At 37.1% G+C, this 117,358-nt stretch overlaps 7 protein-coding genes, 1 long non-coding RNA gene and 1 pseudogene across 18 annotated transcripts; 6 read left to right on the plus strand and 3 right to left on the minus strand.

The window, feature by feature from the left end:
* The first annotated feature begins 2,759 nt into the window (after positions 1–2,759).
* LOC141655890 (ethylene-responsive transcription factor CRF4-like) lies at positions 2,760–4,393 on the plus strand. Its single transcript, XM_074462900.1, has one exon. It carries the CDS (start codon positions 3,054–3,056, stop codon positions 4,143–4,145), a length of 1,092 nt encoding a protein of 363 aa, XP_074319001.1. The 5' UTR covers positions 2,760–3,053; the 3' UTR covers positions 4,146–4,393.
* Positions 4,394–19,189: 14,796 nt separating this feature from the next.
* On the minus strand, positions 19,190–22,995 carry LOC141656679 (arabinogalactan protein 41-like). The gene is made up of 2 exons (XM_074463659.1): positions 22,723–22,995; positions 19,190–19,476 (listed from the first exon to the last, which is right to left on the minus strand). The coding sequence occupies exons 1-2, from the start codon at positions 22,826–22,828 to the stop codon at positions 19,403–19,405; spliced, it is 180 nt and encodes a 59-aa protein (XP_074319760.1). The 5' UTR covers positions 22,829–22,995; the 3' UTR covers positions 19,190–19,402.
* A 2,067-nt stretch (positions 22,996–25,062) lies between these two features.
* Positions 25,063–29,411, minus strand: LOC141656680 (uncharacterized). 4 transcript variants are annotated; one of them, XM_074463661.1, is made up of 5 exons: positions 29,263–29,411; positions 28,111–28,586; positions 26,539–27,320; positions 26,312–26,433; positions 25,063–25,494 (listed from the first exon to the last, which is right to left on the minus strand). In XM_074463661.1, the coding sequence occupies exons 2-5, from the start codon at positions 28,346–28,348 to the stop codon at positions 25,314–25,316; spliced, it is 1,323 nt and encodes a 440-aa protein (XP_074319762.1). In that variant the 5' UTR covers positions 28,349–28,586; positions 29,263–29,411; the 3' UTR covers positions 25,063–25,313. The 4 variants fall into 4 exon arrangements, with proteins under 4 accessions (XP_074319762.1, XP_074319761.1, XP_074319763.1 ...); XM_074463660.1 differs by having other exon boundaries at positions 26,312–27,320; XM_074463662.1 differs by lacking the exon at positions 28,111–28,586 and having other exon boundaries at positions 26,312–27,320; positions 29,263–29,410.
* Positions 29,412–31,146: 1,735 nt separating this feature from the next.
* On the minus strand, positions 31,147–34,831 carry LOC141656681 (uncharacterized). The gene is made up of 3 exons (XM_074463664.1): positions 33,922–34,831; positions 32,295–33,309; positions 31,147–31,640 (listed from the first exon to the last, which is right to left on the minus strand). Exons 1-3 carry the CDS (start codon positions 34,487–34,489, stop codon positions 31,460–31,462), a joined length of 1,764 nt encoding a protein of 587 aa, XP_074319765.1. The 5' UTR covers positions 34,490–34,831; the 3' UTR covers positions 31,147–31,459.
* Positions 34,832–46,504: 11,673 nt separating this feature from the next.
* On the plus strand, positions 46,505–55,211 carry LOC141656683 (uncharacterized). Of its 4 annotated transcripts, none has more exons than XM_074463666.1 (5): positions 46,505–47,057; positions 47,556–47,889; positions 50,538–51,209; positions 51,411–53,347; positions 54,094–55,211. In XM_074463666.1, exons 1-5 carry the CDS (start codon positions 46,722–46,724, stop codon positions 54,832–54,834), a joined length of 4,020 nt encoding a protein of 1,339 aa, XP_074319767.1. In that variant the 5' UTR covers positions 46,505–46,721; the 3' UTR covers positions 54,835–55,211. The 4 variants fall into 4 exon arrangements, with proteins under 4 accessions (XP_074319767.1, XP_074319768.1, XP_074319769.1 ...); XM_074463667.1 differs by having other exon boundaries at positions 46,578–47,057; positions 53,958–55,211; XM_074463668.1 differs by lacking the exons at positions 46,505–47,057; positions 47,556–47,889 and adding an exon at positions 49,462–49,569.
* A 96-nt stretch (positions 55,212–55,307) lies between these two features.
* On the plus strand, positions 55,308–66,345 carry LOC141656684 (uncharacterized). Of its 4 annotated transcripts, none has more exons than XM_074463672.1 (11): positions 55,308–55,870; positions 56,436–56,481; positions 56,596–57,366; positions 57,496–57,662; positions 57,746–57,864; positions 59,444–59,624; positions 59,706–59,831; positions 60,810–61,149; positions 62,215–62,862; positions 63,602–65,076; positions 65,167–66,345. In XM_074463672.1, the coding sequence occupies exons 4-11, from the start codon at positions 57,606–57,608 to the stop codon at positions 65,872–65,874; spliced, it is 3,654 nt and encodes a 1,217-aa protein (XP_074319773.1). In that variant the 5' UTR covers positions 55,308–55,870; positions 56,436–56,481; positions 56,596–57,366; positions 57,496–57,605; the 3' UTR covers positions 65,875–66,345. The 4 variants fall into 4 exon arrangements, with proteins under 4 accessions (XP_074319773.1, XP_074319774.1, XP_074319771.1 ...); XM_074463673.1 differs by adding an exon at positions 59,233–59,354 and having other exon boundaries at positions 57,496–57,615; positions 59,444–59,831; XM_074463670.1 differs by having other exon boundaries at positions 59,444–59,831.
* Positions 66,346–91,807: 25,462 nt separating this feature from the next.
* Positions 91,808–98,346, plus strand: LOC141656685 (uncharacterized). 2 transcript variants are annotated; one of them, XM_074463674.1, is made up of 5 exons: positions 91,808–92,314; positions 93,792–94,125; positions 94,954–95,622; positions 96,262–97,271; positions 97,369–98,346. In XM_074463674.1, exons 1-5 carry the CDS (start codon positions 91,976–91,978, stop codon positions 98,002–98,004), a joined length of 2,988 nt encoding a protein of 995 aa, XP_074319775.1. In that variant the 5' UTR covers positions 91,808–91,975; the 3' UTR covers positions 98,005–98,346. The 2 variants fall into 2 exon arrangements, with proteins under 2 accessions (XP_074319775.1, XP_074319776.1); XM_074463675.1 differs by lacking the exon at positions 91,808–92,314 and adding an exon at positions 93,173–93,458.
* An 874-nt stretch (positions 98,347–99,220) lies between these two features.
* On the plus strand, positions 99,221–101,322 carry LOC141655891 (uncharacterized). The gene is made up of 4 exons (XR_012548224.1): positions 99,221–99,374; positions 99,994–100,028; positions 100,260–100,371; positions 101,252–101,322. It is a non-coding gene; the product is annotated as an uncharacterized LOC141655891 (long non-coding RNA).
* A 1,074-nt stretch (positions 101,323–102,396) lies between these two features.
* Positions 102,397–103,527, plus strand: LOC141655892 (FRIGIDA-like protein 4b; annotated as a pseudogene).
* The last annotated feature ends 13,831 nt before the right edge of the window (positions 103,528–117,358 follow it).

The raw sequence follows: 117,358 nt of genomic DNA on the forward strand, positions 1-117,358 counted from the left end.
ACACAAGGGATGAACACAAGAGATTATAAAATAGGAAGGTAACTAGGTAAGGGTATTTTCGTCAAAAAAGATGAATTTAAGTGACAAAAATTCAAATTTGTATCAATTTTTCACTGGAGTAAATGTTTTGGCTGTAATTTTTTATCAGAAGTAATATTTTGGATGTAATGTACAAAAAAAATTATATAAGACTGTAATTTTCAAAAAGTAGCTTTTAAAAGAATGTAATCAACAATTTTCTCTAAATAAAACAACAAAATTAACTAGATTTTCATTTTATTTGTTTACCTTAGTTGTTTAGGAAAAAAAAATATTTTCAACATAAATGTTGATATGGAAAGACATATTAGTCCAATATTAAAGGAAAGTGAGGTCCCTAAAATCTCGAATTAACTAAAAGTTCACAAATCTTTGTTTAGTGGGAGACTTAAGCGAAGCTATTATGTCAAGTGGGTCAATCGGGTCGGGTTTGGGTCGGGTCAATTCGGATCTGCATACTTTGGGTCGGGTCTGAAAGAAATGTAGATCTATATACATACTAACATACTCATATATGTTTAAATTAATTTATCATAAAATTAAATGTGGATTTTATGCATGCAAACATTAAAAACAATTAGAGAAGAAATCATATTCTTACATTTGATGTATCGGTTTTATGGGCACAAAAGAAATCTCCTTTTCTTTTGTTCTTGAGCTTTCCATTAATGGATGAACATACATGACCTCAAAATAGAAGCCCTCCAATAAGTTGCACCCAAAACTATCCCTTAATCCCACAAACTAACCTGTACTAGATGTTTATATTGTGGTTTACCTTAAATTCTATTACTAATACTCATATACTACTTCTAGTAATCTTAGTAATTCATATGAACAATTTGAATCAAATACTCATCTTTTTGATGAAGATTGAGGAGAGAGAAGAGAGAATATTCATGAACATTTTGCATGGTTTTTGAATGGTAGTGTAAGGAAAAATAAAGCAACCAACACTACTCAATTAAGAGTGTGTGTGCCGCCCAACTCTAGCCCAAAGGAGCATCATTGCTTTTCTTTTTCTTTTATCAAAAATATAGGTGTGTAAGAAAATGGAGTAGGTTGTAAGGCTAGTCAAGAGTAGTCATCAAGATGTTTATTTTATCAAATAAAATAAAACAACCAAAACCCACTAACACACCCTCCATTTTCGGTCCATTCACTTAAAATGGACTACCATTTTATTTTGTCAATTTGTCATTTGTCACACAATATGTCACATGTAGAATGCTACATGTTATTAATTAATTTTAATGCATATTTATCACATAAATATCATTTCATGAATTAATTAAATTACATACAACAAATTGACAAGTGATACTTGATCACATAAATAAAATGGGTCATATAGTTATAATTCACAACTTCTTGTAATTATAATTAACCATTCATTCTTATCTTTATTGTTTCTCAAACAATAAATAATTTTAGCAACAAAGCATTTTATTACTAAAATAAATCTTATTTAATCCCATTACAATAAGATGTCAATATTCTCTCTCACAAATCGAATTGTTCAATTTTAAGGAATTAATTAATCTGTATCGGTATACAACTAATTAACCTTTTCAATTAAGGAAATCGTCCTTTAGGTGTGACCTCAAGGATCAATCGATCACCACCGTCGACGACAAGTAATGTCAAACTCTAGCCACCCAATCATTACCGATATGTGTGGACCAGTTGACTATATATATATGTAATGTATCATCCCTTCCGTATTCTTGAAATGAGATTTAATAATGATATTTAAATCATATGATCGCACTATTGTTGAGGACACATTTCCCAACAGGGTCATTTCGGGTTCAGGTTATTTGCGGGTAAACTATTATCATGTTTTTTGTGGATAATAATCGGTTTGCAATAATATAAAAATCGGGTCAAGTTATACAGAGTCGGGTCAAATTCGTGTCTTGAGTTCGAGTGTCGGGTCAGTAAGAGGATTATACATCTGATGTAATACCTCCAATTCTATAGTTTATGAGCATTATAATAAAGTTTTTTGAGTTTTATTTTAAAGTTTCTGAGTTTTACTATGAAGTTTCTGAGTTTATTCACTTAAACATTAAGCTCTAAAAAATTACAATAAAACTCAAAAAAATTACTTTAAGTTTAGTTAAATTTGAGTTTTTATGGAAAAAAATATTAAAATCTAACTTATAAACTTTAATATGCTCAAAAAAATACACATATGCTCAAAAACAAATAAAGTTTGAGGTAATAAGCTCAAAAAAATACATATATGCTCAAAAAACAAAAAAATTGGAGATAGTACATCCGATGTATGTTCCTTTTTCTCGTGTCGGGTCGGGTTAATTTTGTCAGGTCTACAACCAGCTCCATTGAACAATAAATTTTCTTAAAACATTTTAGGTAAATTTTTTGTCTTTTCATCTAATCTACCGTTACTAATACACCCATATTTCATCCCGAATAACTACAAATCCTGATTACGCCACTCGCTAATCTCAAATATTTGTCCAAATTAGGATTCTTGTCAATGGGAATAGTAAACTCATAGTAGAAAGGAATAGTCCAAACTCCAAACTAATCTTCTCCTATTTTTGCACCTATATCCACCCAATTATTATTTTTATAGGAAACAAAAAAGGAAAAAGAAGGCTGTCTCATACTTGTCATTCCATTTTGGCTCATGTCGGACCCTATATAACACTCATTTCACTCTTTTCATCACTTAATCCACCACTAAACACACAAGTTGCTCATTTCTCATCTTGCAACTTCCTAACAATCTCCTTCACACACAATAAACTCTTCTTTTCCACTATAATACTAAAAACATTTTTGGTCGTTTTTATTGACATTGAATCTTCAAACTCTATACACTTTACTTGCTTATTTTTCGTCATTAAAATCAAATCGACTCACCTAACCCGGCCCCTCTTTCACCTTCCAAAATATTTTTCTCCAAAGACTTAAACTTCTTTTCATCATATTTGATGCTTTATTATACTTTAGGTGTTATAGTCTTTTGCTAGAACGTTTCAATGATGATCGACTACAACGTGCTATGTCCGGTAAAATACACCGAGCACAGAAGCGTAACAAAAAAGCAACATTTCATCAAAAACACACAAATTACCAACAAATCATACAATAAAACAACACAAAACAAAGTTGTGAGAGTGTCCGTTATCGACAACGACGCGACCGATTCTTCCAGTGATGACGAGACGGGTCTTGTTCGGGGACGTAGGGTGAGACGTTACTTGAATGAGATTGTCATTCAACCAATTTTGTCTGAAAATAATAATAATATTAACGATGTTTCTTTTCCGTCTAAGAAAACGGTAAAGGGGAAGAAACCGGTGGTGGCGGTGGCAGCTGGTGGCATAAAGAAATACAGGGGTGTACGACAACGGCCGTGGGGAAAATGGGCAGCCGAGATTCGAGACCCGGCAAAGCGGGTCAGGCTTTGGTTGGGAACTTTTAACACTGCAGAGGAAGCTGCTCAGGTGTACGACAACGCAGCTATTAAGCTGCGTGGGCCCAACGCTCTAACCAACTTCGCTACTCCACCAGTGCCAGTACCACCTTCTGACTCGTGTGGATACGAGTCTGGGAATGAGTCAGGCTCAGTATCTCACAACCTCCTCTGCTCGCCTACCTCTGTTCTTAATTACACTGAGTCAGGCGAGAAAGAGGAGGTGTATCACAACCGGTCTATTAAAACCGATGTTTTTAATAGACCGGTTGTGATAAATGATGAATCGAGCGAAAACAGTGGTCTCGCTCAAGTTCATCATTCTGAGGCTGCTCAGTGCAGTGCTAGTGGTAATAGCGACTCGTCTTACCTGGAGGAGTGTCAAGGCGACTCGTTTTTGAACGATTTCTTCAACTTTGAGTCACCGGATCCCATACTATTTGAGGACTCATCGGAAGTTATTCCACCTAAGAATCAATTTTTCGATGAACTTGATCAACAACATCAGTTTGATTTCGGAGAAATGTTGATGGATTCGGTCAATGATTTCGAATTTAGTACGATGAATTCGACCTCGTCAACGTTGTTACAAGTTGATGATTATTTTGAAGATATTAATGATATGTTAAATTTTGATACTCTTGTAGCATTGTAGTTGGTGTGTGCTCAATTGATCAGCCAGTTTTGTACTAGAGGCAATTAGTAGAGTATTAAGTAGTACTCCGTAATTGTAGTGACATATAATCTCTCCTCTCAGTCAATTATTTACCTTTGATTAAAAAAACGTTCGAATGAATATAAAAGATAAATAAATATAATTGAGATGGAAATAGTAATTTTTGCTTAGTTTTTTTTGGTAGTATTAGCACCTTACATGATCTTAGCCACAAAAATAGTGGTAATTTTAATCGTAGTTGCTCATTCATGGACGAGTTTTACTCATTCATGTACTTTTTTTTCATTATGTTTACATAGTATGCCCTTTGCCTAATTTTCTCTAAGTCTCTCCCTCACAAAATTAATCAAATCTACAACTACAAAATTAATCAAATTCGTCAAACTTCACAATTATGGATGTCAATTCTCGTATCGATCAAGTAATAATTGTAATTTTTAATTAATTACGATAAAGTAATAATTGTAATTTTTAATTAAATTAATTATATTGTATCAAATTAAGGATTGATTTATATTCATTAAATCAGGGTTTATTTAAACCGTCACCGGCGTAGGAATGAAGGGAAGTCAGCCAACGTTGGATTGAGGGATGGTGTGTGGCCTGCTAGAAATGTTGCTGGTATTGGGTGTTAATGGTTGTAGTACACGAACATGTTACTGCTTCTCTGCATTTCACTTTTCCGTTTTTCGATTTTTCTTTTTTTTTTTTTTTTTTTTTGCTATTTTAGTAATTTTTACTATTTTTATTTATTTATTTCAGGACTCGGACTCAGGAGGTCGTCAAGACAGGCCGGCGGCGCAAGGGAGGCGGCGGTGAGGGTGGTAATAGTTAGAGTGAGAAAAGAGTAAATGAAGAAGAGGGAGAGAGATGAAATAAAGGTATTAAAATGAAATTATTAAAATTGTTCCGGGTGTAATTCCAGAGCAGATATTTGATACCACTCGTAGCTAGTGGAAAGATGTCCTTGCTTGAATCCTCCTCGCGGTCTCCTGAAACGATTAACAAACTGAGGACTCGGCTTTGGCCGAGCGTACTCACTCCGACGCTCAAGTCAGTAAACTTAGAGAGAAGTTGTCTGTAACTTGGCTAAGCGTGTATTGTAGAGAGATAAGGAAGATATTACCAGATGAATAGTGGTTATTAGGTCAATTTGTGGATCCTTTCCTCAATGAAGGTTGAGGAGTATTTATAGGCATTCACCTTTTGTCACGTAGTGGCCAGGTGGCTATCAGGTGAAAAGACCAGATTTGTACCCTCGGCCGATGGACTGTGGCGGGCTCGCCGAGGGCCTTGGATATGAGTGCGCGGATTTGTGTCGGTACCGCCGGTTGTCCGGCGGGACCTAGGTGACAGGCCGATGGGCTCCATCGGCTAGACTGTTTAAGTCGTTGACTTTGCTGTGGATACCCTTGACCTTGCTCAATATGTTGACTTGGTCAGCGGTGCAGAATATGCCCCATCAAAAATAAAAGGAGTATTATGGTCATTAATGTCCATGAATGAGTAAAATCCGTACATGAATGAGCACCACCCATTTTAATTAGAATTGTTTAGTTAAGTGGAATAAAAATTACTAGTAAAAGGAGTATTATGGTCATTAATGTCCATAAATGAGTAAAATCCGTACATGAATGAGCACCACCCATTTTAATTAGAATTGTTTAGTTAAGTGGAATAAAAATTACTAGTAACGGAAATCATTGTATAATGTATACACATTAACTCAGTTTTGTTTGAAACGGAAATACAATCATATTGATTTTGGTTCATGGTATTGATGATTGATTTTGTAGATGTTTGTGTGTATTCTATTGTTCTCCTATTAGCATATCAATTTTGATTGAGTCCTTCCTTAAGTAATTTAATACCTTAATAATAAGATATTCAAGTGCATTATTGGTGTATTACGTCATTGTATATCGCTGTCAAATGTGTCAATGATACTTCATACGAACTTCTAAATTTGACACATTGGTAACAACTTAATGTAAATTTGTAATAAAAATTTTATGTCATCTGAAATATCGATTTATTATAAGTAATAAAAGCTTGTTAATTTCTTTCTTGGTCGAGCAACGGCCTCCGAGGATTACACGACAATTTATATGATTGCATATATCTAGTAACTACAATTTGTACGTGTCTTTAATTTGTATGATTATATATCTATATATCTATCCTAGTGCGTCTCTCCAAATAAGTATTTTTTGCTTGGAAAATTGAAATACCTTTCGAAAGTGCCAATTAGCCGAATTAGGGTTATAAGGATAAATATAAATCACACTTGATAACCATTAAATTTCATTACCGCGTTAATGAAGCAATTTATAACATTAAAGTGACTATAATAACTTTTAGTATTCGGACATTCACCAATACTTATTGATTTGCCTTATTTCGTAAGCCTAAACCTTCTTATACTGAGGTCAGACGTTCGATCTCATTCGAGCACACAATTTGATTTGCCGCTCTTTTGAGGGCGCCATAGGCCATATTCCCATACAACAATGAAGATTATGGCATAACCTCTCAAAAAAAATGAAGATTATGGCATAGACGTGGGGTTGGAAAGTTAGATACTGAATTACTGAAAGATCCTGTAAGCGTGGCTCTCTCTTGTTTGACCATACAATGAATAGGATCTTTCTTTATTACCAAAATTATTTAATCCCCACTTCTAAGTCACTAGTGTATTTTTGCAATTTACTTATGTATTTTTGGTACGAAATTTCAAGCAATTTTAGGTCCCATCTTGTTGGCTAAGTGCCACACTGCCGCCCTTTAGGTGTTACCAAGTGTTGCCGGAATATAAGAACACAAAATCTCATTTGTGACGGCACGTATCCGTCACTTTGGAGTGACGGATACCATTTTCCCTCACAAATGACCCAAATAAAGGAGAGAGGGAAGCACATGGGGGTGCCCCCACCTTGTCCCCCTATCCGTTTTATGAGTGGCATTATCCGTCCCTTGCTCCGACCCGTCTTCAGCAAGACTAATTGATATAAGAAATACAACTCTACCCTTTTTAAATAAACAAATTCTCATTTGCGATGGTCACAGAATTATAACAATCGAAATATGAGTATTTTGTGATAGAATATGATTATTATCTAAGAAATACTCCGTAAGAATTTGTAAATGATTATCTTTTATTATAAATGATCATATTTTCTCCGCACAATTTATAACCTAACATGAGAAAGACCAACTCCAATCGATAAACCCTAAATCAATTTTTGTTGTACGTTCATATTAAAATCTTATTATAAGTTATATTTATTAGCTCTAGGTTTATGTTTTTGATAGAATTTGTTTTTTTTTTTTTTCTAAAGAATTAGTAGTAACTTTTAAAGTATCTACTTTCGTAGGGGGTGAAGAAACCCAAAGTTCCACATGTGAGGGTTGTCTCACATTGATAAAAGAGGAGAAAAATTACCACTTTATAAGGCAAGGGGCTACTCCCTCTATCGCCAATTGGTTTTAGAGTGGAACCCTCTTGGGCCTGTTGTATGTGGACTATTTCTCCTCCGTTTAGGTGCGGTCCAGGCCCGTTGTTGAATTTAACATGGTATCAGAGCCCATGGCTAAAGACTTGGGTTTTCATGGGCCAAAGTTTGCAGTCGGACGAGCAAAAATTGCTCAGTTGAATTTGTCCTGGCCCGAGTTAATCTTTGGGCCATGTTTATTTGGACGAGCAAAGTTGCTCAGTTGAATGAATTTGTCCAGTCTGTGTGAAAAGTGGGCCTCACATGTAAAAGAGGAGAATGGGCTACTCCCTCTATTGCCAATTGGTTTTAGAGTGAAACCCTCTTGAGCCTGTTGTATGTGGACTCTTTCTCCTCCGTTTGTGTGCGGCCCAGACCCGTTGTTGAATTTAACATAGGGATTCAAATTTAGACAATTTTAGTCATTTTTATATAAAGTTATAATCGTAGCAGAGTACTCCTGATGAGCACTTAGATCCACCGACAATGAGTTGTTCTACCTTAACAAGATGTCTTAGTTTCAAGTCCAGGGAATAATGCCTCAATGTTAAACCTCATGATGTGGAACTTTAAAGCCCTAATGGTCATATCCGGCTCGAATCTGAATTGAACCAGATAATATACACAAATGACAATCGCAGTCGAAATTAGTCGTGTCCTATACAAGAGCGAACATTTTCAAGTCAAGTCTTTGAACACATAAATCTATTTTTCAAGTTTCACTCTAGTTCGATCAATCCGGTCCAGTCTTAGACCGATACTCACCGGAAGTATATGGAAGCAACTCACCTAGGAATTGGAAGTAACGTGACCACATGGGACAAGTCTTACATAATTCTGCAAAACATAGAAAAATAAAAGGGTAAAACCTAAAGAGAGAAAAACTCAAAAGAAAAGTTAAAAGTGAAGAAGGTGGGAATGCCATGGTGGCATTGTTTTTAGCCGTTCTCAACCCACACGAGCAGGCGCAATTTTCGCTTTTATGGCCGTTAGTTTGACCACTCTCTTTCAAATATCACTAGTCATACTTAAAGTTTGTCTTTGCTTCGTGCATTAAAATGCTTAATTCCTCTTTTGCCAACTTTTAATTTGTTTGATTTCATACATAAACAATAATTAACGTTCACATGATTTCCAATCAGTTGCCGGTTTTTAGTTAAGGGATTGAAAAAAAATTAGGTTAGCCGAATATAACTGAACGAGATAAACTCGATAATCCAAAATTTTTAATTAACACTTTTATTTTATAAGAGGGGTCAGCTTCTACACTATCCCTACTTAATTTTTTCACCGATTCAGTTACATTTTCAGTAATTTATATTCCTTTGTCTCAATTATTTATATAACTTTAATTTTTATGAGATTAGTTAAACCTAGTTAAAGTAACTTTATCAAAAATACCAATAATAAATTTTCCTCAAAAAAAAAAAAAAAAAAAAAATGGACGACACCTAAATCTGATTCAAATAAAAAAAAGTACGACTTGGAGTTGACTTGAATGCTAAGTTACCTCATCTAAAATGCTTGGATTGGTAATTTACCTAATCTAACACACACCGTAAGTTACGAGTTTACAACCCTAAATGAATTGCGTCAAATAACTTTTGGAATAATTATGACACGACGATAAAATGACTCGACCTACAATAATCTTAAAACTACACTCTTGAAAATGCTCAACCCGAAATTATTAGTGATTCATATATTAAAGGTCAATGCTCGCTCGTTAAATAGTTTCCAACATTTACTCATTTAGAATAAATGATACGAGTATTATATACGATTGTAATCATGAGCTCGTTACAACATACGAACAAGCTCTTGCGTATATATCACTCAAAGTTGGTCGAATGAAATATATGTTCCTAATCATAATAATTGTACGATAATTTAAGAAGATAATGTAGTTTTTCGTTCCTACTCGTAGATTCGTAGCATAATTATAATAAGTCACGGAGCTTACTGTATGCACAAGAATGCTAGTGTTCATTGTTAATGCCCGTGCATAAACTCCATGCATGGCTTCCTAATTTTATACATTATCTCTATAATTATATAATAACACTAAAAAGTGTTGCATAAAATCAATTATTATGGATACTTCATACTACTACGTAATTATTAAGATCATGTAAATTGGTAATCATATTGTTACGTGTTTGTGAAACAACTTTCAGCTTTTATTTCTTACTTTATGTAGGTTTTATCTAATGACTTAATTCTAAAACTCGATCACAGCATCTCACGTGATTTGTAGGTGATTTAGTGAGTTAACCATTGTGAAAATCTCGTAAGTTTTAGTTAAATTTTTTGAATTTTTTCTTGAGTTAGAATTTTCATCCCCTAACCGCAAATTCTGACTCCCCCACTAAATGTACACAAATTCTTATGTAAGGCGACCTTACACAAGAACTTGTGTGACACGGGTTTTTGGTAACCGACTTTTATAGTTTTTATAACAATTAAATGTCACACGTTAAAGTAGATTACTAAGCCATTATAATGTCGAAAAGGACGTAACACAAAAATAACATACGAGTAACATATAAGATCAACACATGAGAATCAGTGGCGTATCCAGGATTTGAGTAAAGGGGGGGCACAGTAAGAAAAAAAAATTTTGCGGACAACATTTATACATTAAAATTCAAATATCGTTTTTTTTTTTTTTAAAAAAAAAAAAAAAAAAATTTTTTTTTCTTTTTTTTTTTGTCACGTGAGGGCACGTGCCCTCACTTTCCCCCCCCAAATCCGCCCCTGATGAGAATTGGTCCCCTTATGCGTTTTCGCTCTCTCGCCCTTATAATCTTCCATTTCCTATACGTCCTTAAAGACGATTATTATTTGGGATGACAGTGTACAGTTGTTTGACTGTGCTTTTTATTTAGCCTGCAGATCACTTATTCATTACTCGTTATATTACATTAATGTTAATAATATGTAGTTCATCGTCGTTGTGGTTGTGGATGGTGGTGCGTAGGAAGACGAGATTTATTTTAATTTCCGATCATCTACATTCTACGACTTATTATGATCGTATTGATCAATGTCAGCAGTAGAAATTTTTAGGTACATTATATGAATCGCGTTAGTTGTTATTATACATTTAAATAATGAAAAAGAAATCACCCCCCTTATACTAAAAGAATAAGAGTTTGCTAAAAGTTTTCCGCCTAAATAAATTATTCTATAATTAGACTTTATCATTATATCATATCTACAAGTGAGCCCTACTATTCCAAACAATAAATAACTCTATTCCATTTTAAAAGGTAAAATAATTTTTTCAGTTTGCATAAACATATTAATAAGATATTCTGATTTTGTTACACAAATGAAATTGCACTAATTAAACGTATGATGTGATATAAATATTTTATTGTTATTATTTGTAAAACTATAAACATGTATGATGGATTGATGGCCACGAACATTTTTTTAGCAAATATTTTCTAAATAATTCTACTATTTCGTCTTTTGATACAAACTTATGTATTACAAATTAATATTGTGCATAGATATTTTACTTCTAAAACATAAAAACGTACGAGTTATATATTTTTTTCTTTCCCTTTAGCTTAATATCTAACCCCACTCCATATTATGTGAACATTAATTTTTTTGGTTAATTTTTAAAATGTTTTATATAACATATATGGAGTATATAAGTATATTTATTACAACACATATCTTATCTGATTGTATTACAAATGTCATTACTGCACGTTTATATTGTGCCTTTAGCAAATATAATGATATAACAACAATATTTTTTAAAATAAAGTTAATAATATAATTTCAGTAAAACTGACAATCTTATTAGGAGTAAAAGTGTTAAACCTTCTATTTTCTACCTCTTAATACCAAACATTATTAATAGTAAATTTTGTGATTAAATTTCAAATGGAGTTATACTAGTGGTGTGGTGTAATTACTAAAGTCTCTTATATCTCTATCTAAAAAACCGTGCATTAGCGCGGAATCTATACTAGTATACAAGTAATTAACAAAGGACAAAGAGTTTTATAGTAAAGTGGTATGCCAAATATCCTTAAAAAAATTTCCTAACCATAATTGCCTTTGTTGCGTGTTTTTTCCTTGATTGTTCACGGTTTATAGTGTCTTTTTTGGAGGACACGCCCGTAAAAGCAATTTTTTAAATCAACCGGTGGTCTCAGTGGCGGAGCTAGAATTGATATTTAAGGGCAGCTAAAAATCTTAGCAGGGAGAATGAGTAAAAATGTATACGAACAAACTAAAAAAAACTCGTAAATTTTAACTATAAATTTTAAAAATTTCACTCTAACGAAAACAAGCGCGCCATTCCATGTCTCTAGGTTTAAGGTTGGTTGACAGGTTGTTGCAAGAAATTTCTTCAAAGATTGACTTTTTTTTTTTTTGGTGTAACTTTGTGATGTTTGACGTATTGAGGGTACAATGTATGCAAATTCTTGTAGGGGGGTGGCAGTGCGGCACCGCTAAACAAAAACCGAAGAATAATCAGGGCTTGTAATTGGGCCTATGAGAGCTACTCAAATTGGTCCAAGTAGAAAATTCTTCATGGGACGGCTTTGGTAGAGCCCAACAGGCCCACCCATTTCACACGGATAAAGAAATGTGAATTAAACAATGAAGTGACCCGGCTGCTTTTTATTTTTATGCAAGTCAAATTTTCTTATGGTAGGCAAAATGATTATTCTTGTTTTATGTTGAAAATTAAATTGAATTTTAAATGGGATTGAGTTTTTTTAGGGAAATTGGGATTGAAATATTGTCCAACATATTATTAAAAAACCGTGTATTAACTACTCCCTCCATTCAACTTTTATCACCCCACTTCAATATAATACCCCTCACATAAATTGAAGAAATGGGGTGATAATTGTTGAATGGAGGGAGTATGTTTTTATGTGTACTCTATGTTATAATGACATTTATATAACTCTACTCTTATTTACTACTCCCTCTGTTCCAGTGATATGTTTACAATTCCTTTATTTTGTGAGGGAGAAATAAAGGAAGTGTAAATATATCACTGAAACGGAGGGAGTATAAATTAGAAAAAGGTTTAACCGTATAAGACTAAGCACAAGTATGAAGTATTATTAGTACATATTGCAAAGCGGATCAATTTTATATCTACCTTTGGACTATTTCTTAAATGATTTTATACTTTTTCTATCCAATACTTATGTATAACGGTCTTACAAGACAACTTTATAAATAAAGTACTATTTTCTCTGTGCCAAATTAATAGTTTATATTTACTTTATTTTGTGAGGGAAAATAAATCAAATGTAAAACTATTGACTGAACGGATAAAGTATAAAGTAAGAGAATTTTAAGTATGTGAATTTGTGGTCTAAAAGCCGTCAACTTCTAAAATTCAATTTTTTTTCCTTCCAAGCATCGTTTAGTTTGAGATATGTTACATACGAAATACTTATTTTTCTATGGTGAAATTACGAATTTTCTATAATAAAAAAAATTATAGAGTTAAAAGTTGAACATTCGGTCAGTAGGTCGACTTCTTACACAAATTCTCATTATAGACGGACACTATCCGTTTATAATGAAAGTGGTAGTGAAAGTGGGTGGGAAACGGATACCCCACTTGCCCTCCCACTTTAATTTTGTGAGAGGATTACTATCCGTTTATAGTTATAAACGGATAGTGTCCATCTACAATAAGACGAACCAGACTTCTTATTGATCCCAATAACCTTCCATGTGTTTACTCCAAGCACAAGTAAATAATACAATTCGAAACGGTAACTCTATGGGAAATAAAATAATACTCCGTATAGTACTTCATACTACGTATTCATATGTCGGCATCAATATTTAAAACGAAATCAAATTACACCTTTGCTTCATAGGTGTTGCAAAAGTAAACCGATTTGATTGGATATTTGGATCCATATGATTAGAAATGAGAAAAAAGGTACACAAGAAGAAAAACATGAAAGGTGTTTCTGTGATCACATGTCCAAAACTTTTACACTAGTTTTAACTAATGTCAGAAAAAGGGAGGAAATTTTGAGACGTTACAGATTTGTGAATTGAAACTTTTGATATTTTAGCTGTAGAAGTTTTTTTGTCGTAGAATTAACGAGTTTTTGTTTTCCACAAAACAAAAATATAATAAACTAACCCGAGTTTCACAACGACAAAAACTTAACTCAGTCCTAACTAGAGCTCTACTCTTTCTAACCAAAAATATTCGTAGCAACTTTGCTGAATCACTCGACGATTTTGCATCAAAGTCGCTAAATGGACCAACAACCCCCAAATTGAAATCAAATCTATAGCACAAATTCTTACTTGTGATCACTACAAATTTACGATTCTCACACAACATATTTAAATAATGTTAAACAAAAAAAGAAAATTATAAGGCCACGTTCTTTTGAACTTCATTTCAGCTCAACTTCATTCAAGTCAGTTCAAACTCTTACTTCAATTCATTAATTCATTTCAGTTCAGTTCCATTCAATTCAACCATATTAAATTCAATTCATTTCAACTACGGGTGGCAAACAAGTCAATCGGATCAGTTTCGGTTCGAGTTCTTTCGGTTTATCTTTTTTTTTTTTCGATTTCAGTTCAGTTCAACTCAGGTTGGATTCGGTTTTCACTTTTAATCGGTTGTAGATATTTCGGGTCGGGTCAATATCGGAGCAAATAAGGTTCGAGTCGGGTCAATACCAGAGCAGATGAGATTCGAGTCAGGTCATAATCGGATCGGATGTCAAGGGATTAGGTCTTTATTCAAATCATTGGATATAATACAAATAATTTTTTATAAAAAAAGTAATATATAATATTCTTTTTATAACTATGATATAATATTAATTCATTGACGTCAAATGGGTTACACTCATGTACAAAAAGACACCTTAGATGTGACGCCTAGGTACATTCGGGTCATTTCGGGTTTCAATGTTGGGTTTCAGTTATCAATTTACGGGTTGAAATCGGTTCAGGTATATATCGGTTCAGATTAAAACATTTCAGATTGAAACAGTTCAGGTTCATTCAATCTTGAGTCTATTTCGGATATTACAAATTTGGTTCGATTTCGAATCAATTTAGGTTTCGGTGTGAAGTTCAGTTATACCTTTGGATGAACAGTCAGGTGTCGATTCAGGTATTTTCGATCGATTTTTCGGGTACGGTATACTTTTACCAGGTCTAATTTCAACTCTTTGACCGAAAAAAATAAAATCTAAAACATTAGAGGCTTATAATGTTTTTTTTAGAGGGTTTATAATTAGCAAGCAAAATTTGCGAATCTATCATAAGAATATACTCCCCCTGTTTCAGTGATATGTTTACAATTCCTTTATTTCATAAAATAAAGGAATTGTAAACATATCACTGGAACGGAGGGAGTATCATCATATAATTAGCAAAATCAGTACATACGTTGTCTATTCGTTGAAATTTGGTTGGCTTTACAGCTGTCAGAACACAGGAGGCCCAATAATATTTTGTTATTGACCCGAATAATGTCTTAATCACTGGACCGCATATTGTGATCTTAACAGTATTTGACCCGCCAAAATCTTGATACCCGAATAATAAACTTTAAATCTTTATAAATACTTTATTCTTTTGCCATCATCAATTGTCAAACCTTACCCAATTTTGGACCCCTTCTATGTTCCACCATGGTTTATATCCCATTTATGGCATGATTTATTATATTAACATATTGCCTCTAATTATTAAAGTTAAGACTCTTTGAAAGATATAATTATTAATGTGGATATGATATTAGTACAATTTTTTTTTTTTTTTTTTTTTGTAATGTACCCTTGCATGCATATCGTTATCTCATGGAGACGATATATAATATTTTTCTATTCTCTTTATATTTGTGAGAACTGAGAAGAAAATTATCAGATATTCTATTTTTATCTTAAAAGTACCTTTCAAAAAATCAAAATAGTAATGTGCACTAAAAAGAAAGAAAAAAGTGAAGAATCAAATCTATGTCAATGATATGTGAAAAAAGATTGCCTTCACTTGCAAGTTATAAGGTCAACTTGTAAGTTGTAGAGGTTATGTAATTATGTTGTCTAAACTTTAATCTTAGTATCGATTTATTTCGAAGGTATATTGTATATATTTGTTTACATTATATTGAAACTTTTAACATATGTTATTTTTTGGAAAAAAACATCAAAAAATAACAAAATTTGCAAAAAAAAACATCTAAAAATAATGAAATAAAAAATAATAATCACCAACGTAATAACATACACAACATTCCCAAAGAAGTGTTGTAGTTACATACACAACATTCCCAAAGAAGTGTTATAATTTCATACGAGGAATACTAGTATTCTTATTTGATATTAAATGTACCTTTCTAAAAATTAAAATAATACTCCATAATGCGCAATCAAAAGAAGAGAAAAAAGCGAGGAATCAAATCTAAGTCAATAATATGTAAAAGAATATTACCTCGACTTTCAATTTATAATGTGCAACTTGTAACTCGTAGATGTTATGTGATTATCTAGTTATTTAGGCATGTACTTATTTTTGCAGTACACATTTTACTCGTTACAGTATACTTTTTACCAAATTACCCTTCTCATTTCACTCATCTCAAATGCACTCAATCTCTCCCAAAACCCAACTAATGTGTACTACATCTAAGAAAAATAAAATAAAATAAAGTGTACTATCCGGCCACTAGGTCGGTTACTGCCCCACCAACCTAAACGACTACCTTCAACGCCACCCATTACAACCACCCTCCCCGACGCCCTCACGAATCACGACCCGTAAAATCCTTACCCACCATCCCGACATCCCTCCCCACGCGCCACCACTTGACCACCGTCTACAACCAATCTTCGTCATAAAAAAATCTCCTAACTGAAAACCCAGGCCAAAGTACCCAAAACATTAAAAAAATTATTAATTTGATTAGTTTATTGCAATTTAGACATTAAATACCAATTTCTCAATCAACTAATGATATGTAATTGAAAAAATTTCATGTAATCTGATCGATTTGAGAGTTCTAATGTTAGTGACAGAATTAGGGTTGTTTGTTAATTGGAAGGGTATGCAAACGTGCAAAATGTAATGTAATAAGTAAAAAAATACTGCGGAAATAAATTACGTAATTTTATTATCGATATATATAGGGTGGTGATTTTCGCAGTATACATTTTACTCATCGTAGTACACTATTTACCATTATACCCTTCTCATTTCCCTACTAATTTTTTTTCTCTCACTTCTCTCTAACTTTCTCCTCCTAATTACCATCTCCTCTAATTTCTCACCCATGACCGCCGTTAACTACCGTCATCAACCATGACCGCCCTTCACTACCCTTTACCACGGTCAACAACCGAAACTACCGTCAACAACCGAAACTGTACAAAACATACTGCCTAAATAATATTCAAAAAGATAAAGAAAAACACATACAACGTCTAAGCCTATCAACACTACCTCTAAATCTCTAATAACCCCTATTGCCTTGCATTTCCCAATTGTACTGCACGTGTAATCCCCAAATCCCCACCCTCCTTTGTCATTTGATTTGTATTCGACATCAAAACGTGACATAGAGAGACGGTTGATTGAGATTTGGGACTCCTCCATCCCTAATTAGCGAATTAACAAATTGAATATACGTTTTAACATTCAAATTATCATTCAGAATTGAATAAATTTTTTTATTTGAAGAAGAGGTAGGGTTTGGAATAGAGAGAATTATGTTTGATGTTTTTCAATGGGGTAGACAAATGGAAAATATGATACAAAAAGTACTGTAATGAGTAAAATATGTACTGCGAAAATAAATTACGTATATATATATATTTCAAAAGTATATTGTACAATATGTACATATATGTCTAAAGCATTTTACTTCTGTTATTAATAAAAAATTCAAAGAACAACATTCCCAATAAGTGCTACAATTTCATATGTTAATAATAAAAATACTAGATGTTCTTTAATTATTTTAAAATACCTTTCTGAAAATCAAAATAGTAATGCGCACTTAAAGAGGAGAAAAAAGTGAGAAATTAAATTTAAGTCAATAATATGTAAAAGAAGATTACCTCTACTCACAACTTGCAATGCGCAACTTGCAAGCAGTAGAGGTTATGTAATTATCTAGTTGTTCAGGCTTTAATATTAATTTCAATTTATTTCGAAAGTATATTATACATATATATCTAAAACTTTAACTTATATTATTTAAAAAAAAACTATAAAAATAATAATCACCAACATAGTAACATGCACAACATTCCCAAGAAATGGTACAATTTCAGAAGAAAAAAGAGAATAAGAATAAAAAAATACTGTGAGTGGAAATTATTGAGGAATGGGCTTAAATATGGGCAATAGAGAATCTAATATGCATAATGACATATTGGCATTGGCTATATATAGGGGTGATGTTTGTTGATATTAGACTACATTCCAATAATTTGTTGAGGAAGTTAGAGAAATGATAGGGAGAGATTATTGAAGAGAAAGGGCTTACATGAAGAGCAAGAGTAATTGTTGAGTAGCCAAGGATGACTTGCCTGCTTCTATATCATCAAGGGTCGAGATTTATTTCGACCCTTTGTAAGGCTAGTCAGGCAGTCTCCTTGGCTATCTCGACTTACTCTTCTCCCTCATGCTAGCCTCTTGCTCTTCTAGTTCTTGCTATTGACAACAAGAATGGAAGTCTGATATAGTTACTATCAGCAAGATAATATCCGATTTTCTACCACATTGTTTGTTTTCTAACGCGTAAGTATCCTTAAGTTTACTCAGATGTTGATATTAAATTTCATTGAAGTTTAACTGTGTTGTATCATTTAGCATATGACTGACTGAATTGTATGTGTACTAGCGTCAGAACTGTGTTAGAATTACCATAACATTCCCATGTTAGAGTCCAATGCAGGTAGCTTCACTGGTAGTAAAACAAGTAGTAGTATTGCAGGTCTATATCCAGCTGAGATTAGGTTCGATCTTTTTTTTTTTTTGGGGCTAGGAAGTTGATAAAGCGTTACTGGATGTGTTATACGACAACATTGTAGAATGTTGCCTTTTTTTTTTCCGATAATTAGTTTAATAAGGCTAAAGGGTGGAGTTGCGAAAGCTGCACCGAAGCAAACCTGGTACAACAACACCAAGTGCAGTGGCTAAAAGAGATAAGAAAGTAGACCGAAAACTTAAGCAATGTAAGACGAAACCATAGAGGCAATAATAAAAATTCGACCTCTATTAATACAGCAAACATTTCCTGTTCATTAACTCGAAAGGCGTTCCAAGACAGAACAGACCGTCTTTAGACAATGTTAACTGATAAGTAAAGGACTGAACATTCAGCTAATGTGTTTTTTTTTTTGAAAAATTCTTGTGTCTCGAGAGTGCAGTCTTTCACCTAAGCATTTATTAAAATATTCTATTTTGTGAATTCTTTTGAGTGTAAGAGACTGCATCTCCGAAAGACACAAGTATTTTTCTTTTTTTTTTTTACAATAATTCAGCTAATGTGTTAATCTCAACATCTCACTGAAATTTCTGATATAAACCACCAATCCACCAATTTCCGAAAGGGATTTTTAGGCATCAATTGAATAAATTGACATTCATTAACCCTACCAATTTTCACAATACAAACAAACGGAGCAAAAATTACAAGCGTTTTTTTTTTGTCTTGGGTAGTGAAGTGATACTCGTAGCAAGGCTTCCATGGATACAAACTTAATGGATGAGGTAGGTTAGCGCCAAGGCCACCAGCATCAAAGTGTAGGCTATCCCTTGATCAATACTTGTCCCTGAACCAACCCAGTTGATTATAAGCAAACTATTCAAATGTATAAGATAGTAGTAATCGTATCAGTTACCGCAGTAAATATGCACTGTCGATGAACAAGGATATGTACAGGGATAATTGAAAGCAACATCATTCTCAACAAAATGAAGAACAATTGTAACCAAAAAAAAAACAAAAAAAAAAAAACAAAATGAAGAACAACATCATTCTCAACAAAATGGTAGTCAAAACTCAAAAGCAAGGTGAGAATAATTTTCTCTATGACTCATGTTTCGCAGTTTCATTAACAAGCAGTGATAAGATAGCACAATAACATTGACTCTGTGTCTGGCTTATGTTTCTAAAAAACTGTAAAGGAAACAATACTATGAGATGATGAAATAGACTTTTGATAGATACAGAATAACCCATTACATCAGAACGGATATAAAAATGGAACATCGAACACTACGACACTGGCTTGTAAGTCTCAATGAGATATATCTCAACCTATATTGAAGCACAACCACTTGATTCTAGGACCGACTTGTGGTCCACTCTTAAACTTTCCGACCTTAAAATCATGAACCACAAATATATACTCCGTATGTTGGTTAATTATCCTTTCAAGTGTCATCTCTATACTATCTGTGGAGTATTTATCCAACTAAGCAGAAGTTAATCCAACTTGCATTATCTCCGCTCTTATATGCCACCAATTGAGAGCATCTTTTCTTGAACCAAATGTTCATCACAATGATGCATAAGGCAGTGCATAACCCAAGATGTCAATTCAAGATGCTGATTCCTACTTCATTTCTCACCCCATAAACAAAACATCCATTTATGTTCTTAGTCAACGCAATTAGAGCGACATATCCTTTAAGAAGACTACTAATGTTCAGTTTCTCACCACTAGGTATCCATCCATCACAACAACTCCTCCAAATCTTCCCCGAATTTTTGTCTAGTGCTTCTATATACATAAAACACTTCTAGTGGTGCTTAAGCACTTGTATTCCAATCACGTTTTTAAGACACCTCCACCACATCATTAATATACTCTTTATCAAGGTGATATCCATTATCCGTTTCATTCTTACACTTGCCTTTTTAGAGTATTGGCTTTTTTACCCGATGAGTTATTCATATTAGTTCCTCTCCACTCACATATATAAATACATCATGTAAATTTTCCTCCTCGTAACCTCCATAACATATGTTGATCTCCCCGTCATAATGTTGAAAGAACAAAATCACAATCACTCAAACAAAATTCAGTTCTCCCAAAGCATAGAGATATAAGACACAACAGAATACAGCAATAGCTGCAATTCCAGCTTCGTGCGTCAGATTCAAAGCCTAACTTCTCAAATTAATCCACACAATCAAAAAAACTTAATGGCTAAAGTCATTGATGATTCCACTATCAATACAATGCAGACATTTCCAAGCAACACCAGACCAATAACTACTATGCCAGAATGCTTTAAGCTCATGCTCCTTAAATTATAATCTTGCTTTGCATGAAAAATGATAAAAGAAGAACAATCAACTCTTACAAAACTACATAATGCAGGCTGAAAAGTTGTCAACTAACCCTACAATGTAATAGTTCTACAAAAGGGTAGTCACCAAAGTACCATAAAAGCTTCATTAGATCACAATTTCATTATTTCATATCATTCGACCCAAACAGACACGAAATTTCACCACTATACTAACCAAAAAAACCTTGACTTTTAGTGCATTGTTCATTTACTACAAAAAAGAAACATACCCAAGTATGATTATAACCACTAATCCACAAACAGAACTTGCCTCCGAATGCTCCACCAAGTGATAAAATACGAGTCCAATAAAAACGCCTATTGTATCATTTGCCACCAGGTGATGAAATAAAAGTCAAATAATTATGATGTGCTTAAAAAAGCTTGTATCCGCAATTTTTTTTGGCTTTGGTAGATTGCGCCTTCACTTGTGGGTTTCCATAGGATTCTGTTGTCTCACTGATGTAAATGAGAGACTTGGCGGCAAATGATACAAATAGGAGTTTTTTTCCACTCATATTTCATCACTTGGTGGAGCATTAAGAGGCAAGTATTTTCGTTTGGTGTAGTACCAATTCCTAGGCCAATGCATAGCTCAAGATGCCGACTCCTACTTCATTTATCACCCCATAAACAAAACATCCATTTATGTTTTAAGTCATCTCAATTAGAGCGAACATATCCTTTAAGAAGACTACCAATTATCAGTTTCTCGCCACTAGGAATCCATCGGACCATCACAAAACCTCCTCCAGATCTTCCTCGAAATCTTATAATACATGAAACACTGCTTGTAGTGCACTACTTTCTACTAGTGCTTAGGCACTTATATATTTCAATCACTCTTTTTAGACCGTTCCACCGCATCATTAATATACTCTTTATCAAGGTGATACCCCCTTAATTCTTACACTAGCGTATCGGCTTTAATCCTCGACTAGCTATTCATAATAGTTCCTCTCCACCCACTTATTTAAATACATCATGTAGACTTTCCTCCTCACAACCCCTCCATTACATTTGTTGATCTCCCCATCATAATGTCCAAACAACGAAATCACAATCACTCAAACAAAATTCATTCTCCCAACACATTAAGATAACATCATACAACAATAACTGCAATTCTAGCTTCATGTAACAGGTTCAATGACTATTTTCTCAAATCATTCCGAAAATCAGAATAAAGTTAATCGAATTCCTTGATGATTCCACTGTCAATACAATGTCAATTTTTCCAAGCAACACCAGACTAATAATTACAATACCCAAATGCCTTCAGCACATAGAAGAATTGCTCCTTTACTTCAAGTATAATCGGGTTTTGCACGAAAACAACTAAAGCAAGCATGCTAACAATCAGCCCTTTACAAAACTACATAATGCAGGCAAAATCATACTCCAAATTGATCAAGCTAACCCTACAATGCAATAGATCTACAAAAGAGCAGTCACCAAACATCATAAAAATCATAAACACTAATTCTCATATGAAACGGTCTCGTAAAACCTTAACTAAATCACAATTTCAAATCAACTAACCCAAAAAGACACAAACTTTCACCACTATAACCCGTAATTTCAACAGCATTGTTAATCTACTGCAAAACACAAACACACCCAGATACGATTATAACCAATAATCCCAGAAAGTTCAGATCTTTAGCAATAAAATAATGTAAATAAGCAAATGAAAAAAGTATAGGATAAAATAATACCATCGCTAGTAGGGGAAGGAGCAGGAGAACCAGATTGAGCCTGAGATAGTGCAAATATGAGAGAGAGAACGGTAAAAACGATGAATGAAACTATTGAAACCTCCATTGTTGATCTTTGAAGCTTTATCTATCTACAATGAAGGGAAGGAGGTGACGCGGTAATAGAGAGAGGATGCAGAAAGAGAAAGAAAGAGAAGAACAGGAAACAAGTGTTGATAAATATTGTCAATGTAAAAGAGGTATGGAGGAGTTTGTGTTTGCTGTCCAAACGGGTCACTCGAGTTTGGGTTAAGATGATCGGTTTTTTCCACGCGGTATCCATAGACTTTTAAAAATATAGTCCCTCTAATTTCATTTATTGTTCCCCTTTCTTTTTGACATAAGAAATAAGAGAATCAATTTGGACCACACAATATACATACCCCACATCAAATTGATTTTGGACCACACAAAGTTGTCCAAAAAAGGAAAGAGGGAACAATAAGGAAAATGGATTGAAAGGGAAACAATAAATGAAATTGGAGGGAGTACTAGTTTTAAACCCGTGCAAAATTGCACGGGTATGTATTTGGGCCGGTATTAATGTTTTTGGATGTATTTTTTTTTTTTTTTGCATTTCTATTGTACTTATCTAGTTGGTCTAAATAAGCGATCTACATAATTAATGTTTAAACTTGTTACAAATACGTGTTCACATGCAATGGTTTAAGAGGAAATAACAAAGGATATTTTTTTTAAAAAAATATATCGTACTATCTAGTTTTTAAAAATTATGTATGTAATTTATTCGCATTATATGTAATTCAATCCCGTAATTATATGTAATTCCTTCTCGTAATTATGTAATTTTATTATTATTATTTTTTTTTTAAATTATGTAATTCATTTATTTGTAATTAGTTTCATTTATTCCGATTTGTAATTCATTTCGCTTATATGCCATTAATTTCATTTATTCGGAATGTATAAAATTATTTCATAGTATTTATTCTAAGACGGAATTTGTCGCATGTTTGTATAGCCGGAATTCTGAAGAAATAAATACATTGCACACTAACGGGTCCCACCATAACATGTATTTCCAAAAAAAAAGGTTGAATTAATGATGTGGCACGCCCTGGATTGAGTATTGTCTTCTGAATTAATAAAGATAAGATGCGGTGTCCCTAAACTTAGTACTCCCTCCCATTCACTCCAAAGATAACATGAATTCACTTTTTTGTGAGAGGAAAAATGGGTCCACGTTGAGATGGGGTAAAATGTTCTTAAAATATCCAAATTACTAAAAATCAAGTTTCTAAATAGTTAAATTTTATGTTAATAGCACGACAAACTATTGTCAAAAAATCAATCATAAATGCGTAAACGAAAAATTTAATGAAGCGAATTAGACCATTTTAGGTATTTTAAGACGTTTTCATTAAGTTTAGGAGCATCACTGACATTTTTGAAAAGTGATGGGTACCACATAGAATTCGAAAAAAATATAAGGATACCATGTTGAAAAACCCTAAATTTATTTATTAAAGTATTATGCTTCGGATCGAGTCGGTTCTAGTCATTGTATGTTTCAACATGTACTTGGTGTGTTGATTTTAACTTATCAGCAAATCTTGCGGTGTGTTGATTTTAAGTTATCAACAAATCTCGCTTGTAACCGTTACAAACTTGTGACCGCTCGTAATTCTCTCTCCCAATTGCCATTACTTTAATCGGTGTGAGAGGTGACAAGCTTGTGGAGTTTCAAATCGGATATCTTTTAATTCTAATATCCATATCCAAACCAAAATCAAAGATTTCGGTTCGGATATCTGATCCAAACATAACTTTCGGATTAGATATTTAAAAATTAGGATCGGTTTGAATAATCAGATTTTTTGCTCAACCCTTGTGTTACAAAAATCAGTTGTAATTCGAATTTGGTTGATCGAGTATTTTTGGGTTATAAACTGGTCCACTCCTGAAATAATCCATGCTGGAGACAACGAAGCACAAAGATTAGTACCTTTCAAAGAGAAAGATATGGAGTGATATGGATACGACTTGGGACCGCTTCGCCTATGTCAAATCTCGGAGCAAATCTCCCAAAACATAAATACGAACCAACAACTGTAACATCAGGCCAAAACCCCGTCACATGCGCCTTGCAATTTAGCCTTGTCCCTCAGGCACCACATGTCAACATTCCCCGTCAACATTCGTGCAGTTACGAAAAAACTGACACATCTCGAATGACCCAAACTATAACTGAAGGGATATGAATAGTTTCCCAAAACTAAAGATTACTTGCCTACCTGAAGCTGAAGTGCATCATACATATATCAGAAATAAACCGAACTAAGCCAAAATGACTCGACCACGATGCAAGTAACAGTAAGATAAGTTTAGGTGCACTTCTCCGCTTCAGTACACATTTGTTTCCATTCCTTACTATTTACAATGGACAACAAAAAACTACAGTGGCTGTTAGCTTGGTATAGGCCACATTAGCACCGATAAAAAGCCACCAAAAAAGCCGTTTCTGTTAGAATTAGAATTACCATACATGAGCATATGTCGGCTAAGGGAAAAGGAGGTAGCAGGTAATGTCATCAGGGGAAGAATTCATCTTCCTTGGTCTGGTACATCTTGAAAAGTTGAGTAGAGTAGTGAGATGCCAGGTTATGGCATACTTCAGGGCCTTCAGAATCATATGCTTCCAATTCCTCTACAGTTTTCATCACATTGTTATCTGGATTTCCATCAGTAAGAAAATCACCCAGGTCTTTTCCCCTATTAAGAATATATAAGTAATTCAGTCAAGCGAAATAAAGCTCAGAAAGAATGCCATGAAACAATAATACAGGTCAATGATATGAATGTGCACTATTAAGAGAGTTTTTCCGGCGATTGTTAATAAGGGAAATTCAGTAACATGACTAATCAAGGCATTAAGCAACAAAACTGTGCTAACTTAAACCTGGCAAGAGGGTTGGTGGCCAAGGCAGAATACAGTAGCATTGTTTGGAGGAAGAGAATATTTACTGTTAAAACTATGTTACTCGGTATCACGTGTTAAACATGGCATGATTCAAAATTTCTGAACGTGGGGCATGTCTAGAAAACAAAAATTGAGTAATAAAATTGAAATAAATAGAGATATGTTTGAGACATAAGGCTAGAAAGCTTTAAATATCACACTAGATGCTTCGTAAAAAAAGGGGAAGCCCGCCCGCTGCACGATGGCGTCCCTGCTAGGCGAGGGTCCGGGGAAGGGTCCCACCACAAGGGTGTAATAGAGGCAAGCCTTCCCTTGCCATTTTGGCAAGAGGCCGCTCCAAGGACTTGAACCCGTGACCTCACGGTCACAAAGCAACACCTTAACCGGTGCGCCAAAGCTCCCCTCACACTAGATCTAATATTTCTTCTACTTTGTCATGCGAGCCCGGAGCCTCCCACTTTAGCACTCGTAAGAGGAGTGGAAAGGGTTAGTATAAATTCCATACCTATATCCTTGACTGACGTATTGGAACGGATACGACCCCAAAAGTAAAGAGTCCAAGTAACATAGCTATATAGTGTGAAGACCAAGTTCATCGGCATATTTTACCTTGATTCATCATATTTGTTAAAGCCTATTCCAATACGATTGAAACCATCCATCCATAACTTTTCTTTAGCGATTTGCCTGCGATAAAGAGCACAAACAGCCCGCATGCACAACTCAGGGACCTTGCCAAAAGCAGATAGCATATCAGCTTCGAAATGCCATTCTAAATTAGGATCTCTACAGCGTTGAATTTGAGAGATTATGTGGCGAAGAGCACCATTTGATACCTCTTCATCCTCTTGAGAATGATGATTGGACTCTGCGGACAAATCGTCCTCTAATTCCTCAACATCAGCGTCACTGACTATAAAATCGCTCAAGTTATCGTTACTATCAGAGTCATCATCTTCTGACTCCTCGTCTTCCACATATTTCTTCGTCAGGTCATCAGAAGACGCTTCTATTTTATGCCCGCGTTTAACCAGACGTCTCTTCGGACGATTTCGACTATCATGATCATCAGCGACTCGACCAGAAATGTTTTTCTTTTGTAAACGGACAGATCTTCTTGTATCGCGACCACGATTCATCTTGAGTTGACTAATTGGAATATTATCTTCATCGTCACTCTGGCAACTGTTCACAACTCTTTTAAAAAGTAGTTTTATTGGCAAAGCATCTTCACTATCATCATCTTCAGCCTCGTTGTCACTGTTGCCAATCTTAAAAGTTCGTCTCTTTGGCATATTTTCATCCTCCTCAAGTTCATCGTCGCTAGTTACTACTGTGAGATCTCGCTTTCTCTTTGGGGTTTTGACTAAAGTATCATTTCCTTCGTCACCAATCTCATCTTCCACATCCATGGTGACATCTGGCATCAGGGGGGCAGCTTCTTCAGACTGTAAACATAGTCCATTTTCAACAGGAACATCAGGGTCATGATCACTGTCAATGTCGATATAAATCACAGAAGCTCCAGTTGGCGTGGAAGGAGCCATCTTCTGGCCGCAACTTCTATCGCAACAAAAATCAAGTCGTCTCTTCACTTGTTTGCCCACGAGGGGTGTTCCTAACACACATTTACTAAAGGTTGGAAAATATAAAAAAAATCAAAAACATTCATCTTCAAGATGCCGAAGCATGATTATAGACAAATAGTAAGACTCTGAGGACATACTTCCGGCTATTCGCATTTGAACCAGAAAGCAAACAAGTAGTGAGCAGAGGTACCTCCCAGTTTCAACACTAGGTGGAAGGGGGTGGAACGAAAAACTGCTACATAAATAAAAGGCTATTAAAACCGTAAGTATCACAACAATATCTGTCAGGCATTGTGAATGACAGCAGCATTAGTGTCAGGGTAGGGGGTCGGATACATGAAACTTTAAACCCGTGTAAGATCACAAAGAAGATGTTTACAGATGATCCACAACGGTAATTAGGTAACAAAATGCATTTCACTTTGCTACTTCAAAAAACAAGAAGCACAAAGAATTTAGTAACGCGTTATACAATCATATTCAAAGCTAAAAGAAAGTGAGTTGGGCATTGTGAAGTTGTGAATACACACACATGTCAACAAACAAATGAATAAAATGATATATAGAGCAATATTTGTAAAACTATACTCAATAGTTAATATAATAGACAAAAGGAATAATTCCATAAGAATCACATTCGCAATAGAAATATGTCGATGACATACAGAAGAATAATGAAAAAAAATACATAAACATAACACCAATATTCCGCCAAGACAACACTATTAAAATCCTCAGTCCAAAAAAATCAAAAGGAATAATTCCATTAAAATCATACTTCTAAAATATGTCAAAGCATATTGCATTGAAATTATTTACCTTCAATTTCAGTCTCAACATCTAACGCGCCAAATTTACTTGAAGCAACAACGACAACAACCTTAGTGTCTTCCATCACTCCGGAACAAATGCCATGATTGCCATCTTTAGCCTCACTATTCAATCTTTCCTCTAATTCACGCACACGCAACTCAAACTCCCCACATTTACGTTTCCACTCCTCGACTTCCTTAAGCGCGAAATTCTTTTCACATTCCAAAACCTTATTCTCAATCATCAATTGATCAATTTTAGACTCTTCCTCATTCCACACATCCAACAATAATTCACCCGCCACCGCCTCCCTCCCTTCAAGATTTAACCTTTTCTCCCTTAAAGCATCTCCAATGGTTAAGCAAAAGGACTTGCTTGCAAATAAAAAAGTTTTCAAGCTACTTGCTTAACCATTGGAGCACTTTACATGTACTAGCTTAAATTGAGCTAGTAGCTCCATGGAGCTAGTAGCTCAAATGGGCCTACAAGAAAAAATCTACCAATTAAAACAACACTTAAATATTTTTAATTTTTATTTTCTAGGGAAAATAAGTAAATGTATTAATTAAAAGGGTGTTGTGGAAGGTAGTTGACATGTACATTTAAGCCACAACACTAAGCTAGTAGCTTACCATTGTAGTAGTTTGTAGCTTAAAAATATTCTAGCTTGAAAATCTTATGTGGCAAAGGTAAGATAGTAGCAACTAGCTTACCATTGGAGATGCTCTTAAACCCTTAACTTCTTCTTCAATTTTCGCCTTTTCACCTTCCAAAACCCTAATCTTTCCACTAATTTCTTCCAACCCCACCTCCTTATTTCGAATTTGTAGGGCTAAACACTTATCTTCTACCTCACTACATCTTTTTTCTACTTCATTAACATTAATTCTAGATTCTACCTCAAATATTGGATCAATTACCATGTGATCATTTGGGATTTTATTCAAATCCATAATCTAATTATTACCCAGAAGAATTAAACAACTATAAACTTCAAAATCATGCCAATGTGCCCAGAAATTACATCAACCCAACAAATTACCTAAAATATAATATAAAATTAAATAAAATTCTAGAAAGAACAATATCAAAACTACTGAAACATGAAGAAATTACCGAAAAAAATACACAAAAGAATACTAATAATTGAAAACTCACAAAATCTTGGAGCTTGATCTCTTTAATTTAGGAATTTAATTAGTTTGTGCAGATTATAGAATTTTGTTTTCTGGGTTTTTACGGTTTTATTGGGGTTTTTGGAGATCATGGATTCATAGGTCACAATTCTTATACCATACACCCGGTGTATGGTACTTCCTACTCCCAATATTAAAAAAAAAATAAAAAAAAATTAAATAACAAAAGTCCCCCACTACTTAACAGTTATCACTTTCCATAAAGTCTTTCTTTCTCCTGTTTCAAACTACGTCTTCCGTTTCTATCAAAAAAAATCGTCCATAAAATTTAATTTTCCATCCAACACAGTGGTTTTGTAATCTTGATTCGAATTTTGATTAATTAAATTATAACTTATCAGGTATGTGTTAAAATTACTTCGTGTTTTGATTAATTAAATTCTAATTTGTCGGGTTTGCATTGAAATTACATAAACCCTAAAGGTTGTATAATACCGTAAATTAAATTGAGTTTTTATGTTTTATCTCTCATTATTTATGATTAAATTTGTGGTTTCGAGTGTGATATTCATCATATGACACTATCATATTCACTCAGAATTTAGTAAATATGATAATTTAATTTGATGAATATGTCTTATCAAGTGTGATATTCATCATAAGTCACTATTATATTCATTTTGATTTTAGTGAATATGATAATATAATTTGATGATTATGTAGTATTTAGTGTGATATTCACCTTATGATACAATTATATTCACGTTGAGTTAAATGAATATGATAGTGTAATTGGATGAACGTGTGTTATGTAATGTGATATTCATTTTATGACACTGTTATATTCACTTTGAGTTTAGCGAATATCGGTCTAATTTGATGACTATGAACTGTAAATTTGATAAAACTCGAATACAAATAGATGAAAGAAAACTACGAATTTAATAAATTCAATAGGATTTTAAATTTGATAAATTGAGTAATTTAGAAAAGAAAAAAAAAAGGTACTGTGAGAGAAGTAGTCGGTAGTTTTTTTTTTATTTTTTTTTTCCATAACTACCATGGGTGTATCTTACTCCCTACTCCTGGGAGTAGGATATAATTTGCCCTTACTCTGTTACTCACGTGGCGCGAAATAACGCATGTCCACGGCGCCCCGGGTAAAGTAACAAAGAGAGTAATTGTCTTCGCGAAATTGACCCAATTTGAATAGACCTGATAAATGGGTTATTTAGTACAGTTATGAATCGGGTTAAATCGATTTGATTTAAATTAGATTAACCTTAGTTTTGATTTCAGATTGATTTTGATCGAGTTCATTTTGGTTAGCAACTTGAGTTGATTTGTGCTATTTCGAGTCGGGTAAAGTTCGGAGCAGGTCTATTCAGTTCAGTTAAGTCTCGGGTCATAATTTTTTTGAGTTGAGAGCCAAAAAATTAGTTAAATGTAACTTATACTTTTCAATTTGGATGTAACAATTCATATAAGCATTAATAAATATATAAATCAATGAAAAAAATACCTAAATATGAGTTCATTTATGAGAAAATAGATATTTCTCATTCAGGTCACGGTTCGATTCTTATCAGTTAAGATATATTCAGATTCGAGTATAATTCGGTTATTATTGAGTTCGGTTCAGTTTCGGTTCAATTCGGATTAAGTCGGGTTTCAGGTACTTTTCAGATTACTTATATCATGTATTTGATCGGTTACCAATTCAGATATAATTTAAATTTATTTGATTATTTTTGCTTTGTAAACTGGTCCACTAAGGAGCCGAATCGACCGTGCAGTTACAACAAAATTGACCCATCTCAAATGAGCCAAACTAGCTGAAGGGATATGAAATAGTTTGCAAAACTAAATATCACTTGCCTACATGAGAAACTAAAGAAAATGAAAAGACTCGAACCTAATCATTACTACACTATTAAAATTATGCGATCTGAGCTCAAACTGATTGAACCCCACCTGAAACTGAAGTGCATCATACATACATCAGAAATAAAAACGAACTGAGCCAAAATGACTCGACCACTATTTGTTTCCATTCCTTATATTTACAATGGACAACAAAAATACAGGGGCTGTTAGCTTGTTATAGGCCACATTAGCACCGACAACAAGCCTGCAAAAAAGACATTTCTGTTAGAATTAGAATACCATACATGAACATATGTCGGCCAAGGGAAAAGGAGGTAGCAGGAAATATGTCATCAGGGGAAAAATTCATCTTCCTCGGTCTGGTACATCTCGAAAAGTTGGGTAGAGTAGCGAGCTGCCAATTTGTAGCATACATCAGGGCCTTCAGGATCATATGCTTCCAACTCCTCTACAGTTTTCATCACATCGTTATCTGGATTTCCATCAGTCAGAAAATCACCCAGTTCTGTTCCCCTGATAAGAATATATAATTCAGTCAAACGAAATAAAGTTCAGAAAAAATGCCATGAAACAATGCAGGTCAATGATATGAATGTGCAATATTTAAGATAGGTTTCCCAACGACTGTTAGAAAGGGAAATTCAGCAACATGACTAATTAAGCTAACTTACAGCTGGGGAGAGGGTTAGCGGTTAGGGCAGAGTATACTAGCATTGTTTGGAGGAAGAGGATATCTTCTACTATTAAAACTCTATGTCAATACTATGTTACTTGGAGACAAGCACGGTGTCCTGTGTTAAACATGGCATGACTCAAAATTTCTGAACATTGTGGCTTGCCGTAAAATGAGGGTACACGTTGTGGGGAACGCCTAGAAAACAAAATTTGAGTTGTAAAACTGAAATAAATAGACATGTTGGAGAAATAAAGCTTGAAATCTTTAAATATCATGCTTCATATATATTTGATATTTTTTCTTCTACTTTTGTCTTGCGAGTCTCCCATTTTAACACTCGTAAGAGGAGTGGAAAGGGTTAGTATAAATTTCATACCTACATAAGAGGAGTGGAAAGGGTTAATATATTGGAACGGATATGACCCCAAAAGTAAAGAGTCAAAGTAACATAGCTATATAGTGTGAAGACCAAGTTCATCGGCATATTTTACCTTGATTCATCATATTTGTTAAAGCCTATTCCAATATGATGGAAACCATCCATCCATAACTTTTCTTTAGCGATTTGCCTGCGATAAACAGCACATACAGCTCGCATGCACAACTCAGGGTCCTTGCCGAAAGCAGATAGCATATCAGGTTCGTCGACCCATTCTAAATTAGGATCTTTACAGCGTTGAATTTGAGACAGTATGTCACCAAAAGAAACATTGTCATCTGATGCCTCTTCATCTTCTTGAGAATGATGATTGGCATCTGCGGGCAAGTCATCCTCTGATTCCTCAACATCAGTGTCATTGACTATAAAATCGCTCAAGCTATCATCACTACCAGAGTCATCGTCTTCCGATTCCTCCCCTTCCATATACTTCTTTGTCAGACCATCAGAAGATGCTTCTATTTTATGCCCGCGTTTAACCAGACGTCTCTTCGGACGATTTCGACTATCATGATCATCAGCGATTAGACCAGAAATGTTTTTCTTTTGTAAACGGACAGATCTTCTTGTACCGCGACCACGATTCATCTTGAGTTGACTAATTGGGATATTATCTTCATCGTCACTCTGACAACTGCTCTCAACTCTTTTAAAAAGTAGTTTTATTGGCAAAGCATCTTCACTATCATCATCTTCAGCCTCGTTGTCGCTGTTGCCAATCTTAAAAGCTCGTCTCTTTGGCAAATCTTCATCCTCCTCAAGTTCATCGCCGCTATTTACTACTGTGAGATGTCGCTTTCTCTTTGGGGTTTTGACTAAAGTATCATTTCTTTCGTCACCAATATCATCTTCCACATCCATGGTGGCATCTAGCATCACTGAAGCAGCCACTTCAGACTGTAAACATAGTCCATTTTCAACAGGAACATCAGGGTCATGATCACTGTCAATGTCGATAAATGCCACAGAGGCTCCAGTTGGCGTGGAAGGAGCCATCTTCTGGCCGCAACTTCTATCGCAATTAAAATCAAGTCGTCTCTTCACTTGTTTTCCCATGGAGGGTGTTCCTAACACAAATTTACTAAAGGTTTAGAAAATATATAAAAAAACCAAAAACATCGATCTTCAAGATGCTGAGGCATGATTATAGACAAACAGTATGACTCTAAGGACAGACTTTCGGCTATTCGCATTTGTTTCAGAAAGCAAATAAGTAGTGAGCACAGGTACCTCTCAGTTACAACACTAGGGAAGGGGGTGGAACGAAAAACTGCTGCATAAATAAAAGGCTATTAAAATCTCAAGTATCACAACAATATCTGTCAGGCATTGTGAATGACAGCAGCATAACTGCATAAGTGTCGGGGTAGCAACTTCATTAAACATTTAAACCCATGTAAAATCGCGATGAAGATGTTTATAGATGATCCACAATGGTAATTAGGTCACAATATGCATTGTCACTCTGCTACTTCACAAAACAAGAAGCACAAAGAATTTAGTGACGCATTATACAATCATATTCAAAGCTAAAAGAAAGTGAGTCGGGTATTGTGAACACACACACACACACACACAAATCAACAAACAAAAGAAAAAACGATACATAGAGGAGTTAAAACATATTTTCAATCACACTTCCAAAATATGTTAAAACATATTGCAGTGAAAATATTTACCTTCAATTTCAACTTCAACATTTATCGTGCCAAATTTACTTGAAGTACCAACGACAACATCCTTAATGTCTTCCTTCACAACGGAACAAATGCCATGATTGTCATCTTCTCCCTCAATACTCAATCTTTTCTCTAATTCACGCACACGCAACTCAAACTCCCCGCATTTACGTTTCCACTTCTCAACTTCCCTAAGCGCGAAACTCTTTTCACATTCCAAAACCTTATTCTCAATCATCAATTGATCAATCTTAGACTCTTCCTCATTCCACCCATCCAACAATAATTCACCCGACACCGCCTCCCTGGCCTCCCTCCCTTCAAGATTCAACCTTTTCTCCCTTAAACCCTTAACCTCTTCTTCAATTTTCGCCTTTTCACCTTCCAAAACCCTAATCTTTCCACTAATTTCTTCCAACTCCACCTCTTTATTTCGAATTTCTAGGGCTAAACACTTATCTTCTACCTCACTACATCTTTTTTCTACTTCATTAACATTGATTCTAGATTCTACCTCAAAAATTGGCTCAATTACCATGTGATCATTGGGGATTTTATTCAAATCCATAATTTAATTAGTACCCAGCAGAATTAAACTACTATAAACTTCAAAATCATGCCAATGTGCCCATAAATTACATCAACCCTAAAAATTACCTAAAATTAAATTAAATTCTACAAAGAACAATATTAAAACTACTGAAACATGAAGAAATTACCGAAAAATATACACAAAAGAATACTAATAATTGAAAACTCACAAAATCTTGGAGCTTGATCTCTTTAATTTAGGAATTTAATTAGTGCGTGCAGATTATAGAATTTTGTTTTCGGGGTTTTTACGGTTTATTGGGGTTTTTGGAGATCATGGATTAATAGGTCACTGAATCACGTGGCGCGAAATAGCGCCTGTCCACGGCGCCCCGGGTAAAGTAACAAAGAGGTTAATTGACTTCGCGAAATTGACCCAACTTAAATGACCTGGTAAATCGGGTCATTTGATTCAGTTTCAGATCGGGTTAAATCGATTTGATTTAAATTAGATTGACCTTAATTTTGATTTCAGATCGATTTTGATCGAGTTCATTTTGGTTAGCAACTTGAGCCGGTTTGTGCTATTTCGAGCCGAGTACGGTTCGGGTCAGGTCTATTCAATTCAATTGAGTCTTGGGTCATAATTTTCTTGAATTGAGAGCCAAAAAAATTAGCTTAAATGTAACTTATACTTTTCAATTTGGTTGTAACAATTCATAATAGCATTAATAAATAAAAAATCAATGAAAAAAATACCTAAATATGAGTTTATTTATGAGAAAAAATAGATATTTCTAATTCAAGTCAATCGGTTCGATTCTTATCGGTTAAGATATATTCAGATTCGAGTGTCATTCAGTTATTATTGAATTCGATTCAGTTTTGGTTCGATTCGGATTGAGCCGGGTTTTAGGTACTATTCAGATTATTTATATCAGGTGTTCAATCGGTTACCAATTCAGATGTTTTCGATCATTTTTTCGGGTTCGGTTTATTTTGTCAGGTCTAATTTAACCTGACGTTCAAATTGAGCTTTGAGCTTGACTTGTTGTAATCTAATATGACAAGACCAAAATGTTTATTGTTGCACACAGACCATTATCCCTAAATAACTTGATACATAGACGAAAATAACGGGAACCCGCAATGACCCGATCGACCCAAATTATTACAAACTCGAAACTGATCTGATTCGAATTAACCTGACCTGTTTGTCAAGTCTACCTAAAACGTAGCAAAAACGAATCAATTTGAATCGGCCTGAATTCACGTGTGTCTATTTCGACTAAACAGTACCCTATAAAGCCTATTTCGGGATCTTATCCTAAATTATTTTATATTTTCTCCTTATCACTCCAAATCCTCTTTCTTCTCTCTAAAACCCTCACAAACACCTTCTTATGGGATTCAAGCTTGCTTTAGAGGATTGCTCACCTTATCCTTCGTTCCTTCACCTTGTAAGTTGAGATCTATCATTTTTTCAATTAGTATGAACCCTAACTTTTGGAGGTTTTGTTATGGGTAATTAATTAGTAATTAGTATGTGTAATATGGGTAATAAGGGGTTTTGTATTGTATAATAGTGTAGGATGTATTGTGATAGTATTATGTGATTTGTATAGGATGTGACGGTTTCAAGAGACGGAATCGAGTCGGATTCGGGTAGCTCATGAATATTGCTAAAAGGTAGGTTTATCCTACTCGATTTTGATAATGTGTATACTTGATAATGTGTCTTTCGTCAATGTTTTACTTAGCACGAGTCGTATTGCATCATATAAGAGCAATTGAGGATGGTTGTGAATCTCATGTAGTGTCGGAAATGCATTATAACATGATATTGAGTTATGTCGACTCTATGAGTCAGAATAATGGAGGATTTAATGTTCATAGTACATTTGGGAAGTATATTTCATAACGAGTCGTATTTTGGTATATTGTGTTGCATATCTCATTGTTGTGATAATTGTGTATGTCGGAGGTTTGTGATGATACTTGGTTGCTGAGGAGACTTAAGGCGGTTGACAGACCGTCTTACGCTTGGGTCACCTTTTGAAGCTTCCCACTCCAATAGGGATGTGCACATTGATGACTTGAGTATGGAGGGACGCGTGTGGTTTAGGCACGACGTCTGGCAGGGGATCCGGTTGGCTTCCAGGCCCGATATCACGGGTGTGTCCCGAGTACCTTATTACGGATTGAGGTCCGGCTGTTTGTTGGGCGGTGCTGCAGTGTCGTCACCGGGTTGTGGGTATGTCTGGGTGTGTCCCGGTACCGGTTTAGTGATTGCATAATCGTATCTAATGTATGTCATTGGCATGTTGCATATTTACATATCGTCTAGTGTCTTATGTCTTTATTTATCGAAACTGACGTGTTGTGGGTTGTGTGTAATTGTCACCTATTTTCGGGGTGCCATGTGTTGATCCGTATGATATTTCCGATCATATGGGGAGCAATTTGAGTACAGGTTTTACTTGTTGACGTGATCAGGGTTCGGGTCGCGCTTTGGACTTGGAGTCGAGTTGCATAGCTGGATGACATAGATAATAGTCGAGTACTCGAGTTGTATATGGCTTTGTTTACATTTGTCAATCATTTATTCATATGTAATTCACTAAACTTGTCATTTATATAAAGAGTTTCTTAATTGTAATTTCGATTTCACCGCCTCAGGAAACCGAGATGGTAATATCCTCCGATTACCTTAAATTGGTTGGGTAAGAAGGGGGTGTTACAATGGGTGAACTCGGAAATACTATATCGTGGGTTCGAGGGTAGGGAGTGCACATTCACGTAAGTAATTTCCGAGTTTGCGGTTTAGTGAAAGGATTATTTCACAGGAATAATCCATCCTATTGGTGTCCAACTTATATTAATCCATCCTTCATATTAACTCACAATACGCAAATTCTCCCTTGTGACGGAGGGTATCCGTCACAAACTTGTGACGGGTACCATATTGTCTCACAAAAAACCCATAAGGGTGAGAGACAAAGCACATGGGGTGGGTGCCCACCTTGTCCCCTCTACCCATTTCTTCTCACAAAATACCCGTCGCAATATCCGACCCGTCGCAAGGGAGACCCACTGCTCACAATAATACATGCTATCACACAACTTTCTTAACTTGCACTTACCCACTTAAGTCACCTGCTAGTTCCGGTTCCTCTTTTTTAATCCTATATTTGGTTGGCTGCTGCTTCTTCATTTCAACTTCTTCTTTACTATTCTCCTTGTTATTTCTCCTCCATTTATTACTGACAACTTCATCTTCCTTTTAACCCTCTCACTAAAACCACCATCTCCACTAAGCTAATCACCAAGGATCTTTTACCCAACAATGTTTAGGTATTTTTCATTCTTAATATATATTTGCTTGTTTTAAAGATGGTGCTGCTCCAAAATCAAAATCAATAGAATGAAGGGTATTTTGCGGGAATAACAACCACTCTCCTTTAATGGCTCAACGCCACAGCCCACATGAGGCCACTCACCACCACCTGGCGAGTCCCTATTATCCTACACCGCCACCACCAACACCACCCCAACACGATTCCATCACGGTCACATCACTCATCACCCCTCAATCACTCCCTATTTACATTTCAGCAACTCCTCGACACCATCATCGACGCAGCTTATTTTTCCCCTTAATTTAACTCTCTCTCTCTTCCCTTACTTGTCCACCGTACAAATCCTGATGTCGGAGCAACGTTGATGTTGAAGGGTTGCTAGAGTGAGGTGGAGGTGTGATGGTGTTTTTGGCGGCCGTAATTTTGGAGGTTGTAGAGTGGTGGTGATTGAGCTATGTAGGGCCGTATGGTACTATAGATAGTGAGGTGGAAGTATAACTTGCCATTGATGGTGAATTTTTGTGGGTTTCAATCAATTTCAAATTTCCCCAAATTCAACCGGAAAAAGTTAGGGTTTTTGGTGAAAACTGAAGAATTTGTTAATGAATTGTTGAAGTGTGTATTGTATTATGTTAATGAATGATGAAAATGAAGATGTTAATGAAATGATGAAGATTTACAGTAGAGAGAGGATGAAGATGAATGTTGTTTACAGCAGAGAGAGAAGTGAGGAGGAGGAAGGTAAAAAAAAATGAATTTTTATTTCATTTAATAACACAAATTCTTGTTTGTGACGGCACATATCCGTCACTCTTGAGTGACGGATACCATTTTACCTCACAAAGTACCCACTTTTTCTCTCTCTGCAACACTATTCATGTGGTCCCCTTTCTCCACTAACCCATTTTGTTACCATTTTAACTCACAAAATATCCGCCACAAATGGTAACCCGTCACAAGGGAGACCAATTGATTTAATAAAGGGTTTACCTGTTGAACAGGTAGCCCTTCACCTAAGTGTAAAATGGGAAGGTCGTTGGATAGTATGTATTATTGTGAGTTAATATAAAGGATGGATTAATATAAGTTGGACACAAATAGGATGGATTATTCCTGTGAAATAATCCTTAGTAAAATGATCAAGTGTCCTAATTTGGTAGTTATTTCATTCCTCTTGGCTTCATTCCCCTTGGCTTTGTTCGTTGAATTTGGTGAAATCTTGTGATTATCCTATTCGTTGAATTTGGTGAAATCTTGTCTTCGTGCCTTTTAATTTGGGGTGCCTTTCTTTTGTCCTTATTCAAAACGAACTATTATAAATAAGGGGAAGTTTGTCAAAGGCAAAGGAGAAAATACTACAACATTATAAATTAACATTTCATAAGCATTATTATTAGAGTAAATTAATAATTACTCCCTTTTATAAACCACTTTGCTAAAATAACTCCCTTATGAAAACTTTTTAATAATTTACTCCCATAAAATGTTCTCAGGTCAGAAATTGCACCCAAATGGATTTTCAGGTGAAAAGTCGTGTTTTAGGACCGTTATGCCCCTGTGTTATTGTTAAGCCAACTTTCAGTTGCTATTAGCTATTCATCTTCATCGACATTAAAATTCAAATTTTTACCCTAAAAATCTCCCCCAAATTTGCGCCTTGGTGAATCCTCCCCCAATTTGTGATGTTTCCAGATTGATAATCGTAAGTTTCCTCCCCTAATTTGTGATTTTTACCCTAAAAATCTCCCCCAAACTTGCGACATTAGTTTGTTTGTTTTAAACCCTAATTTTTGGGTTTAATTGTGAATCCATTTATTTGTTCATAGCCATATTTTGCGTGTTGTAAACCCTAGTTTCTGGATTTATTTTGACAAATTAATTTGTTCATAGCCCTAATTGATGCGGTTTTAATTCAAATTTCTGGGTTCTAACCCTAAATTATGTGATTTTAACCCTAATTTCTGGGTTTGGAATCGAAATTTCTGGGTTTAAAACGCAAAATTCTGGGTTTGAAAGAGGAAGAAGATGAACATACTTAATTTCTGGATTTATTTTGACAAATTAATTTGTTCATAGCCCTAATTGATGCGGTTTTAATTCAAATTTCTGGGTTCTAACCCTAAATTATGTGATTTTAACCCTAATTTCTGGGTTTCGAATCGAAAATTCTGGGTTTAAAATGCAAAATTCTGGGTTTGAAAGAGGAAGAAGATGAACATACCTTAATTGGGGAAAATGGGGAAATTATATGAAGATGGTGAATGAATGAAGTGAGGTGAAGAGTATAAAGGAGTGACAAGAGTATAAGAGGCATATAAGAGAGAAGAGGGGCAATTTGGTCATAAAAATAGACTTAAAATCAGAAAATTCAAAAATTGAATAATCACCAGGAGTGTCAATTTGGGTGCAATATTTGACCTGAGTAAATTTTATGGGAGTAAATTATTAAAAAGTTTTCATAAGGGAGTTATTTTAGAAAAGTGGTTTATAAAAGGGAGTAATTGTTAATTTACTCTTATTATTATAAGGAAAAATTACAAATAACCACCATGTATTTGCGTATTTTTACAAATTACCACCACGTATTTACGTTTTTACAAATAACCCCCAAACTTTACTGTATACTCCCCAATCACCTCCGTATTTTTATCCCGAGCATCGTTATTCTTATTTCCCGACTTGTTAAGTGACGATTTACGCAAACTTCCCAAATTACCCTAATTTTTTTTTTTTTTGGGGAATTACCCTAATTTAATTACACAAATCAACCCATCACCCAAATAACTAGTCTAATCCTAATCTTTCCCCCAATTCATTCAAAGTTCCAAACATACTAACCCTAAAAATAAATTAGTCAATCGAATTCAGTTTCTTGCCTGAATTCAGCGTAAAATGAGTATAATTCTGCAATTGAATATTTGGTAAGAATGAGAAGAAAAAAAAACCACCAAAATTTGTGTTTGTGTAGCTGCATTCATTGTTGTTTTAAGTCAAATACAATGTTTTATCGCATGAGTTCATGAAATTCAACTATTTGACTTCTTTTGTATGGGTTTGAACTCTAGGGCTCATGAATTGTTTCTTGAATTAGCAATAAACTCTGTAAAAAATCGACAAAATTTGTGTTCTTTTTTTTGTTTATGTTCGTAAACTATTGTTGTTTACTTATTCCTCTGTGGGTTTTTCCATAACTGATGGTGGTTTGTTTTGTTCCCATGATTTTAACTTGAACCACTTCCTCAACCTCAAACTTACCATTTTTCGTTCCCCTTGGCCAGCAATCATTCACCAACCAGTCACTTCAATGCGCTGTCGAGACCAAACTTCTTGAATCATGGCTTGTCCTTGCTAGCAGTCCAATACGACACCACCATTCGCAGCAAATCAGGCCGTCATCTGACATATAATCAAACACCAGGCGACCACCACGACGACAGCCTAATCTCTCATCACCTTCGTCTCACAAGCAGCAGCACCGACGCAGTGCCAAACCTGATGCCAGCAAGCACCACGAGCTGGCCTCTTCATCTTGATGTGATTGCTGTGTTAAAGCTTTTGAAAATGTGTAATGGGGTTTTTCAATAATTGAAACTTTGAATGAATTGGGGGAAAGATTAGGATTAGACTAGTTATTTTGGTGATAGAGTGGGTTTTTGTAATTAAATAAGGGTAATTTGGGAAATTTGCGTAAATCATCACTTAATAAGTCGGAAAATAAGAAAAACGAGGCTCGAGATAAAATACGGTGGTGATTGGGGGTATACGGTAAAGTTTGGGGGTTATTTGTAAAAATGTAAATACATGGTGGTAATTTGTAAAAATATGCAAATACGTGGTGGTTATTTGTAATCTTTCCTTATTATAACAAAAGAAAACTATCATTTTAGAAGGACCTCCATTGATACTACATCATTGGAATTCATCATCTTTGAGTATTATTTTATACTAATACTCCATTAGTATTCTCTTCCTTTGGTGCGAATAGGAGAGGGCAGTTGTATTCTTATCCCACAAGAGTATTATTCATGAAACCCGGGGTTGGCCACAATGTTGGGGAATCACAAGATAGTATGGAAACAATCGGGAAGGAGAAATTTGTAAAAGTAAATGTTAACTCTGACATCATGGAAAAGTTGGTAAGGAGCTTGATTGGAGAATGTGATGAGCCAAGGTCCGTGGAGGTTCTTTCTCAAATGCTAACTAATCAATGGAGTTCAATTACAAAGGTACGCGATCTAGGACCCTATAAGTTTTTAATTACCTTTCTGACTAAGGAGGACATGGAACACGCCCTAAAAATGGAAAATTCTCCCCTGTCACAAATATTTTATAGTATTGAACCTTGGGACATTTATCACCAAGGTGACATAAGAAGAGTCTGGGTGGATGTGATGGGGATTCCACCACAGGTTTGGTCTAGGGATACTTGTGCTAAGATCGCACAAAAATTTGGGATTTTGGTTTGCTGTGATGCTAATTTTGAAAATCCTGATAGCTTTGTTGTTTGCCGGCTGATGATTGACACCAACATAATGTCATATATCGCTGAGGTCTTGTACTTAGAAATTGAGGAACAATGTATTGGTAAAGCTATTTACGTTAGGGAAGGGTCGAATGGGTCGTTTTGCGTTAGTAGTGTCTCTGATCAAATAAAAAGCTTGTCTTGGAACCAATGGGATGAGCCGGTCTTGGATAATAGTAAAGATCAGGAGGAGTCTTTGAACTCTGTAGGGAACTCAGTTGGAATTGAGAGAGAAAGAGTGAGTGAAACACAACAGGAATGTGAAGTGTTAAGTGATAACACTGTGGTTGGTGACATTCATTATGACATTAATGAAGAGGTGGAGCTCATTTATAGAAAAAAGAATTTGGCGACCAATCTAGAAATCTCAAACATCAGTTCTGATACCGAGGACATCCCACCGGGTTTCCAGAAAGTCTTAAATAAAAAGAAATTCAAGAGGAAATTCAAAACCTACACCCGTGAAGCTCAAATCAGAACTAGTCCATCCAAGAAGCAATATAAAAGGAAGGGTGACCACTGTCTTAGAATTGCAATTGATGAGCATTGCCAGACGGAGTCCATTGAGAATTGTTCAGACGATGATTTTAAGTCTGATGCGGAGGCTGAAGAATTAAAAACTAAGGAGTTTGGGAGATTAATTGGGATGGGAGGTGGTGTCATACCGTCTATTGAAGAGCTCCTGAATTAATTTAGGTGTAGTCTCGATGGGGGTATTGAGGTGTGTTGCATGGAATGGTAGGGGAATTGGAAGTTGGGGTAAATTCGCGGCAGTTAAGAAAATAATTGAGGAGAAACAGTTACATGTGTGTGGAGTGGTGGAAACTAAACACAAATTGTCTCTTGATAGAATTGTTAGGGCTTGGTGGTGCAATAGAATTGTTGAGCTCTTAGATATTAAATCTTTAGATAGGGGTAGTGGTTTTGTGCTGTTGTGGGCTGTTGTGTCCTTCAAGATTGCCAGTGGGGTTTATGGGGATAGATGGATCATGGTATCGGGTAAATTTGGTGATAAGGAGATACCTTGTACAATTGTCTTGTTTATGCTCCTTATTGTATAGACGGGAGGATAAAGTTTTTTTTTTGGAGGGACTTTTTGTAAAGCAAGATGGATGTTCAGTAACACAACATTAGTGTTTGGGGACTTCAATGCGGTTCTAATTCCGGGGGAAAGGTTAGGTAATATGTAGGGATGTCATTTGGGCGGGGCGGTGGTGGATATAGGCTTCCCCGCACCCGTACCCACCAAGAAAAACTCGTACCCATCCCCGCCCCACCACCCGTGGTGGGTACAAGTTTCCAAAACCATCCCCGCCCCAACGGGTGGAAATTTAAAACCGTACCCGCCCTGCTTACCCATTAACTCGCTACACGATAATTTTATTCGATAAATTTTTTCGTGAAAGTTGGTTTAATCATTATTAATTTCCATCTTTTTGAATTTATCTTTATAATTTTATTTTTTCACCAAGTAAGTTAGTAAAAAAACTTTATAAAACAGTTATTATTAACATTATATCTTAACTATAACTATATAAGATTTATTTAATTATCATAATTGTACTAGTTTTTTTAATAATTTGCGGGTAGGCGGGTATTAGGTGGGTAAGATGCAAAATCCATCCCCGCCCCATGACCCATGGCGGGTACAATTTTCGTACCCGCACCCGCCCCACCACCCGCCAAAACTCTACCCATCCCCGCCCCAACTGGGGCGGGTGTGAGGCGGTACCCACTTATACCCGCCCCGCTGACATCCCTAGTAATATGGGTAGGAGTTCAGTATGGAGGAGTTTGAGGATTGAGTTGAGAGTTTAGAGTTGATTGTATTGCTCGTTCTATAGGCGCGTATGAGATGATTTATGCCTTTTGTGGGGGGTGATTTGGGTTTGGCCGAAGGAAATTGCTAAAGCATTCATGGCTTGGAACAGATCATATTCTGTGGGATTGGAGGAGAGGCTTTGGGAGGCGGTTTCATAGCCACTGTGTGCATTTTATGGGAGATGAGGACCAGAGTTATATTTGAAAACAAACCCCTTGTTTGGATAGGAATTGGGATGCAGTTAGATCGTGGAAGACGAATAGGATATTGACGGGGAGGCCAATGTGTTTTACCATGTAATATCTTTATTATCTTGTTTGGGTTTTTCTGTTTTCTGTAGGTGCGTGTTTTGTTTTGGGACTCTACTCTCTGTAGGTCTCGGGTTTGTAACCCTTTTTCTAATAAAAAAAAAATGTAATAGGGTCGAATAAATAATTCTTGAAGGAAAGAGTTTGGTGCATGATTCTACAATATACCCGGAGATATAATTCATTTTCCGCTTGATTGTCTCACTACAGTTTCCGACATTGTTGTATACCCTATATATCCAACAACCTGAAGGCTTTTTACGGGTAGAGTAAGAGGGCCAAGATTGGAAAGAAGTCGGACTGAGTTGACTCAGTCGAGTCAGGCAAATGGAGTTGGTCCAATTAATTACTACTGTCGTTTTTTCCCGGGTTTGTACTAGAGCGGAACATGTTATAATGGTCTTTTTCGAGATTTTTTAAATTCGGATAAGAAGATATGAAGTCCAGATCAACCGTTCAAAATCAGTCCAACGTATCCTTCTAGACCACGTTTTGGACAACCGTATTCTCAAGGTGTAAGTCTTGCTTGCGACAGGTCGCGGGTTGCGACGGGTAGTTTGTGAGAGGAAATGGGTAGAGGGGACAAAGGAGGGTCCCCTCATGTACTTCCCCCACTCAAGGCAAATGGGTAATTTGTGAGGGGATATGGTATCCGTCTCTTATTTGTGACAGATACCTTCCGTCACAAATAAGAATTTGTGATTCTCAAGTACCTTCTCCAAAGAAAAGTTGATAATTGTCCTTGATCCTAAAAATTAATATCAAAATCCTTTTCCCAATTTAGAAATAGCAAGTCCGGTGGCATCCATCTTAATTTAAGATGGATTATACATTAATACCATGATAATTTTACGATAAAATATAGATATTTTTTGAAAAAAAAATTACGGTCATTTATTGTTAAGTGATAATTTAGTTTAATTTTTTCATTAAATAATCGCTTTTTTATTATAAAATGATAACATTTTTCTTATGTTGTAAGTTAAGATAGTGTGAAATGAAAATTTGTAATTTAGAAAACATTGCCCCTATGTTTGTCTCTAGTATGATAATGTGACAATTATGTTGGTCTACATTGACTATATACAATGATATTTATTACTCTATAATTGCACCATATAAAAATTTTCTTGACTTCTTTCCTCAAAAAAATAAAAAAAATTCTTGACACTTAGGCTCCGTTTGGCAAGATATTTCAGGTACCTGTTTTGACTGAATTAACTTTTTTGATAAAAGTTTCAGGTAGCTTATTTTTATAGATGTGTTTGGCAAGTAGCTTTTTTGCCTAAATAAGCTACCTAAAATGAAATGCTACCTAGAGTAGCATTTCACATTTCAGGTACCTGATTCTTGGTAATATTACGTTTTTGCCCTTTCAATTTATAATATATTAAATAATTATTATATCCTTTTACGTCATTTTACCAAAATAAGCTACCTTTTCAGTTAGTTTGCCAAACAATGTTTTATATAAGCAGTCACCTTATCAGCTCCTAATTTTCGATTATCTTATCGCCTACCTTTTCGAGTTTTGATTGAAATTTTTTCGGTTTTTTCAGTATCTTTCGGTTTTTAAATACCTTTTTCGGATTCGTTTTACCAAACAGAGCCTTACTAATATAATTTTGATGTCATTGTCATTTGACGATTCAGATGGCAGAATATTACAATTTTACAATTCAAAAGTGTTACAATTCTCGATTTTAATTCAAAGTAAAATTTCGATTCTAACAACACTAATGTCAATAATAAATCGAAAATACATTATCTGAGACGGTCATATACAAAACATCGAGAGCGATACATCACACGTGAAATAACTCATCTTTCATATTCTATGGATTTCTATCTTCTTACTTCACTAACGTGCATGATAGGAGTAACACTCTTGCATGATCGGACCAACAATTATTTAATTTAATTATTAGGAGATAATGACTTATGTCTTATCTATCCTTTATTTATATTTTCGTAATAAATTAATTTATTGCATGCACATTAAATGCAATATAATACTCCAAAAAAATTGACTTTGTCAGTCAACCACATGATATTTACAACTGGCCTACTACTGGTAGACCTGCTAATCGAACTACTACTATAAATCAATTAATCAAATAATACTCCATAATTATTCAGAAAAGTCTACACCAAAACTCCATTAATTCATCTCTACCTCCCTCTTTATAATCCAGACAGTATTTCGGTCTCCGTCTCCGTTTCCGTCTCATTAAATAGTTTAATTTATCTAGTAGACAATGGACCGCCTCGTTCGTGCAGCATCAAAAGGCGAAATAGATATTTTACGTGAAGTTTACGAGGCGAATATTGAGGAATTAAGTTCGTGTTTTCTAGGTCGGAAAGAGTCGTTGATTGGTAATTTCATTCATAAGGCGGTGAAAAAAAATCACTACACATTTTTATCCGAAGCTGTGAATATTTTACCATCGGATGTGGTTCTTGAGTTAGTTTGTCAAGCTGATAAGGTAGAAGGGTCAAACCCTCTTCATTATGCGGCCAAGGAAGGTAATATTTTCACCGTCAAATTGTTGGTCAACGCCTATGTTACTGCCTCTACTGATCTTGGTAACCAGGTAATTTTTACAAGTTTTAACCAAGTAATTAGTGAGTGTTAATAGTCATTATATTTATTATTGATTGTACTTTTTTGGGTAAACCGAGTCATGTTGACGGGTTTTAAAACTAAACAAGTTGACATTTGCATAATTATTGTCATTTTATTTATCACTAGAGGTCGATTTATTCCAACAATGGACCGTTTTACTCTTAATTGTGAAATTGTATAACAATGAGGTACGGTAAGCAATGATGGATGAGGCCATGACTACGAGGGGACCGGTGACCCTCTAAACAATGAAAAATTACGGATTCTATAGTAAGCCATTTTTAAAATTTCCCGCGATTACAAAATTTTCAATCTACAGAGTATGTTTTAACTATGGTGACATTGAGTATGTACCAAAAAAAAAAAAAAAACTATGGTGACATTGAGTCCGAGGTAATTGTAAGTTTGTAACACACAAATTAAATAAAATGTTCCTATCTAATGCATTCCTTCAATAAATTTTCAGGGCGCGCCACCATGGTTAACGAAGAACTCGAATGGAAACACGCCATTACGTAGTTCCTTCATCAAAAAACCGAAAAAGGCACACGAATATGTAGCAATGTACTTAGTTTCAAGGGATCATCATTTGCTAAGGAATTTAGGAGAAAAAGGATACCCTGTTTCAATAGATCAAAGCTCTACAATGGCGCTAGATAAGACGGGTGCAAGTGTCTTTTTCTGCGCAATGCGCGAAGGATTCTCCCTTCTGGCTGAGCAAATTCTCACTTCCGGTCTTCCTTATAGTTTGAGTGGTAGCTATGGCGAGAACCCTCTTCACCATGCTTCCAAGTGCAACGGTATGTGACACTTTTATGACTACACTTATTATGAGACATATACATTGAATTGATAAAATTAAATAACTTTTGTAGTAGTCGACTACTATTTCCGTCTTGCAGTCATTTGTTGACCTTTGTTTAATACTCCTCACAAAGAATATCACAGTAAAAGTTAAAACAAATGACTGAGACAAAGGCTGAGCGTTACATATATTTAGAAAACATAGAATCATATACATTTACAAATTACAAGTGTTACAAACCCATTTTCTTAGGTCTTGAATTTTTGATCCGACCCAGTATAACAATTTTCTGACGTTCTTTCGCTCGTTTATCCTTATCTTTTTTCCTTCTGGCTTCTTCCGCTTGTTCCTTCCTCAAATTCTCCATTTCCTCTTCCATAGCGGTTTTTTCTACCTTTTGTTTCTTCGTATGCTCCAACAAAGACATGTCCGACTTCTTAACCAAGAAAAACATGGGCCCTAACTCGGCTAACCATTGTGGTTCCACGGCCGTGACACATTGCATATACTCTTTACTAGTCAAAAGCAGCTCATGGTAAACCACATACTCCGGCGGGTAACCCAGTCCATACAGAGCACTACTCGGGTGCAAATGGCACGGGACCCCGTTCCTTGTATTAACATATTCCCCAATCCCTTTCTGCTTTGCGGAATTATGGAAATAGGCGGAGCAAATCACTAGCCGAACCGGATATCTCCAGGAGGTGAAGTTAAGTGAATAGTCAGTGCTTGTTTAGCAGCACCCTCGACGTAATCTTCACAAGGTGTTTTACTGTACAAGGTATTGACCGGAAATGTCCTCCCAGGAATTTTAAAAACCGGGACACCTCCGAAAAAAGTTGAAAACTTGTCAGCATTCAGGGTTGCTGATGTAACAATGAGCTTGAAATCTCGACGTTGGGCAACCACCTTCTTCAAAATTCCAAACAGAACATCTGTATACAGTGACCTTTCATGCGCTTCATCCATTACAATGACACGGTATTTTTCAAGCTCAGAATCTTTCAACGTTTCACGCAGGAGTACACCGTCGGTCATGTACTTGATTTTAGTGTTAGGTTCAGCTTTCACATGCCTGCCCGGCTGCCCCTAGACCTGGCAAGTCTGACCCGACCCGAGTAAACCCGACCCGCCAAGACCCAAAAATTTTGTGGCCCGAAATCGACCCGGACCGATGACGACCCGTTGATCACTGGCCCGGCCTGATATTGACCCGACCCGACTAAAATGATAATTTGACAATTATTAAGCTTAATATTGCTCAAATTGAAAGCCATTTAGTGTTTAGTTTGATACCTTTGACTTAATTATGAACTAATTAAGCCAAATATTGGGCGAAAAAATAATTTTAATGGTCAAAAAGTGAAGTAATGCGATAAAATCACTAGACCCGATAGTGACCCGACCCGACACATCATTTGACCCAAAATGACCTGACCTGATAATGACCGAACCCGAACCGATCCGAAAGGGCATGCTGACCCGATACAACCCGAACCCGATATAACCTGACCGACTCGACCCAACCTAAACACGACCCGACTGACCCGTTTGCCACCTCTATTGGACCGCCCGTGCTAGACTCCTCGGTTGTTTCACTCCCCAAAATTAATCTTCGGATCTTACATTTGGTTCATTCTTGTTGTCTTATCGTTCCTTTTGTTCATTAATGGAGGTAACATCAATGTCTATTTACTTCCAAACTATTTCGTGTATATTTCAGCGTGCTTGCATTTATCCTTTTATTTTATTACAGAGTATTTTTTTTATATGATTTGCTGATTTTTGTTAGAATATATTAGGGATTAATTAAGGTTTTAATTTAGCTTAACTACACTGAATTTGATTTGATTATGACTTATAGAAGCTTAATTCAATCAAAACTGTCTTAATTATGTTTGATGTGTTTGTAAAGAATGGTAAAAGTTATGTTGAAGTTTTAATCTGTTTTGAATTGAATTTGATTCTAGTGTTAGACTTCTCAATCGTTTGTTTACCTTTTGTTTAAATCCCCTTAACAGAAAAAAGAAAACAAAGGTAAACAATTCACTCCGACACACGAAGTATGGAGTATATCTGAATTGTGCTACATGTAATTTGTAGTTGGTCAAGCATGAGCAAAGTTCTGTAACCCTTTGTTCGGGTGCAGGGATTTGGAGTGAAAGGGAAGGAAACTATTTCGTTTGTATGGTTGTAGAAATTGAGTCAGGATGGAAATGGGGGAGAAGGGAAAGCTTAGGATCGAAAGCCTTAATCTTTGAGGGGATTCTAAAACATAAGGAATTCAGAGAATCAGATTAAGTGTTTTTTTTTTGGCTTTGGGGATGATGTGATAAAAGAAAATGACCCACATGCGAAGTAGGTGTAGATTGTGCATTTCAACCTACAATTTTCATTATAGGTCATATCTCTTTGTGTTACAATCTGATCTAGGGGTAAGGCGGCGTATCTCCGACCCTTACCTTGCCACAGGCGCACTAGGGTAGAGTTGTTGCTGTTGTTGTAAAGTTCAACTAAAGCACAAAATTACTTGATGATGTCTTTAAACTGTTTCATTTGCTTAGTTTGGACATGAGGGATAATTATTTCCGTTCTTCTGTTGGTAAGACAAGTATTAACCATATTTCAAAAATGATTATGCAGAGCAAGTATCGAGGTTGCTGCTTGAAAAGCATCCAGAACTTATTGGAAAACAGCCTGGTTATGGTGGCACCGTGCTTGATAGAGCTGTTGAAGATAATGCTGCGTGGTTGGTTAAACTGATGCTTTTAGAGGAAGAGGGCACTACTCAACACTGCCCACGGCCTTGGAATACAGCATGTAGAAGACTGATCTGGCACACGAATTCCAACTCATTTAGTGATACTCCACTTCATATTGCAGCAAGAAAGGGCAACATTGATATTGCAAAACTTCTAGTACAAGGTTACGAGTCTGCAATCCAAGACGAGGCTGCACAGTGGGATGTTGCGGAGGCTCACCCTTCAAATGATCAACTGGGTGTTAATCCTTTGAACATTGAGAATTCCCAGAAGGAAATACCATTATTTGTGGCCCTCAAAAAGAAACATGATGATCTTGGTGTGTACTTGCTATCAGTAACCATTTTTAACGTGGCCCATTTGAGGGATGAAGAAGGCAAGAATGCTTATGAGATTGCTGTAGAAAATGGTTGTGAAAAATCGAGAATTTCAATATCTGATATATCAGTACGGATTAGTGCAGAAGATTTGTTAAGTTGGGGGCCTTATGTAAAGAACATACTCCATCCCAGTGTTCTCAAGATCGTCCACCATTTTGCTTCAGGAGATGCAGGTTTTACTCTAATTCCGTTATTGGATTGCAAATATTACAATTCCCATTTAAGAGTCCAATTTTTTTTTGTGAATATATGTTTGTACATTGATGAAAATGGATTAAGCTAAGTTAAATCAACCAAATACCGATCTGCTCAGATGGCAAGGGTTAGTTATTTTTATGTTTGGTGTCCTGAATATTTCTTTTTTCTGCTGCAAGAGATGAGTGAAATGTTAAGATCAAAGAGTGTCAGAAGACTTGCGATGGAAGGACTTTCCATGTTTATAAGAGAACCGAAAAAGGATGCAAATACACACCTTAAAGAAGCAGCAGAAAGGGGCGCAGATTGGCTTGTAAAATTGCTTTTGGAGGGGGACAATACTTTGATAAATGATTCAACACCAGCGTGGCAAATAGCATGCGCAAATGGTCACTTATCTACATTGTTTGCCTTTGTTGAGCAATGTGATCAACAAGAATTCGTCAAGCTTTGTCAGAACAACCAACAAACGCCTCTTCACCATATAAAATTGGTAAAATATGAGGAGTACAAGAAGTTGTTGGAAAATCCAATAATGCAGGGGCTCAAGAATCAACTTGACAGCGATGGTGCCACTCCTTTGCACCGAGCCATAGAATGCAATGACATTGGATTGACAAAAGCATTGTTAGAAACTGAGGGCATACAGCTCGATATTGAGGATCAGAATCATAAAACTGTTCTGGATTTACTGGAAGAAAAGTATATCACCAATGGTATCTTCTTGGAGCTGTACAAAGAGTTGCTAGCAAATCCACTCATGACACAGGAATTGAAGAATCGGGTTGACAACAATGGAGCTACATCTTTGCATCGAGCCATAGACCGCAATGACCTTCAACTAACAAAAACACTGTTAGAAACCAAGAGTGTAAGACTCGACATTGAGGACATGAATCATAAAACAGCTATGGATTTACTGGAGGCACGGTGTGTTACCCATGATAATTTCTTTCAGCTCTATAAAGAGTTGTTAGCAAATCCAGTCATGACGCAGGAATTGAAAAATAGGGTTGACAACAATGGAGCTACGCCTTTGCACCGTGCAATAGTACAGAATGCCCGGGGACTAGTGAAAGCATTGATGGAGTCTAAGGGCATAAGACTCGAAATTAAGGACAACAATGGTATAACAGCCTTGGATTTGATTGAAGAACGCTGTAGTATTAGATCTGCCGATGTATACTGGTACGAGTTGTACAAGAAATTGTTGGCGATTCCAGAGAGGTTGCAGAAGATGAAGAATCGCAAAGGTAGCAGCGGAGCCACTCCTTTGCACATAGTAATAGAACAGGGTGACCTGGTCCTGGCAAAAACATTGGTGCAGGGTAAGGGCATCAAATTTAACATTAAGGACACACATGGGAAAACAGCTTTAGATTTGATTGAGGAGAGATGCAATCAATTTGATAGCCTATGGCATGATTTATATGAGGAATTGTTAGCGAATACATCAATGACATATGAAATGAAGAATCGGGTTGACATGAATGGAGCTACGCCTTTGCACAGAGCAATAGCACAGAATTCCAAGAAGCTAGCAAAAATACTAATGGAGATTAAGGGTGTAGAATATGAAATCAGAGACAATTATGGTAAAACAGCTTTAGATATGATTGAAGAGCGATGCAAATACAGAAATATTGATGGCTTCTGGTTTGAGCGATACAAGGAGTTGTTAGCAAACCCAGACATGCTTCAAAAGCTAAAGAATCACAGAGGCAGTAGTGGAGTCACTCCTTTGCATATAGCGATAGAGTGGGATGATCTGAAGCTGGCAAAAATACTGGTACATACTAAGGGTATAGAACTCAGTATCAGAAACAGATATGGGAAAACGGCTCTAGATTTGATCGAAGAGCGATGTGATCAAAATGGTAGCCTATGGTATGAATTATACAAGGAATTGTTAGATAATCCAAACTATGTGCATGAGTTGAAGAATCGGCGGGTTGGAATCGACAAAGAGACTCCTTTACACCGAGCAATTAAGTGGAATGACATCAGGCTAGCAAAAACATTGTTGGAGACGAAGGGAGTTGAACTCGACATTGAGGATAGGAATGGTAACACAGCCTTGGATTTACTTGAGGAGTGTTACGATTCTGGAAAATGGGTATGTGTTAAAACTCTTACTTTTACTTTAGGTGCTATTAAATTGGTCATTCTAGTGCATAACCTATCTCATCGGATAAAATAATTTATTCTTATTTTAACAACTATAGCATGTAGTCGGACCCAGGTTTAAGTAGGCGTAAAGACGCATCAGAATGTTCTGACTGTTGGGATGTATAATCTATGTTACCCAGACTCGTGTAAGTGATTAAGGATACTGTACAGAATCATGTCTTCAAACTAAGATACCCTGTATTAATAAAAAATACTGTAAAACTTTAGGGGCTTATTCTAACCACTGGCCTCTTACTTTACTTTTGTCGTGCAAGCACCCTTTGTATTATGCTAGGTGAGGTCAGTACTATATTACTCCCTCCATCCCGGTCAATTGTTTATCTATTCCATTTTTGGTGTTCATTTATTTGTTTACCCTTCTATGTTGGGAATGCTTTTAATGTTTAGTTTGATCATCTAGATGCACCTTATCATTCTCATGCATATGATGAGAGAGACAGGATAAGTGTTGGCGATGCAAAGATATGATGTTCTAGTAACACACAATAAGATTTTTTTGGTTGTTAGAGCTTGAGAGGACCTCTTTCTGGTTGGAGAAATTTTGGAAGGACGCACCTTAGGAGTCTAGTGTAGCAGTTATCATGGCCACCATAACTGTTGGATAGCCAAGTGCAAACAGGATAACTGTTGAGAGCATAAGGAATTGATTGCTGTTAATGAAACATATTGCAGGGTGAGATGTGCCGTGAAATAAGGCTGGACCCAAGCCTCAAAATTTTCAGGTTCAAATACCTACAACGGAGGACATCACTCAAAGACATGAACAACACACTTTCCGTGGTAGCGGCTCTGTTAGCCACAATCACGTTTGCGGCAGGGTTCACTGTTCCAGGCGGTGTGGACAACACGAATGGGACAGCCACCTTAGGAACAAAAGCAGCCTTTCTCGTGTTCTCAATCGCAAACACTCTAGCAATGTGCAGCTCCATGGTGGTATTGTTTACCGTGATTGGTGCAATGATTTGGGAGGCCCACCCTAAAGCCACTCCTTTGATTGACTTATGTGTGTCCTTGCTCCAGCTCTCCTTGTGTGGTACAATTGTGGCATTTATGACCGGAGTGTATGCCATTATGGCTCCTAAGGTTCAGTGGGCTGCCTTTGTCGTGATCATTTTGTGCTCAGTAGCGTTTGTTGGGGCTTTGATTGTTGTTTCCACCTTCTGGCCCCTCCTTTACAAGCCCTTCAAATTGATGAAAGGTGTTGTCTGTAAGGTAGTTAAGCACTTGAAATGTGGGAATTGCTGTGGCACCCAAGGGAGTTCTGCTGACGGCGCGCGATATGTTCTTTCAGACCAGTCGAGCCCAAATGGTCTAACAATGACTCCCTTACGACCCAACGAACCTCAGATGTTTACAAAATCAAACACAATAGTGATCAGTCGAGCCTCTGAGAGTCCAGCATCGGCTGTTTAAAGTACAACCCTGTGAACCACACTAGTCAGCGAAGAAAAAGACACAGGTGACAGAATGGAGCTTTTGAAGCCAATGTTGGCTGAGTCACTACCCTAAGAACCTGAATTATCAGCGAACACGAACAAACTTGTCACTTAGGCCTCTGATGATCCCCCTGGAAGCTCTTGAACAATGAAAACCGCAGTTGGACAACACAAACAGGAATGCTTTTTTATCCTCCGATTCTCCAGCTATTGGCTCTGAAATTAAAATAAACATTAGTGAACCTTAGTTACCTACTATATTATACTGTGTTATCCAGTTTCACGGAAAATATGATGGAACTCATGGCCACTGCTCTCTTGAATAAAATCCATTCTGTTGTCTTTGTGTTGTTTCCTATGTTACTCCGACACTTCACTTAACTGCCGTGTCGGGGTCCGACACGACACGACACTTCGACACTTCAATTTAGACCACAAAACAGGAAAACTCTCCCCAAATAGCCGTGTCCGACACGCCGACACGTGTCGGACACTGATACGTGTCGGCGTGTCTGAGTAACACAGGTTGTTTCTGCTGCAAGGGTTTGCTCCAGAATTCTGTTTGAATTTTTCCTGTTTTATCATTCAACTTTTATGGTCAAAGTCGCTCGACTTTAACCATCAATTGCTACAACTACAAATTGTGTTACATTGTAAAGTAGTTTTAACTTCATTGGTCACCTATAATTTGTCAATAGAATTGGAATCATTAAGCTATACGTTGCAATTTTTTAATTTAATTTTATTTGGGTTTTTCAACTACTACTGCTCTTTACCTATAAATTAGTCCCACTGTCCCAGTCAGTTCCTGAAAGAGTTTTTTTTTGAGGAAAGTTCCTGATAGAGTTGGTGATTACAGCAAAGGAAATAATCAACCTGTCACCCTCTCCGTCCATATGCCGGCGACATTGCGATTTGCTCATCAGTCATACTCAATACTCACACATCCAGTATTCTTACTTGGTAGAAGGCCTCGGAGCAGCTAGCGACTGGATAATCCCTCTGAGTTTTAGGTATGATGTAATGTTTTGTTTGCTGAACAGTATTCTTACTTGTTGGTGACGGGTGTGGCGGGAGTCGTAAGTGTGGTGGTAGATAAATAAGATGGTTGAAGGGTAAAGAAATCTCATACCTTGGGGGGGTGGGGGGTAAGGAATTAGATGGATTGAGAGGTAAGGAAGGGAATTGCATTCTCTTTGTTTGTGTCAAACAAACACCAACAAAGGGAATCAATAACTTTGTTTCCCTTTCCCTTTCTTATAGACCTCCAACCAAACGCCCCCTAAGTGTTTGTTCTTGTCATAATCCCCCTTTCAAATTGACTTTTTTATGGGGTTATAGGGATTTAAACTTAATGTTCTTCAGGCTTTATGATTACTTCATAGCTTAATTTCTGTGGGGACTGTGGGGGTCATTTTGTGGGGTTTATTTTATCAATTCACTGTTCTGATTGATGCAGGTATTTGAATGATACTAATTAATTAGATTTTCTGTTTTCGTTGATTTATTTAAAATGAACAAGCATCTTAGACTTTTGCTATGAGACTAGTTCATTTACTTGTTTTTTCACTTTTATAGGAATCAAGCTGGTTGCAAGTACACCATAGCCACTGCATATCACTGGGTTAGTTAGAATCTGGTTTTCTGTTCGGACTGTGATCCCTTAGCTTCCATCATCTGCACTTGTGCACACCATATTTGTGTAGCTTATTAGTTTTTGTTTGATAAATCTTCACAGGTGTTGATTTTGATAACTTATACGTAGAACAAGTCTGAAAGATTCATCGTTAAGGGTGTGTTTGGATAGAGGAATCCCTTACGAGCGACTCTAACTACTATCTTCAACTTTTCTTCAAACTCTTGCACATCAATCATCACCTCTTGAACTTGTAAGGAAGTAGAAAATTATTACGAGTACATGCATAAGAGGTGAATTTAGGAAACATTTGACACTATCAAAACATCAGCTGGTAAACTATAGAAGTCTCCTTGGCATAGGAATGTGGACTGGATTCTGTAAACAGTTCTCGTTTTTTTCACATTAATTTCTTGGTTTTTTTTCCAACTCAGACTGAATCTGCTACAGCATTGAATACTGTACTGTATAATTCCTATTGTATGCCATCAAGACTCTAGGTTTGTCATTTGAACTGTTTTAATATACAGCATCAAGGTTTTTGCCAGCATCAGTACGGGAGCCATACACGTGGCAAAGATCGGGCCATGAGATGAAAGTCACACAGATTGAGCGAGGGAAGTAACTGACAGCCTATTTTTCAGGGAGCACGTTCAACATGTATCACAACTTGTTGGACGAAGTTCAAGGGATCAACTCTGAAAAGTTGGAGAAACACGCTGGAAAAATAGCACAGAAAGCGCAGAGAATGAGTCCAAGTAAATGTCTAAAGGGTGGAGAAAGCTATAAAAGTAGCACGGAAAGGCTCATTTCAACAACACACAACTCCTCTAATTTTCTCCAAGTGCTTGCCATCATCTCATCAATTCAAAGGTTATGAAACGCTTTTCTTGGAATTTTTTTCCCTCCCCTTCAACTGCACTATAATCTCTGTCCTAGAAAGTTGCACTATAGTTATGTCGAGTTACAATTTATAAGATATGTATATGACATGTTGTGTAGGTAAAACGATTGATGGAGGAAGACAATAATGATCAGAGGTTGAAGGTGCTGTATGCTAATTGGAGGGAGTGGTGATGATGAAGTGTTGTAGGTGTTTGAGTTGGTAGTAGATGAGTGTAGGTACATGTGAATGCCTTGAAATGATGTTGAAGTGCTACTTTTATACTGTAGGCTTCAATGCTTCATCTAGGTTTTGTAGCGTTGAACTCCAACAGTCCAACTGATGAACTTTTTCTTCTCTGTTTTCCAGCGCGCCGAACTATTTCAGCTCAGTCTTGACCCCTTGAATTCTCCTGACAAATTGGTGTTTATTGAGAATAGCTCCCACTGCTTTGATCAACCACTCCTTGGCTTCAGCTCGCTATCCGTGTAAGTTGAAGACTCTCCCTTGACAATATTGCGTTAGTAATATGTTTCCAACTTTCTAGATTTTCCCTGTTGGACTAGTTGATCTCTACTACAGGACAACAAATTGAATTCAGCTAGTTTTTAGGAGTTTCTTTTCTGGGTAGTTACACCATTGCACATACCCTGATAGTCTGATACTCAACTCCCATACTCGGTTATTTGTGGGAGTCTTCACATATACCGAGAAGGGATAATGATAGGGCGCCACCGGGTGGTACCCAATCTTGGTACCACCCTCTCACATGCACCCATTATTTTAAAGGTCCCCACCTATAGCATGTGAGAGAGTGACGCCGAGATTGGGATTTCTTTGGACATTGCTTCAGCCCAATTAGGATCATGAACAGCATCATTATAACTTTTAGTAGCAAGAACATTTGGTCAGAAGCTTGTCAAAACCCTTTGCCCAATTTTAAAATTAATGCTTATCTACTTATCTTCTAGAAAAAATAATTGATGCCATAAATTAATTTTTTGGTGAGTTGATGCCATAAATTAATATCAAAACATGTTCCTACTTTGAAAACATTGTCCCTTTCTTTGTCACTACTATATTACTATAATAATGCGACAAATAATAGTATTACTTTAAATTGACTGCATAAAATACTGCTCCTTATACTCATTATAATAGTACTCATTAAATGGAGTACATCTATTATGCGACAAATAAAAATATTACTTTTCAGATTGGTTCACCAAATGTGCATCTCGGTGTATGCTCGTGAAACAAAATTCGAGCCAATCTCGAGCTCAACCATGTTGAGCTTATGATCATACTCGTAAGCTCTAACCCGAGTTTGAGCAGAGCTCGAGTTCAAATCGAGCCTATATATATAATTATTAATGCCATTTTTTTCTTTCAATATTTTCATCAACTATTTTTATCAACGTGATTTGAAAGTTACAAGTTTGAGCCCCTCGGGGGCTATTCGACTCGTTAAGTTATCGAGTTGAGCTCGAGCTGTCTCGTCTCATTATCACGCAATTTGGGTCATTAGAAAAGTCTGTTGGGTAGGAATTTGAGTCTTATATTTTAAAATATTGGGACTCAATTTGGATCATTAAAAAAAGTCTACTAAAGAATTGATATCGAATAGTGATAGAATTGAAATGACTATTATTAAGTAAGAATTTGAGAGTCCCGTATTTTAATTATGTTGAGATTGATAAGAAATTGAACAAAACTTTGATTTGTAGTAATTTGTGCAAGAACCTTGATTTGTAAGAAGCAACAGGTAATGACTTGATTTATTTACTCATTTAAATGATTTAATTACGTATTTTTGTCTTGACTTAATTAATTGCATGCAAATGAATATTTTACAGGACTCAAAAAATGTTGACTTTGCCAGCCAAGCACATACATGATTCCAATTAATTAATTAAGTTGGTAATCGAACTACTACAAGGCTACCATAATAAATCACTCTCCACTGATTACTCTCGAGGTGTACCCAAAAATTACATTGCTTACTGCTCGTTACGTAGTGTAGCTAATCCGAGTATATACTCCGTAACTTGACACTTATATTTTCAGGCTAGCAAAGGCCGGAGTTATGACGCTCGACATCAATACAATGGACCGCCTCATGAAGGCGGCTGCAATAGGTGATGCGGAGATTTTACGGGGAGTTACTGACGAAATCGACGTTGAGAAATTTAGTTCATATGTTATGAGCAGTAAAGAGTTAGCGGCTGGTAACTTGATTCATAGGGCGGTAAAAAAGAATAACTACACATTCTTGTTTGAAGCTCTAAGAATTTTACCACCCGATGTGATTGTTAAATATATATGTCAGGTTGATACATCACAAGGGTCAAACCCTCTTCATTATGCGGCTAAGGAGGGTAATATCTTCATCGTCAAATTGTTGGTCAATGCTTACATCACTGCCTCCACTGCTCTTAGGAACCAGGTGAATAAGGTGATGTACATTATCTTTGTATCTCATCAATTAGTTTTCGGTTGTTTTTGTTTCACAAAAGCTTGAGAGAGACGGTCATTGATGTAGATGATAATGGAGGGAGACTAGAGAAGGGGTGGGAGTGGTGTGGGTAGCTAGCTCCTTATACACTTGGTGGTGCCGGGTAGGCTTGGTAAAATTGTCCTGACCCGAATTACTCGACCCGTATGCGACCTGACACCCGAACTTAAACCCGAATTTGAGAACTGACCCGACCCAATATAGTTGACCCGAATATTTATTGTTACAAACTGATTATTATTCACAAATAATAGCTGTCTCGAACCCACCCCGCCCCAAACTCTTACAAATCCGAAAGTGGCTCGATCAGAACTCACCCGACCCAAGCCCGAGCCACTTGACCCGTTTACCAGGTTTAGACTGTCATGGATAAGGATGGTAGTGAGTTAAATTAACTCAAAACAAATTCATCACTACACTATTAAACATGGCCGTATAATCATTACTCTTTCCGTCTCAGTTATTTGTTTACTTTTAAGATTTTTTATATGAATTATTTTAATTAAAGTTAAGCAAATGATCAAGATAGAGAAAATAAGGAGTATAATAACTAATGAGAGACTATGAGAGTGCGTAGCATTAGTTGCTCCGTAAATCTTGCTTTATGTCCTAAATTTTAAAACAGGTCAAATACTATTACATGGTACTAATTATGGTAAAATTTTTAGCATTCCTAGGCAACTTCCCATGTAATTCGTATATCCCTTACCTACCTTATAGAAAAGGAGACTAGTTCCCTTAAAACAAAAAAAAAATAGAGACTAGCTAGTAGCTAGCTCCTTATACGGAGTACATTTGTGAATAAAACCAGTTTGTAAATTAACATAAAATACCCTTTTTATGCATTCGAATATTTACAATATAACCGTGTTATCGAATTTTTATTTTTATTTTTGTACATTCGATTTTAATTTGTAGGGAACACTGCCATGGCTGAAGAAGAACTCCAAGGGAAAAACACCACTACGTTGTAGCTTGATTAAAAAGACAAAAGAGACGCACGAATACATAGCAAGGTACTTAGTTTCAAGGGAACAACATTTGTTTAAGAGTTTAGGCGATCTGTACCCTACTTCCTCAACGGATGTGATCTCCACAAAGGCTCTAGACAAGAAGGGTGCAAGCATCTTATTATGTGCAATGCGTGACGGATTCTCACTTTTGGCTGAACAAATCCTCACGTCCGGTCTTCCCTACAGTCTCAATAGTGCCCACGACGATCCGGCAAACCCTCTTCACCATGCAGCCAAGTGCAATGGTATGGCACCCTTTCCTAATTCTGAATCTAACCCAATTACTTGTACGAGACCATAACTGTTAGTCCCTCTATCCCGATTATTTGTTTATCTTTGGTTTTGGTACAAAGCCCTAGGGAAGAGGAGGAGACCAGTTGTAGTTAGTATTAGTGGATGACAAGTGGACCAAATTGAATGTGATGATCAAATTATCCATAAAAAAACATTTCCAAAATAGAAAGGCAAACAATTGATTGAGATACTCAAAATGGAGTAGGTAAACACTAAACAGAGTAATACTCTATCGGGAGAAAATTATTCACAAATCACTTCATTTTTTGACATTATGTTGTAAGTTGTAACTGATATTTCGCAAAAATAAACTACTTAGGTCAAATAATTTAGCTTAATTTTCACATGCTACCGTTGATAGTTTTTCATTTTAGCTTAAATAAACTATTTACCAAACACTTGCACAAAATAAATTAGCTGAAGTTTTTGCCAAATAAACTACTTTGGTCAAAAGTTAGCTGAAATGGTTTGCCAAGACAAAGCTTAATTATTATTAGTATGATTAGAGTGTTTTTTGTCAGTGAGCCTATCTTTGATATCACTTTGTTAACACCATACCTTTGCCGAGAGTGTGGGTAGGAGGTCGAACTAAGTTGCACATTACTTGAAATGAAATAAATCCCTTTTTGAGATCTTCTAAAAAAAAAAAAAATAAGTTTACTTGGATTAAGTTAATTTAATTTTATACGGGGGTGGATACGTAGACCCGACTCCAAGGCCTCAATCCCTAACTAGGCTAAGTTTTCGTAATGTTCCAACATTTGAAATAGATCAAAAAAATTATTATATTTAGAAGTGAATACATGAGTTCATGATTAAGTCAGTTAAGTTTCGTCAGCTTAGATTTGGCACCATAGACAAGTACATTTGCAAATGTCTGCTAGCTTAACCGGTAAAGTAATTAGATTTTGTGCCCTTGAATCCTTGACCTGGATTCAAATCCGTAAAGCAACATATTGCCTTTGCCGCTCTTCTAAGACAATTTTTGTACCGTTTTGTAAAACTTTATTCTGCAGAGCAAGTATCCAGGTTGCTGCTTGAAAAGCATCCTGAACTTATTGTAAAAGAGCCTGGTTCTGCTGGCAGTGTGCTTAATAGAGCTGTAGAAGATAATGCTGCATGGTTGGTCAAATTGATGCTTATAGAGGAAGAGGGCACTTCTCGAAACCACCCACGGTCTTGGAATAAAGCATGCAGGAGACTGATCTGGCACACTAATCCGAGCTCATCTGGCGATACTCCTCTTCATATTGCAGCAAGAAAGGGCTACCGTGACATTGCAGAACTTCTAATACAAGGTTACCAGTCTGCTATTCGAGACGAGGCTGAAGAGTGGGATGTTCCAGAGGCTCACCCTTCAAACAATTACCTGGGTGTTTCTCCTTTTAACATTAAGAATTCCGAAGAGAACATACCATTATTTGAGGCTGGAGAGTACTTGCTATCAGTAATCACTTTTAAATTGATGTCTTTGAAGGATAAAGAAGACAAGAATGCTTATGACATCGCTGAAAAAAATGGTTGTGAAAAATCGAAATGTTTGATACTTGAAATATTAGTACGTACTAGCGCCGGAGATTTGTTAAGCTGGGAGTCACAACATAAGGATAAAGTCCATCCCAGTGTTCTCAAGATCGTCCACCATTTTGCTTCAAGATCTGAAGGTTTGAGACTCTGATTTCGTCATTTGATTAAAGTTTCCATAAAAATTTGCGATAATTTCCTGCATTTCCTGTCTAAAGTTCCCATAAAAATTTGATATAATTTGTTTGGATTATTGAACATGGATTAACACGAAACATAAAATTCGTAACTTGTTATAGGTAGTTTGTTGAAGTGTATATTTACTTCAGTTACCTTTTAATATTGACCCAATGAACATATTATAGAACAAGTTTATTTGTTCTTCTCTCCTTTATTACACTTTTTTACCAACCACTTTCTTATATATTTTACTTGGTTTACTTTTAAGGTATTTCGGATCCTTAAATTCTACTTCGGTTTTCAAAATCGTTTTAATCTTTATTCTCGATTTAAATTTTAAGTTTTTAGCAAAAAAATCCGGACTTCGATTTTAAAACCTATAAATTTACCTAGACTTTGTAGTATGTTTCGCTCTCCCTTTTGTTTTTCATTTTTCCCTTGTCTATTTTTTTCGCATTTTGAGGTGTGCGTCACCCATGGACGCTTCTAAAGGATGATTCATGTCAGCCGACCCCAAATCATTTTGGGATTAAGGCTCTGATGTTGTTGTTGTTGTTTTTGTTTGCACCACCGGGTTTGAGTTGGGTAGGCGGCAAACCTCTCCTTCCTGAGTTTTAACACCGCTTCCCATTGCTCAAGGATTCAATCTATTACAAGTATATGATTAGTTTGCTAAATCTTTCATTTTGCTACTGCAAGCGATGAGTGAAGTGGTAATATTAGAGAGTATCCGAAGGCTTGCCACCAAAGCACTTACCATATTCGAGAAAGGCCTTAAAAAGGATGCAAATTCACACCTTAAAGAAGCTGCAGAAAGAGGTGAAGATTGGTTTGTAAAATTGCTTTTGGAGGGAGACAGTTCTTTGATAAACGATTCAACACCAGCGTGGCTAATAGCATGCATGAAGGGTCACTTATCTACAGTTCTAGCCTTTGTTGAGCAATGTGATCAACAAGCATTCATCACGCTTTGTCAAAACAACCAACAAACACCGCTTCACCATATACGATTGCTACAATATGAGGAGTACAAGATATTGTTGTCACAACAAGTGATGCAGAAGCTAAATAATCAACTTGACAGCGATGATGCCACTCCATTGCACCGAGCCATTGAACGCAGTGACGTTGGACTGACAAAGGCATTGTTAGAAACTGAGGGTATAAGACTCGACATTCTGGATCGCAATGGTAAAACAGTTTTAGAATTGCTAGAGGAAAAGTGCAAAGCCAATCCTGAGTTCTTTAAGTTGTACAAAGATTTGCTAGGAAAACCACATATGACACAGAAATTGAAGAGTGGGGTTGATAGCATTGAAGCTACATCTTTGCTTCGAGCCATAGAACGCAACGACCATAAACTAACAAAAGAACTCATAGATATTAAGGGCATAAAACTTGACCTCAAGAATCGGGATAATAAAACAGCGTTGGATTTATTTGAGGCCAAGTGTGTTACGGATGATGTTTTCTTTGAGATATATAAACATCTGTTAGGGAGTGCGTTCATGACGCAGGAATTGAAAAATAGGACAGACGTCAATGGAGCTACGTCTTTGCACCGAGCAATAGAACAGAAAAACGAAAGACTAACGAAGGTGCTGAAGGAGACTAAGGGCATAAAACTTGACATCAAGAACAACGATGGTAAAACAGCCTTCAATTTGATTGAAGAACACTGTAGTATCACATCTACCAATGGATACTGGTATGAGTTGTACAAGAATTTGTTGGAAACTTCAGATCGGTTGCAGAAGATAAAGCACCGCAAAGGTAACAGCAGAGCCATTCCTTTGCACATTGCATTAGAACAGAAGGACCAGACTCTGGCGAAAACATTGGTGCAGAGTAACGGTATAGAACTCACTACCAAAAACAGAAACGGGAAAACAGCTCCAGATATGATTGATGCGCTGTGTGATGAAAACATCCAATGGTATGGTTTGTACGAGGAGATGTTATATAATCCAGACTATGTGCATGAGTTGAAGAATCGAAAGATTGGAGTGGACAGACAGACTCCTTTGCACCGAGCAATTATAAAAGAAGATATTAAGCTGGCAAAAACATTGTTGGAGACAAAAGGCGTTGAGCTCGACATCAAGGATACGAACGGTAAAACAGCCTTGCATCTACTCGAAGAGCGCAACGATTTTCAAAAATGGCCTAAATGGGTATGTGCAAATGGTTGTTTTCAGAATTTCCTTTTAATAATTTAGGCGATGTTAAAGGGTAGGCCTAATGCTATCCTTATTGCTGTGCAGGCTGAGATGTGCCGTGAAATGAGGCTGGACCCAAGCCTCAGAATTTTCGGGTTCAAGTATCTACAACGGAGGACATCCCTTAAAGACATGAACCACACACTTTCGGTGGTAGCAGCGCTATTAGCCACCATCACCTTTGCTGCAGGACTTACTGTTCCAGGCGGCGTGGATAACGAGGGTACAGCCATCCTAGGAACTAACCTGGCATTTCTTGTGTTCTCAATTGCAAACACTCTGGCAATGTGCAGCTCCCTGGTTGTCTTGTTCATGATGATTGGCGCAATGATTTGGGAGGCCCACCCTTCCGCCACTACTTTAATCGACTATTGTGTGCTGTTCCTTGAGGTCTCCTTGTTAGGTACAACTGTGGCATTTATGACTGGGGTTTATGCAATTATGGCTCCTAAGGTTCAATGGGCTGCCATTGTTGTGATTGTCTTGTGCACAATTGCATTTTTAGGGGCTTTTATTTTTGTGATCCTTTTCTGGCCTTTCCTTTACAAGCGCTGCAAATTGGCGAAAGATTTTCTGTTTGGTAATTGCTGTGGTAGTAAAGCCAGTTCTGAGAATGGTGCACCTAACATTCCTGGTTCAGTCCCTACTGGTACACCAACGGCTTCCTCACGACGCAATGCACGTCGCTCGGTTACAAATGCAAACATGCAACCGACCAGTCGAGCTTCTGACAGCTTAGCTACGGCAGTTTAAGCACAACCCTTGGACCTCGCTCATCAATGATAACATACGTCAGGTGGGGAAACTGTAGCCACTTTATAAATAAAACCCACAGTTTCAAAACACCAGATGGGGAATAAAGGAGGGAAGCTGAAAGCTCTGCTGTCATACTCGATACTCATACGCACCCAGTATTCTTATTTGACGACGATTGGGTAAGCCCCTGGGAATTAGATATCACGTAATTCTTTCATTTTGTTGGTTTTTGCAGACCGCTTGTTCGATGAACAGATTGTTCCTGTCATAATCTCCCTTATCTAAATGATCTTTTCTGAGTGTACTGTGATTTAAGTAATGTTTTTAGTGCAGTATGATAAATTTACAGCTTAATTTCCCTTGGGTGGCATTTAGTGGAGGTTTATGTTATCAATAATCCAATGTTCTGAACTTATGCTGTATCTGAATGATGCTGATTAATTTAGATGTGTTCTGTTTTCATTGATACTTCTGTAAATAACAAGCATCCGGTGACAGGGCGGTTTCTAGGGCTTATTTTAGTTCTGTATCTGAATGCTACTAATAACATTTTAGTTCTATAGACGATGTTCAGCAGTACTTGATTCTTGAATGTATGTGAATCGAAATTTTTGATTTTAACTTCAGTTGGTTTGTGTTGTAATGCTAGCCATGGTAAATGGGTATATAAGTGAATCGAAATTGAAAATAAAATAAAGTAAAAAGAAATTAGAAGGAAATGAGAAGAGAAGAATACAAAAGTTTTTTGGTGGTAGGTTTATGGTTTTCTTAAGAATTTGTGATTAAACAATTCCTAAATAAATATTGTCGACATTATTATTTTGGATTATTTTATAAGAATAATCAAATTTATCGGTCATCTTCTCAAAATAATCCAAACTTTAATTTAACTCAAAATAAACCATATTATCATTTTTAACCTGTAAAATCCGGTTAACTAATAGGCGAATCCCATTTTTTTTGTTTAAGCCTTTTTCTTATTCCTCCATTAACACCCTCACCAGGAGTCAGCACCACCACCATCACTTCCTAACCACCACTACACCATAATCCCCCTTATACTAAAAGAATATGAGATCTCCTAAATTTTCCCGCCTAAATAAATTTGGATATAATTGGACTTTCATTATATCATATCTATAATTGGACTTTATTATATCATATCTGTAATTGCACTTTCATTATATTATATTTACAACTGGATTATACTGAACTTTCTCTTTTCTACCGATTAATGCAAAACATTAATAATAATAAATCTTACAATTAAATTTCAAATTGAGTTAAATATCAGTTGTATAATTATATTTTCTTTAATATTCCTATCTAAATAACCGCGCAGTTACGCGGGATCTATACTAGTATTATGAATATGACCAAAATTTCTGACGCCTGCTAGATTGGGTTCTGGTCCAGAGCGGAGAAACGGGTGATTTACATGAACAAAGAACAAAACCCATAAAATTAAGGATTAATTAACGTGAATAATCCATACTATGAAGATCCTTCTTATATTAATCCAAACTATGCATTAACTCACTTTAATCAAACTATCTTACACCCTAGGTAGCACCAAAACGGACACGGACACTGACACGACACGGACATGCGACACGGCATCCCATGAAATTTAGGACACGGGACACGTCATTTAAATTTAATAAAATATATATTTTATAGTTTCTTATGTGTGATTTTATTTTTGAAAAAATATTGAAAATTAAATTTAAATAAGTGAAGGTAAAACTTGACGTTAATTTTTGACCACTTTTACGTAAATAGTCAAAATGTGGAGTATTTTTTAATCATAAAAAGTGTTCACTATTTAACCAAAGGTGGTCACTATTTATCAAAAAAATGGTCAATTACTCCTTGCCGCACAGGAGAATTTGCTTTGCAAATTCCAAGTATCTAAGGTTTAGGGACTTTAGAATGAGGAACGTTAAAGGGTAAATTATACCATGCACCCAGGAGTATGGTGCATGAGATGAATATCACACTACATATTACATATTACATATTCATCAAACTATACTGTCATATTCACTAAACTAAAAGTGAATATAATAGTGTTATATTGTGAATATCACGCTATAAAGCACATTTTCATTATACAATATTGCCATATTTACTAAAATTAAAATGAATATGATAACGTCATACGGAATTACTTTTTCACATACGAATTTTACTCTTTCACATACATTTTTTCATAAAGTTTCCATATCATACCCTTTTAACCTAGCAAAATCAAAATAACTCTTACATTTACATCTTTTCTAACATTGAATCTAATTAGGCCTAAAAATTTGAACAATGGATTGTAATTCACCCATTATTGAAGTAATTTTGTTTATTAGCGATTATTAATACGTTTAATTGAAATTTTTAAGTTAAATTTTTAATGAAACTAATATGCTTAGCGACAATATTAATTAGGGTTTATGGGTGGTGTATGGTACGGTGGTTGATGGTCGTTCTGGGTGGGGTTTGTGGGGTGGTCGACGTCGGGTTTGTGTGGTGGGGTTGTCGGGTAGGATAGGGGTGTTGAACGGAGGTCTCGTGGTGATGGTAAGGGAGATGACGGGTATGCGCGGTGGCCGGTGGTTAAGGCGGTGGTCATCGTCGAGTTGTCGGAGTCGGGTTGTGACTGGGGCTGCCGGCTGGAGCTTGTTGGCTGGAATAAGGTTGTTGAACGGAGGTTGGGTGGTGGTCAGCGTTGGGTTGACGGCTGTGTTGTTGTTTTGTTTTGATTTTTCTATTTTTTTTAATATTAATTAATTTATTCTTTTGTAAATACTACTTCCAATAATTGGTTTATTAGTTTTTTAAGGGATTGTTGCCTGTGTTGTTGACTTGTTTTGTTTTGTTTTGATTTTTTTTTTTTATGAATATTAATTAATTTCTTAGTGGTCGAGGGAGATGAAGGAAGTGAGAACAAATTAATTGGGTGAGTGATGAAAAAATGACAAGGGTAGTACGGTAAAAAGCGTATGTGAAAGAGTAAAATTCGTATGTGAAAAAGCACGTCCCAATGTCATATCATGAATGCAATACTACAAAACACTTAAATTGAATATGATAGTGGTAACTGCTTCTTAAAATTGGAAATTAATTTTTTGTTTTTTTTTTAGAAAAAAGGAAGAAGTTGAGGATGAGTAGGGAGTGGGGTAGTGGGAGGGAGTACAGAGTATCCTACACATGGGTGTAGGATATAAGAATTGCATTAATATTTTTTAGATCCTTAAACCCACGACCAAGCAAAAAATCCCCTTCAGCTTGACCTTAAACCACCAATAATGGAGCCCTTTTCTTTTTCATACTAGTTTGGTTTTATTTCCTCTTTTTTTTATTTAGAAACACACTAGTTTAAAACCCGTGCAAATTTTGCACGGGTTTGTATTTAGGACGGTATGTATTGGACGATATTGTTACCATATTATGCGAGAAGGAAATATCGTCATATAATTTGGTGAATCATATCTTTGTTATATATGTCAATGTAATATTAGTAACCTCTTCTCCAAGTATTTTAGATGTATATATATGATGTAATATTGTACAGTTTGATCATTGAATATACATACGCAATCTTTCTTTCATCTGCTTTGTTCTCTCTCTGGTTCTTCATGGCATCAGAGCACTTAAGATCCTAAATACACAAAAAAAAAAAAAAAAAAAAAAATCAAAACAAAAAACAAAACAAACAAATTAACGTTGAACCATGGTAGGTGCAGACGGAAAAGGTGATGGAAAGAAAACAAGCGGGAGCAAAGGGATTGAACAAATTGCCCCGTCATCACCACTATACCTACATCCATCCGAAAGTCCGAGTTTAACGTTAACACAAACCCTTTTCAATGGCGAAAATTATGAATTATGGGCGGATGCCGTCCGGAATGGACTCGACGCCAAAAATAAATTAGGGTTCGTCGAGGGAATAATAAAGAAACCAGTTACCATTGAAGGGGAAGAAGAAAGCCTTGAAGCAGTAGCATGGCGTCAATGTAATGCCATGGTAAAAGTGTTACAGTTGGTATCAGAGCTAAGGTTTTCGAAGAAAAGAAATAAGTTTTACAAAATTTGAAACAGTTTGAGAAACAAAATGATTTACGTATTTCAAAAAAAAAAAAAAGAGAGTGGGGTAGTATTGGTGCATTGCATATGCATACTTGATTTATTGTTATATTTGTACTTATTGTTATACTATTACTATTAGCATGTGATTATAATTATATTAGCCATTGTCATGACAAGTGAGTACAAGCCTGGTTGTCGTGTATATCATCGCCATTATCTTGGAAGTATTTGAAGGATCAAGTTATGAAAATGATTTACGTATTTATATTCATTGCATAGATCTATGCATTAGATAACGGTGAAACTTATAAAGTGTACAGAAGTATATTTACCGCATAACTTTGTATCACGTTACATTAAGCTCTTACAATAGTGTGACTTAGTGGAACGTGAAAAGTTGGGCTATAATGACCCATACGCTAAATAATCTCAGTTTGCCTTTATAAGCCTACGTAAAGAGTGCTTAATACCTTGTACAATTGTATTAGTCATTTGATTCCCTAATACACTTGTCATTTACAGAGATTATAATGGTAAAATACATGTTATTTTCTTAGTAGTCCTTTTAAACATTCTAGGAGAAGTACTTCTATTATATGTGGAAATAAAACTATATCTGACGTGAACAAGTGAGCTTAAGATTAACTAGTTTTACGGTAACTTCGGATACTCCGGATACTCGAACCTATGTATACAGTGGCTGGGAATCACCTTAACCTTGGATTTGGTTTTGGATTTTCCATAATTGTTTTGGATTTTGCACTTCTAATCTGGTTTTGCGCTTGGATAGGGTTCAGATATGGTGATTGGAGACGTCCAATAACCAGTTCGGCACTTTCTAACGCTAAATTTCTTTAGTTTTAAAATTGGATACCTGGCTTCGTTTAGTCTTCAACTTCGACTGTTTGTTCTCTTAATTGTGGTAAGAGCTCTTAAGTATTTTTGAGTAAGACTTAAATTTCATTTAAGTTTAATTAAACATGATTAAAGACTATTTTGAAACAAAACTTTAATTTGATTACCCTAGTGTATTTAAAAAGAGAATCATGTGGAGCTAAGAGTTTTGGTGTTCCATGTAAAAGAGTGTACGAACTACGAAGTTAGATTCGGGGTAAAGAGCTTCGAATGTTTGGAAGAAAGTCGAGGACTTGATATTGTTAAACTAAGGCGACACGCTGATAACTTCAGGATATGATGCTGTCTTAAAATGTCGCAGAGGGCTTATTGAAGTTTTAGCTAGATTCAATTTTGTGGTAAGAGACTGAAGAAAAGGGGAACATTACTTGAGGTTTATCTTATAGTCATTGAAACTTGATAATATAGATAAGGTAATAATAAAGTGAAGCGAGTATGTGTAACAGGCAGTAACGAGATGTTATGAAAATGTCGATAGAAGGATGAAAAATGGATAATTAATTAAGGATGTGATATATGAGTATATATTGAGATGCATGTTGGTGTATAGAGCAATTACATAAAGTAATCATTACTTAGTGAAAGAAACTTTAAGGTTGGAACTTTATGAGGCGCTTTGATGATCAAGGTAATTTCGTGACAATTATAGTTTGGAAAAAGGTTTTGGAGCAATTATAGTGATCGAGGAAAAAAAAAAGGTGTTTTAAGATCTTTTATGAGAAATTAGAAGGGAATAGGTTCCAGTAGAAACTTCATGTGATGAAGGGTAACAGCAACAGAAGGTTTAAATAAACAGAATGATATGGTAATGTTAAGTTTTGGGAAATGAGTCTTTATAGAATTTAGTAATATTGGTGATTATATAATGTTGGGTGGTATATTATAGAGGTAATTCATTGTAGGTTGCGGTATTAATCTTGAGTTCAGATGGTTTTGTTACATAGTATGTAGATAAAATGTCGAATGCTTATATGGATTGATAAGGATTTATAAGAGAAGCAACTTAAGATGAGTTATAGAGGGGATTGTTCGAGGCTTTTGTTTAATGAAACTAGCTTAGTATCATACTTTAGAGGTGACATAAGCTGTTTGGGTTGCGTAGCTAGTTTTGAAATTCTGGTAGGATGATGCATTGGAAAATGATATCGATATTGGCTTAGTGATGCAAGGTTTGAGATTATGATTATGATAAATTTTGGGAATGGAGCTGAGTTTCATGCTTTAATTGGGTTGGTGTACCCTCTATCATTAGTTTATGTAGAAGAAGCCTATACGCTATAACCTAGATGAGAGTGTGCCACTTTTGAGGAGTAGATTTAGATTAGTGCTATGTGCTGAAAATGATGTTGAAAACGGGGTGATGACTTATAGCACTACTAACGTATATCTTAAAAACCGAATCTTTTTAAAAAAAAAAAAATCCATAATTATGCACCTTTGCAATTTTTTTTTTTTTTTTTTTACATACTGGCTAATTTTGGAGTTGTTCTTTGTTAAACGCCCTATGGCATATTGGAAAATCTGTTTTATAGTTCGGTATTTTGCGTGATGCACGTTGGTGGTTGTTATGCTTTAACGCATTGGAACTGTGCCTATGTGCACAATAGTGCAAAATATGTCTTACACTTTTGAGCTTTCACATCAGATACATCGAGGAATAATTGTAGATTTTGATCAACTTGGAAATTTGTGAGACCTTGTCCTAAGTTTAGATCTGTTTACTTTATCAGATATACAATCGTTAATTGTAATGAATGATCTTACGATGATGTTTAGTAGTTAAACTATACGAAATGATGATGTTAATTATTAGAATCAATTACTAGACCTATGTTAGCAAAGGTGTGAGCGTTTAGGTGATGATAAGGTCAGTTTAAGGAATAAGGATAAGGTTCAAGGACAGGTAATTATTTATGGATTCTGTGGACTAGGTATTTGTTATTTTGATGGGATAGATTTTGAGATAAACGATCTGTCGTACTATGGTTTTAGGTAATATCAAAGGTATAAGAAGCACCGTGTTTTACAATAATGTTTGAGACGACAAGGGTGGATAATTGCTAGTGGTGTGATTGGGAGACAAAATAGTAATGTGTCATAGTGTCGACTAATAACGAAGTATAAACTTATAGTGAGTGATGTGAGTCTTTGAGGATGCACAGGCATTTCGGTCCAATGACGTTTAGGAGATTTATTTATTTGACTTGTGTGATTGAATAATGATGGAAAACTGCATATTTTGTGGTTCGTAACGACGATGTGTTAATTGAAGGCTTTCATTAAAAGTAGTTATAGTTGATGAATGTTCAGGTGGAGGATATTAGCAAACACACTCGGATGAAATTCCCACACTTGGATCAAGTTAGGAAGTATTATGTTCGTGAAGTATGAAATGGAAATATTAGGGTAAACGAGCTGGATATTTGAGTAATATGAGGATATTTAACAAGTAAGTCTGGGGTAAGGAAAAACTAGGTTAAATTCAATGTATAACATAAAATTTTTACTTCTTATTGGGATGATGGGAATTTTAGCTTGAAAGTTTAGAACCCAGAATATGGGATTTAACACTAGGTTAAGAGTAGAGCTTGAGATGCTTGGAATGATTATGTGTTGTAGTAAGTATGCCGTTTTCAAGATAGAATGTGGGAATTTAAATTCTCAAATAGTACCAGATATTGAAGATATTGAAGGACTGGTCTCGTGGAGAAGTTTGACACTTCGAATTGACGATAAGAATAGAATGGTGCATTTTAGTTGAACTATAGTGTATATGTCCTTGTTTAGAGTGGTTGGGTTATTTCTTACAGAAATTGAATTTGAAGGTGTAGAGTAAAAGTTTGTCGATGCTTTGCTGGGAGACTTCTATGCTTATGCAAAAAAAAAAAAAAATTGATCCTAAACCCAGGAAACTCGCTCACAATTTTATAGAACAATAATGTCGTAGAAGAGATTACTTGGGACGTGAGGTTAAACTGAGATGCACTCAATTTTATTTTATTTTATATTTTTTCCTTTAGGCTACGTTACGGCTTCGTGGACGAAGCTTTGTCTTAAGAGGGTAATGAGGCTGAACACTTTGTGTTGTTGATGCCCTTTTGTCACTCTTTAAGTGAATATGTGTTGTTTAACTTTAACCTTGTTTGGTTTTGTGCTACATATAATTTATTGGTTACAAATATATTGGGAATTGTTGGTGCTTAGCGCACAATATTGGTTATTGGTTATCACTTGAAAGTAATTATGTCTACATATACTAGTTGAATGTTTGTGCGCATCGCACACATTAATGTTTGATTGTGCGTAACCCATACACGTGTTATTGTACTTTTGAACTCGTGAAATTTGGAAATTTTCAAATATACTTTAGCGCGACCTGGTGTTGTTTTCCTGCAAAAAAAAAAATACTTACCATCCGACATGCTCTTAGCTTTCCCTGTCGTCCTGGAGCCGTGGAAAAAAAAAAAAAATCGAGAAGTTTGTGGTGCATGGTATTCGGTAATATTTAGCAGATTTAGAAGATAGTGAAAATGTGGATTGTCCTTAAGGTTGGTTATCTTAGGGGAAATTCGAGTGTGTATGTGAAATAAGTGAAATTTTGAAGTATGTTTGTTTTATGAAAGGAGTTAAGCTTCGAGGACGAAGCTTTATTTTAAGGAGGGAAGTCTGTAACACCCCGCTCTTTTTTCTGAGTAACTTAGGGCATTATTTCCTATTTTATTTATATTGATTTAGAAATAAAATATTTTGAGCTTTCGTGAAATAAATCGGTTTGAACTTGTGAGAAAGTAAAAGATTATTTTAAAATCCGATTTCGATTCTTCTTGGACTTCGGCCCACTTATGACTAACTATTGCTGAAAAACCCTCGGCTACTCTCTTCCCTATGTTACAAGCCCTACAACTCTTGTTCTATCACTGCATCCTTCCTTGTTCTTGCCCTTCCTCCCTATCTTTTCCTCTATTTCTTCTTTTGACCCAACACCAGATACTGCCGACTCTCAATCTGAAGCTCCGACAATATCGCCCTTTGCACCCCTCTTTTGTATTACTTCGTGTATAGATGGTAAGTATCTCACCTTCTCTTAATTTGATCAGTTTTATGAACCGACTTCGTAAACAAGTTTTGTGAAATAGCTAATCTAAGTTGAAATTTTTAATGGTATTGTTTGGGGTATAAGTTAATATGAGTGGATTTGATGAGAATTGAAGTTGTCTGATTTGGGTTTATTAGGGGAGTGTGCGGTAGTGTCTGGGCTATTGTGTCGTGTCGAGAATGTCCGAAATATGTGCGTAACATTGTCAATTCGCGTTTATGGATTGAAATTATTGTTAAGATGCTTGGTTACTAATAACACTTATGTCTTAGTTTCAATAACACTTATGCAATATTACCCGTGTCCTTTATCCGTAAGTTTAATATTGGTGAAATTGGATCAGATTTTAATATCTGGAGAAATGGAGTGTGAGTTGAGTTGCTCCTTTTTTCACGAATGAGGAAAGATCAAACATAGATGGTTGACTTTTGTCTTTGTTTCAACTGTTTTTGTTAGGCAGAGGAATGGTGTTTAGAAGTTCTATTGTTTTGTGAGATTGGTTGGTATACGGATGATTTTAGGGAGCTTGTCAGTGGCCATGAGATGATGAACTGATGATTAACAATGAGTTTGGCCCTTAACAACATGGTACAATATTGAATAGTTGGTAATCGGATATATTTTTTTCTATCTTGGTAGCTTGTGGTTTGAAGTAAAGGAAGTTGAGTTGAGCTAGCTTGGATCGACCGTTTTGAGAGGTAAGGACTTTTACCCTTTTTAAAATTAAGAGCATGTTCGGTTTAACATTTAAAGAGTTTTTATATACTTTTGGCAACGATGAATTTATATTAGCTTTTATGAATTTTTAAATATTGTTCTATGTGACCATGGGTCACCAGTTGGAAATTATTTGGCGCAAGCCGTCTTGGTGATTATGTAGCAGACTCTGGGAGTTCTGTTGGTCTAGCAGGTTTTAAGGTGCGTCTGAGACGTCCCTAGGATTACGTCCCGAAAACTGAACTCTTGGCCCGAGTTCCATTTGGGTGGGGTTTGACCGGCCCCCACTCGCTAGGGGGTTAGACTTTCTCCTTTGGCGACCTCATCCCTCGATCGCCCAAATGTGAGAGATGCGCATTCTTATAAGTCTGACCAAGCACAGGTGATACCTCTAGACCGTGTCAAGGGTAGGACCTTGGCACATTGGCGGTGAAAGTTTTGGATTTTTAACGGTTTAATAATTGTTATTGGATTTATGAAAATGTTAGTTTTGGAATATAGTTCTCTCTTACTTTGATTTTTGGAGCCCTGTAAATTTTATAATATTGTTCTATGCATTTTTCATTTCTCCTTATTTTTCTTAAAACTCAGCTTTGCTGACGTCCTTTTGTTTTGGGCCGTTCCCCCTCTGGAACCTGTACCTATTTGTGATTTTGGGTACAGTTGATGGGTACACTTCAGAATGCTGCATGGGTGCATAATGGATATGGGAAGTAGTAAGAGCGTGGAAGGATTTTGAATAAAGAACTTCGTCTCAATTTATTTATAAGCACTTGTGAGATTTATTTGTTTGGATTTTATTTACTGTTTTGGATTTTGTAAGATTTAAGACTTCCGCTGCAACGTTTTATTTAATGGTGACTTCAGAAATCGTTTTGGTATTTATTTTCTCTCTCTTTATATACCTTGCACTTGGCTACTTGACATTGTAGCTAAGTGTGGAGTGACAGCTCTAAATTTTCTATATCTAGTTTGCATTTTTTTTTAGTCGCGAAAATTTAGGGCTGTTACAGTTGGTATCAGAGCTAAGGTTTTCGAAGAAAAGAAATAAGTTTTACAAAATTTGAAACAGTTTGAGAAACAAAATGATTTACGTATTTCAAAAAAAAAAAAAAGAGAGTGGGGTAGTATTGGTGCATTGCATATGCATACTTGATTTATTGTTATATTTGTACTTATTGTTATACTATTACTATTAGCATGTGATTATAATTATATTAGCCATTGTCATGACAAGTGAGTACAAGCCTGGTTGTCGTGTATATCATCGCCATTATCTTGGAAGTATTTGAAGGATCAAGTTATGAAAATGATTTACGTATTTATATTCATTGCATAGATCTATGCATTAGATAACGGTGAAACTTATAAAGTGTCTGAAGTATATTTACCGCATAACTTTGTATCACGTTACATTAAGCTCTTACAATAGTGTGACTTAGTGGAACGTGAAAAGTTGGGCTATAATGACCCATACGCTAAATAATCTCAGTTTGCCTTTATAAGCCTACGTAAAGAGTGCTTAATACCTTGTACAATTGTATTAGTCATTTGATTCCCTAATACACTTGTCATTTACAGAGATTATAATGGTAAAATACATGTTATTTTCTTAGTAGTCCTTTTAAACATTCTAGGAGAAGTACTTCTATTATATGTGGAAATAAAACTATATCTGACGTGAACAAGTGAGCTTAAGATTAACTAGTTTTACGGTAACTTCGGATACTCCGGATACTCGAACCTATGTATACAGTGGCTGGGAATCACCTTAACCTTGGATTTGGTTTTGGATTTTCCATAATTGTTTTGGATTTTGCACTTCTAATCTGGTTTTGCGCTTGGATAGGGTTCAGATATGGTGATTGGAGACGTCCAATAACCAGTTCGGCACTTTCTAACGCTAAATTTCTTTAGTTTTAAAATTGGATACCTGGCTTCGTTTAGTCTTCAACCATTTGTTTGTTCTCTTAATTGTGGTAAGAGCTCTTAAGTATTTTTGAGTAAGACTTAAATTTCATTTAAGTTTAATTAAACATGATTAAAGACTATTTTGAAACAAAACTTTAATTTGATTACCCTAGTGTATTTAAAAAGAGAATCATGTGGAGCTAAGAGTTTTGGTGTTCCATGTAAAAGAGTGTACGAACTACGAAGTTAGATTCGGGGTAAAGAGCTTCGAATGTTTGGAAGAAAGTCGAGGACTTGATATTGTTAAACTAAGGCGACACGCTGATAACTTCAGGATATGATGCTGTCTTAAAATGTCGCAGAGGGCTTATTGAAGTTTTAGCTAGATTCAATTTTGTGGTAAGAGACTGAAGAAAAGGGGAACATTACTTGAGGTTTATCTTATAGTCATTGAAACTTGATAATATAGATAAGGTAATAATAAAGTGAAGCGAGTATGTGTGAGCGAGAATGAGATGTTATGAAAATGTCGATAGAAGGATGAAAAATGGATAATTAATTAAGGATGTGATATATGAGTATATATTGAGATGCATGTTGGTGTATAGAGCAATTACATAAAGTAATCATTACTTAGTGAAAGAAACTTTAAGGTTGGAACTTTATGAGGCGCTTTGATGATCAAGGTAATTTCGTGACAATTATAGTTTGGAAAAAGGTTTTGGAGCAATTATAGTGATCGAGGAAAAAAAAAAGGTGTTTTAAGATCTTTTATGAGAAATTAGAAGGGAATAGGTTCCAGTAGAAACTTCATGTGATGAAGGGTAACAGCAACAGAAGGTTTAAATAAACAGAATGATATGGTAATGTTAAGTTTTGGGAAATGAGTCTTTATAGAATTTAGTAATATTGGTGATTATATAATGTTGGGTGGTATATTATAGAGGTAATTCATTGTAGGTTGCGGTATTAATCTTGAGTTCAGATGGTTTTGTTACATAGTATGTAGATAAAATGTCGAATGCTTATATGGATTGATAAGGATTTATAAGAGAAGCAACTTAAGATGAGTTATAGAGGGGATTGTTCGAGGCTTTTGTTTAATGAAACTAGCTTAGTATCATACTTTAGAGGCTGACATAACTGTTTGGGTTGCGTAGCTAGTTTTGAAATTCTGGTAGGATGATGCATTGGAAAATGATATCGATATTGGCTTAGTGATGCAAGGTTTGAGATTATGATTATGATAAATTTTGGGAATGGAGCTGAGTTTCATGCTTTAATTGGGTTGGTGTACCCTCTATCATTAGTTTATGTAGAAGAAGCCTATACGCTATAACCTAGATGAGAGTGTGCCACTTTTGAGGAGTAGATTTAGATTAGTGCTATGTGCTGAAAATGATGTTGAAAACGGGGTGATGACTTATAGCACTACTAACGTATATCTTAAAAACCGAATCTTTTTAAAAAAAAAAAAATCCATAATTATGCACCTTTGCAATTTTTTTTTTTTTTTTTTTACATACTGGCTAATTTTGGAGTTGTTCTTTGTTAAACGCCCTATGGCATATTGGAAAATCTGTTTTATAGTTCGGTATTTTGCGTGATGCACGTTGGTGGTTGTTATGCTTTAACGCATTGGAACTGTGCCTATGTGCACAATAGTGCAAAATATGTCTTACACTTTTGAGCTTTCACATCAGATACATCGAGGAATAATTGTAGATTTTGATCAACTTGGAAATTTGTGAGACCTTGTCCTAAGTTTAGATCTGTTTACTTTATCAGATATACAATCGTTAATTGTAATGAATGATCTTACGATGATGTTTAGTAGTTAAACTATACGAAATGATGATGTTAATTATTAGAATCAATTACTAGACCTATGTTAGCAAAGGTGTGAGCGTTTAGGTGATGATAAGGTCAGTTTAAGGAATAAGGATAAGGTTCAAGGACAGGTAATTATTTATGGATTACGTGGACTAGGTATTTGTTATTTTGATGGGATAGATTTTGAGATAAACGATCTGTCGTACTATGGTTTTAGGTAATATCAAAGGTATAAGAAGCACCGTGTTTTACAATAATGTTTGAGACGACAAGGGTGGATAATTGCTAGTGGTGTGATTGGGAGACAAAATAGTAATGTGTCATAGTGTCGACTAATAACGAAGTATAAACTTATAGTGAGTGATGTGAGTCTTTGAGGATGCACAGGCATTTCGGTCCAATGACGTTTAGGAGATTTATTTATTTGACTTGTGTGATTGAATAATGATGGAAAAGCGCATATTTTGTGGTTCGTAACGACGATGTGTTAATTGAAGGCTTTCATTAAAAGTAGTTATAGTTGATGAATGTTCAGGTGGAGGATATTAGCAAACACACTCGGATGAAATTCCCACACTTGGATCAAGTTAGGAAGTATTATGTTCGTGAAGTATGAAATGGAAATATTAGGGTAAACGAGCTGGATATTTGAGTAATATGAGGATATTTAACAAGTAAGTCTGGGGTAAGGAAAAACTAGGTTAAATTCAATGTATAACATAAAATTTTTACTTCTTATTGGGATGATGGGAATTTTAGCTTGAAAGTTTAGAACCCAGAATATGGGATTTAACACTAGGTTAAGAGTAGAGCTTGAGATGCTTGGAATGATTATGTGTTGTAGTAAGTATGCCGTTTTCAAGATAGAATGTGGGAATTTAAATTCTCAAATAGTACCAGATATTGAAGATATTGAAGGACTGGTCTCGTGGAGAAGTTTGACACTTCGAATTGACGATAAGAATAGAATGGTGCATTTTAGTTGAACTATAGTGTATATGTCCTTGTTTAGAGTGGTTGGGTTATTTCTTACAGAAATTGAATTTGAAGGTGTAGAGTAAAAGTTTGTCGATGCTTTCTTTGGGAGACTTCTATGCTTATGCAAAAAAAAAAAAAAAATTGATCCTAAACCCGGAAACTCGCTCACAATTTTATAGAACAATAATGTCGTAGAAGAGATTACTTGGGACGTGAGGTTAAACTGAGATGCACTCAATTTTATTTTATTTTATATTTTTTCCTTTAGGCTACGTTACGGCTTCGTGGACGAAGCTTTGTCTTAAGAGGGTAATGAGGCTGAACACTTTGTGTTGTTGATGCCCTTTTGTCACTCTTTAAGTGAATATGTGTTGTTTAACTTTAACCTTGTTTGGTTTTGTGCTACATATAATTTATTGGTTACAAATATATTGGGAATTGTTGGTGCTTAGCGCACAATATTGGTTATTGGTTATCACTTGAAAGTAATTATGTCTACATATACTAGTTGAATGTTTGTGCGCATCGCACACATTAATGTTTGATTGTGCGTAACCCATACACGTGTTATTGTACTTTTGAACTCGTGAAATTTGGAAATTTTCAAATATACTTTAGCGCGACCTGGTGTTGTTTTCCTGCAAAAAAAAAAATACTTACCATCCGACATGCTCTTAGCTTTCCCTGTCGTCCTGGAGCCGTGGAAAAAAAAAAAATCGAGAAGTTTGTGGTGCATGGTATTCGGTAATATTTAGCAGATTTAGAAGATAGTGAAAATGTGGATTGTCCTTAAGGTTGGTTATCTTAGGGGAAATTCGAGTGTGTATGTGAAATAAGTGAAATTTTGAAGTATGTTTGTTTTATGAAAGGAGTTAAGCTTCGAGGACGAAGCTTTATTTTAAGGAGGGAAGTCTGTAACACCCCGCTCTTTTTTCTGAGTAACTTAGGGCATTATTTCCTATTTTATTTATATTGATTTAGAAATAAAATATTTTGAGCTTTCGTGAAATAAATCGGTTTGAACTTGTGAGAAAGTAAAAGATTATTTTAAAATCCGATTTCGATTCTTCTTGGACTTCGGCCCACTTATGACTAACTATTGCTGAAAAACCCTCGGCTACTCTCTTCCCTATGTTACAAGCCCTACAACTCTTGTTCTATCACTGCATCCTTCCTTGTTCTTGCCCTTCCTCCCTATCTTTTCCTCTATTTCTTCTTTTGACCCAACACCGATCTGCCGACTCTCAATCAAGCCCGACAATATCGCCCTTTGCACCCCTCTTTTGTATTACTTCGTGTATAGATGGTAAGTATCTCACCTTCTCTTAATTTGATCAGTTTTATGAACCGACTTCGTAAACAAGTTTTGTGAAATAGCTAATCTAAGTTGAAATTTTTAATGGTATTGTTTGGGGTATAAGTTAATATGAGTGGATTTGATGAGAATTGAAGTTGTCTGATTTGGGTTTATTAGGGGAGTGTGCGGTAGTGTCTGGGCTATTGTGTCGTGTCGAGAATGTCCGAAATATGTGCGTAACATTGTCAATTCGCGTTTATGGATTGAAATTATTGTTAAGATGCTTGGTTACTAATAACACTTATGTCTTAGTTTCAATAACACTTATGCAATATTACCCGTGTCCTTTATCCGTAAGTTTAATATTGGTGAAATTGGATCAGATTTTAATATCTGGAGAAATGGAGTGTGAGTTGAGTTGCTCCTTTTTTCACGAATGAGGAAAGATCAAACATAGATGGTTGACTTTTGTCTTTGTTTCAACTGTTTTTGTTAGGCAGAGGAATGGTGTTTAGAAGTTCTATTGTTTTGTGAGATTGGTTGGTATACGGATGATTTTAGGGAGCTTGTCAGTGGCCATGAGATGATGAACTGATGATTAACAATGAGTTTGGCCCTTAACAACATGGTACAATATTGAATAGTTGGTAATCGGATATATTTTCTATACTGGTAGCTTGTGGTTTCGAAGTAAAGGAAGTTGAGTTGAGCTAGCTTGGATCGACCGTTTTGAGAGGTAAGGACTTTTACCCTTTTTAAAATTAAGAGCATGTTCGGTTTAACATTTAAAGAGTTTTTATATACTTTTGGCAACGATGAATTTATATTAGCTTTTATGAATTTTTAAATATTGTTCTATGTGACCATGGGTCACCAGTTGGAAATTATTTGGCGCAAGCCGTCTTGGTGATTATGTAGCAGACTCTGGGAGTTCTGTTGGTCTAGCAGGTTTTAAGGTGCGTCTGAGACGTCCCTAGGATTACGTCCCGAAAACTGAACTCTTGGCCCGAGTTCCATTTGGGTGGGGTTTGACCGGCCCCCACTCGCTAGGGGGTTAGACTTTCTCCTTTGGCAGCCTCATCCTACTGACTGCCCAAATGTGAGAGATGCGCATTCTTATAAGTCTGACCAAGCACAGGTGATACCTCTAGACCGTGTCAAGGGTAGGACCTTGGCACATTGGCGGTGAAAGTTTTGGATTTTTAACGGTTTAATAATTGTTATTGGATTTATGAAAATGTTAGTTTTGGAATATAGTTCTCTCTTACTTTGATTTTTGGAGCCCTGTAAATTTTATAATATTGTTCTATGCATTTTTCATTTCTCCTTATTTTTCTTAAAACTCAGCTTTGCTGACGTCCTTTTGTTTTGGGCCGTTCCCCCTCTGGAACCTGTACCTATTTGTGATTTTGGGTACAGTTGATGGGTACACTTCAGAATGCTGCATGGGTGCATAATGGATATGGGAAGTAGTAAGAGCGTGGAAGGATTTTGAATAAAGAACTTCGTCTCAATTTATTTATAAGCACTTGTGAGATTTATTTGTTTGGATTTTATTTACTGTTTTGGATTTTGTAAGATTTAAGACTTCCGCTGCAACGTTTTATTTAATGGTGACTTCAGAAATCGTTTTGGTATTTATTTTCTCTCTCTTTATATACCTTGCACTTGGCTACTTGACATTGTAGCTAAGTGTGGAGTGACAGCTCTAAATTTTCTATATCTAGTTTGCATTTTTTTTTAGTCGCGAAAATTTAGGGCTGTTACAAAAAGCGTGGCTAAGAAACGTCATCGAACCCCGATTACACCCGAGCATCAGTTTCTCTGGAACAGTGACAGAGATTTGGAAAGAATTAAAAGAACGATACTCGGCTGGTAATGCACCCCGTGTGCATCAATTGAAGCACGAATTAAGTGAATGCAAACAGGGAAATAATCAGTCGATTGTGGATTATTACACGCGACTGAAGGCTATATGGGACGAGCTAGCAAACTACAGCCATGTTCCTCAATGTACTTGCGGAGCAGCGGCGGCTTTTGCCAAGGAACATGAGGAGGAGAAAGTCCATCAATTCCTTATGGGACTTGATACGACTCTTTATGGACATCTTCGCACAAATTTGCTAATGGAAGATGATGTAACGTCCTTGAGCAGGGCTTACGCACTCGTGTTAAGGGAGGAAAGACACAGGGCTGTGACCAAGCCTAAAGAAGAAATAAATGATGCGGCAATGGCGACTCGAATGTTCAGTAGAGAAGGCAGAGGACGTGGTGGACACTTGACAAATGAAACACGGGAAGAACCACCGCCACAGTGTGCTCATTGCAAGAAGTTTTATCATACAGAAGATAAATGTTGGGAGAAATATCCCGAATTATTCCCTGGTAGAGGCCGAGGCCGCAGACGCAGAGGAAGACGTGGATACGGACGTGGTGGACGAGGACACGGGAATACATTTCAGGTGGCAAATGCAGCTTCTGATAAAGAGCAACCGTTCACCGCTGAAGAGGTTACACAGCTGCGCGGACTGTTGGGAGCAAAGTCTGATGGAAATCAAAAATTAACAGGTATGACGAGCATGATAGTTAGCAGTTGGTTAATAGACAGCGGTGCCTCGCACCACATGACATGGCGAAGAAACTTGCTTGCAAAAGTACGAACAGGACAGCCGTCTCAGTGTCGCTGCCTGATGGATCACAAATAACAGCTCGGGAGCATGGCGAAGTTGCTTTAAGCGACAATTTCATCCTAAAAGATGTTTTATATGTGCCAAAATTGACATGTGATTTAATCTCCGTAAAACAATTAATTGAAGAAAACAATTGTGTTGTGAGATTTTATTCTGATCATTGTGTTATACAGGACCAATCTACGAGGATGAAGATTGGACGGGGTGAGCATAGAGATGGGGTCTATTTTTTGAAGACGGATACAGCTAGTGCAGCTCGAATAGATGTCAATGGTGATGCACGACTTTGGCACAAGAGAATGGGTCATCCGTCTAAGAGTATTTTACCTTCTTTTTCAAATTTGGTTGGTGTTGATTTAAATTGGAACTCTAATGACGTTTGTGATGCGTGTTGTCGAGCTAAACAAACTCGGTCCGTTTTTATATCTAATAATAAACGAAGTGCAGAATTATTTTCCCTCATACACTGTGACATTTGGGGACCATATCATACAGGAAGCTTATCTGGGGCTCACTATTTTCTTACTATTGTTGACGATAAGAGTCGAGGGGTGTGGGTTTATTTGATGCGAGATAAAGGAGAAGTGAGTCGATTAATGATAAATTTTTGTAAAATGACGTTAACTCAATTTGGAAAACAAGTAAAAGTAGTACAAAGTGACAATGGAACGGAATTCCTTTCCGGACTAATGAAAGAATACTACAGTGATAATGGCATGGTTTTCCAAACGAGTAATGTCGACACCCCACAACAAAATGGTAGAGTAGAACGGAAACACAGGCACATACTAGAAAAGGCACGTGCACTCATGTTTGACGCTAATCTGCCTATTAAATTTTGAGGGGAGTGTGTTTTGACGGCAGCTTATTTGATAAATCGCACACCCACTCGTATTTTGAATGGCCTAACGCCTTATGAAGTGTTGTATGGGGAACGTCCTTGTCTAGATAACATACGAGTTTTTGGTAGCCTTTGTTACGGTCATAATAAAGATCGACCAAAAGATAAATTTAATGAAAGGGGGAAAAGATGCATATTTGTTGGGTATCCTAGCACCAAGAAAGGATGGAAGCTTTATGATCTCAAACAACAAACCTTGTTCGAATCAAGAGACGTAATATTTTATGAAAACATATGTCCTTTTCTCGACACCGGTACTTTGGATACACGCAATAATGCACAACCCAATATTCCAAATAGTGATGGTACACTCGTGGATCATAGCCAAGAGTCTGACAATATCCACGATAAAGAAAATGAGGCAGCCAGTTTAGACGAAGAGATCATTACTTCTGATGGCAACCAAAACGCGACTGAGGAAGTGACTGAACCTGTTGACAACCGAGAAGGAATTGATATGAGTACACAAACAGGTCGTGGTGCTCGTGAGAAATTTGAGCCTTATTGGAAGAAGGACTACGTTTGCAAATCAACACGCATCATAGACCCCATGACAAATGCTCACACAGTCCAATCCACCTCCGCAAAGAAAGGTACCCGTTATCCTATAGCAAATTATGTCACAACCAATTGCTTTTCTCTTAATCACAGGAAATTTTTGGCCAATGTTGACGATGCACACGAGCCACGAACTTATTCTCAAGCTGCCCAAAAAGAAGAATGGCGACAAGCAATGGCTAAGGAAATAGAGGCACTAGAGTTGAATAAGACGTGGAAGATAGTGGATTTACCACCTGACAAAAAACCCATTGGATGTCGATGGGTCTATAAGATAAAACTCAAGGCGGATGGTACTATTGAGCGGTATAAAGCAAGGCTAGTAGCACAAGGGTACACTCAAGTCGAAGGAATCGATTTTCATGAGACATTTGCATCCGTCGCCAAAATGACGAGTGTACGGTGCTTATTAGCAGTAGCTGTCTCGAAGGGATGGACCATTACGCAATTAGATGTGAATAACGCCTTTCTTCATGGTGATTTAGACGAGGAGGTGTACATGCGGTTGCCACCAGGTTTTGAAAGCAATGGGACAAACAAAGTGTGCAAGCTTTTGAAATCCTTATACGGGTTAAAGCAAGCGTCTCGAAACTGGTTTGCTAAACTCACTAATTCATTAACGAGGTATGGATTCATCCAATCATTGGCCGATTATTCGTTGTTTACGTATAATAAAGATGGAGTATTTATTGCACTATTAGTATACGTTGATGATATGATTGTCGTAAGTAAAACCAATATGGCTAGCGACCGTCTTAAACGCTTTCTTGATCAAAGTTTTGGAATTAAAGATCTTGGAAGACTCAAGTACTTCCTCGGGATAGAAGTAGCGACGGGTTCGAAAGGATTGTTTCTTAGTCAACGCAAGTATGCCTTAGAGTTAGTAAAGAAATCGGGAATGGAAGGAGCGAAGCCAGTTCATACTCCCATTCAACCGAACCATAAACTTACGTTGGCAGAGGGACGCATTTTGAGTGATGCAATGAAATACAGGAGACTGGTTGGACGGCTCATCTACTTGACCATCACACGGCCGGACTTGGTGTATTCGGTTCACATTTTAGCACAGTTTGTGCATGCCCCGAGACAAGAACATATGGATGCCGTTCATCGAGTAATGCATTATATTAAAGGCAATCCGGGCAAAGGAATAATTATCAATCGAAATTGTGACTTGATTTTACGAGGATACTCAGATTCCGATTACGCGAGTTGTCCATTGTCACGAAGATCGATCACGGGGTATTATGTTGCACTCGGGAATTCCCCAATCTCCTGGAAAGCACGCAAGCAAACGACAGTGGCAAAGTCGACAGCTGAGGCGGAATATCGAACATTAGCAGCTGTGACAAGTGAGCTTATTTGGATGAAGTCCTTTCTTCAATCACTAGGAATCGTACACCATCCACCAATGGAAATTTATTGCGATAATAAAGCCGCTTTGCATATTGCGAAAAACCCAGTTTTTCACGATCGCACGAAGCACATAGAAATCGATTGTCATTTTGTTCGACATCATCTCCTCAATAAGACAATCAGCACGTCCCATGTACGGAGCAAAGACCAAATTGCCGATATTTTTACGAAAGCTCTTGGTGGTGACGCTTTTGGGTATCTTCAGTCCAAGTTGGGCATTGGTATACCAAGTGCTCCAACTTGAGGGGGAGTATTGGACGATATTGTTACCATATTATGCGAGAAGGAAATATCGTCATATAATTTGGTGAATCATATCTTTGTTATATATGTCAATGTAATATTAGTAACCTCTTCTCCAAGTATTTTAGATGTATATATATGATGTAATATTGTACAGTTTGATCATTGAATATACATATGCAATCTTTCTTTCATCTGCTTTGTTCTCTCTGGTTCTTCAGTATGAATGTTTTTTTATGAATATTTTATTTTTACAATTCTATTGTAATTATCTAATAGTTCTATATCAATGATCTACATGTCAGTGATCTAACTGGAAATGAACATTCTCCACGTAAATAGGATGCGTTAAAACCACAACTATCGGGTGAATGTTCATTTCCAATTACAGACGGATTAACATTAGTAAGAATTTTACCATATTCGGCACATAGATCTCTCACTAAGCGCTCAACAACATCGTACTATCTAGTTTTAAAAATTATTTAAGTTATTTATTTTATTCACATTGTTTGTAATAATTAATTTCATTAATTTCTGTAATATATTCCCATTATATGTAATTCATTCCCGTAATTAAATGTAATTTATTCTCGTAATTATGTAATTTTATTATTAATTATGTAATTCATTTCGATTATATGTAATTTATTCATTTATTCCAATTTGTAATTCATTCCGATTATATGCTATTAATTTCATTTATTCCGATTGTATGTAATTATTTCATAAATTTTTTTTAAGACGAAAATTGTCGCATGGTTGTATTGGCAAACGATTTGAAGAAATAAATTCTTTGCACACTAACGGGACCCACCATAACCTGAATTTCCAAAAAAAAAAAGTTGTACAAATGACGTGGCGCATTCTCCATTCAGCATTGTCTTCTGAATTAATAAAGATAAGATAAGATTGTTAATCATTTGTGTGCGCGGCTGGTAGTTAAGTTGCCGAGTTTTTTACTCGGTAGCCTATCATTGTCACCTACCATTTTTGGTGTGCGCGGCTGGTAGTTAAGTTGCCGAGTTTTTTCTGTAAGTAAATACTCCGTCATGATTTTTAAAAAAAAAAAATATATCGTACTATCTAGTTTTAAAAAATTATGCATGTAATTTATTCGCATTATATATAATTCAATCCCGTAATTAAATATAAATCCTTCTCGTAATTATGTAATTTTATTGTTATTTAATTTTTTTTAAAAAATTATGTAAATTCTATAATTTGTAATTAGTTTCATTTATTCCGATTTGTAATTCATACCGCTTATATGCCATTCATTTCATTTATTCGGAATTTATAAAATTATTTCATAGTATTATTTCATAGTATTTGTTCTACGACGGAATTTGTATTGGCGGAATTCTGAAGAAATATACTCTTTTGCACACTAACGGGTCCACCATAACATGAATTTCAAAAAAAAAAAGTTTGAATTAATGAGGTGGCACGTCCTGGATTGAGTATTGTCTTCTGAATTAATAAAGATAAGATTTGTTTGGTTCAAATTCAATTTCATGTGGGGTATGGTGTTTTGTGTGATCCAAATTCATTTCCTTACTTTTTTATAGAAAAAGAAAGGGGAACAGTTAGAGGTGGCAATCGGGTCATTCTGGTCGGTTACGGGTTGGGTCAAAGTGGGTCGCGTTATATCGGGTTCGGATTATGTTGGGTCAGTGGCGAGTTCATGTCGGGTCAGGTCATCAACGGGCGACAAGTCGGGCCGGGTCAGGTCAGTTTCAGTAAGTGTATTAATTGTAGTTTTAAGCGAAAATAATTAAGATGAATGTCAATTTGATCTTATTTAAACCATTATTAAGCTAATTCATAATCGGGTCATCTATTGGGCCGGGTCGGGTTGGGTTCGGGTTGGAAAAAATAAGGCTGCTATTGGTTGTCGGGTCAGGTCGGCTTCGGTTCACTCAATTTTCGGATTGTATCGGGCCAGGTCAACTTTTACCAGCTCTAGGAACAATAGACAAAATAGGAAGATAGGGAGGAGTACTAACATTCAGTTAATGTATTATACAACTAGTTGTATATACAACTTATTCAATGTAGTTGAACTTTGTTATAAAGTTATCGAGCTCTACTAACAAAATTATCGAGTTATGATACAAAGTTATTGAGCTTAACAGAATAATTATTAAGCTCAATAACTTCGTAAAATAACTCAATAACTTGTAAAATAGCTCAACAACTTTGTATAAGAGCTAAATAACTTTGAGGCGGTTGTATAATACTACTATATAACAGGTTGTAGGATAGTATTTGTGACTAACATTTGAGTTACCAAATTAAGCAATTAAGAGACTGCGAAATTGCGAATGAGAGATTGAGAGGTGTACATACCTTGGGTACCCTAAGTATAAAAATGTCAAATCTTGGACACCCGAATTAAAAAAATTCGTAGAAAAGTCCTAATATTTCTAATCTTATCATTTAATCTCTCGTCCTTCTCATTTTTTGTTTAGCTTTGTTTTGGGTACAAACTACTCTATTTTTTTCGAGGGATTATAAATGACAAGTGATAATAATAAATTTAAGATCAAATTACTTATTAAAGCATGATTAATATAAAAAGTTAAAAATAAATAAATAAGAGACCAGAAATGTCCTCCACTAACTCCGAATACTTCATTTGTTTTTTACACATACTGATGCACGTATTGCAACATTAATATCTTTCGCATCAAATTATAAAAATTTGATATTATTATTGTACTCATAACGACAAATCAAGTAAGGGTTCAGATGACTACTCCCTCCATTCAACTCCAATTTGCAAGTTTGCTTTTTGCACGGGTATTAATGAACGGATTAAAAAAACTACTTCGTATTAAAAGTACATATGGAAAGAGAATGAAGAGATTAAAAATATTTAAAAAAAATATAAAGGTAGGGTTTTATGATTGATTAGTGTGGGGTATGGATGACATTTTTTGTAAATATAGATTTTCAATAAGGATAAAATGGTCATTTTTTTAGTTAACTAAGGAAACATGTAAAGTGAAATTGAATGGACGAAAAAGGAATACTTGCAAAGTGCAGTTAAATGGAGAGAGTATATTTACTTGATATATAGTCAAGAATTATAAATGTTCTCTTCATTTGTGAATAGTGTTAGGAAAATAAATGGAGAATTTGGAGATAATAAATAAACAAATAAATGGGACTAAAGAACACATCATCTTTACTACTGCCAGTCTAACCTGCACGATCAGGCTAAATTAAATTAAATTCGGGTTTGCTAAAGATCGCCCCTAGTTTTACTCATCTCGCCCCTAAATATTACCTTTTTGCCCTTGTGTAATTAAAACCCATTTACCTTCCTTTTTACTCAGTTTCGATTTTAAATTTAAAATTTCAAAAAACCGCTTCATAAATTAACAAAAACAAAACCGTCTCAAAATAATACGGAGTATGAAATAGGGATTTAAATTGGACAAAATTTGACGAATAAAGAAACAAAAAACTTCAAACGATCATAACTTTGTGCTCAGGTGTCCGATTTTGACGATTTTTTTTTTCAAATCACTTAACTCGATGAGACGAACGCAATGCAAAAAAAAAAAAAAAAAAAAAAAAAAAAAAAGAGAAATGGTCCATTCGTGTAAAAAACACGAATTGACCTAGGCCGATTCATGTGGTTTACACGAACCAGCCCGGGCCAATTCGTGTAATCCACATGAACTGGCCTAGGCCCATTCGTGTGATTTACATGGCGGCCAAGGCTGGTTCATGTAAACCACATGAACCGGCTAGGAAGCAGGTTCGTGTTTTTCACACGAATGGGCCCACTTTCCAATTTTTTTTTTTTTTTTTTTTTTTACCATTGCGTTCGTCTCGTCGAGTTAAGTGATTTGAAAAAAAAATCGTCAAAATCGGACACCCGAGTACAAAATTATGACCGTTTGAAGTTTTTACCTTTTTAATCGTCAATTTTGTTTCGAATTTAATCGTGCTTGATTATTAATTATCGTAAAATGGGTCACCGTCATTCATATTTTGAATTACCGACAAAAAATAGTTTTGAGAATGTTTTAGAGTAAAGGGCAAAATTGGAAAGTAAAATGAATAATAGGGGCGAGATGAGTAATATAGGGGCGATCTTTAGTAAAGGGCAGCAGGTAGTGACTCGATTTATTTGCATATTTTATCTTGACTTGGTTAATTGGAGGAGACTAGGAGTAATATATTACGGATCCAAAATAGTTGACTTTGTTAGTCAGGGACATGATTCCGACAAAGTTGCTAGTTGAACTATACGACTACTATTATAAATCAACATCATGAGTCATGACTAATTAGTCTCAAGGTGTTGTCCAAAACTCCCTTGCTTGATTTTTACTCCCAATTTTCTCCATTCTCATTTTTTTTTTCTCTTTACTCTATATCTGAGATTCGTCATTTTTTTTTGTTGCATTACTGGGAATCGGGTTGTAAGACCTCGTGTTAATTCAATGGACCGCCTATTAAGTGCAGCCACAAAAGGCGATGTGGAGACTTTAAAGGAAGTTATTAGTGAAATCGATGTTGGGGAGTTGAGTTCATTTTTTACGGGACGTGAAGAGTTATTGGCTGGTAACTTGATTCATAGGGCCGTGAAAAATAATCACTACGCATTCTTATCAGAAGCTCTAACAATTTTACCGTCCGATGTGATTCTTGAATATATTTGTCAAGTTGACAGATCCGAAAAGTCAAACCCTCTTCATTATGCAGCCAAGGAAGGTAATATCTTCATCGTCAAACTGTTGGCCAATGCCTATGTCGCTGCTTCCACTGCTCTTGGGAACCAGGTGATGACCTTATTTCATCTCTAGATTTTCTACCTGTACCATCGTGTTTTTTCTATTTTACATGGCATTCTGCCATTTTTAAAAATATCATTGTACCCTTAAATTTTATAAATTGAATAAATGTAATTTGTGATAAATGTGTGACAAATTATTGCTAATAAATCAAATTAAACTAAACATTTAAAGATGAATTAAGCATAAAATAAGGACCCGAACTTTACTATTTTTTCCAGTTAAGGACTTCATAGCCAAATTCCGTGAAGTTTGCCGTTATAAACTATTAGGGATGGCAATGAAATCCAGATCCTGCCCAGATCCTGGGATCCATATCCTACGGACCGGATATGGTTCGCAATATCTTAGATCCAGTGGATAAGGATATGAATATGGATCGTATGGTCGAGATCCAGATCCTACCCTTAGATTCATTTTTATTTCATTTTCTTAAACAATAAGTTAAGTTAAACAAATAATCAAACTATATGCTTTGTTTTTGTAATATTTTTTCATAAATTAAATCATGATTTTTTCTAATTAACATTTGTCGGTTAAAAAAAATATTTTTTTCAGTGTTATTGTAATTTCATAAGACTTTATTTTTATGTTTTTAAAATTTTAGCTTTATTATTTGTATCTAATAGAGAAAAATATTTGGTTACGTCGCAATAAAATCCAAAAATTAATACTTTCATATTTTAAAAGGGAGTTTTCTTTTACTATCAAACGGATATGGATAGATCCTGATCCAGTCCAGATCCCGCGGATCGGATATGGATATAGGAATTTCAGATCCTGTAAATATGGATCTTATAGGATCCTATCCAGATCCTATCCATTGCCATCCCTATAAACTATAAACAACTAAATATTGCAGTAAATAGTTTCAGATCATAATTTGACGTAGAAATCTGTAAAAAAAAAAAAATAATTGACGTAGAAATAATCTCAACAGTAAAGTAAGGGACTTAAGAAAGCATGTCATTTTTATGTTTGAAAGTTCTATAATTACTATAAAATTTGTTCCATATGAAATGAAATGAAATGAAGTCAAGGGCTTTGAAGAGAAGTTCACAGTGGGTATTTGTATAATAAGTGCTCCCAGTTGAAGTAGATAAAGATTTTGGATGGAAGCCGACAAATTGGGGTATGGAGATACAATTTTACAGTCGCATACCAAGTGCTCGACGAAATGCCCGAATTCATTTGAAACTTGTATTCAGTTCAATTAGCAATATAATTGCACATGATAATCCTTATCCTTATATATTAGAAACTGACGGAGTGACGGTTCATGTGAATTCCGTCATCGTGTACGTGTACATATTCGGCCATAATTTTTTTATTGTACATATTTAAATATGAGCCCGCATCAAACTTACTAGTCACTCCTTCCGCCATTTATGAACCCACTTGAGTTTGCCAGAGTTATTTTTTTATTGTACATATTTACCAGAGTTATTGTTCATTCAATTTTTAGGGGACACCACCATGGTTGATGAAGGACTTCAAGGAAGAAACACCATTACGTTGTTGCTTCATCAAAAAACCAAAAAAGTCGCACGAATATGTAGCAATGCACTTAGTTTCAAGGGATCATAATTTGCTAAGGAGTTTAGACGAACAAAGATACCCTACTTCAATGAATCAAAGCAGCACAATGGCTCTCGACAAGACGGGTGCAAGCGTCTTATATTGTGCAATGCGTGAAGGCTTCTCACTTTTGGCCGAGCGAATTCTCACTTCCGGTCTTCCCTACAGTTTGAGCGGCATCTCTGGTGATAACCCTCTCCACCATGCTTCCAAGTCCCACGGTATGACACCCTTCCTAACCTCACACAATTACTTGTCGCAAAACAAATATCGGGTAGCCACCTCTGAGTATGTATGTGTGATAATCTGCAAACTAGGTAGACCAAGTGTCAAACTCAAAATCTAATAGGTATAACTAGAGCTAGTTAACATAAGTCATAACCCCACACCTGCACCAGGAATCAAGTTAGTCAGTTGTCTAGGGGTTATATTCTTTGAGAGATCGTGTGCGAATGAATACCATATGATCCAGTTAACCGTGAAATGACTAGTGAATATTGATTTATTCTCAGAGACGATACTAGCAATTCTGTGGGTTGGGGGCAAGGGTTCAAAATCTCAAATGGGTGGTGGTTGTTGGGAGTGGATTAATGGAGTACCATTTTGTTTTATGTTTCAATCCGAACAAGCTTTTTAATCAAAGGGAAATCACAATTCGTTTCCCATTGTATCCCTTTGATAAACCAAACGTCACCTAAGTAACCTGCAAATCTGCATTTATCTAAGTTGCAGCAATTCAAATGATCAAACAAATTTAGCTTTTGCAATACTACCTCTGTTCACTCCAATTCCAACATTTGGTGAAAGGACTCCTTACATATATTTACCCAGATGTATGGAACTGAAGTGAATGGACAGAGTATAATCCATGATCAATTGATTATGTATCAACTAATCAGCTTAGATTGGGCATGATGGACTAGTATTTCCTTTGTCTCAGTCATTTGTTTACCTTTTATATTGTTTGTGAGGAGTATTTTAATTAAAGGTCAACAAATGATTGGGACAGAGATACTGCGATGTTCACGTTTTTACAAATGATGATGCAGAGCAAGTATCCAGGTTACTGCTAGAAAAGCATCCTGAACTTATTGGACAAGGGCTTGGCAGTGACACAGTGCTTGATAGAGCAGTTGAAGATAATGCTGCATGGTTGGTTAAATTGATGCTTTTAGAGGACGAGGGCACTTTTCAAGACTGCCCATGGCCTTGGAATAAAGCATGCAGGAGACTGATCTGGCACACGAATTCAAACTCTTTTGGTGATACTCCTCTCCATCTTGCAGCAAGAAAGGGCTACATTGACATTGCAAAACTTTTAGTACTTGGTTATGAGTCTGCTATTCGAGACGAAGCTGAAGAGTGGGATGTTCCAGAGTCTCAAACTGCGAATGATTACCTGGGTGTTTCTCCTACGAACATTGAGAATTACGAGGAAGACGTGCCATTATTTGTAGCCCTCAAAAATAAGCATGATGATCTTGGAGTCTATTTGCTATCAGTAACCGTTTTTAAAGTGGCATATCTCAAGGATAGAGAAGGCAACAATGTTTACAACATCGCTGAACAAAATGGTTGTGAAAAATCGAGAAATTCGATATTAGAAAGATTAGTACGTACTCATGCAGAAGATTTATTAAATGGGAGGTCACAACTTAGCAAGGTACTTCATCCCAGCGTCCTCAAGATCGTCCGCCATTTTGCTTCTGGAGATGCAGGTTTGAGACTGTTATTGCGTCATTTGCATTTTCTATCTCAAAGTTCCATTTTTCTTGTGATAGATTTTTTGAATGTACATGGATTAATAAGAAAACGCAAGTGATACTTCATCACTCACATCAATGGGAAAGTGGGAGTCAAATGTACTTCATCACTGGCTCATTCCCAAAAAGCCTCGTACTATTATATTTAGTGGGTACTTATAAAGATGAGCTTTCACCTTTACACTACCGATGTGGGACATGAGTTTACAGCCTAACATATACGGAGTATTAGTGTTTAGTTGTTTACGTTTATATCACCAACTAATCAACATAAGATATGAAATATACAAGATAAACTACGTTATTTACTTCTAATACATTAAAAACATCCTTACGAAAGAATATCGTTTTTAACATAGTTTGGTAGACTAGACATTGTTAGACACTTAGACTTAACCTATCATCATTACTTGTTACTGATAATTTGTTGGTGTGTATGTCCACTTCAGTTACCTTTATTTATTGACATTATTATAGAACAAGTTTTCTTTGGGATCTGAGTTTTAGCACCGGTCCTTACCCCTTGATCTAAGTGCTCAAGGGTTAAATTTTTTTATGTTTAGTTTGCTAAATCTTTCATTTCGCTACTGCAAGAGATGAGTGATCTGTTAAGATCCGAGAGTGTCTCAAGGCTTATGGTAGAAGGAATTTCCAGATTCGCGAAAGACCCAGAAAAGAATTCAAATTTACACCTTAAAGAAGCAGCAGAAAATGGCGAAGACTGGTTTGTAAAATTGCTTTTGGAGGGAGACAGTACTTTGATAAACGATTCAACACCAGCGTGGCTAATAGCATGCGCCAAGGGTCACTTATCTACTGTTTTAGCCTTTGTTGAGCAATGTGATGAAGAAGAATTCATTCAGCTTTGTCGAAACAACAAACAAACGCCTCTTCACCATATAAATTTACCATATCATGAGTGCAAGGAATTGTTGGCCAATTCAGTGATCCAGAAGCTAAAGAATGAACTTGACAGCGATGGCACCACTCCATTGCACCGAGCCATTGCACGCAATGACACTTACCTAGCAAAAGCATTATTAGAAACTGAGGGCATACAGCTCGATATTGAGGATGGGTTTCGTAAAACAGTTTTGCATATGATTGAAGAACGATGCAAGCACAGCAATAGTGACGACTTCTGGTTTCAGCAATATAAGGAGTTGTTAGCAAATCCAGACACGCTGCGGAAGCTAAAAAATAGCAGAGAAAATGATGGAGTCACTCTATTGCAGATAGCAATAAAGTGGAAGGATCTGGAGTTGGCAAAAACATTGGTTTGTACCGAGGGTGTGGAGTTTAGTATCAGAAACAGAAACGGGAAAACGGATTTAGATTTAATTGAGGAGGGATGTGATAAAGATGATAGCCTATGTTATGAGTTGTATAAGCTGGTGTTTGATAATCCAAACTATTTACATGAGTTGAAGAACCGACAAGTTGGAATCCATAAAAATACACCTTTGCACCGAGCAATTAAGTGGAATGACATTAACTTGGCTAAAACATTACTGGAGACAAATGACATTGAACTCGACAAGGAGGATAAGGATGGTTATACAGTCTTGGATTTGCTCGAAAAGCGCTACTCTTCTACAAAATGGGTATGTGTGGTTGCTTCTTTTTAATTTCTTTTTATTCTTTGAAACTATATTAAAAATGCTCGTTTGACTAAGTAAGGCGTCATTAAGCATATTGCAGGGTGAGATGTGCCGTGAGATAAGGTTGGATCCAAGCCTCAAAGTTTTCAGGTTCAAGTATCTACAACGGAGAACGTCACTGAAAGACATGAACAGCGCACTTTCGGTAGTAGCAGCTCTATTAGCCACCATCACCTTTGCAGCAGGGTTTACTGTTCCAGGCGGTTTGAACAGCGAGGATGGGACAGCCACCCTAGGAACAAAACCAGCGTTTCTCGTGTTCTCAATTGCAAACACTGTAGCAATGTGCAGCTCCATGGTTGTCTTGTTCATGTTGATTGGGGCAATGATTTGGGAGGCCCATCCTAAAGCCACTCCTTTAATCGACTTATGTGTGTCCCTTCTTCAGTTATCTTTGTGCGGTACAATTGTGGCATTTATGACCGGGGTGTATGCAATTATGGCCCCTAAAGTTAAATGGGTTGCCATTATTGTGATTATCTTGTGCTCGTTAGCATTTGTGGTGGCTTTCGTTGTTGTTATCTTTTTTTGGCCCCTCCTTTACAAGCCCTTCAAATTGATAAAAGATGGTGTGTTTCGGTTAGTTAGCCATTTGAGATGCGGGGATTTCTGTGGTAGTAAAGCTAGCTCTGATGACGGTTCACCACCTATTTGTATAGTTAGTGAAGGAGAATAAGGACAGGTAAGCATGCCAGTGATTTCTGTGGTAGTAAAGCTAGCTCTGATGACGGCTGTTTAAGCACAACAGTTGCAAAGCACGAACAAGGCTGCTGGTCTTCCTTGCCAGCTAAGGGTTCTGGAATTAAGATTTACTGAATTTTAGTTATCTTGGAGATTACTGTGGAACTTGTAGGCATTGCTTTTTTAATTAAAACCCACAGTGTTGAATGACCCAAGTTTATTAGTGTTTTCTTTCAGTGACTGTAATCCCATGGGATTTAAATATGATGTTATTTTCCGTTTTCTTACAGACCTTTGTTTCGATGAACTGCCATTTAAGAACTTGTTCTTTTCCTGATATCCCTTTTCAATTGATTTTTTTGGAAACTTATTCTATGATTAGTTTACAGCTTAATTTCCTTGTGAGTCATTTTACTCATTTAGTGAGGTTTATTTTATCAATAAACCAATGTTCTGGAATCATCCTGTATCTGATGATATGCTGATTAGCGTTATCAAGCATATCTGTAACGACCCGGTTTCTAGGGCGTATTCTAATATTACAACATACATCTGAAAGTTGTGATTCCAAGTTTCACTCTTTCTTTTTTGGTAGCATTGTTCCGGTGGTAAATCCTTGGGTACGCATTAGCTGACATTGTATCGTTCTCAAGACATGCTTGATGGCATGATGCCACTTCAATCAAGGCTAATCCTTGTGGCATATTGCATCAACTCTTCTCCGATATTTCAATTTGCAGCGGATGCATGCTTATCTCCAGTGCTTGAATCTGCAAACGCATAAGTGGATACAATTTCTGCTGTATGCCATCAAGACTCAGCTGGCCAATACTGTGAGTTTTTTTTTGCTATAGGTGCTTGTTCATGTCATGATCTCCCTTTTGTAATCACCATTAAATTTAATATTTCCCAGTCGTATTGAATTAATGTCACCTCGGGCCTATAGATGAAAACGGTCCAAACATCATCAACATTAATTAATTTACACACGAGGATTGATTTCTAACCACTCGTGTTGGTAAATTTTTTTACACCAAGGAAAGTGTTGTAAAAATCAAAGGATATTAATTTTTGTTTGTATTTTCGCCTAAAAACTAAATGGTGAATCTAATTCATAAATCCCTACCTTTTAAAAGAGAGAACTTGGTGTGTACTGTAGCAATGAATAGTACACAACCAAGTTCCCTTTCCACCGTTGATTTGCTACTTTTAGATCTCCCCCCTCCATTTTCCTTTCACTTACAGCCATACCTTTTCCTTCTCATCCGTCACTCCTTTTTCGCAACACAAGACCTTTGATTCCATAGGATTTCACGATGGCATCATTCCTCTGATCTCCTCTCTCAAGTTGATCCACCCCTTCAGGTTCCTCTCTTTTCCTTCCTTTTTTCTTTTTAATCTCAATTATCCACAATTTGATTCCATATGATTTGTGTTAATTCTTCATTTGATTTTACTTTCTGGGTAGTTTTAATTAGGGTTTCTATTCATATGATTGTTGCGTTGTTTTTTAATTGGAGTTTCGGTTTACTAGGGTGTATACAATTGGGTGGAACTGATTGTTGGGTTGTTTTTAATCGGGTTTTCGATTCGCTGAGGTTTATTGAATTGGCTAACGGTGATGATTGATGGGTATTATGTACTCCATATTATTTATTTTCCGATGATCAGGATTTGAGCATTTCTTTGGTGTTGAAATGTCAATTCCACCCATTTTCATCCAACTCTCATTATCTCGCTTCATCTTCTACTCTCACTCATTTTCTCCTCCATCTCTTTCTCTTCCAGTTTTATCGATTTTCATTGCATTCATTTTCACTTGACTAATTTCCTTTTTTTTCTACTATAGCTACTACTCTAATTTACTCTTATTAATCTTGACTCGTAATCGTTTTACATCTTTTTTGATGTTGATGTTGATGTTATTGTTGTTGTTATTTCTGATGTTAGTATTAGAACTGATTTTTTCCTTTTTTCCGTATAGGCTTTAGGAACTCGATACAGCCTTGTCTTCAAAAGGTATGGCTTCTAATTATCTTTTGATCTGAGAAATTTTTTTTACCTCTTTGTTTGGGCATTTGTAGTGTTATTATTGCTAAATTACTACTTCTGGTGTTATCCTTTCTATTACTATATTTTGCTTATTATATTAGATCTGTTATATGGGTGCTGATTACTATTGTTATTGTGATGCCATCGGATTTCTTGCCCTTCCTTTATTGATGTGGTTTGTCTTTGTTGTATATGCAGTTTTGTGGGCTGTAGAGGTTAGAAGTACAAAGTTATGACGGCCCCTGATTTGTTAGTGTTGCGTTCTTTGTTAACGAGTAGCGGTAAAGAGAAGTGTAGATGTAACTATAAGGTGAGGGCTCAAACATTATAATTCCTGCATTGTGTACTTCCCACAGCCAGAGGTTTGCTGTTGGTAACGTTGGTAATTCGGTGACCGTCTAACGCTTGTCTGTTTCATTCAACTCTACTGTCTATTTTTTTTGCCTTTTTTGAGAGTTTTTTGCGCTTTGTTCCTTTGGGTTTCGTGGATTTCCAGACAGTTACCCTTTCTAGATACCGGTTTCTGTTGTGGGCACCTAGCGGCGTTGCCGCTTTCAATACGGCTGCCACTTTTATTGTGAAAATGAGTCTGGGATAGCTTTATTGATATGAGGAGTTAATGCTTGTGTTATTGTATGTCACATCACATTTATAAAATGTGCGAAAGTTGTGCGCAAAATAAAAGGGATGTTTTTGGTGCATTTGGAAGTATTATTGTGTGAATAAAGTTATTGGGTTTGTTGTAGGAAATAGAAGTGCTAGATTTCGATAATTTTTGAGTGGATATTAGGGTTTCTTGGCTTTACATTTCTTTTTTATTATTTTTTTTCTAGAAGTCGATTATCTTGGCTCAGTGAACTCGTATTCTATTTGACTAATTCCGATTCTATCTTTGTTGGGATTTTTTTGTGTCTTTGGTGTGTACGAAAAGTGTTGAGGCGGTGTGGTGTTGGAATTTCTGATTAGGGCCTCCTGAACAGGAGGTTTTGTCATTCGCAGTTATACATTTTCCATTAACCTCTCTAATTAATCGTTATGGGTTTACTTAAGATTCCAATAGTGTCTTAACGTAATGCACCTTATTGACCATGTGATTTTTTCCTGTGAGTTTAACCTACACCGCCTTTTACTTTGACGCTTTAATTCCTTCTTTTTGAGGGAAGTTTATCGGTGTGTTTTGGAATGCGCAGGGAGGTCGACCCTTAACGTCCGGATCAATGGCGGCTGCCAGACTTGCACTGAATGACTCGCTAACCAAAAGGTACGTGCACTTCTTACCTTGTAATCATAGCAACCCAGCGAGTATCCACGGGAACTTTGCTGAGGTTTATGTACCATGGTAATATGCCGTTAACCGCAATGCTGATATGTGTTGTGCTTTCCGACAGATGTTGGGCACAACACGAATTTCCGCACACCTGCAGAGTCTAGAAGACTACTGGGCGCGAAGCCCTGCGCCACTCGGGGCTTAAAGTACAACATAACACTTGCAATGTGCGCAGGGGTAGATACGATGGGCTGCGTCTTGCTAGCTTGCTACGCACCATGAGGCATGTGTGGCTGATCGCCTTCTCGGGTACAACCGCTCTTAGTACCCAACGCTTTGCCTACTGCTTTAAAATTGTTAAACATACTTCAGGGCTCCTGTTTGGATGTAAGTTTATCTTGAACCTAGGGACCATACCTTAGTTTGCAGGCACTCGAATAACCTTTAGTGATTCTGTGTGCCTTTTATAAACAAAGACTAACTACGCCACCCAAACAAGCTGTGTGGTCTGCTTTCTCGAATGGCTATGGATGATTCACGTGCTTGTATAGAGGAAGTGTAACTTTGGGCTTGTCTGCTTTGAACTATAGTTCTTTTCTTTCCAAATTAACCCATAACTTGGTTACGATTTGCAGCGTGCGTTTTATATATACTTCGCCGTCCCAATAAAATAAAATGATTCGTACGGGTGGATTATATGCTTTATGATGTTGAAGGGTAGCTGAGATGTTCAATTTTTTAATCTATATTGTTTTTTTTTTCCCTGAATTTATTTTTAACTATGCCGAAAGAGTCTTCCAAATATTTTTTGGTTAATATTTTGTGAAAACCGTAAGTTTGGATGAAATTGGTGAAGTGAGAACTCATGTGCACCACATTCAGGACAGAAAAGTCTAGGCTTTGGGGTTTGTTGATGGAATAAGCGTATCGTATTTAAGAAATCCTTAAACATGTAATGCTACACTTTGGTAACTATCGGGAATGGTGTAATGAAAACTGAAAGTGTTGTTCAGAATGGTTAATATATCATAATTTAATCATCGTAATTTCTTTCACAAAACTCTTTTCAGCTTTACAACAGCTGCAGGATTGTGGTACCAATGTCTACGAACCGGTTAAGAGCTTCGGCACCCTTATGCCTTCTTCATATCTAGGTTATTACATGTTCTGACTCCCGTCGCCTCTTTATCTGTGGTTCAAAATATGTTTTGTTGTGTGTTTAGTTTGACCTTTTGCTATTGGGGTTTCCCTTCATCTGTAGTAGTGTTGCCTTCTTTGTTGTGGACAGTTTACTTTTGCTTTCTATTTAAAGAGTAAAAATATATATTAAACAAAATATTAGCAAAAAAAAAACAGCAAAATTGAGATTATACCTCCAAAAAATGTTGAGATGTGGTGATTTAAAGGATATAAATACATAATATTAGCAGGAAATATCAGCAAAAATACTTTAAAATGGAAGATATTTTTGAAATAAGAAAATAGTGAAAAATGTGAGGTAGTTAAGGTAGATATTTTTGGAATAAGAGAATGTCTTTGTGTGTTTGAGCAGGTTTGTTAGTGAAGCTGAAGGACTACTGTGAGTGGATGGACTACAAGGATTTCTGGAAGTTCGTAACAATAAGGAAGAAGGAATTAGAGACATTGCGAGCTAAGATTCCGTTAGCGTTATCGGAATGTGTGGATCCGCCAAAGTTCATACTTGAAGCGATGTCGGAGGTGTTTCCGGTGGATAAGAGAGGGGGCACGTGTAATGATTTAGGATGGGCGTGTGTGTTGTTGCTTGAATCGTTGATTCCGGTAGTGGTTGATACCGCGGTGGGAAAGGATAGATTGATAGTTACTCCTACTGTGAGGCAGAGGGCTGAGGGGATTGCTGAGACTTGGAAGTAGAGTTTGGAGGAGCGTGGCGGAATTGAGAGTGTGAAGACGCCGGATGTTCATGCATTTTTGCAGCATTTGGTTACGTTTGGGATTCTTAAGAAGGCGGATGTTGGACTTTATAGGAAGCTTGTTGTTGGGTCTGCTTGGAGGAAACAGATGCCTAAGCTTGCTGTTTCGCTAAGGCTTGGTGATAATATGCCTGGTATGCTATGTGTCACGGTCCGCTACTTTTGCCGGACCGTGGCGCGCACCCTTGCCCGTCTCAAGGCAAGATGCAAGCGACAAGGATCTTCGTACTAGTGAGGGATCGCCCACTAGCACGATACTCGGGTCTCGGGTCGGTGTGTCGGGAATCCTAGTCACGATTATCAAGTCCGGCACACGAAAACAATAAAAGTAAGCAATACGTTTATTGAAAGCAAGCAACAAGCAACAACAAGCTTTTGGATGAGAAGCGGTTTTTCATTGACTAGCACCTCTCATAGAGGCAAATTTGATAGTTTGGTCCTGGTAGCAGGAAACATTGAATTTACAAGTTTAGTGTAGAATAGCGATATACCTATTTATGGAAACCTATTCTAAAACTACTAAGAAAATACTTACTACAAATGTACAAGGAAATGAAATTACATAAGCATAAATAAATCTAAGGCTCAAGTGTGCGGATCGTCACACTCTCCCCCACCTAATCTGTTGCCGACCTCGGCAACACAAAAATCTCGAATGGTGCTTCAGTGAGACATCCTCGGTGAGCTGTGGTCGTCCATGCTACATTGCGGTTTGGCCTTCTCTTGAGTCCGGCTTGTAGATACTTCTCGGTCCACACCATGATCGGATTCATCGTCCCTTCAAGAATAGAGTGCATTTCCTTGACGGTGAGACTCCCGAACATCATGTCCTCCAAGTTTATCACTCGCCTCTGATCATTCTGGAAAGTCCAAGTCCTCGTTGCTCGAGCGGAGATTTTACGAGATCGTTCAAGGTGCTCGCTCCATCGCACCTTCACCTTGTCCATCACCACTTGATGCACTGCATTCAAGGGTAAGTGAGATCTCCAGGACGCCGAATCAGCATTTCGGCGCGGCCCCCTGATGGTACGAGGCCTTCTCTCTTGGGTCGACTGACCCGCAAACCAGGACGTCGATTCAGCATATCGACGCGGCCCCCTGATGGTACGAGGCCTATTTCTTTGGGCATTTCGATCCTCATTGTCTACTCCTCGGTGAGGAGGTAGACTCTCCTTTCGTCTCCCAGGCCACTTAGCATCGTAGTTAGCCTGGGTCTTGTTCGCCCTCGGCTCCACCGAACCTTTAGGCATTCTCCAAGGTTGCACCCCTTGTTTCGGCGTCGGTATCACCCTCATAGCCGAAATTCGATGTTGCCCCTTGTCTTCGCGTCTCACCGTGTTCACTACGATAGACCCCATTAGTAGCATCGATCCGTCACTCGGTTTCAATACTACCAATGCTTTCGAAAGAAGCGCATCCCGAGTACTAACTTGAAGTCATCCAGCGGAACGGTGGTGAAGTCGAGCTCCCCTGCCCACTCCCCCACTTGGACCGCGACCTTCTTAGCCACTCCTTGGACGCGTCTCATTTTCCCATTGACCGGCTTTAGGCAGCTGTTAGCATCACGCAGAACTAGCCCCAACCGATCAGCTTCCTCTTTCGTAACAAAGTTGTGGGAGGCGCCCGAGTCGATCAAGGCTCGTGCTTGCTTCCCATTCACCATCAAGTCCACGTACATGAGCCCGTTGGATTTCTTGGCGGAGGAGTCTTCGTACTTCCCCATCGCGCTGATCCTTTGAAGTGAGCCAATCCGTGGTTGGTCTTCACCATCACTCGAGTCTTCGTTACACTCTTGGTGATAGTCGGCCAACGCCCCATCAAGACGTTCTTGAGCCCCTTTCGGCATCTTCTTGAACATGGCATTGAATTCCGCTTTGTTCGGACAATCAGCCATCTTGTGAGGACCTTTGCACACAAAACACGCGAACGGTCTCTTTGTTGTGGAAGCAGTAGAGTTTCCCGCCTTCGAAGACGAGCTTGAGGGCGAGTTTGTAGTGCTCGCCGATTGGGCTTGACTTCCTTGCGAGCGGAACCGACTGCTCCCAACTGAAATGGCGCTATTTTGTGGCCTTTGTCCATTGTACCCATTCTGTGACGCACCATTATTCCCCGTTGGTGCCACAACTCTTGGTGCCTCTCGCTCCCCGTGAAAGTCGAGCAGGCGCTCCGCAGCCGATATGGCCGAAGACAGAGTTTTGGGATTCTGCCTCATGACCTCTTGTTGTGCCCACCTCTTCAACCCATCAATGAATTCGAATGTCCTATCCGTCTCGGACATTTCGGTAATCTCGAGCATGCACGCTGAGAATTCCCTCACATATTCCCGGATTGATTTGGTGTGCTTGATTTCCTTCAACTTCTTCCGAGCAACAAACTCCGTGTTCTCGGGGTAGAAGTGATCCTTCAAGATCTTCTTGAAGTCGGCCCACGATGTCACCGTAATCGTGCCCGCATCGATTTCCTTGTACCTAGCCCTTCACCACATCTTGGCATCGTCGACTAGATACATGCTTGCCGTGACAACTTCCGCGTCTTCGTCGAGCTCACTTACTCGGAAGTATTGCTCCATATCGAAGATAAAGTTATCAACCGCTTTCGAATCCCTCGCCCCATCGTAGGCACGAGGTGGAGGGGCCTTCACCTTATGGCTCCCCACAGATTTCCCGTCATTGGCCACCGCTTTCACAAGCGTGGCGCAAGTGTTCTCTAACATCTCGACCTTTCGATGCAGATGATTGATCTCTTCCTCCCGATCGTCGGGGATCGCACCACTGATCGCTTGGATGCGGGTATCCATCCCGTCCACCTTCGTCTCAAGGTCACAAACCGTCTTTTGCAACTCCACGAGGCTCGCGGCCATCCGCATAACGATGTCCTCGAGTTTGGGAAGCTTGACGTCGATTGTGTCCTCTAAGGCATCCACTCGGTCCTCGATTGTTTCGCCCATTTTCTCGATCTCGATAAACAAATGCGGCTATAGACGCCCGTCCGAAGACCGGGCTCTGATACCAAATGTCACGGTCCGCTACTTTTGCCGGACCGTGGCGCGCACCCTTGCCCGTCTCAAGGCAAGATGCAAGCGACAAGGATCTTCGTACTAGTGAGGGATCGCCCACTAGCACGATACTCGGGTCTCGGGTCGGTGTGTCGGGAATCCTAGTCACGATTATCAAGTCCGGCACACGAAAACAATAAAAGTAAGCAATACGATTATTGAAAGCAAGCAACAAGCAACAACAAGCTTTTGGATGAGAAGCGGTTTTTCATTGACTAGCACCTCTCATAGAGGCAAATTTGATAGTTTGGTCCTGGTAGCAGGAAACATTGAATTTACAAGTTTAGTGTAGAATAGCGATATACCTATTTATGGAAACCTATTCTAAAACTACTAAGAAAATACTTACTACAAATGTACAAGGAAATGAAATTACATAAGCATAAATAAATCTAAGGCTCAAGTGTGCGGATCGTCACACTATGGTTTGTTTTTGTGTTTTGTTTGGTGTTATATGTGATTTGAAGTTGTGCGAATCGAAATGTCGGAGGATAATGTCGTCTTATGTGTATTATTAGCTGAAGAATTTATGTTGTTTGATGTGAAGGTTGTGGTTTAACGTTTTGTGTCTGAGATTCCATATTCTGACTGACTTGTCCTCATTCTCCCTAATCTCAGCAAAAAATGACTGAAAAATGTTGATTATAATTATTCTCAGTTCATTGATCTATGAGAGTGACATTAAATAGTTTAGATATATCATATATGGACAGTTTCGAGATATACTTTGTTGTGACTATGTTTGTGATGGTGTTTTTTAAATTGGTTGAGTTTCTGGTCACTGTGAATTAATAGTCATTCGATCCTGTTTTTGGTTCGGGTCATCCGCTTCCCCTTATTGTAAAGGTAGGTACATTTTTATATCTTATCCCTACCCCGCAAATTGGGGGGGATCCTTTCAGGCAATGGGGGAATGTGGGTATTGCTGTTGGATGGTGTACACTTTTTGGTGTTATTTGCTTGAATGTATTTGACTGTTGCTTATATGTAAGTGTTGGGCCCTAAATTATCCTGCCTGACCTGATATAGGCCAGGCAACAGCCAAGGACAACTTCCAGGCAAAAGATATCTAAAATCAGGCATTACTTCAACACGGATAGGCACCAAGCAGGAGTTGGTAAAAGACAGGCGAAAGATAACCGGCTGACCTAAAAAGGAGAAGCACCAGGCCACTGCAGGCGACAAAAAGGCAGTTGATATATGTTCCCTACAAAAAAGGAAGACCAATTCCAGAAAGCTATGATAAAGGAAGCAGTCAAAACAACGGCTAAGAGAGAGGCAACCACCTCCGGGTAAATAGGGCACATTCCCTATTTACCAGGAAAACCTAAACGGCATAAGAGGGAGGAAGAAATCACCTATAAATAGAAAAGAAGAGAAGATCAGAAGGAACATCAGATAGACCCTCACTTTTACTTATATTCTTTGTATTCTTAAGCTATATATTCGCCTGTCACGCCTGATATAACAATACTCTGTCAGGCTATCTAAAACCATAGTAACAATCACTCCTGGCTTGGTGCCCGTGGTTTTTTCCCTTATTCCCAGGGTTTTTCCACGTATAAATATCTTTGTGTCATTGTTTATTAGTTCATTTTACACATAATTATACCAATCAGGCGAGTTATTCGAGTTAGATCACCCTACATATAAATCCCTGGCAGGACGCTCTAGATCAGTAAAAAACCTGTCAAAACAGTAAGCTACCCATTCTCTCTGGTCTAGAAAAAGTGGGAGTATATATTACTGTAAAAGCTCAGTTTGAGGGTGTGAGCTTGGTGAAAATCGGGAAACCCTATGTAACTGTTTTGAAACCCCCTTTTGTTAACCAAATTTCTCTGGTAACTAATAACCAAATAATGACACGAAATCTATGTTGTTATCTTGTGGTCATTGAATGTTATACTGAGTCACTGAAGCCTTCCAAGGCAGGTAAGTCCCTCGCCTAGCAAGCAATTACAAAGACTCTGTCGGGACAACTCATGTGGCGAGAAACCAAAATGGAAACCGATCAAGTAATTTTAGACCCGAGTACTGACAGGCACGTCATTGGTAGGATCGATGTCCCTGATAATATCAGGCCAGAATTAGTAAATTTTCTTAAAGGTAAATCTTCATGTTTTGCCTGGTCACATTTTGATACGACCGGAATAGATGCCAATATTATTACACATAAACTAAATGTTGATGAGTCTTATAAGCCTGTCCAGCAGAAAAGAAGAAAGTTTGCCGCTGAAAGACATGCTATCATTAATGAAGAAGTAGAAAAACTATTGGACATTGGGATGATAAGAGAAGTCATGTACCCTAGCTGGCTAGCCAATGTAGTGGTGGTACAAAAGAAGAATGGCAAGTGGAGAATTTGTGTAGATTACACAGACCTCAATAAAGCCTGCCCAAAATACCCATTTCCACTCCCACACATAGACGCAATGGTGGATGCTACAAAGAGGACATGAACTCCGACATTCATGGATGCCTCAAGTGGATTCAATCAAATCAAGATGCACCCATCTGATCGGGGAACATCTTGCATTTATCACGGAAAGGGGCATATCTTGCTACACAAAGAATGCCCTTTGGCACGAAAAATGCGGGGGCAACATACCAACGCCTGGTCAATACAATGTTTAAAGACCAAATAGGGGACACCATGGAAGTCTATATTGATGACATGGTAGTTAAATCAAAGAAAGCTGAAGATCATGTCAGGGACTTGGAAACAGCCATTAAGATCCTAGAAGAATTCAATATAAAACTTAACCCATCCAAATGCCATTTTGGGGTATCCTCAGGAAAATTCCTGGGGTACATGGTGACCAAAAGAGGAATAGAAGCCAGCCTAGAACAAATAAGAGCCATACTAGAACGGAATCCCCAAGTCAGTCAAAGATATTCAAAAGCGACAGACGAGTTGCACCACTGAATAGATTCATTTCCGGATCACCAGTAAGGTGCAAGGCATTCTATGACCTACTCGGGAAAAACAAAGCATTCAAATGGTTGCCTGAACACGAGTCACCTTCCAGAGCTCAAAACATACTCCGACTACAGCTCCGCTACTTGCCAAACCAGACAAAGGAGAACCCCTGACGGTCTACCTATCTGTCACAGAAACAGCAGTAAGTGGAGTCCTGACCAAAGAAATTGATGGCCAACAGCATCCAGTCTACTATGTAAGTAAAAGTCTCCTAGACGCAGAAACCAGGTATGGCCTACTTGAAAAATATGTACTTGCTTTAGTAATGTCCTGCACTAAACTTCGACCTTATTTTGAAAGTCACCCAATCATTGTAAGAACCAACTTGCCTATCAAATCTGTCCTGAGAAAGCCTGAGTTGTCAGGCAGAATGGCAAAATGGTCAGTACAAATCAGCACCTATGATATAACCTTTGAACCCAGGACGGCAATTAAATCTCGGGCACACTAGCAGACTTCGTGGGTGAATTCATCCTACCCTAGAACCTGACCTCATAAAAGAGGTCAATCTTCTTGACACCCAAAAAAACAGGACCGGGAATGGACTCTCCATGTAGATGGGGCAACAAATATGAAAGGCACTGGCCTAGGATTAGTCCTAAAATCACCACGGGGAGACTCGATTGCACAAGGCTATTAATTGTGAATTCAAAGCCACGAATAATAATGAGGTGAATATGAAGCCACGATTCTTTGGATTAAAGGTATGTATAGAACTCGGTGTAGCAAATCTCAAGGTAAAACGACTCTCTCTTAATCTCCAATCAAATCAAAGGAGTATATCTTTGCAAAAGATTCAAAGATGATACTCTATCCTGGAATATGTCAAAAACCTTTGCAAAAAATTGAGAACCTTTGACATTGACCAAATACCAAGGGACTTAAATACCCAGGCGGATGCCCTAGCCGACACTGGGATCAAACTTCACCCTTTGTGTTTGACAAAATACCCATCGTCCACCTACCGGAACCAACCATAGAAAGGCTGAACAAATTTGCCCTATCCGGGAAGATACAACCTCCTGGACTAAACCTTACTATGATTGGTTCCTACAGGGGATACTCCCTACAAATAAAAACGAAGCAAGGGCCCGGAAAATCAAAGCATCCACTTATACCATTATAAATAACACCTTGTTTAAAAAGTCTCAGACTGGACCTTACTTACGTTGCCTGGAACCAAATGAAGCCAGCCAGGTCATAGAAGACATACATAATGGATATTGCGGAAATCATAAAGGTGGAAGGAGCCTGGCAAGCAAAATTCTCGTGACAGCTACTTACGGCCAACCCCGAGAGCCGATCGCATAGCATATAGCTCAAAATGTGAAGCTGTCAAATCCATTCCCCTTATATCCATCAACCATCGAGCTACTACATTCCATCTCAGCCCCCTGGCCATTCATGAAATGGGGCATGGACATAGTAGGGAAGCTACCTCGAGCGCTGGACAAAAAGTCTTCATGCTAGCAATGACCGACTACTTTTCCAAATGGATAGAGGCGAGACTCTTACGGGCAAGTCAAAGAAAAAGATGTCATATCATTTATCAAAAGGAATATCATATGTAGATATGGAATACCTTCATAAATAGTCTGTGATAATGGGACACAATTTGTGGGAAAAAGAACACTAACTTCGTGCACAATGGAATATCAATCTAGTCACATCTACACCAGGCTACCCTAAAGCCAACGGCAAGAGAATCAAGCAACAAAGTAGTAATCGGTTGCCTGAAGAAAAAGTGAAAAGAAGAAAATGAAGATGGGCGTAAGAGCTCCCCTAGTCCTATGGGCCGACGGGACCACACCCAAAACGACCACGGGCCGGACACCATATTCCCTGGTCTATGGCTGCGAAGCGATAATACCAGTGAGAAATTCATGTGCCAACTACCGAAAGCGGCTGAACACAATAGAAGAGAACAGGCCCCTATTACGGGATAACCTACTCTTAACGGAAGAAGCGGGGATGCGGCCAAAGTCGGGATAGCCGCCTACCAACAGTGCAAAAGAGGAAGTTACAACAAAAATGTCAACATCGAGTATTCAAAGAAGGAGACCTGGTACTAAGGAAAGTTTTCCCCAACACCAGAGAAAAGAACGCAGACAAACTAGCCCCTACATGGGAAGGCCCGTACTTAATTGATTCAATAGTGGGACAAGGAGCTTACAGGCTACAAACTTTGGAAGGAGAAATGATCCCCAGATCTTGGAACATTTCCCACTTAAAACTATTTCATATCTGAGAAGCAGGTAAAACTACCCACCCTATATACATGTCAATAGAACTCCCGCTATGTGTTAAGTTACTTGCCTGTTATTCTTAATTTCACCTAAAACTTTATTTCAAATCCTGAAAACTTGTTTTACGCCTTCTTTTCACTTATTATATGTTACACTTTAGGCTTAAACAAATGTTTAGGATTGAGGGCCACTCCACCCAACCTGAACATCATTTCTAAAAATGCTCTAATTTGGCACCGCTGCTGACCCGAAAATTAAACCGAGCTCTCAAGACATAAAAAGACAAGTACAAAGGTGGAATAGACCATAGTACTTGTCAAAGAAGCCCTCCTCTGACAGGTGAGGGCCATAAGCCCTCCCGACCGCAACCACCCTCATTCTTAAAAGCCCTCCTGACAGGCAGATAGAGCCACCATTTCCCATAAACACAGGAATGAGGGCCATAAGCCCTCCTGACAGGCATTACTCTAACAAAAAAATATCACATGAATGTACAGGTACAAATTCCAGTCAAACACAGAAGAAAATCAAGAAAAGAAAGGATATATATATTAAAACCTACCGTAAATACACCCTTCCCAGTGCGGAAAAGAACACACCGTTTATCCAGGCAAAGCCAACAAAAACCAAAACAAATCCTAAATTATTTGTTTAGGGAACATCCCCCCCCCGAATAGGCCAAAACAACACAAAATCCCACAAAAGAAAAAATCAAACTAGCCCACCCTGGACACGGTAGAAGAGCCAATCCCCTCATCGCCAGACCTCCTCTTCTTCATCTCCATCCCCTTCAAAGATCACTATTTTTCCCTTTGGATGGAGGTGAGTCCACCTCCTCCTCAGCATGCAACTTACAAAGCTCAGGATAAGTGGTATTGAGATCACCAACTCCCGATCGGGATTCCAAAAAGGCGACTTGGCAGGCTCTTTCATAGCATCCACACGGCCCTTGCCAAAGAAATACGATGCAAAGATCTTTGTACCCGGCCCTGGACCTCATCCCTCTCTGACCCAATTCTTCATTTACCTTTAATCGCTCTGTATAGCTTGCTTTTCACCTTCAATTCTTCCCTGGGCAATATCAAACTTAGCCTCGAAGAGCTTTCGAGCATCCCGAGCAGATTTCACTTAGAAGACTCCACCAAAGAACCGAGCCTTCCCTGCCTCATTATCCTCCTTCAAAGAATGATTCTCAGCCTTGGACACCTCCAACTCAGCTTTAAACTTGTCAGCATCTTTTTTCAAGATTTGTACCTCCCAATCCAAGGTATTTTTTAGACCATGGACTGATTCCAGTTGACAGGCGCTCCTCAGCACATCATTAACATTCTAAAACAAAAGAAAAATGTCTATCTAAGCCACAAAAAAGAAAACACACACAAAAACCCATAACAAACAAATACAGAGAATATATACCTCCTGAAGCATGGTAACCAGGTTGGCAGCATAATCCCTGGAACGATACATAGCGGCCAAAGCACGAGCGAAGCTTCCTCCGCCCGGTACTTGAAATAGGGATCATCAACCACAAAAGCCCGAGCCTGAATTTGATCCTTAGCAAACCTGGACCTCATCCATACGAGCCCCGACCCCCGACCTCATGAACTCCTCCTAAAGACTCATCCACTCTCTTCCTCTTCTCAGGACGATCACTTTCATCCACAATCTTTTCAGCGACACCAATCGAACCCCGCACAGTTCCCGAATTTGAACAAGACTATCACTTCCCGTTGCCTCACCGCTCTTTGACTTCTCCCCGTAATTTGAGAAACCCCGCCTTCACCAGAGACGGACCAAAGCTAGCAATTCGGCGAGAAGCCCTAGTGGGCTGCACGACGAGTATCTAAAATCGCAATATAAGCATGAATCCAATACATGAAACAGAATGACAAAACAAGCAAAAGAACTTACTCCCTGACGAAGATGCCCCTGGAACCTTAGTGCTCTTCACAGGCTTATACGTGCTCAACTTAGCCTTCTTAAAACGAGGCATAGAAGCTTGCCCCAGACAGGCAGGCCAAGCCCTCTCTCTCTTCAGTAACGCCATAAACGCCGCTATCCGGTCACCGACCCTCAAAGATCGGGATCATTCACCCGGTCATTTACTAAAAGAAAGCACGGGCAAAGTAAGTAAACTCTCCAAAAAATATTATTACCAAACCAAAAATAATGCAGGAAAGAAAGATTACCTCCTTCAACAATTTGGGTAATTGAGATAGTCCAGGTCGGGGCAATTGAATCACCTTGATAAACATATAAGTTTGAGCCCACCTTTATCATCCCCCCGAATCAAAATTGGTGATCGGGTGAGCCATCTTTGACCGACTCGAAAATTAAACCTCCCAAAGTAGAATGACTCTTCAGGTGATAGACATTCTTAAAATCATCCAGGGTAATAACCAATTTATGCTTAGAACATAAATGCTCAATAGAATGGACAATCTTCCAAACCATTGGCATGAGTTGAAACGGAGGAACCCTAATAGCCCTAATCACCTCAGTCATAAAAGGAGAAAGGGGAAGTTGACCACCACCCCTGAACGCCCACTCAAAAATACAGAACCAACCCGGGCTACTCCAATTAGCCCTGACAGGACCATTCTCAGGAATCCAAACCTCAGCCCCATGAGGAATAAGGCCCCTGCCCTTTATATAATGCTCAAAAGCAGGTTTCAGTTGATTGGCCTCATGAAAAGAAACCGCCAAAGCCTTATTAGGAGAATATTCAACCCCCTTATAAGACATAGACAGAATCTCTGGAGGAGCAACAACCTCCACCACATCATCCTCAGGGATGATATCAGGGACCCCCTCAACCTCAGCAGAAACCATTTCAACTTCAACAGGAACTTTTTCAGCTTCAGCAGAAGCTTTTGAAGCTGCTGTCCTTCTCCTGCCACCAGCCATATATTATTTTTTCTGGAAGATGAATTTTTCAAAGAAAGAATTTTTAGAAAGGGAAAGAAGAAATTTGGAGATTGAGATATGGAAACAATCACGGCAAAGGAAGGCTATTTATAACCGCAAATCCTAAACGGCTAGAAAAGCAAGTAGTAGAGACTAATCATGACTCTCCTAGGGTTTTGTGAACCTACCCTATTAATGACAAATAACCGTTACAAGAAGTTGAACCAAACACCAATTCTAAATCCGATAGAAAGTCCCTGCACAAATCACTTTTTGGCCCAAATTTTTATCTCCTCATTCCTGGCCGGACCCAATAAAGGAATAAGGAGATAAGGGGCAATTGTTGGGCCCTAAATTATCCCGCCGACCGATATAGGCAGGGCAACGACCAAGGACAACTTCCAGGCAAAAGATATCTAAAATCGAGGCATTACTTCCACACGGATAGGCACCAAGCAGGAGTTGGTAAAAGACAAAGCGAAAGATAACCGGCTGACCTAAAAAGGAGAAGCACCAGGCCACCGCAGCGACAAAAAGGCAGTTGATATATGTTCCCTACAAAAAAGGAAGACCAATTCCAGAAAGCTATGATAAAGGAAGCAGTCAAAACAACAGCTAAGAGAGAGGCAACCACCTCCGGGTAAATAGGGCACATTCCCTATTTACCAGGAAAACCTAAACGGCATAAGAGGGAGGAAGAAATCACTTATAAATAGAAAAGAAGAGAAGATCAGAAGGAACATCAGATAGACCCTCACTTTTACTTATATTCTTTGTATTCTTAAGCTATATATATTACATCATCGCCCGATATAACAATACTGTCAAGGCTATCTAAAACCATAGTAACAATCACTCCTGGCTTGGTGCCCGTGGTTTTTTCCCTTATTCCCAGGGTTTTTCCACGTATAAATATCTTTGTGTCATTGTTTATTAGTTCATTTTACACTTAATTATACCAATCAGGCGAGTTATTCGAGTTAGATCACCCTACATATAAATCCTCGGGGACGCTCTAGATCGTAAAAAACTGTCAAAAACAATTAAGCTACCCATTCTCTCTGGTATAGAAAAAGTGGGAGTATATATTACTGTAAAAGCTCAGTTTGAGGGTGTGAGCTTGGTGAAAATCGGGAAACCCTATGTAACTGTTTTGAAACCCCCTTTTGTTAACCAAATTTCTATGGTAACTAATAACCAAATAATGACACGAAATCTATGTTGTTATCTTGTGGTCATTGAATTGATCTCGGCAATACGCTTTTAAGGCCTCACTTATGTCTCTGCCTCTATGCAAAATATTCTCTTAAATGCTTCTTTGGCGTTTATCTGATGCTTGAAGTTGCTTGCTATTTCTGCACAGATTATTTGCACGTCTGACGCAAATGAGCCCGAAGTTTCTCAGAAGAAGGAAATCACCAATGGGAGTGGGTCGAAACCAAGGAAAATATGGCGTTTTGCACGTCACTGGGAATTGAATTTAACGGTCAAAGATGCATGGCAGACCGATGGCTGGTGGGAAAGTATTGTCATCCAGAAACAACGTGGTGGAATTGTCCGTGTTGATTTTCCAGGTAATTATTGCTTTTGAACTACTCTTATGGAGGCTTCTTCTTTGGTGCCCCTCACTTTGTTGATGCCATTTTACTTTGAAGTGGTCAAGTAACCCGTATAATTAAATGATAAAAAACAAATATTAACGAGTAATAGATGTTTTCAGTGCTCATTTTACAATTTCGTACATCAAACCAAACTCGTGCTAAACTTAATCGTCATTCCGGAATATACGCGACATCTCCTGCATTGGCATGCCAAAACTGCAGAGAAAGCACTGCCTTTACCGGTCAGGTCTTTATCGGGTATCACTCACATATTACTTTGACATCGCGTATACGCGACCTCTTGCAAAAGTCATCCACATTCTACCCGTTGTGCTGCACGCACTTGCCTAAAACCCCCAGCACCCCACGCCCTCCCTGTTTGGGAGCTGCCACACCAGGGGATCTACCTAATTGCTGACTGAAACATAGGCACCATTCTAGATTTCCTCAACAATGTCACACTTCTGTTACCCTAAACAACAGGCTCAAAATCTACTGTTGTCCCTGCAATTATTATTTCATATGCTCAGGTGGCTATTGCTATGCATTACATGTGCAGACCAGACTCCTTAAACGAGCAACGCTTTGGCCAACAACCAACGCGCGACTGCCTACCTCATATTGCTCCCATCTCCTGCCATTGTTTGAAGGCAAATATACTCCAACACAGCAGCTGTCAGGCTAACCTGCACACACTTTGACCACCCCTTGATGGCACAAGGCGAAGACTTGACTACAGCTTCTCTTTGTAATCCATCAGGTACCACGGTGTATGGTCTAAAATTAGGCTTTGTGGTCAAATTTGTGTATGCGCTTGCTGCTTGTTTGCATTGCTACCTGCAAATTAACATTAGCATTGTCGTACCCTTGCCACATACAACTGTTTTTAAAAAAAGGGCATATAAAAAAAAATAAGGGGAAAAAAAGGGAAGGGTCTTGTTAGTGTGATGCCTGCAAACATACATGTAGTGGGCCGATTCTGAGCCGAATATGGTTAACAGGCTCCTGCTTTACATGTACTAATGTGAACCACTGATAGCTGTTGGCGTCTGATGAGTCATAGCAGCCTACAAGTTAGGCACACCCACCTTTGGACGAGCGTCCCACACCGTGTAATTGGACTGTCCTTTTTGGCCCCAAATAGTTCCCGACGAAACTCAGATAACCAGTAGAACCCACAGTTTTTTTTTTGCATACCCGTGTCTCTGCTTCCTGGATCCTCCCTTGCTGTACAAAATTGTCGTTCTTACCGTGACTGAACATACAGGATTTGCAAAGGTTTCCCGTCA

The sequence above is a fragment of the Silene latifolia genome, chromosome 5, assembly GCF_048544455.1.
Source record: "Silene latifolia isolate original U9 population chromosome 5, ASM4854445v1, whole genome shotgun sequence".
In the NCBI taxonomy this organism is placed as follows: Eukaryota; Viridiplantae; Streptophyta; class Magnoliopsida; order Caryophyllales; family Caryophyllaceae; genus Silene; species Silene latifolia.

What these genes read in the sequence shown, in the direction of transcription:
- LOC141656684 (XM_074463670.1), top strand. Translation starts at nt 57,606, where the DNA reads ATGAGTGTAGGTACATGTGAATGCCTTGAAATGATGTTGAAGTGCTAC. An exon ending in GGCTTCAGCTCGCTATCCGT is followed by an intron (nt 57,865 to 59,443) that starts GTAAGTTGAAGA and finishes TTATATTTTCAG; the next exon opens with GCTAGCAAAGGCCGGAGTTA. An exon ending in TTAGGAACCAGGTGAATAAG is followed by an intron (nt 59,832 to 60,809) that starts GTGATGTACATT and finishes TTTAATTTGTAG; the next exon opens with GGAACACTGCCATGGCTGAA.
- LOC141656683 (XM_074463666.1), top strand. Translation starts at nt 46,722, where the DNA reads ATGGACCGCCTCGTTCGTGCAGCATCAAAAGGCGAAATAGATATTTTA. An exon ending in CTACTGATCTTGGTAACCAG is followed by an intron (nt 47,058 to 47,555) that starts GTAATTTTTACA and finishes ATAAATTTTCAG; the next exon opens with GGCGCGCCACCATGGTTAAC. An exon ending in TTTTGCTTCAGGAGATGCAG is followed by an intron (nt 51,210 to 51,410) that starts GTTTTACTCTAA and finishes TTCTGCTGCAAG; the next exon opens with AGATGAGTGAAATGTTAAGA.
- LOC141655890 (XM_074462900.1), top strand. Translation starts at nt 3,054, where the DNA reads ATGATGATCGACTACAACGTGCTATGTCCGGTAAAATACACCGAGCAC.
- LOC141656681 (XM_074463664.1), bottom strand. Translation starts at nt 34,489, where the DNA reads ATGGATTTGAATAAAATCCCCAATGATCACATGGTAATTGAGCCAATT. An exon ending in TGTTGAAGTTGAAATTGAAG is followed by an intron (nt 33,310 to 33,921) that starts GTAAATATTTTC and finishes AATTTGTGTTAG; the next exon opens with GAACACCCTCCATGGGAAAA. An exon ending in AACAAATATGATGAATCAAG is followed by an intron (nt 31,641 to 32,294) that starts GTAAAATATGCC and finishes TATTCTTATCAG; the next exon opens with GGGAACAGAACTGGGTGATT.
- LOC141656679 (XM_074463659.1), bottom strand. Translation starts at nt 22,828, where the DNA reads ATGGAGGTTTCAATAGTTTCATTCATCGTTTTTACCGTTCTCTCTCTC. An exon ending in TCCTTCCCCTACTAGCGATG is followed by an intron (nt 19,477 to 22,722) that starts GTATTATTTTAT and finishes GGGTTGGTTCAG; the next exon opens with GGACAAGTATTGATCAAGGG.
- LOC141656680 (XM_074463660.1), bottom strand. Translation starts at nt 28,348, where the DNA reads ATGATTGAGAATAAGGTTTTGGAATGTGAAAAGAATTTCGCGCTTAAG. An exon ending in TGTTGAGACTGAAATTGAAG is followed by an intron (nt 27,321 to 28,110) that starts GTAAATAATTTC and finishes AATGTGTGTTAG; the next exon opens with GAACACCCCTCGTGGGCAAA. An exon ending in AACAAATATGATGAATCAAG is followed by an intron (nt 25,495 to 26,311) that starts GTAAAATATGCC and finishes TATTCTTAATAG; the next exon opens with GGGAAAAGACCTGGGTGATT.
- LOC141656685 (XM_074463674.1), top strand. Translation starts at nt 91,976, where the DNA reads ATGGACCGCCTATTAAGTGCAGCCACAAAAGGCGATGTGGAGACTTTA. An exon ending in CCACTGCTCTTGGGAACCAG is followed by an intron (nt 92,315 to 93,791) that starts GTGATGACCTTA and finishes TTCAATTTTTAG; the next exon opens with GGGACACCACCATGGTTGAT. An exon ending in CCATGCTTCCAAGTCCCACG is followed by an intron (nt 94,126 to 94,953) that starts GTATGACACCCT and finishes ATGATGATGCAG; the next exon opens with AGCAAGTATCCAGGTTACTG.